The sequence below is a fragment of the Cornus florida genome, unplaced genomic scaffold (genome assembly GCF_030987335.1).
Source record: "Cornus florida cultivar Cherokee Brave unplaced genomic scaffold, ASM3098733v1 CherokeeBrave_3.0.0_Hap2_Chr05, whole genome shotgun sequence".
NCBI lineage: Eukaryota > Viridiplantae > Streptophyta > Magnoliopsida > Cornales > Cornaceae > Cornus > Cornus florida.
Window position 1 is genome coordinate 86,332,030 of NW_026775575.1, and position 144,179 is coordinate 86,476,208.

At 34.9% G+C, this 144,179-nt stretch overlaps 9 protein-coding genes and 1 long non-coding RNA gene across 13 annotated transcripts; 6 read left to right on the top strand and 4 right to left on the bottom strand.

Annotated features, from left to right (window-relative positions):
• Nucleotides 1-21,057: 21,057 nt before the first annotated feature.
• LOC132307363 (uncharacterized) lies at nucleotides 21,058-25,195 on the bottom strand. 2 transcript variants are annotated; one of them, XR_009482217.1, is made up of 6 exons: nucleotides 24,951-25,195; nucleotides 23,293-23,358; nucleotides 22,976-23,036; nucleotides 22,076-22,324; nucleotides 21,357-21,436; nucleotides 21,058-21,273 (listed from the first exon to the last, which is right to left on the bottom strand). It is a non-coding gene; the product is annotated as an uncharacterized LOC132307363 (long non-coding RNA). The 2 variants fall into 2 exon arrangements; XR_009482218.1 differs by lacking the exon at nucleotides 22,976-23,036.
• Nucleotides 25,196-31,246: 6,051 nt separating this feature from the next.
• LOC132307360 (F-box protein At5g03970-like) lies at nucleotides 31,247-33,075 on the top strand. Its single transcript, XM_059805088.1, has 2 exons — nucleotides 31,247-31,396; nucleotides 31,741-33,075. The coding sequence occupies exon 2, from the start codon at nucleotides 31,760-31,762 to the stop codon at nucleotides 32,969-32,971; it is 1,212 nt and encodes a 403-aa protein (XP_059661071.1). The 5' UTR covers nucleotides 31,247-31,396; nucleotides 31,741-31,759; the 3' UTR covers nucleotides 32,972-33,075.
• Nucleotides 33,076-33,409: 334 nt separating this feature from the next.
• LOC132307362 (uncharacterized GPI-anchored protein At1g61900-like) lies at nucleotides 33,410-38,146 on the bottom strand. Its single transcript, XM_059805089.1, has 8 exons — nucleotides 37,754-38,146; nucleotides 37,206-37,388; nucleotides 36,253-36,858; nucleotides 35,647-35,892; nucleotides 35,499-35,510; nucleotides 34,651-34,794; nucleotides 34,446-34,490; nucleotides 33,410-33,770 (listed from the first exon to the last, which is right to left on the bottom strand). Exons 1-8 carry the CDS (start codon nucleotides 37,809-37,811, stop codon nucleotides 33,700-33,702), a joined length of 1,365 nt encoding a protein of 454 aa, XP_059661072.1. The 5' UTR covers nucleotides 37,812-38,146; the 3' UTR covers nucleotides 33,410-33,699.
• Nucleotides 38,147-41,079: 2,933 nt separating this feature from the next.
• Nucleotides 41,080-42,040, top strand: LOC132310313 (uncharacterized). Its single transcript, XM_059808497.1, has one exon. The coding sequence runs from the start codon at nucleotides 41,329-41,331 to the stop codon at nucleotides 41,725-41,727; it is 399 nt and encodes a 132-aa protein (XP_059664480.1). The 5' UTR covers nucleotides 41,080-41,328; the 3' UTR covers nucleotides 41,728-42,040.
• Nucleotides 42,041-43,022: 982 nt separating this feature from the next.
• LOC132307364 (aconitate hydratase, cytoplasmic-like) lies at nucleotides 43,023-54,535 on the bottom strand. The gene is made up of 20 exons (XM_059805090.1): nucleotides 53,849-54,535; nucleotides 52,816-52,920; nucleotides 52,328-52,488; nucleotides 52,156-52,248; nucleotides 51,556-51,741; nucleotides 51,173-51,334; nucleotides 49,859-50,003; nucleotides 49,629-49,771; nucleotides 49,445-49,501; nucleotides 49,278-49,357; nucleotides 49,103-49,178; nucleotides 48,613-48,798; nucleotides 48,378-48,445; nucleotides 48,150-48,268; nucleotides 47,894-48,015; nucleotides 46,048-46,146; nucleotides 45,484-45,963; nucleotides 44,957-45,055; nucleotides 44,613-44,855; nucleotides 43,023-43,469 (listed from the first exon to the last, which is right to left on the bottom strand). Exons 1-20 carry the CDS (start codon nucleotides 54,138-54,140, stop codon nucleotides 43,401-43,403), a joined length of 2,985 nt encoding a protein of 994 aa, XP_059661073.1. The 5' UTR covers nucleotides 54,141-54,535; the 3' UTR covers nucleotides 43,023-43,400.
• Nucleotides 54,536-70,192: 15,657 nt separating this feature from the next.
• LOC132310314 (uncharacterized) lies at nucleotides 70,193-70,960 on the top strand. The gene has a single exon (XM_059808498.1). It carries the CDS (start codon nucleotides 70,404-70,406, stop codon nucleotides 70,794-70,796), a length of 393 nt encoding a protein of 130 aa, XP_059664481.1. The 5' UTR covers nucleotides 70,193-70,403; the 3' UTR covers nucleotides 70,797-70,960.
• A 5,337-nt stretch (nucleotides 70,961-76,297) lies between these two features.
• On the top strand, nucleotides 76,298-97,243 carry LOC132307365 (NEDD8-activating enzyme E1 regulatory subunit AXR1-like). The gene is made up of 15 exons (XM_059805091.1): nucleotides 76,298-76,410; nucleotides 77,269-77,441; nucleotides 77,514-77,677; nucleotides 80,952-81,062; nucleotides 81,396-81,475; nucleotides 81,728-81,878; nucleotides 81,955-82,048; nucleotides 84,306-84,394; nucleotides 85,863-85,936; nucleotides 86,046-86,208; nucleotides 87,140-87,225; nucleotides 96,057-96,140; nucleotides 96,237-96,417; nucleotides 96,609-96,728; nucleotides 96,831-97,243. Exons 1-14 carry the CDS (start codon nucleotides 76,373-76,375, stop codon nucleotides 96,690-96,692), a joined length of 1,572 nt encoding a protein of 523 aa, XP_059661074.1. The 5' UTR covers nucleotides 76,298-76,372; the 3' UTR covers nucleotides 96,693-96,728; nucleotides 96,831-97,243.
• A 1,162-nt stretch (nucleotides 97,244-98,405) lies between these two features.
• On the bottom strand, nucleotides 98,406-109,489 carry LOC132307366 (protein RRP6-like 3). 3 transcript variants are annotated; one of them, XM_059805093.1, is made up of 12 exons: nucleotides 109,173-109,489; nucleotides 108,829-109,070; nucleotides 108,643-108,741; nucleotides 108,220-108,303; nucleotides 107,933-108,019; nucleotides 105,983-106,103; nucleotides 105,435-105,610; nucleotides 105,270-105,314; nucleotides 103,222-103,730; nucleotides 102,630-103,122; nucleotides 100,583-101,304; nucleotides 98,406-98,693 (listed from the first exon to the last, which is right to left on the bottom strand). In XM_059805093.1, the coding sequence occupies exons 1-12, from the start codon at nucleotides 109,393-109,395 to the stop codon at nucleotides 98,621-98,623; spliced, it is 2,874 nt and encodes a 957-aa protein (XP_059661076.1). In that variant the 5' UTR covers nucleotides 109,396-109,489; the 3' UTR covers nucleotides 98,406-98,620. The 3 variants fall into 3 exon arrangements, with proteins under 3 accessions (XP_059661076.1, XP_059661077.1, XP_059661075.1); XM_059805094.1 differs by having other exon boundaries at nucleotides 105,435-105,601; nucleotides 108,829-109,073; XM_059805092.1 differs by having other exon boundaries at nucleotides 108,829-109,073.
• Nucleotides 109,490-116,939: 7,450 nt separating this feature from the next.
• On the top strand, nucleotides 116,940-123,015 carry LOC132307367 (probable beta-1,3-galactosyltransferase 2). Its single transcript, XM_059805095.1, has 11 exons — nucleotides 116,940-117,530; nucleotides 118,641-118,737; nucleotides 118,871-118,944; nucleotides 119,053-119,264; nucleotides 119,410-119,473; nucleotides 120,404-120,476; nucleotides 120,602-120,722; nucleotides 121,067-121,154; nucleotides 121,241-121,366; nucleotides 121,489-121,598; nucleotides 122,502-123,015. Exons 1-11 carry the CDS (start codon nucleotides 117,421-117,423, stop codon nucleotides 122,648-122,650), a joined length of 1,224 nt encoding a protein of 407 aa, XP_059661078.1. The 5' UTR covers nucleotides 116,940-117,420; the 3' UTR covers nucleotides 122,651-123,015.
• An 8,160-nt stretch (nucleotides 123,016-131,175) lies between these two features.
• LOC132307368 (autophagy-related protein 8C-like) lies at nucleotides 131,176-135,940 on the top strand. The gene is made up of 6 exons (XM_059805096.1): nucleotides 131,176-131,330; nucleotides 131,444-131,506; nucleotides 132,788-132,843; nucleotides 132,940-132,992; nucleotides 135,363-135,481; nucleotides 135,575-135,940. Exons 2-6 carry the CDS (start codon nucleotides 131,470-131,472, stop codon nucleotides 135,667-135,669), a joined length of 360 nt encoding a protein of 119 aa, XP_059661079.1. The 5' UTR covers nucleotides 131,176-131,330; nucleotides 131,444-131,469; the 3' UTR covers nucleotides 135,670-135,940.
• The last annotated feature ends 8,239 nt before the right edge of the window (nucleotides 135,941-144,179 follow it).

The window sequence follows — 144,179 nt, forward strand, 5'->3', positions numbered from 1 at the left end:
AAGAATGACTTATTATTTATTTAAGCTTCCAATATCATATGTCATACACAAATCGAATCTTATACATGATGATATTTTAATACACCATTAAATAAGTATTCTCCATATCCAATTCATCCCACCCATTTAATCCCAATTGATATAGCAATTTAAAAGATTAAATCTATCCGTTTATTTAAAACATTAAAATAGCAAACATCATTAAGATCGAGTCTATTTAAATTTATTTAAACCTATACCTAGCCCCTATTAAATGTTTAGGACCCTTCAAAATCAACAAAAAGTAATACTACGCTGATTACGAAACTTCTCCAGGTAATGCTCGAGCTTTTGTCCTCAATGCTCGAGCATCCTGTCCAAGGCTTGAGCATCGTATTTCAGGCTCGAGCTTTTTATCTCAATTGCTCGAGCTTTCCTTCTCAGGCTCGAGCTTTACATCCAATTACTCGAGCTTGACAACTAATTGCTCGAGCTTTACAACCAATTGCTCGAGTTTTCCTTCTCAGGCTCGAATTTTTCATCCAAAGCTTGAGCTTTGCCCCCAAGGCTCGAGCACTGTAACAGCGAACCGAGCCCTGTTAAGCGAATCAACCAAGAATTCTACTGTGAATTCATTCCTTATTTGTTTCAGGAATCCTAGGCATGTTTCTACGTTCCATCAATCCACAGATATGAAAATCACATAATTTAAATATGTAAAAATTCATATAAGAAATCAAATCATATCAATGAATTTAACCATTCATACTATAAGAACAACTATGAACCAATTTCATAAAACCTATGTTCTAATCCAATTAAACATGCATAATTATTTAATTTTATGTATTTAATAAATTCTGGAATTTCTAGGCATGTATAGAAACACAAATCTAAGGGAGAGAGATAGAAGAAGAACTTGCCTTAAACTTTCGGATCGAAAGTTAAACTTCTTATTCCTTGATTTTCTCTCTGCAGGATTTTTCTCCTCTTTCCTTTCTTTTCCTCATTCTCTCTCTAACTCTCTTTCTCTATAATAGATTACGTGAATATTTCTAACCTCCTTTTACAACCTATAGTTATATATTTATAGGCTAGATAAACTAACCATAATCCTTTTCCCAATCCAAGTCCACTTAAAAAAATAAATAAAAATTAAATTAAATTAAAATATTGAAAAGGTAACTTAAAATATGTTATGTATATAATTTATGTTTAACCTTGTTAAATAAACAAATTATATATATCCGATTATTTATTAACATATTATTTAACAATACTTAAGTTACCATAATATTATTAAGTAACTGAAAACATAGCACGTATAAAATCTATATATATTCTTATTATTTAAATATATAAAAATATACTCAGATTAAATATTAATATCCTAGTTACCATAAAAGTAATTTATAAATTACTTTCCCTTTTATATATGTATATAATATATCTATATATATACATACACAATAATCTTTGGGTAATAATTCATACCCATCCAACCTCCTATCCAAGTAGCCTATAGGACCCAATTAGTTGGCCCATTACTACTAATCATAACCATAAAAGAAAATAAAACATTATAAAATAAAGTAAAAAAAATAAAATATTTAATTTACAATTAATCAAAACACCATTCAAGCGCATAATCTAATTAAACAATTAACACATAGACAAATACAAATAACACATAGACACATAATCCAAATAATCAAGTAACACTTAATTCAATTGCACACATAAGCAATTAGTCAAATAATCAATTAAATAATTAAAAATGTAATTAAAACAAATAAATAAATACCGAGACTATCATTTTAAAATTAGGGGTATTACATTTTATTAGCTTTTGTTGTAGGTAAGAAGAAACAGTTAGGATGCAAAGATAAGAGAAAATACCAAGTTTTTGATGAAAAGACCTGCAAGGCAAAAAAAGTGTAAAATTGAGCCAGATCTTCATTTGATTTAAAAATTCTATTCAACCATTTATATGTCCTGCAACTACCATGTCTTGAATATCTTTTTTTTTTTTCTTCATAATTGTACCATGTCTTGAATATCTACGCGAGGTTTTTTTTTTTTTTTTTTTTTGTTTCCTTCTATCTGGACCAAGCATCTAGAAGGGTTTCTCTTGAAAAAGATGACAGAAAATAAACCCTTCTAGATGCTTGGTCCAGATAGAAGGAAACAAAAAAAAAAAAAAAAAAAAAAAAAAAAAAAAAAAAAAAAAATGATCATTTGATAATGCAAAATCATAAGTTTACTTAATGCTTTGTGTAGATGTTTGCTTTGGGAAGTGCCGGAAGTTTGGTAGCTGCAATTCCATCAGACGAAGAAATGAATGTGTAAAAAAAACATCATATAAAGGGGAGGAAGGAAAACAAAACAAAAGCGTCAAAAGTTACTATAAATCTTATTCAAAACTAGACTCCAAAAGCTGCGTTTGTATCTCCTTGTTCTGTTTTTTGACTCGCCTTTACAGGCATGAATCTGTGAAAGGCTCAATGGGGGCGGATAAATTTTTTATTATTTCATTTTATACCCTAAATTTATACTTTTTTGCATTTATATCCATAAAATTTCGAAATTGACTCTACTGAAATTATGAAAAAACCCCTCTATATAAATTTGCCCCCCTGATATGAATTCCAAGAGTGCCTCTATATACACTGTAATTGAGCTAAGAAAAATATCAACTTTCAGATGAAGTCTTTAGAATAAACTAGACTCCAAAACAATAGGTTTCTATTTCCCTTGTTTCATTTCATCTTCACATGCTTACCTTTGTTCATGTTGCAGGTAGAAAGTCCTTTAAGAACACTATTTGCAGAAGAAGGAACAAATCTCCTGGCCAGCCATCGAAGGACAATTTTCTTACAATCATAAACTACAGTTAAGTGCTCAGGTAAGACAGAAGCTTCATTCAAGCTTGAGATATCATAACCCTTCACAGTGATAGATTTTGCAGCATATGATAAGGCATTATGGCAAATTAGGCTGCAACACTCACTCACATGATCAATTTTTTCGCAAGCAGTCAGGAGTCTAGAAGAATCAAAAATGCTGACAATCTGATTAATATCTACAAAAGGACAAGAACCTTCAATCAGATTTGATGGATAAATTGAGCACATCTTGTGAAGATTTTCATTGGCATCTTGACTCTCTAGGATTGCCTCAACATCTGATAGGCAGTGCATGGCATGAGTAACATTCAGAGCAAGCTCCTGAGAGTGTAAACAAGATTGCCCCCCTACTCTCCAAGGGTGACTTCAAATTGAGGACAACAGGTCACATTGGTGAGATATGGAGCAAAGGAAACCCAACAATCTATAGCTGTGATGGCAAATATGCTCTCTGCCGCTGAAAGATTTAATGCACAATGATACGACCAAGCGTGTGCACAAAATAATGCACAACACTTTAAGTTTAGAAATAATGTCAATTGTGCATCATATTTTATAATTTATAAACCACTAAACACTTATACTATGGAGTATGAAGTGAGCAGGGATCGTCTCAAGAGATCTAAACAATTATAGGTTTTTAGAATTAAATTCTACTTTAGTGCTCATGTGATTGCTGAAAAGGGTTTTGTTTTGTGATTAGAACTAATTTAACTTAATTGACTGCAATAAAATAATGGAGTTGAAAAGATTGTAAAGAGACTTAGGGTGTAGGATTCACCACTAAGCACATTCCTAACTCACTAACTTTCACTAATTGGGGAAATAATTAAATGTAATTCTAATGTAGCTAACATTTGCAAAGAAAAGTATGAATCATCAATTTCAAGCTTGAATTACCTACTTAATGACAATTAAACTAGGTGTAATATAATTCATCAATCCAAAGCATGACTCATCAATTCAAGTTACAATTTTAACATACATCAATCAAGAAGGTAATGCAATTGTGACAAAGAGTATGTAATTCAAACACAAGTATGGATGGTCTTCTTACCTAATAATTAAATTGCAATTAAATTAATTAAACATAAATTAAACTAATTAAACATGAATTTAAACAATTAATCAGACAATGAATTAACCTAATTGTGTAATACCATCCATCAAGTAAAAGTAATTTTCATCAAATTGAAGCACAATTACAACTAATTATCACCATGCATAGACATCACAAGATTTAATTCACAAAGAAATCAAGTGTAAAGGTTGATTAACAAGCAAAAACACATAAGACAACATGAATTTAACATTGATAACTAATTGGAAGAATTTATTCAATAACATTAAAAGTCTATACAAAAAGTACATAATTTACATCCCCAAAATAGTAAAAGAGAGAGAAGTTAGGTTACATGCTTAAGGTTTATCCAACCCTAAGTATAAGAATCAGTCACTTATGGTTGATGAAGTTGAAGATATAACAATCTCCATCCTTGGATTCATCATCTCTGAGCCTTTTCTTCCAAACCCTAGCCTGTTCTTCTGTTTCTCCTCTTTTGCGTTTTCCAGAGAGAATATCGATATATCAAAAATAAAACTTAATAATATATTATTAAAAACTAACCTAAATAAAATAATAACTAATCCTAAACTAATGGTTCACTTCCCTTAAGTAACAAACCATATTAAAGCCCATTAGTTATAAAAATAAGCCCAAAAGATAAAATCCCGTAACCATCAAAACAGGTCCAACCCGTAACTTAAATTGTTGCCAGCAACATGGCGTCCGGAAGCAGTGTATTCTGCTGCATCCTTGGCATTTTTTTGATTTCTTCTGAAATGTTCTGGAACTTTTTTATTATCTCCAAAAATGCGGTAATGGACTGATTTAAACCCGTTTGAACTTTATTACCCTAAAATACACATAAACATAAATTGGGACTAAAATATAAAAATAAGATAAATACACAGACTAAAATACCCTAACTTAGGTGCTGAAATGTGTAACATTTAAGCACTTATCACACAAAGTCCTGAAAGACGAAATGCATCATTAAGTTATTGTGGAGGAAAAATTCTCCCCTCCAATAAGAACCAGTTACGTCATTAAAGTAAGTCAGAATCCCAATTGATCTCCAAATGCCTATTAAAGCCCAATCTTGGTCAAGCCCAAATAAAGTTGCCACTGACCCAAGGTTATTAACATTAACCTCTTGACCTGCTATAAATTTATCCGGCTCATTCACAGTTTAAATTAATCAAAGTCCTGTTTACTTAACGATTCTTCATATAAGGAAGTTCTGCATGGGAAAAAACTTGCATAGAAGGAATTACAGAAGGAAAGAACTTTATAGGTAAAGAATTGTATATGGAATGAATTGGAGGACAAGCAAAGCGAATTCTTCCATAAATCCACCATCTTTTTGCATATAAATAAAGGTATAGACCTCCAATAAAATTCATTAAGCGTTACAAGCTTTTCTCTGAATTATTCTTGTTAATTGTTCTTTTATTTTGAGTGAGTTGTATTTATTCTTTTAGCTTTTTGGTTAAACGAATTTTTGCACCTATACTTTGACGCCGTCTGTGGGAATCGTATAGAAATATACCCCCACAAGTGAATTAAAATCTTTTATGTTACTACGATCTGGGATGTCAATTGGAGGATCTGCAGCCGCAGCCAATCAACAGATGGAACTAATGCAAAAGATGTGAGAAAAGTTCTTGCAGCAGTTTGAGACCCTCTGTCAAGCAAACAAGGCTAGTATGGCTCAGATTGCGTTGCTTCAGCAAAAGAACGATGCTCTTCAGACAGCCATGGCGTAGATAACACCACAACCACCACCAGGCAATGTAGCAGGAGCTCCCCCCAACCACAATATCCCTCCTGTTGACGAAGCTCAAGCCAACGAGAGTCAGCAGGAGCAAAGGACGAGAACCGAGGCAGTAGCTTCAGACAACCACCCTCATCACGCACAAGACGAACAGGCTGAATCCAGCCGCAAGCTCACAGTATGGACAAATAGCATTAAAGATGGTATCCAGGAGGCCTTTGATGAAAAGAAACTCCTGAGGATTCAAACACCCGCTGAGATGGCCAGGGAGCATAAGGCATCTCTAGTGAAAACTCCATTCATTGATTAGATATACTACGTCGATAGACCTAAAAAATGCACCATGCCGACCTTTATTCAGTTCAATGGCACACGAGACCCTTCCCGTCACCTCGATCACTACTCTCAGAAGATGGCTCTGGATAACCACAACGACACATTCATGTGCAAAGTTTTCCTAATTAGTCTAACAGGAGTTGCACTAGAATGGTTCAAGAATAGGCCACACAAGTCCATCCCGAATTACGAAACTCTGTGCACCATGTTTCTAGCATAATACTGTGGTAATAAGAAGCAGAAAAAGACTATCGCTAGTCTTTTCATTATAAGACAGAAGAGAGGAGAAACGTTACAGGATTTCTTATCCAGATACAACATGGAGGCTTCGGAGATGACAGATTGTCACCCTGAGACTTCTGTAGAAGCATTTAAGATCGGCATGATCCAAGAGACTAAGTTTCATACCTCTTTAGTCAAATACTCCCCTCCAGATATGCAAACTCTAAATGCCAGGGCACAAATTTACACTTGGCTTGAGGAGAATGTAGCCCACAGAGCACAACATGCCACCCTCATTACGGTAGAAAATAAGCCTCGGGAAAAAGCTTCGAGTTCAAAAAGTCAAAGAAATCAGTATGTCTCAGCACCAGTTGTCCAAATACCTGAGAAAAGACAGAAGACTGAGGAGAGAGTAACACCTCTCCGTACCACATTGGCTTGACTATTCCAGGATAAAAAAGTAAGATTTACAGTCCTTCCACCAATGCGACAACCCCTGGAGCAGAGGGACAAAAACAAACACTGCGCATACCACAGAGATTATAGACATACAACCAATGACTACATATCCTTTCAGCGACAGGTAGAAAACATGATAGCCAGAGGAGACCTAACAGATTATCTCAGGCCAAAGGAGCATACTAGGCCAAAGGAAGTCAATCCTCGAAAAGTAGAAGGTAATCAAGTGAAGGTCATTCATGTAATATATGAAAAATTGGAGGAAAACCAATAGTCAGAAGAGGTGTACCGCTCCAGGCTGAAAGTTATCCACAAGCTAAGAAAGTTGTCCTCAGTAAATACCATCACTTCGGGCAGTGTAAGTATCGGATTCGAAGATGGAGATTTATCCAAAGTGCAGCTTCCCCACGAAGATCCAATCGTTATTAGTCTTCTGGTAGCAAATTGCATGATTAAAAGAGTCCTGGTAGACCCTGGCAGCAGTGCCAATATTATAACTAAGGCAATATTTAAGCAGTTAGAAATCCCGTCGTCGTCAATTCAAGCTACATCCAGTTCATTGATGGGGTTTGATGGAACGAAAGCGGACTCTATTGGGATAATCGATTTGTCAATCACTGCTGCAAAAAGGACACTGAAAGAAAACTTTATCTTGACAGAAATTCATTTTTCCTACACTCTCATTATAGGAAGAGGTTAGATTCACCGAATAAATAGAGTGCCGTCTACTCTACATCAAGTGATGCAATGTTTATCTCCAGATGGAAAAGAAATCATTAACCTTTGGGGAGATCAAGTTATTGCAAAATAGTGTTACATGTTAACATTGAAGGAAGCAAAGAAAGAAGTTAAGATATCCAAATCAGATACAACCCCTAAAAGTGTTGCTAAATAGCAATTATAGAGCCCTCTGCCTAAGTATTCAGAAGCCAAAACAGAGGCAGAAACAGCAAAGCCCACCGATGAATCTCTTGAAGCTGTAAAAATTATCCTTGGTAATTCACAGAAAGTCACTTATATGGGTTCTTCTCTTTCAGCCGAAGGGAGGGAGGTGCTAATTGATGTCATCCGAAGAAATGCAGATACATTTGCTTGGACCCATTCGGACATGCCAGTGATCAACTCTTCGGTATCATGCCATAACCTAAAGGTGGATCCTACATACAGACCAGTTAAACATAAACATAGGAGGTTTGCTCTTGAGAGAAATCGAATCATTGCTGAAGAAGTAGACAAGTTGCTTCAAGCGGACTTCATTAAGGAAGTACATTATCATGGCTTTCGAACGTAGTAGTGGTCCAAAAGAAAAACGAAAAGTGGAGGGCATGCATAGATTTCACCAATCTCAGCAAAGCTTGTCCCAAAGATAGTTTTCCACTACCGAAGATAGATCAGACGGTGGACGCTACCACAGGCTATGATAGACTAATATTCCTCGATCCGTACTCCGTATACAATCAGATTCCCATGAATCCAGAGGATGAAGAAAAAACATCCTTCATCACAGAGAAGGGAACTTATTGATACAAAGTTATGCCCTTCGGATTTAAGAACGCTGGGGCAACTTACCAGCACCTCGTCAATAAGATCTTCGATAAGATACTGTGTAGGATAGTCGAGGCTTATATCAACGACATGGTGGTCAAAAGTGAGACGAAGGAAGATCACCCCAAGCACCTCCAAGAAGTCTTCAACACTCTGAGAAAATATAATATGAGGTTGAATCCCTCAAAATGTGCCTTTGTAGTTTATTCAGGACAATTCCTCGGTCATATTTTTAACAAACGAGGGATAGATGTAACACCCCTACATTTTCCACGCATAAGTTGATCAGGCTTATACATGAAAAACGAGGGATATCAAAAACAATTGGCAATATACAAGCATGGAATACAAAATGATGATAATAAAAGAATTTAGACAGGAAAGGAACACTAAATAATACAACATCCATCCATCCTTTATTTAAATACAGTACTCCATTACAACTTGGAAATCCTATGTCAAGGATCCCTAAATATAAACCTGAGAGTTCAACGTCAAAAGTAAATAAAAACTGAAACTGAAGTAATACGTAAAACTTCTACCCTGAACTGGATCGTAAGAGTAGATGAGTTCGGATGGTGGTCCCTCACTGCTAACCTCAACCTTGGAACGGGTACTGACCGTATCCTGAAATAACAACAATGGTGGGTCAACCCCACGAGCAAGTCCTCTCTACTATGACCCAAATCAGAAAATCAAATAAATTAATCATTTATATCCGGATGAGTACTATATCTGTATACATCCTAAGGGAACCATCCAATGTATAACATGACCTCAACCAGAATAGACGGTGATCACTTAGACTCACACTAGGTAGTTAAGTGTCGCCTTTCCCTACCCGGGAAATCAGCTATTATACATGGTGCACGATACTGACAACCCAGATTATAACGAACTACACAGTGATAACACCTCTCAAAGTACTGATGAATATACTGAGCATATAAATTAGGCAACACATGCCAATAATATTACTAAACATACTGAGCATGTCAATTAGGCAACACATGCCAATAATATTGAACCACATACCCCGACAGCCACACATCTGTCTATAGCAACGAATGCCTAAGGTATAAATGAGTCTAAACTTATTAGCCAGCTCACATGATTCTATATGGCAACACATCCATGTAATATAAATGCGACATAATTGAAACAGTCCATTTATTCACTGAAATGCACGCAGCATAATAATCATGGTTTATATACGATTAATAGTATAACTATTCCATAATATATAATGGATCATTTATATGAATGAAACCAAGCACTAATTAACTTAACATTAATGGTTTATTACAGTTTAATAAAATAATAATACCATTTATAGTCGTTTAACTTAATTACATACGTTTACTAGCGATTCGCCCTTTAATTGATACAATTAATATTTAGAAATATTAATCGGACCATTATAATAGTTAACGAGAAATAAAATAATAATATAATGTCTCGTTAATTCCAAAAATGCCAACCCGAGGCCCCAAAATGTATAGTGAAGGTCCTGGTAATGACAAAACAGTCCCTAGGGGTATTCTGGACTTTTCCAGCAGCTGCAGAGGCCCTTCACGCGCCCCCACGCGCCTCCCAGAGCTCCCCACACGCGCCGCCAAGCTTTCCCACTCTCCCACGCGCTCACACGCTCTTGCACGCGCGTTTGGAGGGTTCCACGCTCGCGCACGCGCTCCCACGCGCGTCTGGAATCAGTCACGCGCGCGCACGCGCTGCCACGCGCGCACTAATGGTTCCTTGCTGATGCGGCGACCTCCGGTTGGTTGGTTGCATCATCTTTCCTACATGCGCGCCACACAGGATCAATCCACCTACCTTCCCTCCATCCAACGCTCACGGATCCGGGTGTACCGCGATAACATGGACCGCAGTGCACCGGATCAATCGCTGCTGTTTAATGGTCCAGATGCGCGCGCATACCCTCCTATGGTGCGCCGCATCACACCGGATCACTCCGGTCTTCTCCCCCATTGCCGGCGACCGGAAAACTCGCCGGAAGGTCGCCGGAAATTGTAGAAAAGCCCCGGAAAAATCTAGAAAATTCTAGAAAAATCCCTAAAGCCTTATTTAATTATTTTCGGCCGTTATTAATTTCATAGGATATTAAATAAATATATACCATCCTATATAATTAAAATTTCATTAATTTAATAAGATAAAATTTATAATTTATTAATCTACTAACCTTGGCTCTATGCATACAAATAAACTAAACAATTAATTTATTAATTCAAAGGGGAAAAGTAGATAATAACTTGCTTTTTTGGATTTAAAATAAATCCGCCGGTTGCGCGTAGTCGGGTAAATTTCTCCTACACCGGTCCAAGCTCCTTTCTTTCTCTCTCACCTTTCTTCTCTTTCTTTCTTCTAACAACAACTCTCTACTATTTTAAATTGGTTTCTAACTTACCTTCTCATCAAACTAACTAATATTTATACAAATTAAAATAATATAAATATTACAAATATCTAAATTTACATTAAACTCACCACATTCCCAACCATATGGCTTCAAGTCCTACATATAAATATTAATAAAATCCTATCCTAATCTCTAATTTCATCATAACTTATGATTTAATACTATTTTTATTATTATAACTATTATTATTATTATTAATAAACTATTATAATTAATATTATTATATTATTATTATTATTATTATAACTATTATAATTATTATTATTACTACATAAGAATACATTATATCATCATAATACTTTATAATATAAATATAATACTTTAATTAACTAATATTGCTTAATTAAACATAATCAACAAATAAAATTATTAATAATAATACATGCACAATTAAATGAATAAATTTACTATTTTAACATATACAATAATTTACATGCACCATTAAATGAACTTAATATAACAATGTAGCATGCACAATAATAGGTAAAGAATTCCACACATAAATGAATTTAAATAAACTAAACTCTTTAATAAAATACGGGGTATTACAATAGAGGTAAGCCCGGCTCAGGCCTAGGCCCTAGTACAGAATCAGGAGCCGAAAACTCGTAGAAAAGTGCAAATCTTAACCGGCAGAATAGCAGCTCTCAGTCGCTTTATATCCCGATTGTCTAATAAGTGCAAACCTTTGATGCTATACGCTAGAAAAATATAGACATATGGGGACCTCAGCAGCAAGAAGTTCTTGCTAGACTAAAGTACTACATGACTAAACCCCCTATTTTGTGTGCCCTGAAGCCTGAAGAAGTCTTCACCATGTATTTAGCAATTTATGACACAACCACAAGTGCAGTTTTGATCCAATAGGAAGGGGGGAATCAGCATCCAGTATTCTACATAAACAAGATAATGACTGAGGCCGAAATGAGATATAACAAGGCAGAAAAGATCGTACTAGCCTTAGTATATGCAAAGAGAAAGCTTCGGCATTACTTTGAATCTAATTACATAGTGGTCCTCACAAATTATCCTATGCAAGCTATCCTCTCAAAGCCGGATCTGTCAAGCAGAATTACAAAATGGGCAATCGAGCTTAGTTCTTTCGACATAACCTACGAGCCGAAGGTGTCACACAAAGGATAAGTCATGGCCGATTTCTACCTGGAGTATGAAGATAAGCCCAAAGAGCTAGAACTCCAAGAACCACAGTAGGAACTCCATGTTGATGGTTCTTCAAACTTGACTCGTGCAGGGGCAGGGATCATCATCATAACTCCAGAAGGAACAAAGTTGCAACAATCAATCCATTTGGATTTTCCCGCCACCAATAATGAAGCCGAATATGAAGCTTTGCTAGTTGGGCTTCGGTTGTCAAGCCAACTCCAGGTAAAGTGTCTAAAAGTTTTTAGTGACTTACAATTCATTGTGAATCAAGTAACAGAAAACTATCAACCAAAGAAAGAAAGAATGAGGGCATACAAGGATGTTGTCAAAAATGTTACCCGTGGATTCGATCAAATTGAATTTCACCAAGTACTAAGAGAAAAGAATTCTGAAGCAGACAAACTAGCTACAACGGCTTCCGCCTCGGATGAAGATTTGATCCGGGTCGTGCCTATTGAAACCCTGGAAGAACCTAGTTTAGGTCATCGGCTACCGGTAATGGTAATCCCAGAGATTCTAAGGGAGCCAAGCTGGATGGATCCACTGGAAAGCTATCTCAAAAACGGAATCCTTCCATATCAAAAGGATGAGGCCAGAAAAGTAAGGTTTACAGTAGCCAAGTACTTCATCGTTAATAACCGAATATACCGAAAGTCATTCTTAGACCCGTATTTGAAGTGCTTAACTCCCACAGAGTCCCTCGAGGTATTAAAGCAAGTACATGATGGGGATTGTGGCAACCACTCCGGCGAAAGAGCCCTTGCCCATAAAATTTTAACTCAAGGCTATTTCTGGCCGTACTTGGTTAGAAACGCCGAGGAATATGCTAGGAGGTGCAACAAATGTCAACGCCATGGCCCTATAAAGCATCAACCGGCTGAAGATTTGCATTCAATGGCAAATCCATGGCCATTCACTCACTGGGGAATAGATATGGTAGGTCCTTAACCCAAAACTCTGGAGCAAAAGGAATACGTGTTATTGGCCACGGAATATTTCACAAAATGGGTAAAAGCAGAGGCCTATTCAAATGTGACTCACGAGCGCAAGTGAAAAGCTTTCTATGGAATAATACAATCTGCCGATTTGGAGTACCGAAGGTCATCATAATGGACAATGGAAAGAACTTGGACAACAGGAGCACAAGGAAATTCTTTGCCAAGCATGGAATCTGACAGAAGTTGGCCGCAGTAACCCATCCACAAGGGAATAGATAGCTGAGATAACTAATCGAAACATCTTCGACTGTCTGAAGAAGAAACTGGAAAAACTCAAGTCTAAATGGTACGAGAATCTTCCCAATGTACTATGGGCTTATCGGACCACTCCACGAAGGCCAACAGGGGAGAATCCCTTTGCAATGGCTTATGGGTCCGAAGCTGTAATCCCAATAGAATCATCAATCCCAACTCTTCAGACACATTTGCTACTCGAAGGGAATAATGATTAGCAGCTTGAACACAGTCTTGACCTTTTAGAAGAAAAGAGGGATACTGCGGTAATCCGACTCGCTTCATATTAACAGCAGTTGCGAAATAGTTATAACAAGTGAGTTAGGCTCAAAAGCTTTATAGTGGGAGATTGGGTGCTGAAGCAGGAGACAACACACGTAAAAAAATTGCAACCCAATTGGACTGGACCCTACTGAGTTACAGAAATAGTGGGGAAAGGCGCTTACAGGCTAGCTGAAGATGATGGGCGAGTGATTGCACGCCCATGGAATGTAATACACCTCAAAAGGTACTACCATTAGAAAATTTCATCAATTTTTTTAATGTTTCTTTATACGAATAAGGCTTTTATGGCCCACATAATAAAATTTCTTATTTACTACATCTTTTTACATCTTCGTTTGTAAATTTGTGACGTAGTGATACTAAAAAAGATGGAGAGCGTTGGATACACGAGCGATCAATAATCCCGTATATCCAACGATCTTCATTACGATATGAGGTCCACCCATACAAATATATTGATATATTTTTTTTATTTTCTATTCGATGTGGGATATTTGTTTCTTAATTTACCAATTTTTCTTTCGTAATTGGGGGCAACACCAGTACCCTAAATAGATATTACGACAAGAAGTTTATCTCTTTTAAAACAAATATATATATGATTGTTGTCCCACATCGATAAAAAATAACTTTAAACATTCATTTATATAAGGAAAAATTATAGTATGCAAGCATGTTGCAAAATGGGCTTACTGGTAACAAAAGCAACCCAACATGAATTGTGTTTAAGCCCTAGTACTAGCGGGCACTCTTTACAATAATTTTCTATTTTTTAAGCCCAAAATACCTGGCCCAAAACTTAATTCTATTTTTTGTCCCACATCGACTAAAAATAAAAAGAGTGTATCGTTAATATAACCATATCGTACTGTAAATAAATGCCATAAAACGAGTCTCTGAGACAAATAAATTCCCAATCACATGTATGGTAAGTTACATAGTCTCAGTGACTCTTTTTCATGATCTCTTCCTCTTTTAAAAGTTCGGACCTCAAGAGTTCGAAGGCATCAAAAAAAATCCTCTAGGCCGAGGAACTCTATGCTTCAGACCCCCAAGAGTTTGAAGTCATCAAAATATTCCTCTAAGGCATATCCTATTGCCCAGGAACTTCAAGCTTCGGATATCATTAATCCGAAGATATTAAATAATTTCCCTTAAGGCATACGTTATTGCTGAGGAAGTATATGCTTCGGGCCCCAAGAGTCCGAAGGTATCAATAAATTCCTCTAAGGCACATAGCCGAGGAACTACATGCTTCGGTCCCCAAGAGTCCGATGGTATCAATAAATTTCTCTAAGATACATAGCCGATGAACTACATGCTTTGGACCCCAAGAGTCCGAAAGTATTAAGGCACATAGCCGAGGAGTTACACCCTTCAGATTCCGATAGTTAGAGGAACCAGTAAGTTCCTCTAAGGCATATACTACAGCCGAATAACTCCGTGCTTCGAACCCAAAAGTCCGAAGGCATCAATATATTTCTTTAAAGCACTTATTATAGCCGAGGACAATATTAAACTGAGTCTAGTCCTAGATGGGGGTGGGGGGGGCAAGTACTCTTTATAGGTATCTTTCTCTTAGGCCCGTGAAATTGGTCCGACTTGGCTAAATCCCTTAGACAAATTGTCCCATATTGAAAAAATACAAGAACAAAAAAGCGTTGATATACTCGTATCCTAAGCTAATACATAAGAAGAAGGGTTCCCTTGATAGGTAAATCACCGAGTGATACAACAATCTCTGGTTAGTGACCTAGTTATCACAGGAACTCTCTTCTTGTTACTTATCATTTTTTATGTCCTCGGACCATAACAAGTCCGAGGGTCCCCAAAGAGAACGAATTTTTCCCAAAGGCATGAAAACTACTCAGGAAAAAAATACAACTTTGAAATACTCAAAGACGTAGAAATTCTCCAAAATATATATATCAAATAAGAAAGTTAAAACGACCATTGTTCAAAAACTAAAGTACACTGGTTCAGACAAATATTACATAAATTCACTTCCTTTTGGGATAAAAAAGAGTAGAATTAAAGGCATCTACTATATTCGGGCTTGAAGCTTTAGCCAGAGCAGCAGAAGAACTCGACGCTGGAGGATCTCCTTGATGGCTTTTCACCATTTCAGGAAACAGGATCTCAACTTCCTGAGCTGCTGGACCTTCGGCATAGGGAAAAGCTACCTCTATGTCTTTGTTAAATGCTTCTGGGTCCTTCAGCTTATCACCCGAACCCTGTGCAAAGCCAAATCTAAATGCCTTGACACTTGATAAGCGCACTAGAGAAGAGTAACGATCCTGCATCTACTTCCCAGCAGTTGTGTAGGTATTGACCGAGTCCCTCCATTGTTGATTCTCAGTCTCCAACTCTTTTATCCTGACCTCAGAGGCCACAAGTTTATTTTTATATGCATATCTGGCGTCATAAGACGTCTTAACATCTAAAAGTGCATTATAAAGTTTATTCTCTATAGTAGAAAGATCATTCTCTAGTTTTCGGATAGAGAGGGATTGAGCCTCAGCAGTGGCACACAAAGCCATGGTGTGGTATAGACTCTGCAAATCAATCAGAAGGCTAATAAAATATGATGACAAGACAAAAGGCAAGAAGTAGTGAAGCAAAGTGACAAGACAAACCTCCATGGCACGAATAGGAGCAAATGGGAGAAGCTGCTCCACACCCATATTTCCTATTAGCTCTTCATCCTTTGGGAGCGACATTCCCCGAGCAACAGCTAATGCAGCTGAGGGATCTGTCACCATAGAATCGCCTGAGTGCAGAACTGACTTATCAGTCCTGGAAAATATTAGCCTCTAGGCTTCTCCCTCGTCAACCAAGATGAAAGCCCTAATTTCTTCTTCAGCTTCAACTTCGCCTTTCTTCTTTTTTCATTTGTCCAGGTCAATGACCTTGGATTTGCTAACTGAAGAAGTGTTTTTCTTGGCCTTTTTCTTCAAAGGAGAATCCTGAGCCTCCTTTTCATGCTCCGTGGAGCGAATAACATTCAGAGGTCCCTCGTTAGCTTTTTGCTGGAGAGCTTCGGCTCTCTTCTTCTCTTCGTCGGTCAAAGGGAAGACATCAAAGGAGGGAAGGGATAGATCCATGAGGTCAAACTCTGAAGCACCAGAGGCAATTTCTTTGAGATTAGTCGAAGAAAGAAGATCCTCTGCAGATGGAGGATTTCACCACACCTTCTTCCTTAAAAAGGAAAGTCTGTTTTTAACGAGGAGGGAAATGATGCTGAAAAAACACCAAAAAACTCATAAATACGACGAAAAAGTAATACCTGACATGAAAAATAGCCGGAACACTCCGGGTGAAAAAAAGAAAGCCCTTCTATACCTAAGATCCCAAATTTCTGAGGAATAGGGACCGTTGCAGACTGAAGCACAAACCAATTCCCTCAGACAATGATCATCCTCTCTTTCCATTTCTCCTCAAAATTGGGAAGGTGGGTGCATAGTTTTCGTTAAAGAGACAAAGTAAAGAAATAGCGACCCAGCTCTGTTTGATGCCTAAAGATAGTGTAACTAGACAACAGATCAGCGAGGTTCAGGTCGATTCCCTCTAATTTGCAGTGAATAAGAAGAACCGAAACTATTCTAAAGAAGTTAGAATTTACTTGAAGAAGAGCAATCCCTAACTTATTAAACACTAAATGGTAAAAGGGATGAAGGGGAAAACGAAGAGCATGAAGATACCCAACGGACAAGAGTAGTTCATGCTCTCCGACACCCTCACCGGAACTAAAGTCAGCATCGAAAGGATACCTAGAGATCTTCACACTTCCAGGAATCTCAAATTCTTCCATTACGAAATCAACGGAGAATTTAATGCGATGGAAAGATAAGATCATATCTTTCTCTTCTTGTGTAAAAATCTCATCGGATCTAGAAATGGATTCCTCAGCTTGATGCAAAGAGTCATTCCCCCTCAAACTCGAATCACCCAGAATATCTAAGGAGATGGAAGTTTTAGCAGGATGAGTTCTAAGAAAAACAGGAGATGCTGAGGAAGTAGCCTCAGAATCTATATTCTATGCTTGATCGTGAGTGGGTGGAGTGTTCATATTGCTAAATCAACGAAAGGGAAGTAAGAAACTAACCTAATAAGTAGACGAAGCTGCAAAGCACAGTGCAGACAGAAATAAGCTTTGAAGAGGTTTACTCGTCAGAATACCAATGGCCAATATGAAGTTGCCTTTTACACTTCTAGCAACCGTGCAAGTTCAATTCCCTTCTAATTAGAAGCCGTGATTCAATTTAGGAGGGAATTGGGGGCAAAGTGTGGAGAGAAAAATCTCCCCTCCAATAAGAACCAGCCACGTCATTAAAGTAAGTCAGAATCCCAGTTGATCTTCAAAAGCCTATCAAAGCCCAATCTTGGTCAAGCCCAAATAAAGTTGTCACTGACCCAAGGTTATTAACATTAACCTCTTGACCTGTTATAAATTCGTCCGGCCTATTCACATCCTAATCCAAGTCCAGTTCAAATTAATCAAAGTCCTGTTTACTTAACGATTCTTCATATAAAGAAGTTCTGCATGGGAAAAGTCTTGCATAGAAGGAATTACAGAAGGAAAGAACTTTGTAGGTAAAAAAATTGTATATGGAACGAATTGAAGGACAAGCAGGACAAATCCTACCATAATTCCACAATCTTTTTGTATATAAATAGAGGCATAGACCTCCAATAAAATTCATTGACCATTATAAGCTTTTCTCTGAATTATTCTTGTTAATTGTTCTTTTACTTTGAGTGAGTTGTATTTATTCTTTTAGCTTTTTGGTTAAAAAAAAAATTTGCACCTACAATTATGAATTATTTTAAACGAATTAATTTCATGTTTTTCCCACTATATTTTACTAGAATCCAAGCATAGTATTAAGTTGCAACACATCGAACAAAAGGAAGAATAAATGAGAAAATAAATTCATCATAATATAACAAAAACCAAAAACCTGAAAGAGCAAGTACCCAAAATAATGCCACATTGTTGTAGCCATTTAAACACAAGCTAACTTAAAAGAGTAGCAAAATAACATAAATTTAAACACAGATATAACACTGCAATAATATCAAATGCTATATTTTACTAGAATCCAAGCATAGTATTAAGTTGCAACACATCGAACAAAAGGAAGAATAAATGAGAAAATAAATTCATCATAATATAACAAACACCAAAAACCTGAAAGAGCAAGTACCCAAAATAATGCCACATTGTTGTAGCCATTTAAACACAAGCTAACTTATAAGAGTAGCAAAATAACATAAATTTAAACACAGATATAACACTGCAATAATATCAAATGCTGACATCTAGGCTACATTTGTTTGGATGTAAAATTATTTTCAAATTTTAGTATGTGTGTGTGTGTCTATATATATATATTTTTGTCTTACTAAAATTCAAAAAAAAAAATTATTAGTTTTAAGTTTAAACTAATTTTTTTCATTTTCAATTCAAAGTTTCCATTAGGAGATTTATAATTTCTAACGGAGCTAAAAATATAGAACCAAACCTAATTCTAGATCCTGCCCGACCAGAATCAAATTATTATTTAAATTTCAATCTATGTTTATAATATGTGTGTGTGTGTGTATTTAAATAAATATATATATATATATATATATATATATATATATATATATATATATTAGTTTATTTTATTATTATTTTTTTTTTCATTTCAATTCAAAGTTTCAAGTAGAAGGTTTCTAAATTCTAAGGGAACTAAAAATATTACTAATGCAAAAACAACATTGATATAAAACACTATAGATATTTGATTCCAAGTGGAAAAAGGATTTTTACCAAATTAAGTAAATTAGGTTACATCATAACCACAAGATAAAAAAATAAATTTTAATCTAATTAGCAATTGTTTTCCTACCATTATTAGGATTGTTACACAGCTTCTATATATATATATATGATTTGGTATTAATACTATTTAATAGTTTAAGTTTTTTTGGGTCTTAGTAAAAAATTTTATATATATATATATGTGTGTGTATCACGATAAATATTAAATTCCAAGTGAAAAAAAAAACAAAGGATTTTGACCTAATTATAAGTTAATGTAGTTACATGATAACCACAAGATAAAAGGATAATTTTTAATCTAATTAACAATTGTTTTCCTACCATTATTAGGATTGTCCCACAGCTTCTATATCTTTATTTTTGTGTCTTTGATTTTATTTTCTTTTTCTTTACTTATTGATAACCCTTTGCATGTCACTAACATGTCAGTGGTCTAGCGGTACTAAGCCTTTACTTTTCAAAAAGAAGTCAGGAGTTAGAGCTTCAGTGGAGGCATATGTACGTGAATTAAAAAAATAATAATAAAAATAAATAAATAAATAAATAAAATTGCCCTTTGCATGTCTCTCCTTAATTTCCAGAATAATGAACCAGTGCTACTTAAGCAGTGTGGATGTTGTGTCACAGTGCGAGGGAAGAATTCCCTTCTCCCATTGTTGGGATTCTTTTGGGTTACTGTCGCCCAACAATACTGGACAACACTAGGGCTCTCATTCCTACCAAATTGTAAAGAAAGGAAATTTACAAACTTGGATTTCATTCCCGAATTTACAATGACTACGTTTGGGAACCTGTCAGAAACCAATGGTTCCCTCTTCCTGAAGAACAAAGAAGGGAAATGATTCCGAGGATCGGGGATTCTCAGATGGGTTGTATTGTGAAGAATTTAGCAAATATGGTGTGCATTTCAAAGTAATTTGAGCTATGCTACACACAGCCTCACACCACAAATTAACAATAAAAACTCTCTTCTCGTACAGCCAATTGGACCCAATCATTTCTCACTTCTCCATCTGAATTTAATTTTCACTTGGGCGGGATCTTCAACTGGAAAGTTTGTGGTCATTTCGCTGCTTATGATCCCGAAAATGAAAATCGCATGTGGCTGATAAAATTGCCTCCTCGTAGTGAAAGGGAGGGATATATGGATTTTAACTTGGGACAGTCACCAGATGGTTGTCTTTGCATTAAATGAGAAGCATCAACTCAGAGCGTGGGATCTGAAAAAGAGGCTTTCTAGTTATAGTTTATTTGAGAGTGTAGCAAGTAGTGAATGGAAGTTGAAGGAGGTTGTGAGTTTCAAGAAGTTAGGCGTCATTAACTACAAGGCCACCGGTCATTATCCCTACACTATACGTCTGAACAAATATCCTACTCTGATGGCGTTTCATCCTGCCAATTCAAAACTTCTGTATCTTCGTCTGGGAGGCAGAGTGTTTTGCTTTGATTTTGACACTAGAATATTGGAACCAATTCAGTATCCTGGAACTGTCCTGACATGCGTTAGACAAATTCCTTACTTCCAAGCCCCCTTCTTTGCCTTCCCACTCTTTCTATTTAATCTCCCTCCCTCAAATGCCATACAATTTGCATTACTTTTATTTTATGAGCTTGTTCCCCGTTTGGGACCTAAACGACCTTTAAATAATAAATAATTATTTCATGTCTTCATTTTCCTTTCAACCTCAAATCCTTATGTATGTCTGCGCGTATATATATTCCTGAGAGTTAAGCAGATGCACGCGCTCATAACATGCCAATAAACTTTTAACCTCCCTTTGGGTGCAAAGCTCTTGGAATCATCAGCATACTATAGAACACATTGCACACAAGCACAGGAAACACAGCCCAGCTACAATAACTAGTGTATGGGCGTAACATATACAAAAGCAAACCAGCTAAGCTACAATAACAACTAGTGTATAGGCGTAACATATACAAAAGCAAACCAGCTCAGCTACAACAACAATTAGTGTATAGGCTTAAGATGTACAAAAGCATTCGTAGACTCCTCTGTCAATATTCCAGATTCTTGATGCTGCAACAACAACAATATAGTTAATTATATACCCACACTTGGTATTACACATTGTTCAAAAAAAAAAAATAAGAAGAAACTACCTAAATCATTTTTTCTTTAAATGTGCCCGGGGACATGTTTCATGGAACATATATTCTTGTTATACGGTATAAAGCGCAGCCTGTAAGAAATTTTTTTAAAAAATAATAACAAAATTATGTTAAAAGTAAAACAAGTGTTGTGTGTGCGGTGTTGTTGTGAATGCAAGGATAAGAAAAAAATAGCAACGAGTATTTTCGATTCTAAAAATGATAAAATGGACACATTTATTCACCCGACTCTTAACCCACTGATGACATGGCTTCTCTCTCTGTTTCTTGATCCAACAAATTCTATCTCCATATTTCTCACTGTGTCTGCAACTCTCTCTCTGGTGCTCTTTCTCATTGGTTCACCTCCCTATTTCTCTCTGTGTTTGCAACTCTCTCTCTTGTGCTCTCTCTCTCTCATTGGTTCACCTCCCTATTTCTCTCTGTTTGTAACTCTCTCTCTTTCTCATCGGGAACAATTTCCCTTACACACATCCAAACCTCCACGGCCAACAGCTTCATCCGTTCCTAAATCCTAACCCTGCAATGTTAGGTAATTTTTCTTCCGTTTTTGCTTCTGGTAGTTAGATAGATCATTAAATCTAATGTATATCAAGAGTACAATAATGCAAAGATGCAATCTGATGTCTATACAACAAACATACACAATTTGATGTAAAGTTTTATTGCAAGACTCATTCGATTCATCTTAAAGAATCTAAAAGACTTACATAGCCTTGTGTGGGTTGTTCATTTTCATGCCCATACCAGCATCTGGCTCCATATGGGCAGACCTCCATAGTATCCTTGCACGGCCTAGTTTTGTACAAGGACCTATGGGGTCTAGGGCCAGCAGCCACTCAGCCTCGCCACTAATGAAAGTGGTTGGGCGCACAGGTGGTGCAAAACTGTTACCTTGCAAGTCAAACCATCAGGACATCCTTCAAGTCTGCAAAGCCTTGTTTTAAAATACCAGCACCCTGTAGAGAGAAATCAAGGCAGTTCAACTTAAGTACTCAAAAACATAGAAAACCTTAACTACTTAACTACAACTAGATTCCAATGATGAAACTGAACTTCAAATTGGTTAAGCATAAAGCCAATGAAAAGAAAAGAAAAGAAAAGGGAAAGCATAAAGTCAACTCTAAGAAAGTCAATTCTGAGGGCAACAACATAAAAAGAGACTCACTCTACAACAACACCAACAAAGCACTGGCAGTGGGATTAAAATCCCTTCTATTGAACACTCTATAGGCTTTGGTTCTAGTTGAATATCCAAAAAAAATCCCTTCATCGGATTTTGCAGCAAATTTTCCCAAGTGATCTTAATCATTGAAAATAAAGCATTCGAATCAAAACACTTTACAGTACCCAATGTTGGGTTTCTTTTCCAAAGTTCAGTCGTCATCACTAGAGTCAACGTTGACATCAACATCCTCATAACGTTGATATTAACATCCTCATCTAGAATCGTCATCTAGAATCACGTAATCCTTTTGCATAGAAATACATTTGATTAAGATAAACTAAAAAGAGACTTCCTATCATAATTGGTCATTTTAATACCAACATCACTACTACAACGGTAAGGGGATTTATATAATTCAATTAGCTAGGCAAAAAAGGCATACCTGTTTTCTTTTTCCCTATTCCACCCATTCCCCATCAACTCTCTTCTTTCAGAAAAGAGACCTATATTATTAGGACAAAAGAGTAAAAGTTTTTAAAGCATTAATAAACTTGTAAAACATATATTCTGAAATTGAAAAGTAAACTTCGAAGTGTTTAATTCCCATTAACAAATTGTTCGAACATCACATCATAACAATATTATATATATGCATGTAGAAACAAAAACAAAAAATCAGTATTTAAAACATGAATAAATAAACGTAACCAATAGCTAAAAATGCCAATTAAAATTTTAGAAAAAATTAGAGTTTGTTACCTGATGACTGAGGAGGCATGTTTCTTGAACCTTGTCCTTGCTAAATGTTAAGGCCCGATGCTAACCCTAAAAATAAGAAAACACTCAAGTTATGAGAAAAAAATTTCACAATCTCACTTGTAACAATTAAAACACCACCATGTAAGTACTGTATGTATCATGTATCAACCCAACCAAACTATGCTTTCAGTCAAAATGTTGGACACCTATCGGTAGAATGTGATTAGCACATATTATACTCAGCTCTTATGTTAAATTAAACCAATAACAAAATACAATGTATCAGTTTAGGAATTATCTTCAAAATTAACAAATAAATATCCTGATATTCTGCATTCTAATATCAAAAGAAAATCAAAAACCAAAATTTGAAAATAAAAACATGGCCGAAAGATTGAATATACCATTTGTGCATTACACAGATTGTATTTCTATGTAAAACAAACCATCCAGGATTTCTCAATGGGGTGGGCTAAATCAAAATATATCAACCAAAATCAACTGTTGTTTAATTCAATTTTAGTTAACTAACAATGTTTCTTTAGACAATCGACTAATTAAGGCATAGAAAATCCTATTTGGGTAATTAAAAAAAAAAATTACCAATTTATTTCTGAACAATTCACCACTCAGTACCCCCATCTCTTCTTTTGACCAATTTAGTAATCCTATTTGAGAATCTACTAGTGGAAGCAGAATGTGAGGTAGTTCATGGCAAGCCCCTTCCAACACTATGAAATTCACTCAAAAGCATGTTTTTGTACGTATTTTAATTTTCAAGAAGTAACTTTAGAGCTTTACCCTATTAAGTACTTTGCTTGTCAAAGTTCTTGTAATGATTTTTTTTTTAGTTCTGGAAAGATTTCCATCTTCAAAAAGATTGGCATGTTGATAAAAATTGTTTCAGATTCAATCTCTGCAGATTTCTAATCCAATTCAGAATTTTCTTTTTCTTTTTTCATGCCCAGATTCAAATTTTCTTGTAAGACATAGTTGACAAAAAAAAAAAAGGAAGAAAAAGTTATAGAAATAAGAAATATATATTTGTTTTGCTGAAATAAAATGTAGATTACGGTGATTACCTCAAAATGCAATGCAAATTTTGTTACTTTATATTGTAAAAGAAAAAAAATATTATTTTAAAAAGATCATAATAAACTTCACCAAATAGGATTTAGTTTGCAAAACAAGAATTACAGACCTTGATTAGTTGATTTAGAAAAAAAAATTAAAACAAAACCCATACATACAAGTTAGCAGTTGCAGGGAGAGAGAGACGGGGGGGCAAGCTTGAGAGTTGAGAGACAGCGGCTGAAGCTTGCGAAGGGCGAACCCGAACTGGAACAGCGGGCGATGGAAACGGAAAGATATGGGTTTTGATTTTTTGAACAATCTGGAGTGATGCCGATATGGGTTTTCAACTTTTGATTATTGCTGACAGACAGATAAACTTAAATATATGGGTTTTGAACTTCTGCCCTATAAATTTTGAGGCCCTAGGCGACCACCTTTGTCGCCTTGGGTCAGGGCCGGCCCAGTACATACCACATGTAACAAACAGATCGAAGAGAGAAAATGCGAAAATGGAGTTGTGATTATGCAATAAAATCATATAAAAAAAAAAAATGAACTAAAGGCATCCAAGAAGAGATACTTACCAGTTGAACGTGATGATGGAGAGAGATAGCAAATGAATGGTTGAACAAGTTAACCACACAAATTTGAGTCTTGTCTCCTGATCAGAAGGTGATAAAAAGAGAGTTTGGAGAGGACAATTTTAGAGAGAGAGAGAGAGGAGAAAGGGTTTTGTTGATGGATTTGACTCCCAAGTTTTAGAGAGAGAGAGAAAGAAAGATATACAAGAGAGATGGAGACGAGACAGAGAGAGAGAGAGAGAGAGAGAGAGGGGGGGGGGGGGGGTGAGAAATGGAGGAAATGAGAGAGATCTAGTCTGAAAGTTGAGAAATGGTTGTATTTTAAAGTAGGATGAAAGGTTAAACTGGTCTTTTCACCCAATCAATTTTAAAATTGACTGGTCAAGAAGCATGTGATTTTCTGATGCCACTACATTTTTTACTTTTCAGTAAAAGAAAAAGAGAGGGCCATTTTGTACTTTTAGAGAGAGAGAAAAAAAAGATTGAAAGGGTCGGTGGAAGAGAGAATGGCAAATGTGCATACATATATATATATATATAGAGAGAGATGAAATTGGGGCTGGGACCATTGTAAGGCTATGCTATCAGTAAAATAAACGAATCTGTGTATAGGCTGTGTGTGTGAGAAAAGAGCTCCCTCTCACTTTGCAGTTCGCATGAACCAGTACATCTCTCGCTGCTCATAGTCTAGAGAGAGAGAGAGAGAAAGATGAAGTGAGAGAGAGGTGTCAATAAATGGAAGGTGAGGCGTCAGACTTTTGACGTAGAGACTAGAAGGTTGTGTGGCCGGTAACACAATATTAATTTGATATTGTGCAGGAGGAGATTCCTGTGTACTGTCAAAATTGATTTGATATAGGCAAATCTGAAGCTATTCTCTGGAGTAGTATATATCACGCGCTATCCGGGGGAGTGGTGTGCTATTTATTTATTTAATATATTTTTAACCACGTTGAACTTGGCGCGTGACATACCCAAAATCAATATTTAAATTGTGGGACAAAGCTATCAGTCTTCAGAGTGGGGTCAGTTTTGGGTGTAGTAGATCAACAAGTTTAAAATTCAAAAAGAGTTTGTACAGTGGATAAATCTGGCCCAATGACCTGTCCATCAACTTTATAAATTGACCGGTCAATTGATGATGGATGCATCTGATTTTCTGAAGAAACAATAGCATTTTTTATTGTTTTAGTAAAAGTAAATATAACTTCGATATTTTTTAAGATTAAAATTATGAGACTCCCTTTAATTTATTTTAAATTTTGATCATAAAATTTTAACATTATCCCTTTTAAAAGTAATCATACTATTCTAATATTCATATCTGACTAAAAAATTATATTATAAAATAATAAATTTAACCTTATTATTTCACATTAAATTAAAAATTAAAATTATTTTTAAAAATTATAAAAATATCAGTGTAATGATATTCTGATTTGGTGTTTTCAATCTCACAGAGTATAATAATTTATTATCAATATTTTTTTTGACAAAGGCTGAAATGATTTGTCTTAAAAATATTTTGTTTTTATGTGACCAATCTTTCATGGGCCTATAAATTTTGAGCCTCATAAATTTTGAGGCCCTAGGCGCCCGCCTTTGTTGCCATGGGTTAAGGCCGGCCCTGGGTTTATTTGATTTAGATCTTTACTTTAATATGATGGTTGAGTTGACTTGGACTTTATTGGTGAGCTAATTCTATTAATAAATTTTTTTTTTTATTGAACTAAAATTAATATAATAATTTTTGTTTTAGGTGGGCTGAAATCCATCAGAACCTATCCCTACATTGCAAAAACTGATACCTTGCAATTTCGATGGAAAACACACAGCCGGGTCTTAAAAATCCAGCAAAGAAATCAAGGCTGGTCAGCTTTAAGTACCCAGAAAATTCCAAATCCCCAATAAGAATAAAAAAGAAAAGGGAAAGCATAAAGGCCAATTGATAAAAGAAAGAGAGTTTCGAGGACAACAACGTATGAAAATTCTCAGACGCATTTCATAAATGCAGTGAATGAAAGCAGTAAATGCACTAATGGTAATGATAATTTAGTAATAAAAGACAATACTGAAAGAAAAAAAAATCTTCCTTCACATATGGCATATACTTCGGTAAAATTCACTAGTTCAACTTGTGACTTAACATAAATCACCATTGAAAGATCTTCCTGTTGTGTTATGTGCTGTTTCGTTATGATCATCATGGGTACCATTTTTTTTATTGAAAATTTGATTCCAAATTATGTGCTGAATAAAATTGCAGAATGAGAACAGATCCTTGTGAAAATTGGGAACATTGCCTCCGGAACTGGTCACATGTTAAAAGAATTTTTTTGAAAGTGTTTCTATAAAACTCTATCACATGTTACTTTTTTGTTTTTAAAAAGAATTTTTATTACATATTTATATTTTTTTTCTTTAATTAAATTTAATATTATAATATTAAAGAGTTTTATATTGCTAATAAGTAAGTTAATAATTATAAAAATTTACCTTTCTTCTCTAAATAGCAATTTATATTAATAATAATATGTATTAAAAAGTACAAAAAGTTTCAATCTGAATTTCATATTCTCCAATGACGTACCTTTTTTCTACCCATTATTAACATTGTTTTCTCAGTAGACTCTTACGTCCAATATAATCCTACATATATTCCCTATTATTAAAAATAAAATTATTTTCCCGACAGACTTTTACGTATTTATTTATTAACCTTCTCCCACCTTGTTCTACTCTCCCGATCTCTCCCTCCACCATCTCTCCTGGTCTACAGTATTTTATATATATATATATATATATATATATATATATATATATATTTATCTTATACTTTTGGACTTAGAACTGCTTTTTTTGTTGTATGCAAAATTGAGAAAAATAATATCTTAATTGTGATTTTAGTTTTTGGAGGTGTTTACGGTTATGTATATGTCCCTTCATGTAAAAAATATATATCATTAATAAAAAATATAAGATTTTTTTTTTTTTTTTTTTGAATCTAATTAAATATCTAGGTTTTTTCCAGTTTGAATCCTTGTGCATGTCATGTTTTTTTACAACATCTCTAAGTTGTTTTAGTTTTTTTTTTTAATAGATCATATCATTAGTAATGTATAGTTTTTCTTGCATGTTTGAAAATTTTGATTGGGTATTGCAATTACTGTGTATATTATACTGATGATGAATTTTTTTTTTTTTTTTTTTTCTGATGGAATAAGTTTCATACAATTTAGGATTTTGATTAAGTTACCACCAAACAACGGGAAAATGCTTTATTATTTTTTTCTCGTGGAATTTGATGGAATATGTTTTGTCCAATTTAAATTTTTTTATTAAGTTCTTTTTTAAAAAAATAAATAAATAAACTTCTTTCTTCTATGTGTTTGAGTATTATTCTATTCATTTTACTAATTTTGTCATTTTTTTTGAGGTTTAGATTTAAAGAATTTTTTAATTTTTTCTTCTATTCTATTTGAGTATGATTTTATTGATTTTACCTTTGACCTTATTTTTTGATTTTTTTTTCTTGTGAAATTTGATGTATTAAGTTTTGTCCAATTTAAGTTATTTGATTAAGTTCTTTTTCATTTTTCTTTTTTGCACTCTTTCCTCTATTCTCTTTCAGTATTATTCTATTAATTTTAATTTTGCCACTATTTTTTTAAAATTTTTTTTCCTTTTGGAATTTGATGAAATAGGCCTTTTTCATCCCATTTAAGGTTTTTGAGTATGATTCCTTTGAATTTACCTTATTTGTTATGTTTAGGTTTCTTTCCCTTGTGAAATTTGATGTAATAAGTTTTGTCTAATTTAACTTCTTCTTCTTCTTCTTCTTTTTAATTCTTTCTTCTATTATATTTGAGTACAAATCTATTTATTTTGTCTTTGTTGTTTATTTTTTTTTCCTTCTAAAATTTGATGGAATATGTTTTGTCCAATTTAAAATTTTTGTTTAAATTATTTACTTTAATTTGGGTTTTGTTGGGAAAAAAGTTTTGTTGTTCAATTGCTTGAATATTGCCTTTTAGTTTTGTTCAAAATATAATACCCATGTCCCATAATGTGCTTTTTGTCAACACACAATACTTGCCTATTCATCGGTAAGTAGGAAACTTATACTCACCATGTAACAAGTGTTCTTATATTTAAAATAATAAAAAATAAATAATTTGATAGCTATCCGGGTTAAACCCAAATGAATACAAATCAAATTATAATTCTCTCTTCTCCCTCTTTCTCACGCTTTTATCACGTGGAAGTCTTAACCTCATCCGTTTTGTCCCTCTCCCTCTCCCCTTCTCTTCTCTCGCGCTCAAATTTTTACTTTGAGAAATTGTTGTTTTATTATTGGCAGGAATCTATGAGGTTGGTCTTTTGTAATTTGATTGTTCTTGTTTTTAATTAGTATCACCTTCTTAGTCATGGGTACAAATGTTGTTGTTTTTTTTTTTTTTTTTGAACAAAGGGAAATTGGTGATTAGACGTTGAATTCAAGAGTGTCCAGATCGATGTAAAATGCAATGTTTTGTAGCTAGATTTATTTACCGAAGTTGATTAAGCTGATTAATTAGAATTTGATTTGGATTTATTTGGGTTTAACCCGGATAGCTATCAAGTTATTATTATTATTTTATTATTTTAAATATAAAGACACTTGTCAGTTTAACGTTGGACCACATATATGGTGAATATAAGTTTCTTACTTACGGGTGAGTAGAAAAATATTGCTCTTTGTTAACACCAATCTTTCTCATTGTTCTCTCCGGATTTTAAGGAGTTGAGTTATATTAAGGTAATATTTACTTCAACTTTCCAAAAACAAAAACAAAAAACAATAATTAGCAAGTCTCATTGTTTTTTTTTTTTTTGAACTACTTCGATCATTAAACCACATAGGAGCTTTAATTTGAGCTTTAATTTGGAATTAATGCAAAGTTAACATGTATATTTTTCTCTAATTAGTTTTTATTATGTGTTTTAACATAGCATTGTATATTTTCCACCAATGAACTACAAACTTTTATTTTTATTTAATTTTGAATCCTTTTTATCTTGTGTTAGGTAAGTATGTGCACACCTTTCACAATATTTCACAAAATTGTCGTTGCTCAACCCTTCACCTCTCCTTTTTGAAGCATGCAGTGGTTGATTTTCATGCAAAAATAAAAATTGTATCGTTAAGCCAATGTTTTGTCATTTTCAATAACACCATTTATTAGTATATAGTTTAAATTTTGGGTCGGTAGTAAATTTTCTTTCCATTACACTTAGTATTTCAATTAAATTTAGTACTAAATTTGGTGTGCCGTGGTATGAGTGGAATTGGGCACATTGTATATTATATTTAATATTTAGAGAATAATATGTATCCATATAAAATATTTGTTTATGAGGGTATAAATATAAGGGAAAATTACATATAAATGGAGTCAAAGTTCCATATTTACTTAGAGGCTGAGTCAAAGTTCCATATTTCTCTAAAATGGATTGCTGAGGTGGCACATGATTTTTTACTGTTTATAAATTGTAGTGCCTAAAATACCTTTCCGCGAAGGTACTACTTTTTCTTCGAAGGTACTACTTTTTTGAACTGAAGGTACTACTTTTTGACGTCCAGGTACCATATTTTTTAAACACCCGCGAAAGTACTACTTTTTCTCCGAAGGTACTACTTTTTTGAAATGAAGGTACTACTTTTTTAAACTGAAGGTACTACTTTTTTGTTAGGAAAGGGCATTTTAGGCACCACAATTTTCTAAACAGTAAAAAACCATGTGCCACCTCAGCAATCCATTTTAGAGAAATATGGAACTTTGACTCAGTCTCTAAGTAAATATGGAACTTTGACTCCATTTATATGTAATTTTCCCTAAATATAATATGGAGAGAAATAAGTGATAATGTGTGTAGAGAAATATATTTTTTAAATGAGGTATATTAATAAAATAAATATGTAAAATATAAAGCAATAATTTAGGAAAACAAAAATAAGGAAACACATATAAAATATAGGAAAAATTACAGATAGATAGAATTACTACATGGATTAAAACCGGAAAGAAAGCAAAATACATATATATGATTTGAATATTAACAGTATTTAATAGTTCAAGATTTTTTCACGATAAATATTAAATTCCAAGTGAAAAAAAGGATTTTTACCTGACTAAAAGTTAATTTGGGTACATCATAAGTAGGGTAAAAAGAGAATTTTTAATCTAATTAGCAATAGTTTTCCTACTATTATTAGGATTGTCACACTGCTTATATTTGGCCCCTTGCGTTTAGTTTTCTCTCTCCAAAAGCGGAGCACTACAAAAGCTGCCCTCTTCTTCCCCCTTCTCTACCATCTAAAGTCCAAATCAATCCCACTGGGAGTAGCTCATTCGGATAAGCGAAACACAACCTATAGTTCTCTTTTGATCGGGCCTTTTTAGGTTCAGGTAAATTATAATTACGATTATTTCAAATCCAATTTCAGTGGGATCTGATTATTTTTTGTTTTTTCTTCTTTTTAAATTTGGATTTTTTTTATTTTTTTTATATAGTGTAATTTAATTTGTTGATGGCTCGTGAGCAATTTATTATTTATTTGAGCAAATTGCACCTGAGAATCCGAATCCGTTCTGTTACAATGTTGGGTTTGATAAACCGAGAAGCTCCATATTATTTTGGCATTCGCTTAATTTATCCTATTTGATTTTATTCAGAATTTTTCTTATTTTTGTGTGTTTGATTTTAATTACTTTTTCTTTACTTATTGATATCCTTTTTGCACGTCTCTTAGCTCCTTGATTTCCAGAATAATGAACCAGTGCTGCTTAAGCAGTGTGGAAGTTGTGTCATACTGCGATGACCTTGTCACCGAGATTTTGCTTCGATTGCCTCTAGACTCCGTCTTCAAGTTCAAGTGTGTATCGAAGACATGGAACCGATTGATGTCTGATCCTATTTTTCGTGCCAAATACATATCCCGAGCGAAGAATTCCCTTCTCCCATTGCTGGGATTCTTTCGGGTTACTGTCGACCAACAAGATCGGACAACACCAAAGCTCTCATTTCTACCAAATTGTAAAGAAAGGAAATTTACAAACTTGGATTGCATTGAAAACTATGGCCTTACCCAAGGTTCTCCTCAAGGCCTAATGCTATGCTGGTCGCAGCAAAAGAGGTCCCGAATTTACAATGACTACGTTTGGGAACCCGTCAGAAACCAATGGTTCCCTATTCCTGAAGAACCAAAGAAGGGAAATGATTTTGAGGATTGGCATTTCTCAGATGGGTTGTATTGTGAAGAATGTAGCAAAGATGGTGTGGTGCATTTCAAAGTAATTCGAGCTATGCTACACAGAGCCTCACACCACATATTAACAATAAAAAGTTTCTCTTCTCGTACAGGCAATTGGACCCAATCATTTCTCACTTCTCCATCTGAATTTTCACTTGGGCATCAGCGTTACAAGGGTCGATCAGTAGGTGGGATCTTCTACTGGAAAGTTTGTGGTCATTTCGCTGCTTATCATCCCGAAAATGAAAATCGCATGTGGCTGATAAAATTGCCTCATCGTAGTGAAAGGGAGGGATATATGGATTTTATCTTGGGACAGTCACCGGATGGTTGTCTCCGGTTTGCCTTAAATGAGAAGCATCAATTCAGAATGTGGGATCTGAAAAAGAGGCTTTCTAGTTATAGTTTATTTGAGAGTGTAGCAAGTAGTGAATGGAAGTTGAAGGAGGTTGTGAGTTTCAAGAAGTTTCGCCTCATTAACTATAAGGCCACCGGTCATGATCCCTACACTGTACGTCTGAACAAATATCCTACTTTGATGGCGTTTCATCCTGCCAATTCAAAACTTGTGTATCTTCGTCTGGGAGGCAGAGTGTTTTGCTATGATTTTGACACTAGAATATTGGAACCAATTCAGTATCCTGGAATTGTCTTGATATACGATGGACTAATTCCTTACTTCCAACCTCCTTGGCTCCCTTCTTTGCCTTCCCGTTCTGTTTCTATTTAACCTCCCTCCCTCAAATGCCATACAATTTGTATTACTTTAATTTTATGAGCTTGTTCCCAGTTTGGGGCCTTTCTTTCAATAATAATTATTATTTCATGTCTTCATTTTTCTTTTAACCTCAAATCCTTATGTGAGGCACTGGACTAAAATTTTTATGTATGTATTTATGTGTGTGCGTATATATATTCCCGAGAGTTGAGCAAAATGCACGCACTCGCGAGGCTCAATCTTTTAACCTCCCTTTGGGTGGGAAGTTCTTCGAATCATCAGCTTACTAGCAATTCAAAGAAGAAGTGTAATGTTGTGTTAATCAGCTCAAGATTAAAAATAGCTCCACAAAAGTGTTGGCTATACTAATGTTGTTTTGTAATTTCACTCGTCTTGAGATCCTGTGGTGGCAATTGTTGTCAGGGCACTGTAAGTTTTGGAATTCACCTCTACCTCCATGAAAAAAATTACATATACACAAATATATTCCTTAGATTATTACTCTATTACACAAATAAATTTTATTATTCAAACCAAGAGCTTGAGAATATATATATATATAGATAGATCGAAAAATGCATAATCCCCAATTAACATGTATGGTGAAAGGACTCCATATCATCTGTTACAAACTTCTGTTGGTACAATTGTCACCCTCCCCAATTTGTAAGGAGGTTCCTAGGCGACACGCGACTCCTCCTGGGCCGCAAATGACCTCGGTTGGTTCACATATATGGTAATTAAAGGAGCAACTTGAGGATCAGTAAGGATGCAAAGACCTGAGAAAAGACCAACTCTTTGATGAAAAGACCTGCAACGCACAAAAGTTTAAAATTGAGCCAGATTTTCATTTGGTTTAAATAATTCATTGGTCCTAGACTTGATGGCAAGAATAAGCAGACTTCTATCCCAAGCAATTTTTAGTAGAACTTCTAATTATAATTATCTGTTTTGATACACTAAGTCTACACAATAAGTATCTGCTTTCTATTTGCCAATTCCTCTTAATATCTTATAGTGCCATCTCATTGCAGAATTTCTATCTGGAGTTCCGTGTAGGTTAGTTTCATTTTTAGGGGAGGTCCCTATAATTATAGCAAACCATAGGAAAGGTTTGTGTAATTTACCCTTTTTTTTATTATCACTACACAAGAAACTAGCATCAACATGCTTTAGCATGAACTAGTATGAGAAACATGAGAAGGTGATACATGGATTTGCTAAATTTATACGATGTAAGTTGAAGTCAAGACAATAAAAACATGGGTTCTCCAACTTCCCAACTTCATCATCATTGTCAAACTATCACAACCACACACGCACACACAAGTTCTAGTCAAATTACTTACGTGTCTTGTAACTATCATATCTTAAATATCTTCATAATTACTTTTTTTAAGATGACAGAAAAGAAAAAAAAGTCCTGTTTGGTCCTCGAAATAAAAAAATTCTTCTCTCAATAATGCGAAGTCAAAAGCTTACTTACCACTTTGTGCAGATGTTGCTTTGGGAAGTGCAGGAAGTTTGGTAGCTGCAATTCCATCAGGTACAGGAATTAATCAGTCAAGAAACATCATAGAAATGAAGGAAAACAAAAAGTAAAATGTAGCATTCCATTGTAAGGAGAAAGCGATTTTAGATTCTAATGATAAGTTACTATGAAGAAAGAAAATATAGCATTTCATACATACTTGTATTACAGACAGAAGCAGGTATAGAAGAATTAGAGGGCCAAGGAGCTGCTACGTTGTCATTAAGATCGCAAATGAAGCTGATTCCTGAAGTTGCATCATATGCTGCATCTGAAGGCAAGCTTGGCCAAAGGCAACCGGACCCTAGAGAAAAGTTGGAGAAACAAGTTAAATTTGATTAAAATACCGTACAAACAATTTTTTGCTTGTTCAAAATGTAGTATTCTCTCACACTTATTTATCGAGAAAAAAAATGTAGTATTCTGATAACTAAGAACAATATATAGATAACGAAACCAATGTCCAACCTGAAGAATGATTTCAACGTCACAATCAATCACATGCAGCCATGCATAATATAGGGTAAATAGCAAGATTTTTTTAAAAAAAGGTTAATTAGATGAATAAATCAGATAACCACAGAATGCTTAGTTGCTAGCATTTAAATATGTCAAGAATCAAACAGCTGTTGTTCAAGTTACTTCATGTAAATATGAGAAGCTTGGAAGACAGGCAACAAAATAGGCTTAGGATATTATCATGTCCATGATCATACAGTGTTGTTTCATATGGAATAATGCGATCAAAGAGAAAAGAGAAAAGTTCTCAAAGAAAATGAATTTGTGTGTAATGGGAGATCAGAAACTATGTGAATAAAACAAATTAATAATGAATCCAACAAAGCCTTAGTATAAAACGAACAAACAGAAACAGATAAGCAGAAAATTGCCAATTAGGATCTTTGAGATGTAGAATATTAACTAAAATGAGCAAACAAATTGAGATGCTGTAAATTTGATGATAAAGAGTCTACTTAAAAGTAACAGCTAGCATAATACGAGCATTACCTGGTGATCCAACTGGTGATGTAATTGTTTTCCATCATAATTTAACCGGGAAAAAAAAATCCGTGTGTTAGTTTTCTCAAACAATAGTGCAGAGAGGAAAAGATTTACTATTTTTGAGGGGCACATAAAAGCCTACTGTAACACTGACCTTGGAGGGAGAAATCCTTGAGGTTTATATGACAAAGATTATAAACATTGCTGGAGACATTAGCTTTTTGCAACTTCATACCAAGCAATGCAGCACAATTCAAGGCTTGCAAGTTAGTGATGAATCTCTGATTCTGCAATTGAGACACATAACTCTCCATGGAATTGCAGCAAGCTTTCTGGTTGCTCATCACATTTCCACATTCCTTTGAAATATTTCTCATGTCAGGAAAAACCAGAGGACAGACTGAAAAATACAATGAAAGATAGAAAAAGAAGCAAAATGAACATCAATGGGCTTGCTTAGGTGTTGGATTCCTAAAAATGTTGATACAGGACATAAAAATAAGGAATCAACATAAAGTTATTAGTTTCTGGTTTGGATTTCATGCTGGTGGAATCATCATCTGATTGGTTTAGATTGAGGCACTCGAACTAAAAATTTATGCCAACATAAAGCTATAAATCTTTTTCAAAACCAGATTTGAAATGCTAAATTTTTATCGCCTTAGTAGACACTATACTAAATTAAGTACTCAGAATAAAACCAGACTCCAAAAGAAAAGGTTTCTATTTCCCTTGTTTCATTTCATCTTCACGCGCTTACCTTTGTTCATGTTGCAGGTAGAAAGTCCTCTAAGAACACTACTTGCAGAAGAAGGATCAAGTCTCCTGGCCAGCCATCGGAGAACAATTTTCTTACAATCCTCAATTGCACTTAAGTGCACAGGCAAGAAAGAAGCTTCATTTAAGCTTGAGATATCATAACCCTTCAGAGTAATAGATCTTGCAGCATCTGATAAGGCATTCTGGCAAATTGGGCTGCAGCACTCACTTACAGGATCAATTTTTCCGCAAGCAGTCAGGAGTCTAGAAGAATTGACAAAGCTGTCAATCTTATTAACATCTATAACAGGACAAGAACCTTCAGTCAGATTTGATGGATAAATTGAGCACATCTTGTGAAGATTCTCATCGGCACCCTGACTCTCTAGGATGGCCTCAACATCCGACAGGCAGTGCTTGGCATGAGTAAGATTCAAAGCAAGCTCCTGAGAATATAGACTAGACTGCCCAATAAGAATTGCTAGGGTGGCATCAAATTGAGGACAGCAGGCGACATTGGCCAGATACGGAGCAAAGGAAGCCCAACAATCTATCGATGTGATGGCCAATATACTTTCAGCTGCTGAAAAATTTAATGCACAGAGTCCTGAAAGATAAAATGCATCATAAAGTTATACTGTGCTTACAGCATTCTGCTTATAATATTAGGTTGGAGAATGGTTTAATCTAGTTCTGCTATAGCCCCATTCGCAATTACAAATTCAGATACAAAAGATGGTGTTGCAACTCAGATTTCATAGGATGTCTAAAAACTTCCTAGAAGTTGTTTTAAGTGTCATTCATGGAGAAGGTCCTCAACCAACAATTAGGTGTATATCCACTTCACTTCTTCTTACCAAACATATATGTATGTATGTATATATATTGCGTCCATGAAACTGCACCGTGCAAATAACCTGAACCATATTGTGCAAGTTCATGTATGTCATGTACCTGACAACTTTGGCACACTGTTATTATTTGCAAATGGCATCAATGGTGAAGGAGCTAGGAGAGGAAGAAAGGGCAGAGGGTCCACGCTCGGGGAGATATCAGGAGACAATGCATCATTCTTTGTTTCCAGTAAATCAAAACCTACTACATTCCTCAATGAACTGCAATGCGACTCATGTAAATCTGCAAAAGAAATATATACGTATGGTTCAAGATTATGTCACAGCAATTACCTAGAATACATGGTAGGCATAAAATTCAGCTTGACAAACATTAGAAACATGTTTGATTATGTGTAAACACATAATATACTAACATGTAAGATGAATTGGGAACTTAGTGAATTGTCTAAATTGTAAAAATACTTCTATCAAAACATAACCAGATACATACAACATCCTCTATTTACCAGAGTTATTAATGTTTCCTTCAAGATATAGCAAATTGTTGATGACCCATATGATAATTTCATACAATTAATACAAAAAGAATAAGAAATTAAGTAGGCAATAAGGAATCTAAGAGGGAGAGAGATGAACAGTACTTACAGAGAAGCAATAATACAATAATTTGAAGAATGTTAGTTTGAGATACCAATTCGCTCATGTTTGTTGGTGACAACCAAAGAAAATGTAATCAAATAAGAGAAAAAGGAAATATGGAATTGGCTGATACCATTCGTAGAGACAAATGGTAGAGAGAGAGAGATTTTGAATGGTGTGAAGGACATTAATTTGCAGTCCCTAATTCTCACCATTTTCATATGTTCACACTGTGAGAGAGAGAGAGAGAGAAGTAGCTCTAACGTTCAGGGGAAGGAAGGTCACGTGAGATGTACGTGCGGGGTCCCAAGGCGTTTTGGAAGCTGACTGACTGTTCAGATTGCTTAGCTAGATGAACCAGTGTTTCCTCTGTGAATGGCATGGTGGCTTTTGACCCTTCTGATGCGCGGCAAGGAAAGGAGAGCCGTTGGATGCGTGTGTGTATATATATATAAGAGGTTGCTTCTAAGTAAGCTAATTATCTAATGTGGATTAATTAATGTTAAATGGTTATTTAAGAATTCTAATTTTTACTTGTTTCTTTGCCTTCTTTGCCTCTGTTACATTCTTACAAACTATAGTTTACGGTGTTGTGTAACAGTGCACTGGTAAAATTTCAAGCAAAGCATGTGGACTTAGCTTGAGTTTAAGATCAACCATTTTTAACAAATATAATATCATTTTTAGCCTAAATATAATTTGAAGTTTAGTTGTATCCTGTGTCAACCAACATGTTACATGTGTGGTGTCTTTATGCTCAAAGCAGTATTAATTTCTGTCAGTGTATGTTGTGAAAGCATATTGTACAAGTGTTTCTAACAACTCTTGCTCTGACTAAAACCAATTATAAACACTTTTGGGCAATAACAATATGGATTTTTTAATTAGTTATTTGGGTCTCAAGTGTTCTTGCATTTTACAAGTTTGTGTAGCTTGGTGTAATGGTCTACTGCTTGTTATTGGATTCAAAAATTATCCGAATTTGTAACGTTTTTGTTATTGTCAGACCAACTGAATACAGACCGATTTATTGTGCAAGCATGAGCTGGACATGACTCACAAGTTGAAATTGTTGAATGGTACCGTCTACCCGTCCTTACAAGTCCAATACCCTTCCCATCCGGATTAAACCTCTTAACACTGGAACGGTGAAGAATAAATGTTCCATCACTGTATTCACTTTTATGGAGTCATGGTTTCACATAGTTAAGGCCCAGTATTAATTACCTAAAACCCAAAGCCCCAAAGCTTATGAACTGAGTGTAAGAAATTGCAGCCCCTTTTCATTGTTTGGGCTTCTGCTTTGGGCCCCTGGACAGGATTGGGCTAATCCCACACTTGCAAATCCTGTTTCATACATACAATTTCTTTTTTAACTTCCAAAAATTAATAATAATAATAATAATAAAGCTGAATATGCTGTAGGTATTGGCAAAAAAAAAAAAAAAAAAAGTAGGTAAAGCAATGTGGGCCACCTTTATTAAATAGGTGGTCGTCTCTATCCTTTTATTGTATAGAAGAAAATATAGGCATCAATGGGTCAGCTTCACATGCAGGCTGCAGCAAAACAACCTCCCAACATTTCGTAAGATACTCAGAAAGTGACCTCAACTACCTAACCCATGTGAAAGATTCCCCCTCACTCACTATTGTTTTGACGCGGCAAATGCCCTAATCACCCTCCAGTCATCCTGATGTAAGCCAATGCACATTTGAGGGTTTTTATTTTTTATTTTTTTGGGTGAGTTCTTATATATATATATATAAAGCGGGAGTGCAAAAGTAGTAAAATTCAAGTCATACAGAATGAGAACATAAGTGGAAGAGTGCACGGAGTGTAAAAATGAGAACACGTGTGAATAGCACCTATGTGACTTATATAAGAAGATCAATGCAAAATTACCAACACGGAAGTCAGAAATTTGAACCTCAATGGAGACATGTGTACGTAAATACCAACTCAAAATAAATAAATAGATAAGTGCAAAATTGAGTTACAAGTTAAATTTAGTTTATATTTACTATGAAAATTCATTTTAAACTAGTGGGTGAACACATTTAGACTACTCAATTAATTAATGCCCGTGGTTGACATTAATCATATATATATGATCCAAACAAGTTTGACTCCTTTCATTGGCTAGATTTCAGTTCAAGACCACTAATTGTTTAATTTTTCTACTCCTTCCATTTTAAAATAAATGTCATACTTTCATTTTTTATCTGTCCCAAAATAATATTCTATTTTTCTTTTTCAAACAATATATTTCAAATCTTTTCATATATGTCCTTTGAATTTAAAATTTAAAATTTGAATATTCAAAATTTAAAAAGGTAAGTTAGTAATGTTTCAGGCCGACAATGCATGTCCCATATGCCCCCTTAAAAATTACTTTTCCTAATAAGTGACACTTAAACTGAGACGAAGGGAGTAATTCATAATGTTTGGGACTCAAGAAAGAAGGAATTCACAAATTCTTGGCTGTATCAAGCTTGTAAGCTCTTATTTTCTGTTGCTTGTAAATATTGTTCAATTCGGACTTTAAATTCGGTCGATTTATATAATTTCTATGTTAACTTCAAAAAAAAAAAAAAAAAGTAGTTTGAATTTTGAACATAGATAGTGTGACATTTTTTTATTTTCCAGTACATAATTTAGTGTGAGTGGTGTGACCTTTAGGTACAGCCTCGAATTATAATACAAATATTAGGTAGTACGGTTGAGTACTGAAAACTTATATATCAAAATGAGAAGATAATTAAATAAAGCAATAGAAAAAGCCATAATAACGTAGCAGTGCTAACCAAATGAGTTGCATTGCATAGCATCAGATACCATGGGACAAATACACGAATATGCAACAAAATTTAGGTCCTGTGCAAACTAGTACTGTAGCCATTTCATCAGTGGCAAGTGGGACCATCTTTATTAATCAAAATTTTCAATGTGGTTCATAATAACCATATATAAAAATATCCATTGCTATACCAATTTGACCTAGTCAATGATTATCAAAAGCCTTGTCAAGCTAAACCAACTTTTGAGGGTGGACCTTGTCATTAATAATAAGGAAGGTTATTTTGTTGTGCTAAGGAGATTATGGATTTAAAATCACAAATAGTCGTTTTACGTGCAAGTAAGACTACGGATCCGACAAGAGCATCTTGCATTGAAGGCAATTAATTTTTGTACTGTTGAAAATTATATCTCTAAATATATATATATATATATATGAATAGTACTGCCAAATATATATATATATATGAATACTTTGATGGAGCAGAGTATTTAAGAATTGCGTTTGACAAAAGCTAAGAAATATATGAGCTAAGAAATATATGTCTACACAGTCACACACAAGCATGATGGAAAAAAGATAATATTGTTATCATAAAATGCATGTTATGTGGGTGGCGTTGGTCTCAACTCAACCAATGTATCTCTCATTTCCTTCATCCCAACACTCGCCGTAATAGCCGGCAATTCATGTGCTTTCTCCAGCTTTATCTTTATATCTCAGCTTCCTCTCTCTCTTCTCTCTCTTTCTCTCTCTACCCATATCCTTTTTTTCATCTCTATAATGGGGAATTGTATGAAAGGTTATAGAATGGTAATCCAAAATGAAGAATATGAAGGGATGAGATCAGTTTCTTCATCCAAGTGTGAGGTAGTTAAGCCGTCCGATGATGGTGGGAAGAGAAAGATGGTAAGGTTCAAGTTACGTGAAGAAAATGGTGTTGATCATAGAGAAGGGAATGTAGGTTCAAGAAGTGGTAATGGAGTTGTGAGGGTTAGGGTTTTGTTGACACAAAAAGAGTTGAATCAGATTTTGAACAATGAGTTCAACGACAACTCTGTGGAGCAATTGCTACGTGCAATGGAGTTGAGAAGCAGAAAAGTCTCCCGAGTTCGAACGTGTGATGGAGATATCAATGGAAGCTGGAGACCAGCTTTGGAGAGCATCCCGGAGGACCATTAATGCCCATGTGTGTGCTTTTTGTCAACACCGATCTCTCTCTCACCGAGTTCTCCTCCCACAGAGGATGTTAAGAGTTCGAGTCCGAAATATTGTAGGTGCTTGTGTTTGTTTGAACTTTTGAGAAAAAATAGATGTGTGTGTGGATGCTTGAACTTTTGAGTTACTTCGATCATTAAACCATGTACAAGCTTTAATTTAGTATTAATGTGAAAGTCTAGATGTATATTTTTCTGTAATTAGTTCATGTTGTGAATTTAATAAGCATTGTATCTTTTCCAATATTCAACTATTAATTTCGTAATTATTATAATTATTTTTTGATTAGGTAATAACTTACACATTTCACATATTGTACACCAAGGGGCTCGAATTCCTCCCCTTGCTACCATTGGGCTAATTTTGAACCAATTATTGTCTTGAAATGATGAATCTTTCAACAATCGGCTAATAAAAATACTAATTTGGGTTAAAGCACAATAATCCACGGAGAACAAAGAAGCTTCTAGGTTAAAACCCCCCAAAATCAGTTCAGTAGATAACCTCACAAATTATGTCATAGGTAACACTAGCAAATTAAATAAATCAAATTTATGAAGAAATTTTTTATAAATAAATCAATGGATTTGAAGGGATGTGATTGGAATGACAAATTCCCTATGAAAGTTATGTTGCGAGGTCAAAAGAAATGTTAAAGGTATGGAATACTATCAACGTGCAAAAATAATAGAGTAGTGATACTTAGGTCGAAGAGTTGCAATGAATTGCTTAATTAAATGATTGATTATTTATACAAAACACAAGCAAGTGGAGGCTCTCACTCCTTTATTTCTTGCATAAGTGACCAATTAAAAACATTAGGTATGGTAGTTCACAGCAAGAATAATAATCTCTGTCTGCATGAATTTCAAGCAACACTTGACACATTAATCAACACACACCTTTCAAGTCATTCTATGCACACTGTGAAAACCTAGATCTAAACCATTAAATTTACTTCTAAATTATACTTTCAACCCAAATCCATTACAAATAGAAGCTCAAAGCTGTGAAAAGCAATTCTCACATTTTTTTTTCATTCCTGACATGGATTACTACATTTTTTTCAATTTCTGATCTTAAAGCTCGATATTAGCACAATGGTAGGTTTGCATGAAAAACTACTTCTCCAAATACCCAAAAAAAAAAAAGATGAAGGAAACAGACTATCAACCAAGCATATTCTACTAGAAGGAATAACTATGAGAAAACAGAAATAAATAAAGAAGATCCAGAACTTAGAAAAGCCACCCAGAGGCTGAAGCAAAAACAATGTAATTTCCATTTCATTGGGCTTGACACTTTAAATGTCTCAATTATACTTGTTCATGGGCGTAAACTTTTTAGTGTTACACTAAACAGGTTCATAACATACCTGCTCTTCCATCTATTCATACAAAATCCAAAAAGAAATGAAAGAACTAGGAACATGTAAACATCGAAAAGGGGAGGATTTATTTCTAAGAGCAGTGCTTCCTCGAACAAGCCAAACTTGCTTGCACAATTTGCGAATTGAAAAAGAGAATCCCCTCGGTGGAAAAGGAAATTTTGTATGGTTAAAAAAAATTATTCTCTTCTCAAATATTGTATTATAACTCGTCTGATGAAGAAAGGCTCCTGACCAACAATGAAATCGCTTATTGCGTAATCAGTTGCCGAATAACATATGGCAGTATGCCTCCATGATTGAAATAAGCCAGTTCTACCTGCAAAAGCAATTAAAGAACTTTCAGCATCAACCCGTAAACAGCTCTCATTTAGAGAGTTCACCTAACAGTCTGATAGCACAAGTACATCATAAAAGTCATGTCTAACTCATTATATAAGACACAAATGAGCGATCTTAACCAGGTGACTCAATGCATTGTCAAGGCATGCCCGTGCAAGTAGGGATAACTGCCCAGCTGTCCATACATATATATAATGGTTTAACTGGCTAATAACACAATCTAACTGACCATGCGGCACTTACAGTACTGGTGCAAACCAAACAGATTACGAGTCAAGGCAACATTTTACATGAACCGTCAATGATAATCCGCCCATAAGAACTTTTATTCAGCATTATTCCAAAACAACCCGGTTTTAATTATAATCAGGAGGTTTTTTCTTATCTGTAAATGGTGAGATATGCAAATATGCAACCATCTCGTTTTGACTTAAAAAGGATAGTACCACCACAATAGGTGAAGTGTCTTTCAAAACTGCAGCCTGAACCTTCCTTAACCTCAAAAAACTAGATCACAGGGCCAGTGATTTCTGGTATCATATATATGTGCACATTAGAATAAGTCGTACATCTAAATTCTTCTTTTCTTTTTGCTTTCCATTTATTTCATGTTCCGTTAAACAAGTACATGAGTTGAATATGTGTAATTGAAGCACTTCACAGTGAAAAAAGCATCAAGAGTGCACTGCAAAAATTATACAGAACAGTCACCTTTCCTGATTCTATATATAACCTCACGTGTCAGGAACAATAAAACAGATGCGTTGAAAGCCAAATTCTTCAGTTTTCATCATGAAGTAATTTGGAATTTTGGATTATTTTAGTTTTGTTGAAAACTGTTGCGCAATATATATATATATATATATATATATATATATATATATATATGTTTGTGTGTGTGTACTTATACTGCGCAACAGTTTTCAACAAAACTTAAATAATCCAAATTACTTCATGACGAAAACTGAAGAATTTGGCTTTCAACGTATCTGTTTTATTGTTCCTGACACGTGAGGTTAATGGAAGTTCTCATTTTATGTCATGCTGATTTCCTTTTTTCAAATCTATCACATGTTCATCTTTCCATAGCATCAAAATAGATCTTTTAAGAAAGAATTACCTCAGTGTCAAAGCGAACTGTGCAGGTGAAAGATTTTCCGGTGTTAGTACTGACTGCAACATCTTGACCAGGTCTTATCTCACTAATATTGCTTGGGAGGTCAATGGAATAACGCTCATGCCCCGTCAATCCAAGTGAGTCTGCATCTTCTCCAGCCTTGAAACAAAGTGGAATGATGCCCATTCCTACCAAATTACTGCGGTGGATCCTCTCATAACTTTTTGCAATCACTGCTTTCACTCCCTGTTATGCTCTAACAGTTATAAAAGATGACAGAGGACTAGACAGGCTGAAGGAAATGGGGATGTGCAAATTTGTTGTAGCAGACATGTACAAAAACTCACCAATAGCATTGGGCCCTTGGCGGCCCAATCTCGGGAACTTCCACTTCCATACTCTGCTCCAGCCAAGATAACAGTATCCTGCCCGGCAGCCTTGTACTTCTGAAATAGCAGATTCATACACATAATAAGAAATGATCAATATTTTGATGTTCAGACATTACCAATGTCCACGGTTGACGAAGTGTTTGAAATTAATAATTCACAGGGTATAACTTCAGATAAAATAATTATGTATATGGCTATAGATATGCGATGAAAGTCAAGTTCAGGGAGAGAGAGAACATTGACCAGTACTTAAAATAGGTTCCCTTCAGAGTTCACAACGTTGAAGCAAAAAAGATTTACTAAAGTAAACTGCTATTACTTCCACCAATATTGCAAGAAAATCAAGTGTTCATTTGACACAAAATGACACCAGTAAGAAATCCAATCATATTGCGAGGAGTACTAAATTGACTAAAGCACAAAATTGAAAAAGAAATAGATAGACAGGAAGGTATATGCAGAGTTAATGTCAAGGAACCCACCATTGCTGCATCAAACACATAGAGCTTCTCTCCTGTAGGAATGTGAATTGTCTTTGCCCCAACTTCCCCATTTAGTAACTTGTTAACGAGGCGGATATTTGCAAAAGTTCCCCTTGCCATCACTTCATCATTACCGCGACGACTACCATAAGAATTGAAGTCTTTGCGATCCACCCTGCGATCAAGAAGATACTTAGCAGTGGGACTATCCTTGTGAATGCTTCCTGCTGGGGAGATGTGATCCGTTGTAATACTGTCACCAAAGTTCAACAAGCAGAAAGCATCCTTCACTCCATGGGCCCCGGGAGGATCCATGGTCATGTTCTTGAAATATGGTGGCTCATGAATGTAGGTAGAATTAGGGTCCCATGAGTACAGGGTGCCCTCCGGAACTGACAGCTGATTCCACATGGGATTGCCCTTTGTAATAGCCTCATACGTACTCTTGAACATTTTTGGCAATACACTGGATTGAACAACCTGAACACCATACTATCCCAAATAAGTTCATTTTATAAATTATTACAACTTTTTCAAATGATCTGCAATCTCAAAATCACGAACCTCTGCAATCTCATCTGTAGATGGCCAGATTTCCTTGAAATAGACATTCTTGCCATCCTTCCCTACTCCAATTGGCTCCTTATCAAAGTCAATGTCAACCTGGAAAAATGATTTCATATTATCATACAGTGAAGAATTGATTCAATATCAATACTAAGAAGTACTATTACATATAAAAGGAGGAGATGTCTTGAGGATTCCTTCTAAAAATATATATTAAACTTTCAACATCATACGTGGAGAGAGAAATGGAGACGGACGAGGGGCAATTATCTAGGTAACCTATGCAAACCTATATATATGACAATTAAACAAATCTATATTTACGAAATTATTGCCATTAGCACATATCAGGCTTTTCAGATGATAAGATGCTGCACAAGTTATCATGAAGTAAAGACAACGGTCACTAATTATCCCTTCAGTTCCTTTACTTCAAAAGTGGTCACTAATTATCCCTTCAGTTCCTTTACAACAATAATCTCTTTATAATGTTTAAATAGAAGTTTACAAAGGAGACACATGCTCAGGATTGTATGACAAGTATCAAACATGTTCAGGAATAAAAAATCATATGAAATTAGGTGCATCAAAAATTAGTAATATCTTTACTATGCAAGGGACTAGCCAACCCATGTATAAATGCAAAAGTTAGAACATCGGCCAAACATGATTGTTGGACATCAACATGAAACCCCAACTAGTTCCTGACAAAGAAGGCAATGGAATGCTACTATCTCGTCCACTTACTGGAATCAATGTCTCTCCAAACAGATTAAGAAAGCTTGAGAATGTGCCTTCTAAATATATTCATAACAAATCCTAGATGACTAGAATCCACAGGTGGATTGTATACACAAGAGAATGAGATAGTCTAGATGACAGAAACACCTTGGGGCAAAGTGACCTTGAGAGGAAAGATGGGGGAGAAGTAAGGCGCGGGATGACTGAGGCACAGAGCCAAAGGACACCAATTCTAGTCAATGGGCAAAGAGATTGGGCCTTAAATAGGGTTTTTGGCATGTTTCAACCAATCTTGAAGTCAAGAGCAACTAATTGGCTGCAGAGTTTAAAGTGCTAGGCCTGCACACCAAGAGACTGTTGAAAACACACAAGGCAAAACCAACTGCATAGAAAACTGTTAGGCCTCCTTCTCAAGTCGACAGTGAGATTGGTGGTGCCCCTGACTATGAAGGGACGCATATCTGCCTAAGCTTAAGCCCAATTCTAACCATCACCACCAAGACAAGACCCTCAAGCATCCCATTGGTCATACCTCCAAGACCAAAGCTTGTATAGAGTATAGAGTTTCCTCTACCCATCTCAGATTAGAAGTAGACATGAAGTATTAAGGAACCACAGTATGTGCCTTTGAAGGAAAACCCAAGGAACACATATCTGGTTCCCAAACCCACCCAAGGCAAGAACCTTCGGCGTCTTGGTGAATCCTCCTTTGGAGCGTGTCACATCTTTGGGACAACTTTTTTTCTTAAAAATGAATTTCAATGTTAGAAACATAATTATGTGCCTGCAATATTGACCATCTCACCAACAGGCCAGTGGCCTGGCGGTACCAAGTCCCTACTTCTCAAAGAGAGATCGGGGGTTTGAGTCTCAGTGGAGGCGTGTGTGAGAGTACCAACTAGGAAAAAAAATATTGACCATCTCCACTCGTATAACCCCTCCTAAGCTTTTACAATGTTCATTGCACTATCATTACGTAATAATAGCTTTTGGTCCATTCCACATCTTTCAATTCCTTCAACTGTGCTCAACATAACTTTATGGTGAATATATTTTGCAAGACATGCAGCAAAGAAATATATATTTATTTTTTGTTACGTACTGTGCCAGCAAGGGCGTAGGCAACCACTAAAGGAGGAGAAGCAAGGTAGTTAGCTCTTGTCAAGGGATGAACACGACCCTCAAAATTCCTGTTACCAGAGAGAACTGCAGCTGCAACAATGTCTGCACAAGGAGATCATAATTGAATTAGAGCAACAGTCAAATCGTGATCCTGCCAAACGATATGTGAGAACCAAAGAGTGTCACTGCTTAATTTATTCAGCCATAGAGACAAGAGAACAAAACTTCAACAATACCATTTTCTGTTATTGCAGAGGAAACTGATTCATCCAAGTCCCCTGAGTTCCCAATACATGTTGTGCAGCCATATCCAACAATATTAAAACCCTGTTGATTTAGATACTTTTGCAGCCCACTGCATCAAGCAAAAACCTAGATTTATTCCTTACATATTTTGGAAACAGTTATTAAATCAGACAACTGAATGTTCAATGTTATTTTGTACTAAAAATTACAAGCAATACCTTTGGAGTAAATATTTTGTAACTACTCCAGAGCCTGGGGCCAGACTTGTTTTTACCCATGGTTTAACCTGGCACATACGCAAAACATTAGATAGTGAATATCAAAACCCTGTGACTATCTTACAGAAAAAGGTAAATCCAACTAGAGTTGACCTTAAACAGTATACAAATTTAAACGAATATAACCCAGAACCTAATATTCACAAGTCTTTAGAACATGAGGTCCATGACTGACCTGCAGACCCAGTTCACAAGCCTTTTTGGCAACAAGGGCAGCCCCAAGCATAACACTAGGGTTTGATGTATTTGTGCAGCTCGTGATAGCAGCAATGACAACACTACCATGCCTTAGCTCAGCTGGCTGTCCATGGAATGAGAATTTTGCCACTTTATCTTGTGCCTCCTTTGGCACAGCAAAGCCCTGCATCATAATTGGACATTTTGAAACAACGACAAACATGAGAGATATTGATTGGCAATAACCTTTTTTCCAATATATCAAGATGATATAGATTGGTAAAATAATCAGTTGTTCTTCATATGCTGATGATGTGTCTGGTTCAAGTTCATTACAAGAAGAAAAAAAGATATATAGAGGGAAAAAAAAGGGTGGGGGAGGGGGAACATCTGCATTATCAAAGTACTTCAAAACAGCAGTCAACTAAGAGGATTAACCAGGTTACAACATGATAAGAAGTTTAGCACTCATAATGCTTAAAACTCACCTTGAATCCAACTTTGTTATCAAGGCAAGAGTGCCAATCAACCTTCATTTCTTTCAAAGCAACTCGGTCATGAGGTCTGTTGAGAATAGAACAGTTAGACATCGCTGAAGATACCTTAATAAATGGACTAAGCAGTGTCAATATGTAAGAGTATGAGCAAGTGCAAAACACACACCTCTTTGGCCCCGAAACACATGGTTCAACATCCGCAAGGTCCAGTTGTAAATAAGATGAGTATACTCTATCTTTTTGGGGCTGAATTATGAAAAAATAAGTCAGACGAAACTTACCAGCTTTACCTGAGATATAACTTAGCAAACAAGAAAATGAAAAGAGTCTCACCTCATTATAGTCGACAAACATATTATTTGCACGCAGATATGCTTCTATCATTGCCACCTGGATTTTGACAAGAATACTACCTCATGAAGACAATATTTAACAAACAACAACAACTGACAGATGTTATCCTTATTTATAAGCATGCGTGCACACAGACACACGCATGAATGACAATAATGCTCACCGTCTCATCACTTCGTCCAGTCAATTTGAGATATTGTAAAGTAACATGATCTACCGGGAAGAACCCCATTGTTGCACCATACTCAGGAGACATATTGGCAATAGTGGCCCTGTCAGCTAATGATATTTTACCCACACCATCCCCTACATGAAAAGGCACATTAAAACATTAGATATATATTGGATGAAACCAAAAGCAGCAGAAATTACTAGAGGTTCAGCTTTAAATACCATGGTACTCGACAAATTTTCCGACAACACCGTGCTTCCTAAGAATTTGAGTCACAGTTAAAACCAAATCAGTAGCTGTGACACCATCGCGTAATTTTCCAGATAACTTGAACCCAACAACACCAGGTAACACCATACTCATTGGCTGTCAATGTGGAAAACGTAGTATTAAAATGCAGCAGAACTCTTCAATACAATAATTTTGAAAGCATGTGCAAGAGCAGATTGAAGAAATTGATAAAAGGACCAGATAGATTTTGGTTTGATAAACCAGTTAAGTGCTAAATGCTAACAATATTCAGCAGTTTCTCACTCTATGAAATGCATTTGACTACACGAAATTTGTTCTCACTTGAAAGGAATATTTTACTAGTAAGGTTTAATTTTTAGTCAAAGAGGTCTGGCATAACATTGAATGCTGAATTAAAGTTCAATTTGAATTTATATATTTAGCCCTAAATCTCCAGTTTTAAATAGTTAATTATGCTTTTGGATTCCTTATATAATAGTATATTATTAGAACAAACAAGTATAAAAAAGAACAAAAGACTGTAGATGACGAGAGCATAACAAACTTGAGGTGTAAAAGATGTTAATGATTAGTAAATAATGAACCATTGCCCACAAATGATTCTCGAAGCAAGTAAGAAACAAATATACGGGCTGGAATGCCAACAACTGAGTAAAATAATCAACATAACACTTAACGTATGAAATGGTAAAGAGTGGCACTAGGGTGTGTTGGAACAGAAGGTGGGGTGATCTACTGAAACTATCAATTAGAGGAAGCCATCTTAATATCAATCCAAAGTTCAAAAATATCTCAGGTTTAAGAGTCCCACGCCAACCCGCCCCCAACAAATTTTAACATGGCATATTTGCATATTTGTTGCAGCATGTATGCAATTACGTATAGTCATATGCATTAAAGATGCAAGTAAAATAGCATTAAAGGGGTTCACATCTCCTACACCCAAGCCTATTATGAGATGATTTATCTCTGGAAACGCCACAACTCTCCCCCCATGAGGGGTACACTTGGCAACATGCCCAATTGCCATCCTTACTAATCATTTGAGATGTTATACTTAAGATTCACTAATAGAATGAGATGATAAAATTTAAGCATGTGCAGTATATGCCACAATATTTTACACAATTGCACATCACAGACATGCTTCACTAGCATAAAGTATAGTAAATATCCAATGCAGCCGTAGCCAGTGTGCCCAAAAAACAAAAAATAGTGATTGAAGTGAAGTTTCCATCTTGGAACAGGAGAAAACCCTTGTAAAGTTCCATGATATTAGTTACCTGGCCAAGCATTGCTGCCTCTGCTTCAATACCTCCGACTCCCCAGCCAGCAACTCCTAACCCGTCAATCATGGTAGTATGAGAATCAGTTCCAACCACACTATCTGGGTAGAGCATGCCATCAGTGTTGAAAACAACTCTCCCAAGATATTCAAGATTAACCTGAAAAACATTGTGTCAGCTTGTTTGGTTTCTCCACACCAGATACATCAAAATGAAACATGGCAGTAAAACTAAAAATTTAATGCTTACTTCAATCTATATACAAATTAAAATAAAAAATTAGACAAAAAAAAAATAAAAGAAAAAACCTATACATCATTTATGCATATAATTGTAGACAGTAACACTGAGATAATATATTCATGCATTTCCCTTCATACCTGATGCACAATACCAGAACCGGGAGGAACGACAAGCATGTTTTGGAAAGCATTAGACCCCCATTTTAGGAAACCAAATCTCTCCTTGTTCCTCTGGAATTCAAGCTCCATATTTGCTTGTACTGCATTTTCTGATCTAGCAACATCAACTTGAACTGAATGATCAATGACAAGATCTACAGGAACCTGCATGCAATTTATTGTTGTAAACAAACAGTAGTGAAAATACTTTTAGCAAGATCCACCGGACACGCCATCAAGGCATACAACTTTCAATGAGAAAACAGGCTATAAAACTAATAATTCTAATAAGGTCCATAATGGAGTTCTCCAACCCCAAAACAACAACAACAACAACAAATGTTGAAGAAAAAAATTTGAAGTACAAAAACATTTTCACAGAGATGAAATAGCATATAGGGAGACATACATTTAGGCTCAACAAGCATTTACATATTACTAAGCTCAAATCAGGAAATTTTTATCCCATGTTGACCAGATTGAACCACTCTGAAGAAAGGAACTAAATGTCCAGTTTGAGGGACTCAACTATGCCTAATTCTAACTGAAAGTAATGCAGCTGATGACAACAATACGCACCAAAGGATTGATTTTGTTAGAATCGCTGCCAAGCTTGTTCATGGCATCGCGCATACAAGCAAGGTCAACAACAGCTGGTACACCAGTAAAATCCTGAGAAAGAAACATAAGCTTTAGAAGTTGGATAAGTTTTTGTTAAAACAACCCCATATGGTGTACTCATGAACTGTACCTGCAAGAGAACACGAGCAGGCTTGAAAGGAATTTCAACTTGCTTTGGAGAAGTTTTTTCCCAGTCAATAATCTTCTCAACATCTTCCTTAGTGACTTGGAAGTTGTCACAATTACGGATTGCTGATTCAAGAAGGATCCTAATAGAGTAAGGCAGCTTATCTGTTATTCGTGCAAGAGAACCAAAAAAAATAAGTTCTTAGTAAGTCCACACAAAATTAATATGAGAAAAAAAAATATTCGAAGGAATAATTTAATTACTGCCCAAATTATCCATGCCTCCACCATGACATTGAGGAAAATAATAAAACAGACATTCATAAATAAATTAATAAACGAAGAGGTAATCCAACAAGGAAATGGACATTAGAATGAAGTAAGTGACTGGTAACAATTAAATATATGTAATAGACACAATGATTTGCAGAAAATAAAAGAATATAATAGAGAACAAGTGCTCAAAACTCGAATCAAGTTCTAGAGAATTACCGATCCTTGGATCATTCAAAGCAGGCAATCTATAGAACTTTCCAAACTCGCCACCTCCTGGCTTGGGAAGACTGGTCAAGATTCCCTTGAATGCATGCTCAGAGGCTGAACCCACCAATATACACAATTAGATTTGCAATTTCCTATTAATAATCACAACTTCAAAAAGTGACAAAGTTCACACAAAAGCAATCATACAATAAAAAAGCAAGGTAAGGATAGTAAATTAGATCAAAATCCCATCTAATGTAGTCTGCTCCTATAGAGAAACATTGAATCGATTACCACCAAGAGCTTAGCTCAAGTAGTATTTCCTTTACTTTCCAAGTTGAAGATTAAGGGTTCGCTTGTTGGGGTCGACACGATGTATTCAGCTCTTATATATATTTTTATTAAAATTCACCAGAATTAATAATAGTTCATAATACTCTTCCAAAATGCAAAAACATTTTACAAAATTCCTCGAAACCGGCTCTTTATCATCAAGTACATACAAAAGGTTTTCCGAGTAAAAGTTCAGTTGCTTTTCACATGCAATCAATGCTTCGGCTGGATGCTAATAAAATGTAGGAAATGAAATAAAGAAAGCAAACCTTGAATCTTAACAATTTTTCATAATTAGGAAGCTTTCAAAACTAAAACAAACATCAGCTCAAACTCCCAATGTAACTGTAATTACTTAATTCACTCCCAATGTAACTGTAATTACTTGATTCTCAGTTAGATTACTTTGGATTCAGAACTTCACTGTTGTATATCATTACAGTAAGAAAAATCACACACACGAGATTGAGAACAGAGAATCCAACAATCCAGAAAATGCAAAACTTCGAATCTTAACAATTTTTCGTCATTAGAGGCCTCGAAAACGAAAATATCAGCTCAAACTCCCAATGTAAATGTAATCACTTGGTTTTCAGTTAATTTTTCATTTTCGAAAACAAAAAGATTAGAAAATCACACATGCACACACCGAGTTTGAGAAAATAAAATCCAAAAATCAAGGAAATGCTATAGAAAACACAAACTGTACCCATGGTTGCGATCTTTCGCTCGAACTGGTGGATGACAGGATTGACGAGTCTGCCCTGAGCAGTAAGAGCAGGCGAATGTTTCCAATCAGTAGCGTGAATCCAACGCGGAACAGAGCACCGGAGAGAACGAAACGCGGACGAGAAGCTGAGAGATCGGTACTGATTGGTGTGGAAAGAAGGAGAAGAGTGGGGAGGCGATCTAGAGAGAGAAGAGAAAGATGAGAGAGAAGATGAAATCCGGGACCTATACGCTCTGAGGAGTGTAGCTGACGAAGAAGTGGTTATATACATGATTAATGTCACGCATTCAAACGACGAAGATAAGGATTGCAGAGAGCGGTTGTGTTAATGACTCAGAAAGAGGGATGATGAAAGAGAGTAATGGAGGTGCCAACGGTGGTGTTGGCTTGTTGTGCGAATGATTTAGCAATGTTCAGAGAGAAATAAAAATGGGAGAGAGAGGGGCGTGTGGAGAGCGAATGACCTAGGGCTGCGTGCCGTTTTCTAGAAGTGGTGCTGGTTCAGGGCTGAAGACTTGGACAAGTATGCGTCGTGATTGGACCCGGCTTCAATTCCGTTTATTTTACGTGGATTTTTTTCTTTTTTTTTTTTTTTTTGGGGGAAATGTCAAATGGAAATATTTTACATGGAAAAGTGTGTCCCTCTCTCTCTCTCTCCCCACTAGGTTCAAAACCCAGCAAAATGGGAATGGGCTCCAGATGGGGTGTATAAATATATATATATATACTTTAAAACTTTCCGTTGAATGTTATGCAATGATCTTCTAGAGTCCATTGAATTTAGAATACTTGTTTTTTTTGAAGAAGGCCTCAGCAGTTGTCATTAGGGAGTCAATATTTCTCAATCCCAACTGCACCAACCCTCTCAACTTTTCTCTGGCCTCTCTCTACCCTAGCCGCTCCTTGCCTTCCTCCCTCTTTCCACCCCACTTCCATGGGCTCTTTCCTCCCCACTCCCTCCCATGGGAGTGGGGAGGTTCTGATTGCGACCATCCACTGATAAATAATCTCGATGTATTATACATAGTCTGTTCGGTAGGTGGATTCATGCCATGTTTAGTTGTTTCTCTTCGCTGTTATCGAGGGTTCGCTGTGCGCAGCATCTCTCGCGTTTCATCGTGAGTTTTTGTTCCCGATCTCCTGATTTGCGTCGTTTTCGCCAGTTCATGGTTGCTGGGTCGCTGAAGTTGGGTTTATTTGTTTGCTCCTTTGTGGAGCTTTTTGGTATTTTGCGCTGGGCGTGGATCTGATGCATATGCGTCCTTTGCCGACGTACACCGTCTCTGGTGCCTGCGCTGGTGTGTTTGGTCCTCTCGCCGGTGGGCTCCTCACTGACGTCATGGGTGATGTCATGGGGTCTTTCTCTAGCACTGTTTTTTTCTTTTGTTGTGGTGGTTTTCCTTCTATAGCTGATACATTTTCTTTCGCTTGTCAAGACTCTTGAGCTTGACTATAAGAGGTGTTAGTTAGATTTGGGATGGTATTTTCTGTGTTTTTAATCATTTGTATCTACCCGATATTTTTGTTGTAGATGTTGTATGGCGCTTCAGCAAATCGTTCACTCTCGGCCAACGGCCTCAAATCCAAAAATAAAATTTTAAAGACGGTTGAGACTTGAAGCGTACAATACTAGTTAAGCAAATGGTTATAGATTTTAACTCCGATTGAAAGGGTCACTAACAAGGTGTTATAAGATCTTGTGATTTAGTAATATCTCTTTTTATCGAAGAAAATGAACGATGAGTGTTCCAGTTTTTAAAGGGACAAAAAAAGCTAGCGGGTGTATGTTATGTTTCTTGTCAAAGATAAAAAAAATAATAATAATAATAAAAAATTAAAAAAAATTAATAATAATAATTCACCTGAAATAAGTGAAGATGGAATAATAATAATTCACCCCGAATATGGAATACTTGTATTTATTAATTTCATCTCTAAATAGTATGATGACTTTTAGAATAAAATTCAAAAATAAAACCGTACTAGCTATTCCTAACAAATTTCAAAAAGAAAATAAAAACAAAAACAAAACCATATTAGTAAGTTTATGAAAAACAATATAAATATATCACACTTGAATTATACGGGTTTAAGGCTCCACCATGAAATATTTATTTTATTAATGGAGTCTTAACAAGTGGTATCTCATAATTCAAGTCATTATCGTAAGAGCATTAAGATATTCTCTTTTCTTGGTAAGTGCATAAAGATATTCAAGTTGTTATTCTAAAGAGCAAAAAGATATTAGGTTTAATATTATTTATATGTATGCAATTTTCCTTAGCTGTAAGATGATTTGGAATTCATTTTACCGCGTGTTTAAAGCGTTATGCATTTTGGTACCTTTTGTGCAAGGCACACTGATATACATCCGCTATTCTTGGAATGAAATCTCATTTTTTTGTGCTTGCAATAAATTGGGTTCACTGGGATCTTCTTTGCCGGAGCAAGAATTTGGGTGGTCTTAAATTTCGTGATTTGGAGGCATTCAACCTAGCTCTTTTGGCGAAACATGCTTGGCATTTTCAGGTTACGAAGACGGGTTTAGTATATCAGCTGTTCAAGGTAAAGTATTTTCCATCTTCGTCTTTTTTGGATGCCTGATTGGGGTCTAATCCTTCATGGGGCCGGCGCAATATTTGGTTTTCTCAGGCTTTTTTACAAAAAGGTTTACGTTCCTTGATAGGGAATGGTTCCTCTACACATGTTTAGAATAATCATTGGGTCCTTGCACTGCCACATAAGCTACCGCCACCCTCAGTTCATGCTCATTTCTCTTCTGTTGCTTCTGTGGTGGATTTGTCAGGCGACGTTTTTGTGGCGAGTGAATGTCTTAGTTCAGCTTTTCCCTCCGCCTACGGTTCAGGAAATTTTGAAAATTCATATCAGCCGTTGGGATAAGCAGGTTATTGTTATTTGGGCTCCGGAGAAGTCGGGTAAGTTTTTCGTTCGGTCTGCTTATAAATTGGCTATTTCCATGTCCACGTTTTCTGGCGTTGCTTTTTCCCCTGGTTCTTGGTCCTCCATCTGGCGGTGTCGTACTCTGTTTAAGGTGCAACACTTCCTTTGGCGGTGTCGTATTAATGCTTTGTCGGTTCGTGTTTCTTTGTTGGCTCAAGGTTGTGATGTGTCGCCTTTATGTCCTCATTGTGGTCTGCATGAGGAATCTGTTATGCATCTTGTTTTTTCCTGTCCCCATTCAGTTCAGGTGTGGAAAGTATCTCCGTTGCGTTTTAATTTTTTGAATTCTTCATTTTCTTCTTTTCGGGATGGATGGCGATTTATGGTGCAACGGGCTTTGGTTTCCTCGAAATTTGAAGGGGTCCTTAGTTTGATTTCTTTTTGTATTTGGGTTATTTGGAAGGCCAGAAACTGGTTGTGTTGGGAAACGTGCAAGTTTTAAAAACTTTTCGAGGGATTTTGATTCATAAATCTTGATTCATCACATAGAGACAAGTTTTATGCAAAAATAAAAATATGATGTATCATTCAATTAATGGATTGAATACTTACATCAAAGGTCTGAGTAAACCTTTAAAACTTTCCTCTAAAGTGAATGTTCTCACTTATTGTAGATCCCTTAGCAAGATGCCTTCTCCTTGGATCTCCATCTTCTTGGTAATTATTTTGCCTTTAAGAATCACTCATAAGCTTCCATGAATTACCTTGGAAAACTAGGCTTGTGGGAGCCTCCATTAGATGAGAACATAAACCCTAATTTTCTAGAGAGAGAAAATTTATTCCTTTTTTCCTTCTCATAAAAATCACCCCTAAAATATACATAGACCATGTATATTTATAGGCAACATAAAGGTAAAGAAAAGGAAACAACTAATCCTTCTCAATCTCTAATTCACATTTCTCAAATCTAATATGATTCCAATATCAAGTTGGGCTATAAGTGAGAATCCATTGGGCCTATTATTTTATTGGCTACAATGAATTAATGATTGGCCCGGTCCATGGACCCAATTAAATTAATTCATAAATTAATTTCTACTCCACTAAAAGAAATTAATTGAACTCCAATTAAATAATAAATAACCTCTAAGTCAATGCTGCACTTTGACCCCTCTATGCATAATTAGTTATCGGATAAATAATGCCATCAATCCGACTACTTAATTAATATATTTATTTTGGTACCTTTGATTATTTCTGGCTCGATCACAATAAAACATTTATTCGACAAAAATAATAATTTAATAAATAAATATATAATAAATCATTTTGTCTAAAATCATACGAAGGCCTTCGAATTTACTTTGTGATCAACCATAATCAATACAAAATAAATACAAGTAGCAATGATGCAAATATTGAAAATATAAACCTCTAACTATTAATTACATAACTACCCGAAGTGTCGGTCTAAGGATCCCGAAGAATCCGCCGAACAAATCAAAGTAATTATTAATTAATAAAATAGTCTATACTTTTCTCATACTTAAAAGTCAAATGCCATGACGGTGATAGGGAGTAATTGCATACGACGGCTCTCGCAATATATCTCAACCTAACGCGGATCCAGTTCAAGTCTTAATTAATTATGAGTCCATCCATAATTACCGACTATGAACAATTTATAATTACTATTTATATATCATGCATTGATTGCCATCACATACATATATATAAATATTTCTTGTAATTACATGGACACTATCAATTTCATAGTGAATCGAAATATAATACATTGAATTCACCAATTGTATAAAACATAAATATTTCAGAAACGTCAGGAACATATGTCAATTAATCCAAACAGGAATTTGCTATGCCAGGGCATATAAATCCCAACAGCTCCCACTTGCCCTCATAGCCAATTCAAATTGCACATAACTCCAATGTTATCCAGATGATGATCAAAAGTATTGATCAATGATACCTTTGATAATGGATCAACAAAGTTGTGTTCCAATGCAATGTTCTAGCTACAAGTACATTTTCTTGCCGGACAATATCATGTAGAACATGATACTTCCTATCAGTGTATTTTGTTCATCTATGGAACCTTGGGTCATTGGTTTGGACTATTTCTGCACTATTGTCGCAATATAGCTCGATAGGCAGGCTAGTATGCTCCACAACCTCTAAATCAGTGAGATCAAACCAATAGGCTTATATTGCCACCTTTAAGGCTGCAATATATTCCACCTGCAGGTTTGAGTCAACAGTTGAAATCTGCTTGACAATCTACCAACTGATTTCCCTTCCATTAAGTGAACATACATTAAGTCATGAACCTCATAGTATTTACTTCTGATTGAAAATCAGAACTAGCATACCTGACTAAAACCATATCATCACATCCATAAATGAGTATGATATCATCGATTCTCCTTAGGTACTTAATGATATTTTTCACAATAGACCAGTTGTCAAGTCCAGTATTGGACTGATCTCTACTGACTATCCCTACTATGTAGCGGATATCCTGTTTGGTATAGACCATGGCATATATGAGACTCTCATATGCCGAAACATATTGTTCCAGTCTCATTTGCTCAATCTCCTTTGATAGTCTTGAAAAACTACTTACTCGAGAGAGCCATCCATATCAATAAAGCAATAACTCATTCTTTGAGTTATGCATACCAAACCTGGTCAAAACTTTATCAATGTAGGATTATTAAGATAAGCCTTTTTTTCCTTTTAACCTGATCTTGCAAAAGCTTGATCCTAGGAATCTAGCTTACATCCTGAAAATCCTTCATTTAAAAGTAATTGAACAACTACCTCTTTATTGATGACAAAACTTCCACATCATTCTAAATGAGTAGGATGTCATCAATATATATAGAACTAGAAAAATAATGACATTCCCTTGTACACTCATGATTTATTCACTAAGAAATCTTCTGGTATCTCTTTGTAGATTAACTTGCCTTCCATAGGAATCACCCTACTAGAAAGTTCTACAAGATCCCAGAATTTATTAGAATACATAGATTCCAACTCTGATTTCATAGTAACTCACCAAAACGATCTGTATCCACATCGGTTCACGCTTCCGTGTAGCTTACTGGGTCCAACTCATGTTTAACAGGGATGTCCATAATGGTCTCACCTAAAAACATGATTCTGTCGAATTGGATGATAATCCTCCCACTACATCAATGTACTGATGCAAGAATCTGTGTAGTAGATGATGCTAACGCATCAATAGGGAATTCATATATTATTCTCAATCTCTATAATAAGTGTGTTCACTTGTGGTACATCTGGTACTCTTACCATATTCTCTAACACTATGCTACTAGGTATGTGATTCATAATATGATTCTCCTATAGATAAACAGTAAGTGTAAACAATCAACTTTTATCATTGAGATCATAAAATAATCAGTCCTAGTGACATTTTAGAGTAGCTATCAAATCTATCATGCATATGATCTGTTTCCAACTTACTTGTCCATATCAAGCGCACATGTGCAAGACTACCCCATATGTGCATGTGATTCAAACTAAGATTTAGTCAAAAACACAGCTCAACGGTATCCTTGAGATAGACTAAGATGGAATGCAGTTCATAATGCACATCGATGTTATTAACGCTAAACTCTTAAATGAAAGAGATAATGTAGCATTGCTGATCATAGATCTAACCATGTTAAGTAGAATTCTGTTATTCCTATTTGACACCTAAATACATTTAGCGTTAATTGCGGAAAACTGGTACATAATACCCTCATTGACCATATAGTCTTTGCACTATCCCAAGAAATACTCATATCCTCGATCAGATCGAAGTGTCTTGATAAGTTTACCTAATATGTGTTCCACATCAGTCTTAACCTTCTCAAAAAATACCAAGAGTTTAAGACTTGTGTTGCATCAGATAAACTTATCCAAAACGTGAGTAATCTTGCTTGGATGTTCATAAGACCACACGTGTCAGTGTGTACCCTCCAATTGTCCTTTATGTCTATTTCATCTAGCTAATTAAGCCCTAAGAGTTATCTATCCTTCAAAACAGGGTTCACAAGTTTGGTTTAGGCTCCCCTGCCTCACTAGGTAATTAACCTTCTTTGACCAATCTTTGAATCTTATATTGATTGATAACAACCCAAAAATAGACATTAAAAATACAATGAGTCAGGAATAACAAATTTTCTCTTAACATTCAATCTAGAAGATCCAACATTAGTTTCTACATCCTGCAAATCTTAAGAGTTTGTGATTATAGTATATTAACCATCTTTCAATGCACCAGAAGTAATCGCATATCTATTCAATTTTATAAAACCAGTTTTACAAAATAACGATCTAGTTTTTATAAGCCAAAAGTAAAATAAGAATGAGATTGCGTTTCACTTCTGTGCATAAAGATAGTTCTCTAATACTAATATCCTCATATCTCTAATTTCAGATGTAATACTCCCACTGACTAAACTACAACATTGGCATCAGGTCAAAAGATAAATATATATCCATATCATCAAGGCTTCTGGATTCCTGAAATCCTTACAATAAATTGCAAACATGTTTAGTGGCTCCAGAATCTATCCATCAGGAATCAATAGATACAACCACATAACATGGCTCAATGATTAAATATATATTTTCCTATGCCACGTCATTGCTTAGACAGTTTGTCCTTTAGTGTCTTAGTTAACGGCAAAAGAAACAGTTTCATTCGCCCTCAACATACACTGCCTTATTCCCTTTAACCTTTTAGATACCTATGTTTTGTGCTAGCCTAGTCCTATTATCATCCTTCTTCTTTGCTTTGCCCGTCCACTTGGGCCTAGAAGAAGATGGTATAGACTAGGTTAGATTGATAGGAACGCCCATACTCTTGATTATCCCTTCATCTGTTACCAATTCTATAAGAATATCAGCGAGTGTGAACTCAAACTGATTCCTTATTTAGTTCACTATAACAGAATCGAACGAGTTTGGTAACAAGACAATAATCATGTCAACTTGAAACTTACCACCCAAGTCCGCCCTATTGATCTCCAGCTAATTTTAAATAATAAACAATCATTTTCCAAAATTTGATTTCAAACTGGAGTTCATGAGGTTATCTTGATGGTATTTAAATTTGACACAGTACTTAGGCATATGCTCTATCTAATCTCACCAAAATATCTCATTGACATTTAATATGATGCTTGAAGAAAATAAAATAATACAAATGTTAGCTTTGGAGTATATTCGAGTTAAACTCTAGAATATTGCACCAAGTCATATCATTTGTCTTATCTAATTTATTAAAAGCATTAATGTCAAATTTGGTATCTAAAAGTAAAAGAGATAGGTATAGGAGTAATAAACACATTTTGTACCCTTACGTTGTGAATAAAATATCTAAGTTCATTTTTCAGTCATTATAAATAAGGTCCAATATCATAGAATATGTAAGCAAACAGTTAAACTGGATTAGACATAATTAATCTGAATATAAATGCATTCATACAATATGCAAGGTGAACTATTAATAATGTCATGCATATTTAAAATTAAAATGAGCTTGTTAACCACATAATACAATAAATCTCAATCGAACAAAAGATCATTATCATTATTGGTGAACAATCCCTTTTAATTAATGCGGGTCCCTCAACTCTGTAGCATAATAAATCAACTAATCAATATGTCAATAACTTATCCTGTTGGAGGAGTTCATTATTACTATTATTGAGATTCATTTGCTATGAAGCGAGCACTTCCATTAAAATAATAATATGTGGGTCCCTTAACCACTGCATGAAAAATCGAATAACCAATACGCCAATAACTTATTCGGTTGGCGAAGTTCATTATTGCTATTGGCGGGTAAATCCCATCATTTCCATATCTCTTAAGACAATGCCTTATCTATCATATGAAATGATTCCCGATTTAATTTAGCCTTTCTAAAATCACCTAGTATAGACCACTTCGTTGGGAAGCTAACACTATTGATTTTAGATTGAGTGTATAACGTTATTAAAACTCTAACGAAAAATTAAACATTAAATATGTTGTCATTATAATCTAGACTCTTTAAATCATGCGTAGGGCCTTATTTTTAAAGATCTAATTACAATGAACATTTAATATTTGTATTTTCATGAGACAACCATTCTTGTAATATTAAGACTCTTCAAATCATGCGTGGGGCCTTATTTTTGAAGATCTAATTACAATGGTGTTAATAACAAAGGCCATGGGGCAATGTATAAAAATTCCCGCTCCCACTAAATTTTTAATCATTCATAATTAGGATTTTCATTTTATTCATTTACATGATATAATGCATGCAAAACGTCTTGATTTTAATCCAATTAAATTTAGAAAATATTTGGACTTTAAACGATTCACTAATATTTAATTTGAAGCACACTTTAAAAATAATTTACAAAAAAAAATAATTTTGCGTTTTCCAATAAGTGCCCTTAAATTAATTAGTAATCAAATCCAATTAATTTTCATAACTTAATTAATATAAATCAAGCCATTTAAATAAATATCATGGATCCAATGCATGAATAATAATTAATTAACAATTATACATTCCATGCATTTCATACATCACATAAATAAACAAATAACAGATAAAGCAAATAAAATGGCCAATGGAATCAACTTTTAACATTTAACCACTCTAAGTATTGCGCGAGGATCATCCATCGGCTTGCAAACACCCACATAAGGTTGGTACGCACCGGGAGAAGCAAAACACTGCTTGGAACGCGCCTGGGGCATGCTGCAGGTGAAGGCACGCGCCCCCACGCGCTGGCACGCGCCTAGGGCGCGTGGGACGCGCCTCCACGCGCCTGCACGCGAGTGGAAGCCATACCACCTTGGCTGGCGCGTGCAATGCACGCGCCAGCATATGTCTCCTCCTGGCGCGTGTTCCTCACGCGCCAGGCTCACCCCACCTGCACCACATCTGATCCCAGCCTTCTCCGACGCCTCTTCTCGCCGCCGGCGATGCTCCGGCCACCGGAAAAACGCCGAAAAATTTCAGAAAAATCAGAAAAATTCCCAGAAAATTAAATTAAGCCTAAAAAAATTCCAGAAAAATTCCAAAAAATTCGGAAAAATTCCAGAAAATTACTGAAGCATAATTTAACCCTTTTGGACCTTCTTGAAGCTTCATAGCATCTTTTGACGAAGATTACATGGCTTTAAAAATATTTACAATTTGAAATACAATGGAAAAAAATTAAATTACATCATTGAACTTTCAAACGGCTAAATCAAAGCCTTAATTACATTCATCCAAAGATAAAATTACATCAATTTAACCCATAAGCTTCATCCATGGCCCAACCATACATCATCATTCATTCAAAATCATTCATGCATCATTATGTATCAATATATATCAACATATTAAATCATACATCAACATACATCAATAAAAATATATATGAATATAATTTTGGATCCATGAATGATGATTTTCATAAAATCATGATCTCTAGTAATGAATCAAACCATGCTCTGATACCACTGTTGGGAAACGTGCAAGTTTTAAAAACTTTTCGAGGGATTTTGATTCATAAATCTTGATTCATCACATAGAGACAAGTTTTATGCAAAAATAAAAATATGATGTATCATTCAATTAATGGATTGAATACTTACTTCAAAGGTCTGAGTAAACCTTTAAAACTTTCCTCTAAAGTGAATGTTCTCACTTATTGTAGATCCCTTAGCAAGATGCCTTCTCCTTGGATCTCCATCTTCTTGGTAATTATTTTGCCTTTAGGAATCACTCATAAGCCTCCATGAATTACATTCGAAAACTAGGCTTGTGGGAGCCTCCATTAGATGAGAACATAAACCCTAATTTTCTAGAGAGAGAAAATTTATTCCTTTTTTCCTTCTCATAAAAATCACCCCTAAAATATACATAGACCATGTATATTTATAGGCAACATAAAGGTAAAGAAAATGAAACAACTAATCCTTCTCAATCTCTAATTCACATTTCTCAAATCTAATATGATTCCAATATCAAGTTGGGTTATAAGTGAGAATCCATTGGGCCTATTATTTTATTGGCTACAATGAATTAATGATTGGCCCGGTCCATGGACCCAATTAAATTAATTTATAAATTAATTTCTACTCCACTAAAAGAAATTAATTGAACTCCAATTAAATAATAAATAACCTCTAAGTCAATGTTGCACTTTGACCCCTCTATGCATAATTAGTTATCGGATAAATAATGTCATCAATCCGACTACTTAATTAATATATTTATTTTGGTACCTTTGATTATTTCTGGCTCGATCACAATAAAACATTTATTCGACAAAAATAATAATTTAATAAATAAATATATAATAAATCATTTTGTCTAAAATCATACGAAGGCCTTCGAATTTACTTTGTGATCAACCATAATCAATACAAAATAAATACAAGTAGCAATGATGCAAATATTGAAAATATAAACATCTAACTATTAATTACATAACTACCCGAAGTGTCGATCTAAGGATCCCGAAAAATCCGCCGAACAAATCAAAGTAATTATTAATTAATAAAATAGTCTATACTTTTCTCATGCTTAAGAGTCAAATGCCATGACGGTGATAGGGAGTAATTGCATACGACAGCTCTCGCAATATATCTCAACCTAACGCGGATCCAGTTCAAGTCTTAATTAATTATGAGTCCATCCATAATTACCGACTATGAACAATTTATAATTACTATTTATATATCATGCATTGATTGCCATCACATACATATATATAAATATTTCTTGTAATTACATGGACACTATCAATTTCATAGTGAATCGAAATATAATACATTGAATTCACCAATTGTATAAAACATAAATATTTCAGAAACGTCAGGAACATATGTCAATTAATCCAAACAGGAATTTGCTATGCCAGGGCATATAAATCCCAACAGGTTGTTCGGAAGACGGTTGGCCATTTTTGGGATTTTTCAGATGCTCGGTCTCTCTGTTCTTCCTTAACTCCAGTGCAGGGTAACACCTTTACAGCTTCTTCTTCGTTGTAGGTAGAATCTATAGTTTGTCAGCATGCTATTTTTTCTACTTTGGAGCTGGGTTTTTCTCGATTATGAGTGTTGAACGGGGAGTCTTGTCCATCAGAAATTGCTCCTATTTGCTTTGATATTACTATGGATCTTCGACGATTTTCGTCTGCCTCTTTGACTCATGTGCATCGTCAGGGTAATAGAGTGGCTCATGCTATGGCTTCTCTTTCGCGGCCTGGGCTTTGGGCGGATCAGGTGTCGTCATCTCTTCCTCCTTCCGTTGTGGCTCTTGCGGTGGCGGATTCTGGCTCTTCTTTGTTGTAGTTTTTTTTTTTTTTTTTTTTTTTTTTTTTTTTTTTTTTTTTTTCGGAAAGTTATATATGTTGGTATGTTTTGTTTCTCTTTGCCAGGGAAAAAATATATATATATTTGAATTTAAGGTACTATTAAAATAGGAATCAATTAATTGGATAAACATATATTTTTTCAAATTTAGTTAAACATGTATTTTTTTCTTTTTTAAAATAATGTATTTACTTTCGTTCGGCAATAACATATGTATTTACTTTTATTCACCAACATAACACATTATAAAACTTAATTGGATTCATGGATTTCTTCACTAAAGTTTTTGAGAATATTTGAGCTTGCTTTGTTCAATATTCTGCTAACAATTAGTATTATGAACTTGACAAACTAAAAATTTATTCAAATAATTATAAAAAACTATTTTCTAAAAACACTTTTAACTAAATTTTCAAAAAATTGAGAGTTGATTGGTTAATTATTCGATCAAATAACACATTTATTTATCTCGACAAATTAAGACATTCGTTAAAGTTGGTTAATTTTTTTTGAATTGATTGGTTAATTATTCGAGTTGATTCATTTATGGTGTATTTCTTATTTTCTTTCTGAATTATTTATATATATATATTTTTTCTAACTTATCTAGCTTTTCTGACAAATTGTATTAATAATTATATTTCTTGTTTTGTCTTGTAGGAATATTATTTGATGGGACGTCTTAGATATTCTGAAAACCCAATAAGCATCTAGCAGTATTTATTACTACTAGAATTTGTTTGTGTGTGTTAGACTGTTAGTGGGTCGATCCGAATCAAATATTTCGGACCATGTAAACAAAATTCCTTGCAATTTTTAACATGTATTTTGATTTTTTCAATTAGTTTTTCATTGAACAAAACTACAATGACGTGCCTCTCATTATACCTCTCTCTCTTGTATTCTGTTTATGTTATGTTTTGAGTCATGGACTTACGGTCTGGAAAGGAACAGTGTGAGGATTTACAGTCAAAAAATTGTATCAAATATCCTTTAGGTATGGCTATTTCTTATGCTGATAATGGAAGTGAAACAAGGGCAAGACTATTAGGTATGTCATATTTCATTCCTCTAAACAGACTGTAGAGGTCTATATAGATAATATGGTGGTCAAAAGCCTAAAGAAGGAAGATCATGCATAGCATCTTCATGAAGTCCTCTAACACTTCGAAGAAATATAACATGAGGCTCAATCTGACCATATGCTCCTTTAGAATGTCATCCAGATAATTCATCCGGCGTATAATAAAAAGTTCAGGGATTGAAGCCAACCCATCACATGCCCGAGCCTTGGTGTAGACTCAGGAGCCGAATAAGTAAAGAAAAAAAGACGAGACTATTATAAAAAAATTATAAAACTTTGCTTATAATTAATACTATCGTTTCTATTATCTCAAAATAAAGTATTATCTCGTTATTTTCTATTCCATCTAACCAAACAAAAATAAGAAAGCACACAATTTTCTCTCTCTTCTATTTAATTTTCTTCTTTCTTACCAAACGAAGCAAAATAGTACAATGCATAAGACAATCCACGATTGTCAGTTAACTAAAGAGTGTAGTGGTAATATTTGGAGGTGAACCTCAATTAATTTGCAAAAAGAATTGTTTAGGCCATGGTGTCGAATTGTCATAAAAACAGCATCAAACATTAATGGAGGCCGTGGTTACATCTTGCTCATCTCTTTTTGAGTTAGGCTTGTTCGCAGGATGCCAACAAGGTAGCTCACAAAGTCACAACATAGCTAGATATGTTGCATTATTGTGTTTAGGCACGGATTTACCTTCGGCCCACTGAGAGCAATTGCCCTCAATTGAAATATTTTTTTTTTTTATAATATTTTATATCTATTGTTTTTTATTTTTGTATTTAATACCTATAAATTATTAAAATTGCTCCCACCAAAATTATAAAAAAATTATACTACTACTCCATAACATAGTCCCACCCCCTTGACATAATTTTTTGGGTCCGTCCCTTATAGTGTTGTCATTTTTTCGTCTTATAAGTATTGCAAGAGTACAAGATTTTGTACTTTTCTTTACATTTGAATGATATTGTTTTTTTATAAGGCTAGAAAAAAGAAAATATTATTTAGGCAGCGCTTTCTTCTTTTTCTTTTTTTTTTTTTTTTTTTTTTCTGGCGGTTCCATTTTTATATATATGTAGACTTAAAACGGCGTCTCTTTGAGAAGTTGAGGAGATATTGCTAGACTATATCGCTATTGGGAGCTGAATTGGCCTAAATAACAAAACTAAAAACAAAATAAATAACGGTATATTTCACTGGCTCTTTTAAAAATAAACATTTCTACATGAACTTTAATCATATTATGTACATTGGACAGTTCGATTGCATAGGGACAAATAGAAATGACCTTACTAAAATAGTAGGTCCCAATCTTTATTGTGCACTCGCTGGAATGATACTAGACACTAAGAGATGATAAGAGCTTTAATTTATTTTGGACAAGATTTTAAAAAATGTTTTGCTAACTCGAATAACCTCATAAACTTAAAATGCAATATATATATATATATAATTTTTTTATTTTAAGGTTACATGTTAATTGTGTAAATTAAAGTTAAAATTAGTGTATCATCATATGTATTAATCTAACTTTTTTTCCCTCTTAATCATTACCCAAACTTTAACATGATTGTTTTAAAATTTTAAGGGTAAATTTGGCTTATCTCCCCTACGATTTGTCAATATTTCATATAGACACTTCTACATTTCGTAATTCTACTTACCTCCTTTGTACTGTGTTATTTTATAATTTTGTCCATAGAATGTTTGCTATCATTTCGGGCATTGGAAGGATAAAATTGACCTTTTGGTCATTAACAAGGGTAGTAGGTGAAATTATAAGACAAATAATTGAGATTATGAAGTATAGAGGGGTTTGTGGGATATTGACAAATCTCGAGAGAGAAAGGTGAAATTTATCCAAATTTTAAAGTAAAAAAAAATATATTTAATAATTAATTTTTTGTTAAAGAATCAAAGTCATAAAGAATTTAAGATTTTGAAGCATGTAAACATTGAATGGTTTATATATATGTATTTTTTATTACAACCTATAAATTAGTACTAAGAGATTATGTTACATAGAATTTGGTTTTAATTTTCGTCACGTGATATGAGTGGATTTAATTTCAGATATTTAGTTATTATACATTTTAACATTTTATTTATGTTAAAAGAACATTTTATTTATGAGTAGGACTTTAAAATTTTGGGAAACTCAACAAACTCCAAAAATTTGCCCAAGTCTCATACCTAGTTAGAAGGTTGCAAGTGTTGGATATCTATGCACAACAATCGAAACATTTGATTTGGTGTCACAAATAAGGTGAATTGACTATAACAAGAAAGTTGCAAATTCGAGTGAAGAACAATATTTCTTTATAAGAGGAAAGGTGCAAATAAGGTGAATTGACTATAATAAGAAAGTTGCGAATTCGAGTGAACAAAAATATTATTACCTCCGTCCTTTTTTAATGGTCCATTCTTGATTTTATAACTTTTTAAGGGGACATGCAATTAATGCATTGTCCTCTTTTGAAATTACCAAATTGTTCTTTTTAATTTAAATATATATAGTTATAAAGTTTAAAATTTTTTAAAAAGATAAATGACAATAATGAAAATATGAAGAAAAGATGCTTTGACTTTTTTAAAAAGGACAATTAATTTAGAACATGTAAAAAAAAAAGAAATAAACTACTAATAAAGAAATAAACTACTAATAAGGGACGAATGAAATAAAAGAGTTTAAATCTTCGAGAGCAAATATGCAGCAATAGCTCAATTTTTAGAGGACAAACGCCCAATTCGTTATACCCTGGTGTAGGGAAGTCTTTCTTGCTTGCGAGGACCCAAAAGTGGATTGTTACAACCACTGGATTAAAATGCCACGCGTTGTGTTCTGAGCAAAAACTAAGTGAGAGAAAAAAGTCACGTGTCGAAGACCAAAACCCTATAGTATTCCGCGCCTCACGGTCCTTGCCTTATTTTGAAACACCATTTTCTCTCTCTACCCCTCTTCCCTCCATTATCTTCCCGCCTCCACCCTCTCCCTTAAATCCCCCTCCCCCCACTCTCTCTATCTACTCACTTTCTCTCTCTACATTTCCCTGCAAAATTCCCTCCAATTTCTCTTCACTGCCCTAACTACTGCTTTCTCTCTCTACACTGTCCTCGCAACACCTTCATCCGTCATGAACCGCCGTATCAGAAGGTCATCTTCAAAGAGAGACGAAGGTTATCTCAGATACCTAAAACCAGGAGCCCTAGCTCAACTCAGAGACTCGAGAATCAGTGCCAGATCCCACCGAGTCGACTCACAGACTCACATCCCTCTCCACCGCTCGCCATCACCGCCTTCCTCGTCACCCGTACGGACGGCAAACGCCGTTTTGGCACAGATCTCGACGATCGACGGCTTTCCTTGCTTCTCCGGGAGGATCTACGGTCCACGATGTCCCCAGAGGAAGAAGCTCGTGGCTGCCAAATCTGTATTCTTTCTGAGTTCGAATCCGTCGAGTCCAGTGTCGGATTCGCCTGATTCTATCATCGATTTGTTTAATACTGATATTCTTGTTGCTCATTGAATGAACTAGTTCAATTTGTGAACATCTTCGTTTTTTTTCCTAATGTAGGTTGGTTTCTATCTGTAGTGGATTATAATTTTCGCCTTCCTATAATGGATTATGTGAAAAAAAATATGTTAATTAGAACTGAAATCAATAATAAAATCATTAATTGTTCCATTACAGTTCACTTGTTCCTGATTGATTTGTCATTCTCTTATTTATATTACGTTTACCTTTAGATCAACCTTTTAAGTGTTTCTGTAGATGCTCTCATTGGGAATTTAGGGACTAGTGTTCTATGTAGACCATTAATTGCCATTGGAGGATGAAAAGTGTTAAATGGACGTGTTTGTCTTGAGTCTGTAAAAATGTACATGAATTTAACAATCTGAATACTTTCTGTATTTATAGATGCTTTATATTTGTTCAGTATTGATTGATTATAAATCATGCTTATGTTAATTATGCTAATCTAGTGATTTTTAGTGTCTTCTACCAAAATTGCTTTTGTCTATTAGCTCTCTCGAGTTAATGTTCTAAATCACACTTCTTTATGCTAAACATTGAGTTTACTTCATGTCTCTAGTAAGTAGTTAATAATACTACTTATTCTACCATTGTATATGTAATGTCATAAATACGATGGCATTTTTGTATAATATGCTATATGTTGAATTCACCATTTGTTTGCACAATTGGCTGTTCAACTTACTTGAATTGCAGTCCCACTCTTTATTACTTTTATCTTCAAATTACTTGGTTTTACTTGTTCTGTGATGTTAGTTTAATTGTTAAATAGGATATATGCAACAATTCTTGCTTTATTTTGCTAGGTTCAACTGTAATGGTTCATTAGTTGTGAAAAAGGAACTCTGGGAACATGGAGATTTGTAGCAAGCAATAGGCTTTACATTAAGGAATGTCATCATCATGTCAAGTTTAGTTGACACTTAAATTCCTTCCCCTTACTATATTTGAAGAAAGAGTGAGTTCGTATAAGGACATTCTCACTGAGCTTGTGTCTTTCGCTGTTGGACTGAGAGTGTGCTCTCATGCCTCACGCTGTTGTGATCCAACTGCTGAGAGCGTGTGTCCACATGAGAGTGCCTTCACGATAGCTTTTCTCTTTAAAAAAATTATTGAGTAGCTTTGTTAAATGTCACGGGAAAGTGAAGCCAGATGTTCTACTTATTGTTAGTTTTAATATCTATGTTGGGGTAGTTGTGATGGATTTGGCAATTGTAGGTGAGATGGCACTTGTTTATAGAATCATGACAGTTTAAAAACACCATATATGTTGTTCAAAATTGATATTGTCAGTATGTCTGCTGTTTGGTGCTTTTAGTTGGAATCCAATTCAAAGTACATTTTGGATCACGTGACTTGATTCCTGGTAAGTGATATGATTAGTTAAGATTGGCACAAGAAATTTTAACATTCTTTGTTTCTCTCTTGGTTGGTCTTGATTTTAATATTAAAAGGATAAGTTGTTTGAACTGTTCAAAACTTGTTTGATATAGATATTGTGCCCTCTACTTGGTCTATCACAATAACCCATGATTAGTATAAAATAATTTTTTCACAGGAATTTGGTTTTTCCAGTCTCTGCTTCTGGTTGAATATCATAGGTCTATCAAATATATTAGTGGATTGTGAAAAAAATATGGTAATTAGGGCTGAAATCAATAATAACATAATTGATTGTTACATTACAGTTCAATTGTTCCTGATTGATTTGTCATTTTATAATTTCTATTCTATTTCGCTTTAGATTCAACTTTATGTGTTAATTTGTTAATGTATATGCTTTATTACTGAGAATTTAGGGACTAGTGTTCTTTGTAGACTATTAATTGCCAATGGAAAAATGTTAAATGGACGTGCTTGTTTTGAGTCGATAAAAATGTACATGAATTTAACAATCTTAATAATTTCTGTTTTGAAAGATGCTTTATGCTTATTCAATATAGATTTATTATAAATCATGTTTCTGTTAATTATGCTGATCTAGTGATTTCTAGTGAATTTTGAAGTTTTGCCACAATTGCAAGTTGTATATCAGCTCTCCTGAGTTAATGATTTAAGTCACATTTCTTTATGCTAGCATTGAATACGTAATGCCATGAAGTTAATACTACTACTTATGCTACCATTGAATACATTGAGTTTGACTTCATTTCTTTATGCGGAACGTTGAATTCATCATTTGCTTGCACAATTGGCTTTTAACCAACCTTGAATTACAGTCCCACTCTTTCTTACTTTCATCTTTAGATGACTTGGTCTTGTTCTGTTATGTTAATTTAATTAATAAAGATGATATAAGCTACAATTCTTGCTTTATTTTGCTAAGTTCAACTGTAACGGTTCATTAATGCATTTGCAGTCATGAAAAAGAAACTCTTTAATAATATGGAAACTTGTAGCAAGAAATAGGCTTTACATTAAGGACTGTCATCATGATGTCAAGTTAAGTTGACACTTAATGCCTTCTCCTTATTATAATTCATTTTGAAGAAAGAGTAAGTTCGTTGTGAGGACGTTCTCACCGTGACCACCTGAGAGTGCCTTCACTCTAAGAAATTAATGAGAAGCTTTGTTAATGTCGTAGGAAAGTGAAGCCAGAACAGTGTTCTATTTATTGTTGGGTTTAATATTGATATTGGTGTAGTTGTAATGGATTTGGTAATTGTAGGTGAGATGGCACTTGTTTATAGAATAATGACAGTTTTAAAATACCATATATGTTGTTCAACATTGATATTATCAGTATGTCTGCTGTTGGCTCCTTTTTTTTTTGCTAGCCAATTCAAGGAACATTTTTGGATGAGATGACTTCGATTTCTGGTAAGTTATATGAATTTTTAAGATTGACACAACAATAAATTTTAACATTCTCTGTTTCCCTCTTGGTGGGTCTTGATTTTCACAAAAAAAGGGTAAGTTTTTAGAACCTGTTTGATGTATACATTGAGCCCTCTCCTTGGTATATCAGAAGAACCCATGATTAGTATGCAATATTTTTTCACAGGAATTTGGTTTTTTCAGTGTCTGCTTCTGGTTGAATATTATAGGTCTATCAAATCTATTAGAGGATTGAAACTCATGCAACGAAATATGTCTCAGCATTAACGTGATTTGGGGACCATAATCAATGAAGAATTCTGTCTCCCCATTTAGTAGCTTCTGTATTCATCGTGATTTACATTCATATTCATTCTTTTCATCCTAGTGGACTCTAATTAGTTGATGTTATTCCAAGTACTCTCAACCTGATTTTTCACCATGTGATGATATCTTATGTTGATTACTAACCAGCATGTGCAGGTGCCAATTCCTTGAGTCAGTAAAGGATTTTGGCATCTCTATAATTGGTGCATTTTACATTGTTGCTTTATCTGTGCTTGTTCAACTTAGTAAAACATACTGAAGGCTTAACTATTATTAGCCGTCTATGGACCTTAGTTTTCCACTTTCTCTTAGTTGCAGGTTACAAGAATACAACTTGATCAAAGTGTGTCTTGAACAGGTTTTTCAATCTTTGGATTGCTAATAGCTTTTTTTATGCTTATATTAATACCTTCGAGAAAACGATACTCTTTTAGAAGGCATAGGCATTCTCGAGGTTTTTTTTTTGTCTTGAATATTTGTAGAAGTGCAGTTTATCATATGATCTGTTGTCCGTGCAGTAATTGAGATATATATCATATGCTCTATTGTTGAATACTGATAATTAAGTAGGAGTTACAATTTTGGCATGTTCTGTTGAAGGTAGCTTGAATGTTTCTTTATGTAGACTGCGGTTTCATTCGCCTCAACAACTTTTTATGTAGATTATATGCAAAGGAAACCATTCATTTCATTTCCATCTATTGGACTGTTTTTGTGTGTGCGTGTGCAGAGAGTGCAAGTAAAACTCTTCAGAACTCTTTCTTGTATTTGTTTGGTAGATTCATTTCGTTTCCATCTATTGGACTGTCAATGCTTAAAGTTTCAACCTTAACAGCTTAATCTATCATAGTCCCATGGCTTATAAATACCCTTTTCAGAAGTGATAGAATTCATGTTCAATTTACTCAAACAAAAGTATAGCAGAATTTCATAAACCTGGAAGCTGTATACGGGTGTAATTTGTTCAAATTTTAATGGTTTGTTGTAAGGCAAACTATTTAGTTCAAGGGACATGCACAATGTAGCTTCATCATAAATTGAGAATTACAATTTCATAAACCCTCAAATCACATTGATATGATCATTAATTATATATATATTATATATATTATTTTGGCTTAAAAGCCTCATTCACTAAAATTGTCTCTACTAGGGCTTGAACACTCAGATCTTAAGCTTCAACGGTTTACGGTCCTTCATTATTAATAATATAAATATAATATCAATTTGTCAATAATGTAAAGAAAAAATAAAAATTAGAAGAATTGCACCAATTATGTAATACAAATAGCTAAAATATTTTACTGTGGACTTCTTTTGATTTTTATTCTGGAAAAAAATTATGGAACCTTAATATGTTATTGTGCAACTATTTTTGTTAGAGAGAACCTACCGGGGAAAAAAATTGCTAGAGAAATTGTGGAACAATTAGCATCAATGGTTTTTCAAAATTTAGATTGAAGAATGGAACAAGAAGCTATACCATTTAGTTAAAAAAAGAAGCAGCAATACCCAAAATCATAAAGTTACTCTTCATCTTTTATGTCTAATTTTTTTTTCACTAATTGTAAATTAAAATTATAATATAATAAAAGATGACTATAAATATACTTGCAAAGTTGCAATGTAGCTTTGTTGTAGCTTAATGCTACTTTTTAAGGATTGCAATTTGTTCTGTTTCACCAGAGTCCCGCTAGTTTCGCCCCAAAAGGTAAGGGTATGAAAATCGTTTATGTACCATAGGGACGGATATCGATTTAGGTTAAAATCCCGTCGCAGCATTTGTCCCGCCCTGCTCTTTATACTTTATTTATTTTTTAAAAATTTATATATATAGATGTACATATGTGTTATAAAATGTATGCACATTATTGTGTTTATATAAATACATATATATCATTATTTACATTTTATAAAATTTATAGATTTAAAAAGAAAAAAAAAAGAAAAAAGCATAAACGAACCGGGCAGGCACGGCCGCACTACGGCACGGGTTTCTTAAACAGGGCAGGTATGAATTGTGAAATTAAAACCTGTTACAGGTATGAATTTAGTAACAGGTATGAATTTATCCATAATTAAACGGATCAGGTACAGATTTAGTCAAACTCGCTCCATCCTGCCCCATTGCCATTTCCCTACTTTGTAAAAAAATGTGGGTGCATAAGTGAGTTTATTGCCAAGGTTTAAAAAAAAACAAAGGTACTAGCCACCCGCCTAGAGCAAGCCATGTGGGTCAGCTAGACCAAGTTGGACCTTTGATCATTTATCTTGGGCCGGGCCTCGGGTAAGGGCCTGTTCAAGGTTAATACTCGACCCATCTGCTAGGTTCGTCCCATAAATCTCTCTCTCTCTCTGTGTTTAAGACACACTGCGTCTAGAGTAAGCGAACCACAAGCTTCGTTTTACAGACAACAACAACAATGGCAGAACCAAAAACCAAATATGATCGACAACTAAGGTACGGTCTATCTTTATTTCAATCACCATCATCACTTCAACCACCTTTATCACTCTCTCTCCCACATTCTCTTTCCCTAAGTTTATAAAACACAAGCTCCATCTAGTTTCTGAGAAAAAGAAAGAAAATAATCTACTTTTCATCGGAAAAAAAAGAAAGAAAGAAAACCCTAATTTCGACTATTTGGTTAGTTTTTCAAATTTTTGCGAATTCCAATACGATGTGAAGCATAAGATTCGAAAGTTCCATACTTTTTTTAACCCTGTTTCTTGTAAAACCAAAACAAGTGTTGTTGATCGCTAGAAGCTTAAAGTGTTTGTATACGAGTTTTTAAATTCATGTTTTGCCAGTGTCTTTGTGTGGATCGGTCAATGATATTTTATCATAAGTAATAATGTCGAACAATACGATAAATGGTAATAAATGTGTATATATAGGATGGGCCTTGAATGCAACACTTTCATTCGGCCTCAGATTGGTAAGGGATAGTGTTATAGGCTTCAGGCCAGTGACATCATTGTTGAAATCTTGTAGAAGCCAGATAAAATATAATTGTGAATGAAAGTTCTTTTATTTGCGTTTAATACCTTGAGAGGCTTTGTCTTCTTTGCCAAATAGTTGATTACAATCACATTAGTTTGTTTATATGTAGTTCTATTGGTAAATTAATACTGAATCTGCTGACCAACTATTTCAATTTTCTGTTTTTATTTTGTTTTCATTAATTTATATTTTGGGTGAGTGGGAAGGGTAGTCGGACTCCAAAACTTTTCCATGGTCTGTGTATTTATAAATATTGTTGAGATGCTGATGATTCTAATTTGGGGACAAGAAATGAAGATTTAATCTTTATTGCAGGATATGGGGTGAGCAAGGACAGGCTGCTCTCGAGAAAGCTAGCATATGTTTGCTTAATTGTGGTCCTACTGGCTCTGAAACCTTAAAAAATCTTGTTCTCGGTGGGATTGGAAGTATCACTGTTATTGATGGTTCTAAAGTTGAAGAGGGTGACCTTGGAAATAACTTTATGGGTATGTCTCAGTTATGGCATTTTCTTTACTTTTGAGTTTTCCACTCTTTTGTTTTACTTGTGATGTTGGCAGTGGATGAATCAAGTGTTGGGCAATCAAAGGCAAAATGTGTATGTGCATTTCTTCAAGAGCTAAATGATGCCGTTAAAGCCAAATTTATAGAAGAGCATCCAACAGCATTAATTGAGACAAACCCATCATTCTTTTCTCAGTTTACCTTGGTAGTAGCCACGCAGGTATGAATTACTGTCTAATTGTTCTCCTTATATAATGGTAGTACATACAGAAATATGTCTGTGAAAATACTGGAGCTTTTAATTCGCTATTGAAATTTGTTCTTATGAGCGTGGGTTTCAATGTACAGTTTTTTGCCTTAATTACCTGTGTGGTGCTTTGCTGGTTGCTGCAATGTGAATGCGACATTGCTATTGATATATTGATATCATAAACTTAAGAGCATTAATCAATCAGAACACATATGGTATTTGGTGCTCTGGGTAATTCTCGGATTCTATATATGCTATTGTAGATCTTTTAGGACATTTGAGTTTATAGGGAGAGCTTAGTTCCTTTTGCTACTGTACAATTTGCATATGCATTGTTTGTGTCTAATCTTATAGTAGAGAAAGGAAAAAGGTTTGCACAACATACTCACACTGATAGTTGAGAGAGAGAAACAAATAAAATGGCTTACTCATTCAACCTCCATTCTTGCTGTACAATTTTCAATTAAGATGTTATTAGTTAATACTTTAACAACTATCAACATATAAACCTTACAAGGCTAGGTCACCAAATTTGCGTGAATGATAAATCACACACATAATTTACCCCTCCCTCAACCCTGGCCCCATCAAAAGAAAAAAAGAATGTTGGAAAAAGAAAAGAAAAGATAATGCACATAATTGTTTGATACAATTCTAACTTTTTTCACTAGTATACTTGAACTTTTTTCATTAGTATGCTTAAGTATATATTTTTATGTCCATAAAAACTTGTTTTTTTTTTCTTTCTAGAATATAATTTGCAACTGTCTTCAATTATAAAACACAAATTTTCTACTAATACATCTACAGAGTCAGAGCTTTATATGTAGGAGGTCATATTATATATATATATGTATAATTCACATCTATCAAAAAATATATGTATAATTCACTAAAAGATTGATTCTCTGATGACCCTTTAATCAGGGATTAGTGACACAGCAAGTTTAACTGCTACAGTCAGGACCTACAAACCCACATTTTGTTGATAATAATGGGAAGTAATAAAATCCTTTCCTCTGGAGAACTGCTTCAATGTTGATTTGATGTGTATAGAAAGAAAGGTGTAGAAAGCTTTTCCCAGTGGGTGAACTGGTCAAGCTCCTTCCACTCATATCAAAAGATGCGAGTATGAACTTCATATTGATGTTGAGTGAGTTTTCAGAAACTCCTTTTCTTTTGGAAGAATGGCTCTAGTTTAGGGTTCTGTTTTAATTTGTTATTAATAGGGGCTACGCTTTGCGTTTTTTCTTTTTGAACTTGGTAATCTATGAATGTAGTTTTTAAAAAGGGAAGCGTTTAGCAAGGTAACAGGGTGATTAATTCAGGAATCAGGAGTAACCCATGCTTTCCCATTTTCCTTCAGTGAATGTTAGTAGGGAGGGTTACATGTTTGCACTGCATTTCTACATCTTCACTGTGATGCATTTTATGGAATGCTGTCACTTTTTAGGTATTGCCATCAATAGGTTTTTTATAATATGAGACCACGGGCCACTAGGGATTTGTTTGATGGACAATGTTTGGGTTCAACTTTCAGTGATGAATCAGGTCTACTTAATTTAGATCGAAATAAGTATATATGTTGGTGACACTGCCAAAAAATTATTTTTTTCGTACTACTATCTATTTCTTTCTTGTCCAAATTTCTTAAATCAAATTGTTGTGATGTTTAGTTTGTTTAAGATTTTAGTACTCTTGTTGGTTGTGTCTCTTGAAGTCAAGGAAGTTTGAAAGTTGCATTAGAAGCTTGAGTTTTCTCGATTATTAGGGATAGCTGGAATGGGAGCATTTGATGGGAATTTGGAGTCGAATTCAATCTGTGGACCACTTGTAGTTCGTTTCTTTAGCCTTTAAGGTTGACATTATTCAGGAATTTATATAGTTTCCAGTATTGGATGCCAGGAATTTATATAGGTTCCAGTATTGTATGGTATCCTCGCTTGTCTAGTATACTTTGTATTATCTACTCATGAAAAAGGTGGCTTCTTATCGCTTATTTTTTTGAAATAAATAATTTATGGAAAAAGAATATTTCCCTGCAAATTATTATTATTATTTTTTCCCTATCAAAGCTGGGTTGTAACGACCCACTCCACCACATGGTATGATATTGTCCGCTTTTGGGCCTAAGCCCTTACAGTTTTGTTCTTGGGTTTAACCCCAAAAGGCCTGGTACCAATCGGAGTGTTCAAATCCTACATTTATAGCATTTCCCCTTTCAACACCCAGGCGATGTGGGATTGTGCACCTGTAGCTCACCCAGTATGGTAGCCTGTTAGTGCTTCTTGCACCCGCCCACAAGGTCGCCACAATAAATAATTCAAATAAAATTATGAAACCATAAATATAATCCACAAATTCATTCCAATTCCAATTAAATCTCAACACTTAAAGTTAATAGAAAAATCCTATATATGTAGGATTTGAACACTCCAATTGGTATGAGGCTTTTTCAGGTAAAACCCAAAAACAAAACCATGCGGGCTCGGGCCAAAGCGGACAATAACATACCATGGTGGAGTGTGTCGTTACAAATGGTATCAAAGCCTGACGCAGTCGGAAGTGTGGCCAACGGAGACGTTGGGCCCCAAGGGGGGTGATTGTGACGACCTTGTGGGCGGGTGTGCTGTGGGTGGGTGCAAGAGGTACTGACAGGCTAGCACACTGGGCGAGCTATAGGTGCACAATCCCACAACCCAAAGATAGTAAGTCTTTTCTTTTTTATGAAGGAAAGTATTTTTCAAAGATTCTATATAAATTTCTATATGAAACTGAGATAGTTCCTTCATCCCATTCTTTTAAATCCTCAGACCACTCAGGAAATTGCAATAATAACATACTGCTAATATTTTTAGCTATTATCAATGAAGGTAATATAATATATATATATATTTGAGTTAGGTGTGGAAAGGTGAAATGCTATATATGTAGGATTTGAACACTCCAATTGGTATAAGGCCTTTTGGGGTAAAACTCAAGAACAAAACCGTGCAGGCTCGGGCCCAAAGCGGACATTATCATACCATGTGGTAGAGTGGGTCATTACATGGGTCCCCTTTAAGATCAATTTCTTTTTTTAAGGTCTGTTTAATATAAGAAATTATAGTTCATTGATTCATTAATATTGGTGTCTTGGTGCTTTTATTACTGTCTTATTTGTAGAGTTTTCTTAAATTTGTAATTTTTTTTACTCTCATAAAACTTTGCATTGTTGACGGGGATGTTGTTGTTGAACTTTCAGCTGGTGGAGGACTCAATGGTGAAGCTGGATAGAATCTGCCGGGAAGCAAATGTTATGTTGATATTTGCACGGTCCTATGGCCTCACTGGGTTTGTTCGCATCAGTGTGAAGGTGATGTATATGAAGTTTTTGGTCAAATTTTCTTTTCATTTCAGAAAAGTACACACAATAAGAATGATGACACATGGAATCCTTGTCAGATTTCTTTTTTAAATTAATCACAGATGGCTTATGCGGTTCACAAGTTGTTATAAAAAACACGTTGAAACTCACTTATTCTTCCTGTTAATGTAGAGAATATTGCATGCTGGTGAACATTATTTGGGAATCAGAAATTAAAGATAAAAGGAAAAAGTAGAAATTTTAAGTCTTGAAAAATTATTAAAATTTAAAATCGAGATTATGGTTGCTAAATTCCTTTTTTGTTTTATATTCTGGTGGCAGGAGCATACAGTGATTGAATCAAAGCCTGATCATTTTTTAGATGATCTTCGGCTAAACAATCCATGGCCTGAGCTCGGGAGGTATATAGTTCTAATAATTCTTTTACCATTTTGATTGGCTCTGTCTTTTGCATATTTATTTTATTTTATTTTTGTACATTGATTATGGGTCTTTGTAAGTAAGTCTTACTCTTCTGAGGGTGTTGGAAAGCTTGTGTTTTGAGTTTTATATTTAAGATGTTTATTAAAATCTTAACTTTGATTGACTCCCTCCCTCCTCGTCTCCCATAAGTCCCCCAATATGAATGCTGATTACACATTTATCAATGGCAGGTTTGCAGAAACAATTGATCTAAACGTGACGGATCCAGTTGTTCATAAACACACACCGTATGTTCTCATTCTTGTCAAGATGGCCGAGGAGTGGGCAAAAAGTCATGGTGGAAGCCTTCCATCAACCAGGGAAGAGAAAAAAGATTTCAAGGTTTATACATCTTCTCCCAAACCTACATATGTTAGCATTTCTTCTATTAATTTTGTTGACATCTTGAACATCCTAGGAACTAATTAAAGCAAGGATGATCTCAATGGACGAAGACAACTATAAAGAAGCCATTGATGCCTCATTCAAAGTCTTTGCTCCTCGAGGAATTAGTAAGTATATGATTCTCTGAAAGCATGACTTCGATAGGATAAAACTCCTAGAGGATTTCGTTCCTTAATTAAATGGATCATGTTAGGTTATGTTGTAGTATATCATTCGTAAACATTTTTTTGTTAAATTAATTTCAAACTAGATTGCTGAAATAGAAATGCACTCAAACCTCATTGACATGGCCACATGATTTACTAATTAAATGGTTCATACCTTAGGTTGCGCAGGATCGTGGCTTTGGCTAGTTTGCTGAATCTGGTGGATCTAGACCCAAGCCCAACAGATCTATTGAGCTTGCCTAAAAAGTAATACTTGAGTCCAGGTCTATCTTTGATAGTTACTTTCGGTTTGTTGAAAAAAGCTGGTTTTATCAAGCCAAAAGTCAGATAATGTTCTAAAACGTGTGATGGAATCCTTTTAAAAATCTTAACAATGGAGAGAACAGATTATACTAGCAAATACCGTTTCAACAACCACTTAAAACTGAATTTCTTCTCATTCTCAATGCTGCTCAGTTATTTATTTTGAATACTCAAGGAAGTAATATGAGGAATCAATTCTTAAAAATTATCTTCTTCCTTACCCCACGTTTTAGAGCACCAAGTCTCGAGGAGGAGTAGATTCTTCTCTATTTTGGGTTTGATTCAAATCAAGTTCATGCTATTGAAACATAAAGCCATTTGCATGGCAAAGAGGTGTTAAGAAGTGGTTACTAAGTGTAGGATAGAGGGTTTTGTCACATAACAGTTTCACTAACCATCTAGTTATAGTTTGATCAATATGAAGCTTATTTAAGAATATTTTTATATACCAAATAGCATTTTCGTGGTCCACACAAGGTGAGTGAATGGAAGAGATATCATATAGATAAGGGGCTGAACAAAGAAGGATGTATACCTTGCCTAATATCTTCAACTAAACAATGGTTGGAAATATGGGCTGATATCATGCATGATTGGTGCAAGACTTTAGTAGAGTTAAGAAATCTCAACTAGTGCTTCATATTATTGGCTGATCGCCCAAGGTACTGGTTGTAAATAACTAATCGACTGTTGAGGCTTTTAATGACTTTTGACCTATAAATTTCTCTCATGGTATTCTTTTGATTTCTAAAGAACTCTGCTTGTCATGCTTGCTCCCTCATCTTTCACATAGCTGATACATAGCTTGGAGGAAAAAGGGGAGTTGTTTTGTAGCTTAATGTTATTGTTGAAGAACTCTGTTTTGTTAGAGAGAGTGAGTGAGGTGATTTTGAAAGAGATCATATGGTTTGTGGGTAGTTTCCATAATATATATATTTTTGATAAGTTAAAATTAGAAAATTAATTAATGAGGGTAGTTTCCCTAATATATTTTTTCATTTATTACACATGATGGAATGGATAGGTTTATAAGGTGAAATTGTGTTTAGAGAAGCACCGATATGAAAGGTGGCTTGTCATGCATTTTAACATCATATAAAAATATAAGTTGGGTTTTGATTGTTTTAAATGTTCAAAAGATATTTTAAAAGAAAAACATGAAAATTAGGGCAAAGATTTGAAGGGCGCTTCATATAGTGTGTGTGTGTGTGAGAGAGAGAGAGAGAGAGAGAGAGAGAGAGAGAGGGGGGGGGGGGGGGGGTAGTTTCCTGTTCTATTATGCAGGACAGCATAGATTGATCTATTATTTTCTATCTGTATAGATATATATATAGACACTTACGAGAAATTGCCCACCTCATTGCCTATGTGATGCTTTCTCCAAACACCATTTTGCCTGCTCGGCACTCTCTTTGGACATTGCTTACATTAAACTAGTTAAAAAATAGTAGTATATGTCTTCCTAATTAACAAGTCAAAAAAGGGAAAATTCTCTAGACACTATTTACCTATAAATAAGTTAATAGATGTCTTGGTTCCCTTAAATGATGCGTAGCATTAGCTTTCAGATGCTTTGAGAAATAGGTAAGGGTTTGCAAGGATTTGTTTTTGGGACAAGCACCTATAAATATGTTAATCCAAGATAATAGCCATTATAGGACTTAAGAATATAGGAATGTCGATAGGTAAGGAGATGAAATTGGTAGATAGAAGGAGATTAGTATTGCTTGCCTACAAGAAACTGAGTGAGTTAGGTAAGAAGGTAGATTAATTAATGGGATATCTTGAGAGCAGAATTCTCAATTTTGCTGGTCATTGAAATATGTCTTAGCCTGGTTATACCTGTAACACTTCATATAAGATTAATTTATTATATTTTCATTTCATGTATCAGGTTCGAATCTGCAACAGATAATTAATGATAACTGTTCTGAAGTTGAATCTAATTCGTCAGATTTTTGGGTGATGTTGGCAGCTTTAAAGGTAATTCCTCAAATATTTACTCAGAAGAAATTTAATTAATAAGACAAACTTGCCTCTAGGATATCAATTGTTATTGTGCTTATTCTTAAATGTTACAGGTTTTTTTTTAATAAGTAAAGTATCATAAAAGGTGCAGAAACGGGGAGCACATCACAACAAACTACACAAGGACCAAATAGAGCCCCAGGCCCCTAATCCGCATATCTACAAACTCCACCATGTCCCCTATAGATTTACAATCTCTCTCCCAAAGCCCAAAGAATAAAGTGCTGAGGATAGAGAACTTAAGCACCCCAATAGGAGCTTCCTCTCCCTCAAAGGATCTCCTATTTCTCTCTCCTCACGGATACCACTATAAGCACGAGTCTCTAGCATCTTGGCCTGAGCCCCCAGCTGCTACTGAACAACCTCTGCATATCTCAAGCACACTCATCGTGGAAAGAGGCATGACCCAATGAACTCCGAACAAACTCAGGAGCATAGTTCAGCTGTCCCAAGGCACTGGAGAATAATCCACCGACTCCTCATCCCTCTTGCACATGAAATACCAGTAAACAATAATTTACACAGCTGTCACTGCCTTGGTTGTCAATCGTCATTATTTGTTCCAGAGCTACCGACCAAGGGAAAAAAAAAAAAACAGGCCACCTTCACGGGGGCCTTAACGCCCCACAGTCCACACAGTTTTCCATGGAAAGGAAGGTCCCCGAGCAATCAACAGCCTCCTATAAAAGGAACGTACCCCGAATCGCCCCTGAGAAGAAGCCTCCCACCTGCTATGTGCTTATTCTTGTCAATGTGATGCTTTGAGATTAGTTCCTGTTAAAAATAACAAGCGATGTTGGCTGTCCAGAAACTAAAAATTTTGACAGCAAATCTTTGACAAGCTGGTAAATTGATTCTTCAAACTTGCTGGTTTTCAGTAGTTGTCTTCTTTAGGGGGCTGATTGCAAGTTACTTAACTGTCTTCTCACACATTATTGTCTTTCAATTGCTTTGGGCTTCTTGGTTTTTGACTCCCTTTGCTTTAGGCCTTCTCTTTATGCAAGCTGCTCATGTATGCATTTTAATTTGCACCTGTGATAAAACTCCCTATCATCAAATGAGAGAAAAGAACACAAAAATGAGATTTTAGGAATCTATTCCTGGCTTTCCTCACAAATTGTCTTCCAACTGTAAACAACCATGTTTGTGTGCATTACGTTTTTCTTGTTAAAAGAGTAGAGATGAGCCTTAATCACACACATAGATCAGGGGAGGGGGAAAAGGGAGAAGCTTTTTTTGTCTCCTATTTCTATCAGATTAGGAAGTGGAGTGCCTCTGTCTATAGTTGAAGCTCGAATGGTACCCTCCGTTATATCTTTGATATATAAGATTTGTCTGGTTATTAGTTTGATGGCCATGAACTTCTTCCTACTACTTGCAGTATCTGATGTATAATCGTGGAATTTCTTTCCTTGCATTGCAGGAGTTTGTCAATAACGAAGGTGGTGGGGAGGTACCTCTTGAGGGATCAATACCAGATATGACATCTTCTACTGAGTTAGTGATCAACATTTTTCAAGGACATTTTGCTCCTTTTATTTTATTACTTTTTTGAGCATGAAACAAGTTATTTGGTGACAGTAGATGTTTGTCAACTCTGTTGTAGGTCATATGTAAACCTGCAGAAGATCTACCAAGCCAAGGCCGAGGCTGATTTTCTTGTTGTTGAGAAACGAGTAAAGAATATACTAAAGAAAATTGGCAGAGATCCAAATAGCATCTCAAAGACAATCATTAAAAGCTTCTGCAAAAATGCAAGGAAGCTCATGGTAAGTGTGTTCAGTTTTTAATGCCTAATCAGCTATATACTCCGGCATTGATGATGCAAATTAGAGGTTCCAATTCTGGATGTCATACATTAAACCAATTTTATAGTATGTAGTTGTAAAGGAAAATGTTACATGAATGTACCCCTCCCTGAAGAAGCTGTTTAATATCCATACAAATATTGTCAAACACATTGATTAACACACCCTACTCTATCCTACCTTTAAAATACTACGACCGTCATGACTTCATGATCAGTTTTATTCAAAAAAGTATATATATAATAATAATATATATATTTTTTCAATGTTCGTTTTCAATTTGCATTAGTCTTGTTAGCAGTTGACTTATATATTTTATGCTCGTACTTTTCAGGATATGTCAAACTAAGCACAAGCAGTAAAATTAGATAGTTCCTTCATTATCTATGTGAATCCAGATATTACAATTGTTATGTTGACTTTCTATTTTATGCTACTTTTCAGGATCTGTCAAAGTAAGTACACGCAGTAAAATTAGATAGTTGCTCCACATCTATGAGAATCTATACATTAACTGGTCGTTATGCTATCTGCAACTATATATTACAAAAAAGACCATATCCAGTGCTAATCTCACCCACACAGGGCGCTGTTAGGGGCAAACTGGATGCAAGCCCAACACCTGACATGATTTTGTACAAAGTGGTTGTTCACAAACACAAACTCAAACCCGCATCTGTCATTCCACACTTTTGCTATTGCACCAAATAATAACTCCTCAATATAAACATATAGCTGAAAAATATTATCTGATGTTTTAGCTCTTCTTATAGATTGTATGAACAAATAATATCACTTTCTAAGACGTTTGAGAACCCACCTTTCTTTATTATTTTATTTTATTTTTTTATTGGGTAAGTGAGGTGGTGTCTGTGTTATTCTTATTTTATAGGTATGCAGATATCGCCTCATTGAGGATGAGTTCAACTCCCCAATCCAGTCAGAGCTACAAAAGTATCTGACAGATGAGGACTACAGGTATATAGACAACTCCCCCCCTCTCCTTGAACTGCTATAGAAAATATCTATAGGTAAAGTCTGCTTGAGATCTGAAAGGCCATTTTTAATGCTTATTCAAGCTATGAAACACATTCTGGTAGATCAAATCATAAGCTAGTAAGTACAAAATTAGAAGATGATTACATTGATAAAGGAAAATAAAAGTTTTCTTCACATTAATGATCAATAGAAAAGATGTCTACTTTTCTAGGATCTGGGAATGTGGAGATCTGCAAGATCAATGGTAGAGAAGTCCTTGAATATAGGACTAATCTTGTTGTTCACACCAGGAGGTTCCTCATATCTGCATAAACTCGAACCTTGTAAAAATGGGAAAGGTCATTCTTTATCTCTCTCCAAATAAGTGTCATTCTGGAAGCCTGATAGGTTTTGGCTTTCTGAGATCATTCTCAAGTACAGTACTCATTCAGATAACCAATTCAAATCAAATTGGCAAAATATCATCTTGCGTCCTAGAAATGAATTAGTCCAGGGATGTCTTTAGAGAGAGGCTTCGACGATTGTTGTCCCAGATTATATGCTTTTTCGGATCTGCAATTGTGGTTATTTCTTCCCATCCTCCTCCAGCCTTCAAGTTCCTGTTCAAGTTCTACTAAAAATAAAGTTGACTATTATTCTCTTCTGGATATCTGTTAGCCCCTTGACGGTTGTCCAAGGGAAGACATGGGCATTTCAAGGCCATGCCATGTCTTGGGAATACTTTGGCTTTGGTTAGACAGCCATGAGGATGCTCAGTGGGTTGTCAGCGTGCACATAGGATGCTTAAAAGGATGCTCGGCGTACACTGGGGGTGCCCAGTGGCATTTTCGTAAATATGGTGAAAAGTGAAATTTGGAGTTTTGACTCGGGATCTTTATGGGAGGTACCTTGAGTCCATAGAAGCTGGTTGGCGCAGACAGCACTCAATTTGGATGTCGGGAAAGGCCTGAAAGGCCATTATGACTCCTCAAGTATGGGTGATGTTTACTCCTGTCAGAGTGCTGGATTTCCCTAAGACTATACTAGGAAGGGGTCTGTTGAGCACATCGGTTGGGCTATGGCATGGCTTGCTTAGAGGGCTTAGCCAACGTGCATGGGCATGTGTTGCATCACTCTAAGATGGTTGCACAAGTGGGGAGCATCCAAGATATTGAAGGGCAAACAAGTGGGCACTGACACGCGCGCTGGTGTGCAGCGGCGCGCGCGCGGGCAGGAGTCTAACCTAGTGTGCGCGAGCGTCTAGCTCGGCGTCCAAGCGGGCGTACAGCCACGGGCGCATGAGGGTTCAAACATGGCGCGCGTAGAAGGGCACCAGTGTGTGCGCCGGCTTGCACTTTGGCGTGCACCCGAGCGTGCGCACGGGCGTGCATGGCTTGGCACGCCTTGCACTCAGAGACATATATATGTGGGTGCAGATTGGTGGACTTGGCTTGGGCTAGGTTCACAAGGTTGACTCAGATATGGCTAGAGCATGGACCACACAAAGTCATGGCTTGCGGTTACAAGAGGTGGTGGCTAAGTGGGCTCGGTCGGTTGGGGGAAGTTACTAGCACTTCCCACTCATCATGGGAAGTGGGGGAGTGCTGAGTAAACTCCCAAGCATGTGGCACAATTTTGAGAGGACCAACACACAGGCGGTTAAGGGTGGTTTCTTCCACTATGCAGAATGTAACTTCTTGTGGTTATGTGGCATGAGCAGAACATGCCAACAAGTCTAGCAGTTGGGCTTGTCAACTGTATTATAGTGCTGGCACATTTAGAGGGTGCCAGCACGACCCTAGGTGGATGGGGGTGTCATCCATCATCTTAGTGGGCAGTTATGGGCGGTTTTGAGAGTGGCCTATATAATGCTAAGGTGGGCTTTGTAGAGGGGACAGATAGGAGGGTGTGAGCCTTGGTTCCTTGTACGAACTCATGTTCCTTTGTAATATGTTTAATATGAGCAAAGGTTGGGGTTTGTCCCTGTAAACTGTGTGTGCTTTCTTTACATTTCTATATTGTGTGTATTGTGTTGTGTGTTGGCTGAGACTTGGTGGCCCCAAGTGCCATTACAGAGGCAAAAATTTGTGGTGTGATTTAGCCCTGTAACAATTGGTATCAGAGCCCCGTTCTATGATGGCTGGAGGTAATACTCGTGAGAGAGTTTCCCGTTTGGAAGAGTTTGTGGGTTTTCCTACAGAAACCGAGGTACAATATGGTGCAGAGAGCCTTGTGGTTCGAATCGAAAACTTAGCTTCTGAAGTGGAGATCTTGAAGACTGATCCTGATGGGTTTGGTGACTTGATGCAGGCCACCAAAGAGCAATTGACCCGTATCTTTGAGGATGTTGAGTCACTGACTGACGTCTTCAAGAAGAACCTGAAAGTCCTTGAAGATGAAGTGTCCTTGGTGAAGAGGACCATTCATGGGAGTTCCAGAGGCGGTGGTGATCCTCTTTCACAAAAGATCAAGGTGCCGGATCCCAAGTCTTTCAGTGGTACCCGAAATGCTAAAGAGTTGGAGAATTTTCTATGGGACATGGAGCAGTACTTCAAGGCTGCTCGGATCCCCGATGGCGAGAAGGTGACCATTACAAGCATGTATTTGTCTGGTGATGCAAAACTATGGTGGCGCACACGGACAGAGGACGATGCTTTTGCGGGTAGGCCTTGGATTGAAGTTTGGGAGACCCTTAAGAAAGAATTGAAGGACCAGTTCTTGCCTCAGAACACTGCATGGATTGCAAGGGAATCTCTGAAGAAATTGAAGCACACAGGCACCGTTCGTGACTATGTGAAGGACTTCAGTTCCTTGATGCCGGACATTCGAAATATGTCAAAGGAGGAACAGCTGTTCAATTTCACGTCCGGATTGCAACCATGGGCTTAGGCAGAACTCTGTAGGCAAGGTGTGAGGGACCTTCCTATTGCCATGACAGCAGGAGATTGTCTTATAGATTTCAAGATGACTGGGTCTACTACATAAGACACGAAGAAGTCCAAGGAGGGGAAGAAAGACAAAGGCCAGTCTTTTAGGTTCAAGGACAAAAAGAAGGACAAGAATCAAAAGAAGGATAAAGGCGGTGGCTTTGTCAAGGCCAAGGCAGATTACAATAACAAAGGGAGTAGTAGTGGGACTAAGCCCAACTACGGTTGTTTCATCTGCAATGGTCCCCACCGTGTTAGGGACTGCCCCAAGAGGGAGAAGCTGAGTGCTATTGTCGCTGATTCAAAAGGAGATTCGGACTCGGAAAGTGGTCCAACCCGAGTCAATCCTCTGCAAATGTTGAATGCTCTTACTGAAGAACAGTCCATGGAGTTGAAAGGGTTCATGTTCATTCAGGTGACGCTGAACGGCAAGGAAGTTTTGGCAATGGTAGACACGGGGGCCACTCATAACTTCATTGCGCAGAGGGAAGTAAGTAACTTTAATTTAAAGTTAATTCCACATGCTAATAAGATGAAAGCTGTGAATTCTGAAGCCAAGCCTGGCTTAGGCATGGCCACCACTTCTATGAAAGTTGGTTGTTGGGAGGGCGTAGTTAGTCTCATGGCTGTACCCTTAGATGATTTTGATCTAATTCTTGGAATTGAGTTCCTTACGAAAGCCAGAGTGTTAGTTGTGCCATATTTGGGAGGAGTTTTTATTTGGGACAGGAATTGTCCATGTTTTATTCCATCAGTGGCTCTTTATGGGCACCAAAAGAAGGAAGATCGTAAATATGGCTGCATCGAAATAATCTCTGCATTGCAAGTGAAAACAGGTTGGAAGAGGGGAGACTCTACCTTTCTTGCAGCTATAATAGAGATCAAATCAGACCAGTTTGTTGAAGTTCCGGATTCTGTTGCTGAAATTCTAGAGGAATTTGCAGAAGTGATGCCACCAGAACTACCCAAGCAATTGCCCCCTCGACGTGCTGTTGATCACAAGATAGAGTTGGAGCCGGGAGCTAGGGCTCCTGCTCAGGCCCCATATCGGATGGCGCCTTCAGAACTGGCTGAACTACGTAGACAGTTGGATGAGTTGATGGAGTCTGGCTATATTCAACCATCCAAGGCACCGTATGGCGTGCCCGTGTTGTTCCAGAAGAAGCAGGATGGCTCAATGCGGATGTGTGTGGACTATAGGGCTCTGAATAAGGTGACTGTGAAGAACAAGTACCCAGTGCCCAATGCCGCAGATTTATTTGACAGGTTGTCAAGGGCATCCTACTTTACTAAGCTGGATTTACGTGCAGGTTACTGGCAGGTGCGTATAGCAGAAGGAGATGAACCCAAAACTGCATGTGTAACTCGTTATGGGTCTTATGAATTTCTTGTAATGCCGTTTGGGCTAACTAATGCCCCGGCAACCTTTTGCACCTTAACGAATAATGTGTTTTATGACTACATTGATCGTTTTGTTGTTGTTTATTTGGATGACATTGTAGTTTATAGTGAGTCATTGAAAGATCACTTAAAACACTTGAGATTGGTTTTCTCAAAACTAAAGGAGTTTCAGTTATATGTCAAAAAGGAGAAGTGTGAGTTTTGTCGCCAAGAAGTGATGTTTTTGGGGCATTGAATCAGTAAAGGCCATGTCAGAATGGATGAGAGAAAGGTGAAAGCCATCCTTGATTAGTCTGCACCTACCAAAGTGACAGAGTTGAGATCTTTTCTAGGGTTGGCAAACTACTACAAAAAGTTTATAAAGGGGTATTCCAAGAAGGTCAGTCCTTTAACGGACTTGCTAAAGAAGGACAAACAGTGGGTTTGGTCTGAGGAGTGCCAGAAAGCTTTTGAGATGCTTAAGCAGGCAGTGTCTACAGAACCGGTCTTGAGATTGCCTGAATTTGGTTTGCCATTTGAAGTGCATACTGATGCCTCTGACAGAGCAATTGGTGGGGTCCTAGTCCAAGAAGGACACCCATGTGCCTTTGAAAGCAGGAAGCTTAAGGATGCTGAACAGAGGTATATAACTCACGAGAAGGAGATGATTGCAGTGATACATTGTCTTGACGCATGGAAGCACTATCTGTTGGGTACCAAGTTTACAGTGGTGACTGATAATGTGGCCAATACCTACTTCAAGACACAGAAAAAGCTTACTCCAAAGCAAGCTCGTTGGCAAGAGTTTCTTGGGGAGTTCAATTTTGTGTGGGTTCACAGACCTGGAAAGCAGAATCAAGTTGCTGATGCCTTGAGTAGGAAAGAAGTGTAGGAGTATGTGGCGTCGTTGACAACGGTGTATACTGATTTCCTTGACAGAATCAAAGAACAATCTCAGTCCGACAATGCCTAGCAGAAACTTAAGCAATAGGTTGCTGATGGTGAAGTCAGAAAGTACTGGATTGAAGATAATCTACTCTATGCCAGAGGAGGTAGATTATATGTTCCTGTTGGAGGTTTGAGACGGGAATTAATGCGGGAGATGCATGATCCTCAGTGGGCTGGACATCCAGGGGTGGATGGAATGTTGGCGTTGATATCCAGATCATATTACTGGCCCAAGATGGAGGATGACATAGAGTTATATGTCAAGACTTGCTTGGTCTGTCAAAAAGACAAGCACGAGAGGAAGAAAGAGGCAGGGCTACTGCAACCCTTGCCTATACCAGAGCGTCCATGGCAGTCAGTTTCAATGGACTTCATTTCTGGTTTTCCTAAGGTGGAAGGTATGAGATCTATTTTTGTTGTAGTAGATAGATTATCTAAATATGCAACATGCATGCCCAGCGGAAGTTGCTGTTGGTTTATTTCATAAGTTTGTGGTGAAATATTTTGGCTTGCCCGAGGATATTGTTAGTGATCGTGACACCAGATTTACGGGAAGGTTCTGAACGGTGCTATTTGGCTTGATGGGTTCTGAACTGAAGTTCTCCACAGCAAACCATCCTCAAACTGACGGACAGACTGAAAGGATGAACCAGTTATTGGAAGAATATCTGAGGCACTATGTCACTGCAAGTCAGAAAAATTGGCTGGAGTTGCTAGACACTGCACAATTTCCTTATAATTTGCACAGGTCTTCAGCAACAGGAATGAGTCCCTTTGAGTTGGCAACAGGGCAACAACCTTGCATACCACAGGAGGTGGCAGTGCAGAGGATTGGTGGAAGATGCCCTGCAGCATACCGATATGCCCATTCCATGCAAGAGATGGTGGAGGAGGCACAGGACAGCCTTGCCAAGGCTGCGAGAAGGATGAAAAAGTATGTAGATAAAGGGAGAAGGTCATTAGAGTTCGAAGTGGGAGACAAAGTTCTGTTGAAATTGACTCCACAGATTTGGAAGAAGATAAGCAGCAAGACTATTCACAGAGGGCTGATTCAGAAGTATGATGGTCCTTTTGAAGTTGTGAAGAAAGTGAGGAATGTTGCTTACAGATTACAGTTACCTAAGAGACTGAAGGTCCATCCTACTTTTCGTGTGAGTTTCCTTAAGCCTTTTCACGAGGACACTGCAGATACATCAAGACAGCAGGCTAAGAGAGCCCCACCTGTTATTCGGTTGCAGTTTAACAAGGAGGTGGAGAAGATTTTGTCTCACAGGACCCAGGGACAGAGTAAGAAAAATCGCAGAACTGATTACTTGGTGCAGTGGAAAGGATGCAGTGAAGCAGAGGCGAGTTGGGAAAGGGATGTGACATTATGGCAGTTTGAGAAACAGGTAAGGGAGTACTTGGACAAGTCGACGAGGGCGTCGACTTCTTCTGGTGGGGGTGGTTTGTTAGCCCCTTGACGGTTGTCCAAGGGAAGACATGGGCATTTCAAGGCCATGCCATGTCTTGGGAATACTTTGGCTTTGGTTAGACAGCCATGAGGATGCTCAGTGGGTTGTCAGCGTGCACAACATGCTCAGCGTGCACAAGATGCTCAGCGTGCACATAGGATGCTTAAAAGGATGCTCGGCGTGCATTGGGGGTGCCCAGTGGCATTTTCGTAAATATGGTGAAAAGTGAAACTTGGAGTTTTGATTCGGGATCTTTATGGGAGGTACCTTGAGTCCATAGAAGCTGGTTGGCGCAGACAACACTCAATTTGGATGTCGGGAAAGGCCTGAAAGGCCATTATGACTCCTTAAGCATGGATGATGTTTACTCTTGTTAGAGTGCTGGATTTCCCTAAGACTATACTAGGGAGGGGTCTGTTGAGCACATCGGTTGGGCTATGGCATGGCTTGCTTAGAGGGCTTAGCCAACGTGCATGGGTACGTGTTGCATCACTCCAAGATGATTGCACAAGTGGGGAGCATCCAAGATATTGAAGGGCAAACAAGTGGGCACCGACATGCGCGCTGGTGTGCAGCGGCGCGCGCACGGGCAGGCGTCCAACCTAGTGTGCGCGAGCGTTTAGCTCGGCGTCCAAGCGGGCGTACAGCCACGGGCGCATAAGGGTTCAAACATGGCGCACGTAGAAGGGCACCAGTGTGTGCGCCGGCTTGCACTTTGGCGTGCACCCAAGCGTGAGCACGGGCATGCATGGCTTGGCACGCCGTGCATTCAGAGACATATATATGTGGGTGTAGATTAGTGGACTTGGCTTGGGCTAGGTTTACAAGGTTGACTCAGATGTGGCTAGAGCATGGACTACACAAAGTCATGGCTTGCGGTTACAAGAGGTGGTGGCTAAGTGGGCTCGGTCGGTTGGGGGAAGTTACTAGCACTTCCCACTCATCATGGGAAGTGGGGGAGTGCTGAGTAACCTCCCAAGCATGTGGCACAATTCTGAGAGGACCAACATACAGGCGGTTAAGGGTGGTTTCTTCCACTATGCAAAATGTAACTTCTTGTGGTTATGTGGCATGAGCAGAACATGTCAACAAGTCTAGCAGTTTGGCTTGTCAACTGCATTATAGTGCTGGCACATTTAGAGGGTGCCAGCACGACCCTAGGTGGATGGGGATGTCATCCATTATCTTAATGGGTAGTTTATGGGCGGTTTTGAGAGTGGCCTATATAATGCTAAGGTGGGCTTTGTAGAGGGGACAGATAGGAGGGTGTGAGCCTTGGTTCCTTGTACAAACGTTCCTTTGTAATATGTTTAATATGAGCAAAGGTTGGGGCTTGTCCTTGTAAACTGTGTGTGCCTTCTTTACATTTCTATATTGTGTGTCTTATGTTATGTGTTGGCTGAGACTTGGTGGCCCCAAGTGCCATTACAGAGGCAAAAATTTGTGGTGTGATTTAGCCCTGTAACATTATCCCTAGTGAATGATTGCATTCTTTCTTCTCTAAAGGCAGAATTTCGTTCCTTTACCTTTCAGGCTTAAGCTATTTCTGGATGATATTCTCACAAGCTCTTTAATATCTGTTTCCTGCACCCTTCTTTAATTTGTGTGTTTTCTAAGGTGATCTGTTCATTTAAAGTTCCTGTTTTAAGTGAAATCCTTGTCTATTGGGCGCTCCTATAATGTTCATGCTGGCAGATGATAAAAGTAATTTCTCTGGCAATGATGGTAGCTTAAGATAAGTTGATTGGTATATAGATTCTGTTATAGATGTAATGGTGAAAAATTATAACCTCTTCTTTGTGAATGGGCTTGTTCTGGATGTCACAATTGCTTGATTCCTTGATGTTTTCTAGTATGTTATTTTCATTTTGTTTTAAGTTTTAAACCTCTAGCTTGTGGAAGTTGTCAGCATCTCGTTTGATCATCTGTAGAGTGTATATTAATTTCAATAGCAGCTTTGATTATTTAAACTATCGGATTTTTTATTTTTTATTTTTTCAGATTAAGCCAACGTAAAAAGTACATTTTTATAATAGATGAATACTTTGTATGTCTTAGCCTCAACTGGTTTATTGATGTTGTAGATGGATTGTTGTAAGTTGTCTGTTTATACATGTGGCAGTGTTGCTGTGGGGTTCTATATTCTGCTTCGAGCTGTTGACCGGTTTGCTGCGAACTACAACAGTTTCCCTGGACAATTTGATGGGTAACACCCGACTCCTTAGTAGAACAACGTATTTCTTTGTTAAAAAGAAGTTCCACTTTATCATGACCTGTGTTATCGATGTTCAACATTCTGCAGTGAGATGGACGAGGATATATCTCGATTGAAAACGACAGCTGTTGGCCTACTTAGTGATTTGGGTTGCAATGGCTCGACCTTGACAGAGGACCTTATCAATGAGATGTGCCGTTACGGTGCTGCAGAGCTCCATGCTGTTGCTGCCTTAATTGGGGGAATTGCATCTCAGGAAGTGATCAAGGTTTTGTTTTCATATCTGTCATAAAAGAGTCATGCAAAATCCCGACACTGGTTCAGTCGTGTTTTGCAAGTACTATATACTTGCTTCTACTTCTTCCGCACATGAACGGCTAAATTTTCCATTAGTAAGTTATTCATCCTTGATTTTGTTTCTGGTTGCAACCTAATATGGCATTGCCGTCCTTGTTACAGCTCATCACTAAACAATTTGTTCCTATGACCGGGACTTTCATCTTCAATGGAGTTGATCACAAGTCGCAATTATTGTCCCTATAGTGGGTACCGACTATCGAAGTGTTTTGACAGTAACCGGTATGCACTTTCATTTTAGTCTTGTGGGCACTATAACCTACCTTGCATAACACCCTTTTGAAAAGGCTGTTGATGGTTCTTTGCCTTTGGTTTGACTGGCAGATCACCTTCCCGGAAAATGTTGTTCCGCTACCTGTTGCTACAGCGATTGAATGGAAGCGTAGTTTGGTTTTACCGAGTGGATTTGACAGTTAAGTCAGATGAGTGCCTGTGATATTTAAGTTTTTGTATTTATTCCGTCAATTGGGAAAGGAAACACCACAAGAAAGCAACTTAAGTAAATATGAGTAGAGAATTTGTGTAGGTCCAAATAATTTTTTTTCTTTCCAAAAACTGTTAAAGAGCAACAGTAGCATAGATTTGGATCTATCTTTTCAACTTTTGAAAGTTGTGTTTTCCTATCTTCAGCCCCCATTTCTTGAAGGAAGAACTACTACTCCAAGAACTTACCAAGAGTATTTATAAAAAAGAAATTATCCAAATGAAAAGTTATAATGATGTCACCTTCTTGATTAGTGAATCTTTTGTGACAATGAGTTCTCCCTGGTCTATTTTTGATAGCTTTAATCTTATCATTATTATATTATGTATTTTTACAAAACAGTGATTGTCTGGATTTGCAATTGAGCAACCGTGAACGGCGATAGGGTGATTTATAGGGCCCGTAAACACGAGTGGTGAATCTAAATGGCTTCTGGTCCTTTTTCCGCACTTTGAAAAAGGACACAATTATCATTTAAAAATACCATCAAATTCCATTTCTCATCTCATAAACTTGCTATTGAATCCCATACTACACTCACTGCTTTACTTGCCGTGTAGTGAGGTGTTCGTATGTAGTAAGAAGTAACCCCATACTAAACTGCTTTACTTGCCGCCTAAATAAACCAGTATTTAGGCTTCATACAAAGAAATAACAAATCTCGGTATTGCAGGAATGATATTACAGAGTCAACATTGAGATGAAGTTAAAAATTTTGTTTTAATGGGTAAGCTTCATTATTAATGTTAATTGGGACATTTAAAATCATGTATAAGATCAATAACAAGTAATCATATTATTATGACCATGGTAACATAGAGAGAGACTATAATAATCGAACTGGCAGTGCAAACTTCGTTGGCCACTGGCACTAAATCTGATATAGGCACAAAAACGTTCGGACTCGATTTGCCCAATATCTGGAATAAGAAATAGCACTTCATCTTGGATTTTTTTTTTGCCTATTCATAAAAAAGGTAAATTATTTTGTATAAATTGTATGTAGTGTAAAACAGGAGAAGAAAAACCTCCAGAAATTCATACTTCATTCCATTCCGGTCCAGTTGCTCTTTTCATCCCAAGTTCCCAAATAATAGGCTGTGTCAGATGCCGCAAGTTCCTCCAGTAGTGTTCCAATCCATAAGAGTGACTTCACCTCACTGAAGCAAGTTTATAGGACAAATAGTAATCTTTAAACGCTATTTCGAATCCTTGCTAGCTCAAGAACACTGAGTAATTATTGAGCATCCAGCACCTGAAAAGGCCACACATAACAGCCCTCTCTTCGACGGCTTTCATAAAGGGTAATGGTAACCAATTATTGCAAACTCTAAAATGAAAAATCCCGTCCAAGACTCTTTTGTTGTTATCTAACATTCTTTTGATCATCAACCATGCCATATTCTCAAGAGATATTGGAATTTCATCTCTCCTCAGAATTAAAAAATTCAATAAATAATTATGATACACAAAAATGGGAACTTTAAAACCAGAGTTCTCCCTGTTCAATGGAAAGGAAAAAAACAAAAAAGATAAAAGAAGAAAAGCAAAACGATAATGGCATTAGACATCCATTTTTTTGGCCTATGAAGTTGGATGATCTTTGTTTTGCATACCTCTCATCTGTTCACTACACGTTAGCAGCAACAGAAACTTTCTTTACGGGATTATAAACACTGAAGTCGCCAAAGTCCCTTCTACCACTGCAAAAAGTGTTGTATATCAATTCCATTGCATAAATCAACAGAGCTTCAGTTCCATGGATTATACATTTTAAATAAACATAGAAATAAACTTGAAGAGTTTAAGAAAGAAATAGTAAAATTTGCATCGACCTTTGGGGAAGTCTAAGCTCTTCATAATCAAACGCAACCTTTGAGCAAAAAAGAGTTTCTCCTACAACTAGTTCAGTAAATAGTTCAAGTTTCAAAATGACGTGCAAAAGGAATGGCCTATACTCTATAGCCTATCATTGATTATAGAAGAAGTATCTAAAATAGTATCGAGATTTTATCTGTGTGCAACCCCAACTCTCCAACCATCTCAAGAATGCGTTCACACTTCACATCTAAATATTTTGCAAAAATCGATTAAATGGTTTGGTCATGTGCAAAGAAGACCACTAGGTGCAGCAATTACGAAGAGCAACATTGTCCATATTGAGAGTAATGCTAGGGACGGGAAAGACCAAAGTTAATATGGGTAGAGTTAGCAAGGAAATATATGATACCATGTGGTTTAATCGAGGGTGTGACCTTGGATAGAGCAGAATGAAAAAACAGAATTCATATAACCGACCCCAATTAGGTGGAAAAAAGACCTGTCAAAGGTGGCTCCTCATATGAAATCATGAAAAGGATCCAAGCCATCAAATACTCTCCTACATGAAAGGATCCGAGTTCATCCAAATAGCCAGAAAATAATCACCATCAAAAGGCCTTAAAGCCCACATAGCCACTGCCCGTCCAGACACGGGCAATGTGCACGTTCATTCCTGCACCATTATCTTTTATTGTGTATTTTCTTCATTTCGCAAAGTCCTATATTAGTTCTATTTTCTTATAATTAACCCCATATTTTTTCCTGCCCTGACAAACTAAGGTTTGGGTTTGACTTAATAGAACAGAATTTGTAATGGGTAAAGAGAACATTAAATATCAATTTAATAGAACTTAAGAAAGCCTTTCCTACTTACTATAAAGTAAAAACTAAAAAAGGAAACCCTCATTCCACCTTATTTTGTCATTTTTTAGTGTACAAGGAAGCCTAGACTGATTATATCAACTAATAGGATAAAGTCATGCCATCTCATGAATGTCTTTTGCACAAATCCAAACTTAATTTTATAATCTTAAGTCATATTTAAGATTAAGCATGTGTCACAAATCGTAATTGCATTGTGTGTGTGTGTGTGTGTGTATTATAATACTATATTTATATGTGCCACATGCAAAACTGCACCAAGCATGACTTGAATGCATATCTCCCCTTATGGCTCATCATTTCTTTTTCTTGTCGCACAAGATTATTTTATAGATGTCCACAGCAGATCAGTTTACTAGTGTATTCCCAATATAAAACTAAAAGTAAATTTTCCTTTTAGCAGTTCTCCAATAGTAATAAATGTTTCTAAAGTTGCTTTTAGGCTAAAGTTGTGGATTTAAAATCAAATCAAAGTCATGCACATTTAAAATATAACGATTGAGATTGTTGTATTCAAACAGATTGCTCAATAGAAGGAATGCTACACACGACAACGTGGTGGTCATGTGGTAGCAATCTCATTGACAAATCCAGCATCCAGAATGACATTTTAAGATTAGAGACTTAGAATGTTAAAAGAATTTGGGGAATTCCAAGACCAAGCTCCTAAAATACCACTTAAATGTGGTCTTGAATTTCAGACCTCACATCTGAATTCAATCGCAATGCTGATATCCAAATGCAACTTAAAACCCCAAGAAAAGATAGATTTTCTCTTTGTGCCGTAAATAGCATTTCGTTTTTACACATCTTGATTCCTGACTTAATAATAGTTATGTACGGTAAATAAGAAAAAATGGTATAACAAGAATAACAATGAAGCACATACCTGTGTGTTATATCCCAGCCAGCAGGTAAGAAACGAGGATGAACAGCTTCAACAAAAACATGTCTCCACCTCTGACAAAATTGAAGTATCCCATCCTCCCCATATTCATTTAAGAGATGATCCACTACCTGCTTCCCATGTGGTCCATGTCCTAAAAGTGATAACTTTGAATTATGTTTAGATGAGCCATTTTCCTCAGAACTGGGTGGAAAAGAATTATCTGTTCCGTTCGATGGAATCCTTCTTTCAAAATTATCATCAGTATCCAAAACAGATATGCATATAGCCTCAGAATCTCCAATTCTATCTAAGTTTGTATTCTTGCTGTCAGCAGCAGACACTTCCCCATTAACTTCTAAATCAGCACCTAAAAAGGATCTGCTTACATTCATATCCTTTGCCATTGAAAGGTCATCATCTTCTTTGCTGCACATTTCCCCTTTCATAGCATGTGAATTATCTATATTATTGACGTTTTGTGTACTTAAACTAGCCGATGTTACCTTATTGACGTTTTGTGTACTTAAACTAGCCGATGTTACCTCACTACAACTGTTATTCTCCAGCTTCTTGACTGGATTGATAATTCCTGTAGAATGTTTAAATGAAATCCCTTTCTTTTTCTCAAGCCGTCTCCTCTCTTGAGGACCCATTCCAACTAGCAAAGCTCTTTCCAAATCTTCCTCTGATATTTCCCTCCCTCCAAAATACTTCACGACAATCTGCAGAGAGAGAAACAATGGTTTGTAAGTGCCACTTCCACACACCCACCCACATATATCTCACAATGCTAAGAACTTTCTTTTGAGGCAACTGATTGCATTTGCTCAAGTCTATCTGATTGCATTTGCTCCCTCATTTGTTTGTATGTTTCAATTTAACTTCTGTCTGTTCTCATGCATCTCTTTACATAGTAGAAATATTAAATGCAAAGGAGGTGAAAGTTGATATATATTGCTTGGCGTATTTCCTACTACCTAGAACTTTTGGGGGCAAGTGGTTGTCTGACAATATAATAGCAGACTGATTCACCCTTCCAAATGTAAAATAAGAGGAATGGACAGAAATGTTGTTCACATAAATAAAAATTGAAGGAAATAAGAAGTTTATTTTTCCATCTTATGAGCAGTTTCTACTTCAATTGCTGAATTATGTCAAGTATCCAACATTTTTGGTGTTGTGGTTCCAATAATAAAAAGAGGACAATATCTTTATTGTTGGACAAAGTAACTGAATTTTGTCATGTTATTCCTCTAACCTTGCAAGGAAAAAAAGAACATCTGTCAGTGGCAAAATCGAACAAGTTTCTCATATGTCAAGCTCTTAATTGTTGAAAGACAATGGGTGCCAAAGGACACCACCAAAGCAGACAAAACAGATTGAAGTGAAGTGTCATCACATGCACATTTCTGCTTCATTGTGCAATTCTATAGGACCAAACAAGATCAGGGTTTCCTACAGAACAACGCAAGCTTACAGAAAACTGAATTGATCCAGATTGTATAAAGGAAAGGAAGAAAAGAGAACCCCTCACTCACACTATGCTAATCACAAAGTGTTCAGGCACCAACCTGCTTTTCCAAACCAGTCCCTAGCATGCCTACAAATAGGCTGCATACCAAACCTGTGCATCATAACCAATTGGTTTTCCATGGTAAAACCAGTCACGTAAAAAGGCAACAGAAAATAAGTAGCAAGGAGAAACAAAGAAAATCTGACAAGTAAATACATAAGTAAATAAAACAGACACCGCGCATGGATTAAATACAAGGACACGTGGCAAATTAGCAGATGTCAGGACACAAAATTGATGAAACTCCCCTTTCTCTTGATAAATTCAACCACACAGGTGAACCATTACCATCAATAATTACACTAAAGTAACTGGCTAACAATCTGAATCCACTCTCCGTACTTAACAGTTGAGGTCGGCATTCTGATGTACAGAGTATGGCAATTTGTGCTTTATCATTCAACAACAAGAATTAAAAATTCATACTATAAAATCGAAAAGCAAAAAAAAATCAATAATGACATGATCTCTTACCTGTTTCAGTTCTTCACGGCGCTTAGATGGCATTGTAGGCCCATGCCGTAAGAGAGCCATGGCTGCTGTTCGCAATTGTAAAGGAGACACGCCTACCTCCTCTTGATCCATAATAGAAGAAGATGACTCATCTTGGGGTTGTGTAGAATCAACTACTTTACGAACAAAAAGCGGTATTCCAAATTCTGCGGCAACCTGTCTCTTGTACTTCTCAGCAGCAGTATGAGCAATTTCATGGCAGTCAACACAAAGTAAGACAATATCATGTGAACGATGGCTTTTCAAATGCTCTGGAAAGTGCACTCTGTAGCATGAGGGTATAATTCGATAGCGCAAGTAGTGATTTCCTTCACCACAGCCAACACAAATATTTTTCTTACTATGGATATAGAATTCATTGCCCTCATCTTCAGGACGGCCTTTGGGTTCAAAAAGAAGCATTATGCCAGGAGGATCATCCTCAACAAGTTTTGCCAAATCTCTACGAAGATACCTGTGGGAAGCAGATCTCCATGTAAATAACTGTAATAATTTATTTAAAAGGGGGAAAAAACTACAACTAAATAGAGATGAAAATGTGTATCCAACTAACCATTCAAGCTTCCTTCGATCGCAATAGCATAGCAATCGCCCATCATTGGCATAGATCCTACAGTTATGATAAACTGGAGATTTGCAGGAAAATTTTTGAACAAACAACTCTCGAGAAGCCTTCTTTGCTATTTGTCTTGAATTTTTAAATCTATTTTGCTTGGAAACTAATCGATTTGTTAGTTCCATGTTAGTTTTAGATAATAAAGCATAATTAAAGATAGAGAGCGGACAACTCCCATTTGGACCCAGGTGCATTTGAAGGATTGGTTGAAAAATGTCATCAGGCTTGCCTATCCTGTCTTGGAGTAAATAATCAAAGTCTTCGACATGGCTGCAAACAATAGGGGATGGGAATTGAAGGGAACTAAGATTCAAATATTCAAAATTTGGATCGGCTTGGGATATGGTGTCATATATTTCTGCCTCAGTTGTTGGAACTCTATCTGCAAGAGCGATAACAGCATAATCAGATAAGACGTATCTCAAGCTTTCATCATGCACACGAGCCTGAAAAGTAGTAGATACAACAGAGTGAGCTCCAGGAATGAAAGACACAATTTTTTATTTTTGCCCAACATAATAAAATAAACATGAGGTGCAATATCACATAGACAAATAATGACCACGCAATAAAGTAAGTATATGTCCTCTCCTATCGAAGAATTGCTAACAAACTCAATGAACAATTAAAACATCAGTTAATTAGAAAACAAGTAACATCAATGATAAAGCTCTATCAATGTTTTTAATAGAAACAAGTACATCCAGAAGTTCATAATTTTTCTCAACAACACTGAAGATAGAAGTTGTAGCAAAGAACAGGAAATTAACATAAGGTAGAGTGACAAAAGGACCAGGTAGCTTGCCTGTGTTCAATTTGATGTTTATGATGACCAATGTCAATGGTTACTGCACAAGCTGGGCATAGCTTACCCAAGTCAACCAGCCCAGTTATATAATTTGTTTCTTTTCATACACAATTGGTAAAATGCATTGCATGGGAACCAAAACCAAAGCCTGCTGAAACCCCACAATACCTGGATACCCAATAAGGATACCAACTGAACCATCCTTGTTTGTAATTACGCATGTGTTATTGTGCAATTTACTATGCTTCATTCTAGTAAATGGTAATACATAATTGGATAGAAATCTTAGTCATCAAGTATCATAACTATCATCCAATCTTATCACCCTTACATGTGCATCTTATAAAGAACAAATTACAGCAGCACAGCAGTGGCTGAAGCATCACAACCTTGTGAACAACAGAGTTTGAGGTTCAATTACTGTGCGTGTGTTTTGGTTTTGGGGGGGAGGGGTGGTTCTTTTAATTAGTACCACCCAATTAGGAATTTTAGAAAGAAAAATGATCGAAGGAAGAGTTGTATCTTTCTAGTTTATTGGCATTGAGAACTCAACAAAGGCAGAAAAGCTACCCTCACTGAAGCATGTTCAGTGGGTTCCTTTGACTAACGTAAAAGCCATAACCAGAAACATTTATTTAGCACCCTTGAATTCTTATTAACAAATGAATTGAATTTTGATCATGAAAGTGGATTAGGCCCTGGGTAATACATAAATGGATTAGGAGAAATATTTTTAGGTCTATAGTACTAGTCTCATTTAATGGAGCAGCTAGGGAAAGTTTAGAGTTGCAAAATCATCTGTTCTCCACACACAGTGGATGAGGTGCACCAGGGTGAAATGAACTTCGTTCCAAATACACATATAGAGAACACAAGAAGTTGTGTCTGAGGAAGTCAATTTTTGCACATGAACAATGGTTATTTGCGAGAAAGGAAAGTCAGACACAAAAATATAAATTTATCTCAAAAATTTCTTACTAATCAAAATTTTAACAGCCAAGAGAGAGAGTGAGAGAAACGGAAATATTATATGCAAGATATTAGTCATTCATAAAGCTTTCCCAAGGGAAATCAATGCTGTTGCAATTTTATTCATCAAAGAAGATTTTCATTCCCCGTACAGCAAGTATACTAGTCTCGAATTAGGAGACAAGCTTGTGGATATATAAATACAAACCATTAAATCCCTCCAAGTGCACAATCGTCTCACAAGATCCTGAAACTGAAAGAAGAAACCATGAAAATGTTTACACATAAGCATGCTATCTTCGACCGATAACGACAAACTATTTTTTCTGAGGAAAAAAAAATCTAAGAAACTAAATAATGTAAAGCACCAAACCTTAGTATCACAAATAAGTCCTTGATCATTCGAACAACGGGAAATTATCGATGATGCAGCATACTCTCCTGGACAAGCTTCAATCTCTTTTGAGAAAAGTTGCAAGCAGATCGCGTTTGAACGACGACTAGCCTCAAGAACAAAATGGAATTCATCATCGCAACAAGCTGAATTTTCTGATACACTATTATTTTTAGAATTTTGATGCATTGAAAATTAGAAGATGTAAAATTAGAAGTTTCAAAAGAAAAATTACTCCTTTTAGTTAAAATCAATTAATTTTTCCTGTTTAATCTAACATCAGCAAATGTTTTCACCATTATATCTTTATGTTTGATCCAGATTTTTTTTTTCTCATTTTAACAGTGTGAAGTCTCCCTAAGAGCTACACTAAAATATTTATAACCAATTTTACTTCAAATTTTTACGTAATTAATTGATAATATGGCTAATTGTTATGCTAAGAACTCATTAAATCAATATCTCTATTTTTTACACAACAAAATAAATGTAGAAATGTCTTAAATAGACATAGATATGAAATGTACCGTTATCCTGCCGCTTAAGCTCTGAAACAAGACAACGTGCAATATATAATAAATAATGTGCATCTGTTCGAGCATATTGCACCATTTCTATGGTCAGTGGACGTTGTCTCCAGTCTTCACGCTACAATTATAGAGAGAGAGAGAGAGAGAGAGAGAGAGAGTACCAAAACATTGGACTGTTAACACAATATCATTTTTCCAACCATCAACATTTAATGAAAATTTTCCGTATCTTCCAGCTAAAAAACAGAAGATAGAAATAGGCTTCTGATATTCAAGCTTACATCATAACTGCTTTGTTGGGTTTAATACTATGCTGGATAACAAAAAAAGGTCGTATCATCCTTGTGTCAATTTTATAAGGGTAAGGTGCCCAAAAAAACAAACCATGTTATATACAAAATAAGCAGAAAACACCCCTCCAATTTAGTATGTGCATAACTCCCCAAACATTTGAAAATTTGTTGCAAATTGCTCCCTCCGCTATATTTCTAACTTCCAACATCAGATTATTTTGAGAACCCGAAATTGCCCTTTTTTAGTGACAAAAATGCCCCACACAGATTTCTATATATTTGAACACACAAAGGGCCTTGTTTGGATGCCATCTCCGTTCTCTCTCAACGACCGCCACCACCCCCCACCACAACCACCATCAACTCAAGCTATTCCCACTGCACCCAGAAAACTTAATCCAAAAGAACCTCCAACACTTTTTTGCCGCCGCGGACGGCAGCCCCACCACCCTCACCGCCCTCCTCAGCGGTGGCTCCACCACTTCTTCAGACGAAGACTACTCGATGTTGTCGTCGCCAACGTATGCCTACGGGGGACAGGATAGCGAGGAGGTGCCGTTGGTACGGTTAGACTGAGGCACAAATAGAGGGATGAGAGTGAATAGAAGTGGGTTTGTTACTCGGAGGTTGTTGAGAGGAAGAACGAAGAAGTTACTAGCTGCATTGCGGATCTCACATGCAAGAATTTCCTGGGATCTCACGTCATGTCCTTTTGGGACATTTTGTATCTCCTCTTTTTATATATATATATAATTATACCATAAGGATATTTTTGTCATTTCATTCATCAAATTCACAGATTGTCCATATTTGCTCAATTTGGAAAATGTAAGGGGGTTTTTGAACATCAGGGGGGTTTTCGCACATCTTATATAATAGGAATTTTTTTTTTTTACACTACACCATTTTTATAAAGACTTGGGTCATTTTGTTCTTATGCATGGTTTTGTAACTTTTACTCTGCAATCTGCATGCATGATATGCACATGAGTTGCACACTTGCACTTGACACCCTTTTGATATTCTTTTATGTAAAGATAATAGTAGAAAAAGTTCTTAGCATTTTTAATCAGAGTTCATACTAAGAAAGTGATCCAAGAATTTACAATTTTCAGACATTTTATAACCAAAAATGTGAGTTACAAATTGTAATTGACAGTGATAACAATAACAAACAAATTGGCCGCTTCAACAGACATCAACTAAATGATGTTAGAAGTTGAGAACTTATGTGGCTTATCATTAATAAATTGAGATAGAAGCACAAAATTAATGGTATATTAGAATGCACAGATGTTGTCAATAAACACCATGACCAAATCAATTTGACTTCATGTAGAAGTTCAAAACATGGAAACCCCAAAAGCAAACCTAAGTGTCACACAAGTACATGTGAAATTGCTACATAGGAACTTGAAATCATTAACAATGAGATTCCCCCATGTTAGCGACTTAGTGTCTCTCCTATGCAAAGTTGTAACAAAGGCTTATTTTGTGTGCGTGTTTAGCTTTGGATGATTCCTTTTCCTCCTTTCTCTAGAAAATACTTCTTCACTTTTAACCAGAAAATAAGCATTGTGTACATAATATAATAATATTACATTATGTGTTATGAAAGGAGGGCAGGCATACAAAAGTAACTTCAAACCCAAACCTGAAAAAGTTTGTTCGTGGCAACACCGCAATATGTTTCAAGTAAGTACGCCAATGACTTCTGTGGTTTTGACAACACCTCACAAGCCTGCAATATAAGATCAATAGACAAATCAAATGGCACATTAGATGCCACATAATTACTACATTAATCCTCTCCCTCTCCCTCTCCCTCTCCCTCTCCATGTTTCTTTTACTGATAAATCAATCAAGAAAGCATAGAAGGTCCAATACAACATATACATATCCCACATATCTAACAGAATACCTAAAATAATTAAATCTCACCTTTGCAGTATCAAATAAATTAACAATGTATATATGGAAATCTCTTTGTAGCCAGAGAACATCATTATCAGCACCATGGAAGACCTACACAGTAAAATTTCTTTCCGTTATAACATGATTATCATAAAAATAAAAATAAATGAACCATAGTTTGCAATCAATCCAATTTAAATTGAAGCTTCATCAATAAAGAAGAAAGAATAAAAAAATAATTTTAGTCACATTTTTATCATTTCTATATTCTCAGTCTTGCCAAATGAGAGTACCTAACATGAACCACATTATACCAAAACAGTTATTGTGTCAGCTGTAGACAAACCAACTGAATATTCATAAAATGTAGCAAAGAGAGAAAAGTATATATAGTAACAATTGAATTCACATAAAATCAATGGCTCAATGAAGCATATACTCATGAATTACCTTGCAAATATCAGGATTGGAAAAAACAGGGCGAAGAATACTCATTACATCGTGCAGAGCTATGGTGTCCACCAAATAGTCTTCCCTTTGAGTAGAAATCTGTTCAAATATGTGTGTTTGACTGTCTGTGAGTGAGAGAGACATACATGCATATACAGTCCATGGGAGACAAAATTAAAGCTTTACCTGTATAAGAGCTGTAAAACCTAGAAAGGAACGCAAGCTGTGCTGTTCAGTATCAACACCAAACACTCTCTCTCCACTCAACACATCAACAAGCTCTCGTAACTGCGACTCTGTTTCGACCCAAACGTATGAATCACCCATTTTTAAATCCATATTTTCATCAATGAAGCTGAATTCGAGTTCAGGATTCTTCAACAAAGTTGTGATCTCCGTTTCAAATGGATGAGATTTCGAAGAAACCTCTGCTGAAAAACACCCCTAAATTTAGCTAGGGCTTAAAAAAAAAAAAAAAAAAAACACGCACACACACACACACAAAGTCACAAATTTTTTTGAAAAAGTACCGCTGTTGGAGTGGTTGTGCTTGAGGTGCTTGAATGGAGAGTAGGAGTTATCGGCGAGAACACGCTTGAAAGTGTTTTGTGATTTGGATTCTGTTTTCAAGTAACAAGAATTGGGAGATTGTTTTTGCTTTCGATGCTTTCGGTATTGTGTTGTGAAGAAGACAGAGATTGCTGCGAAGCAAGCGATTGTGAATGCGATTTTGATTTTGTCCCTGGATTCCATTTTCGTCTTCTCTCTGGTTCTGTATCTGTTTCTCTTGTTCTCGACAATGGTTTCCACTTTGAAATTGAACTGTTCAAGACATGTTTAAGAGACGGAAGAGGGAAAAAAATGGTTTTATGGCGGCCCGTTTATAGTTAATGCCGAACTTAGGTTTATGACATGTATTGGGCTTCGTCCAAACTCAACTATCGGTGAACATGTATTGGGCTTCGTCTAAACATAACTAAAGTAAGTTCACTTGCCCCGTGCTTGTTCAACGTAACGAGTTAAAAGCCCAAATTTGATTTAAGATTCATTTCTTAACGGAGACAAGTGTCAGAGTGGTATTGTCCAACATTAAATCTATATGGGAGGGTTTTGAATTAGATTTGTGATATTTGGATAGAAGTGTCAAAATGAATTATTTGACATGTTAAAAGTAATTATAAGTGCTATTAGTGCATAACTTCAACTATGTTATTGCTACCAACTAAAAGTGATTTTTTTGGTTCTCAATTTAAATTTAAGCACGATTTGCTTTATAAGTGTTTTTTTATGCTTTATTTGTAGTTATAGTCTTATGTGACCTCCTGAAGAAAAGTGATTTTTATGGTTATCAAACACATTTTAAAGCAAATTAACTCGAAATTTGAGCTAGATTCGCTTTATTTGTTGCTCTAGTCTTGCGTCACCTCATACATGAAAAGCCCAGTCCAGAATGATGAAACTGGACAGACTGGTCCGATTCTGAATGAACCCAATGTTGTTGGACTGAGGGCCTTAATTTGAGGTGTGGTAAGGCAACAAACCACTTCAATTCTAAATTGATTGTAATCTATGTCTGTGCCATTTATTGAAAGAGATTTTGTATTATTTATTTATTTATTATTTTTATTGCAGAACTCTTTAGTCAACGTCACCAAAGAAAATTAGGAACCAAAAGTTGTTGACCGGGTGATACAAAAAAGGAGCTTAGAAATGAGAAGGCGCAATTCACATGTAGTCCGGCAATCAAGAGTGACAGAATTTGAGTGAGCAAAATCTTAATTTGGACTTTAGGTCTATCATCATTGTCATGCAAAACTCACCGACATTAAATTGGGCCTCTGGGAGGGGAAAATATTTAATATTCCTTTTAGTTGTGGACTGACTTAATTGAGCTTACCCACAAGACTTTTGACTCCGTGCCACATCTCAATTCTCAATCACCATCCCCATTTAATTTATTTTCATTTCGGAACATTAAATGGGGTTTTAGACTCTTTCGGACCATTAAATGTTGCCAACAGCTCGTACCCGATTTTTTTAATTTCACATGTTATTTTTCTAACAAAAACAAGATTTTTTTTTAAAAATAAAAAATAAAAACACATGAATAAACTTAAACACTCTTTTTAGGATATGAAACAACTAGTCATGGGCCTCATGGCCTCAAAAGAGCACCACTTCCAACACTAGTTATTTATTGGAATTTATTTCATTTCATCACAAATGGTTATTTATTGGAATTTATTTCATTTCATCGCACACATCGTATCTTTCTTCCAGAAATTCAAAATGGCATGTTGCGCGTCAAAGTATTGTGTGGAATTGTCCTCCTATTTCTTTTGTAAAGATTAATTGTGATGCCGCTTTTGATTCTAAATCGTGTATTGCTGGGGGAGGTATTGTGGTTCGTAATCATGCTGGTTCTGTTTTGAGAAGAGCTGGGTTTTTTTTTCCTGTGTGTTTCACATCCTTCTCTTGCAGAGGCTTTGGTATTAAGAAAAGGATTGCTTCAGGCAATTCAATGGGGTTTTGATAGAGTCATTTTTGAAACCGATGCGGAGGTAGTGGTGAAAGCTATTCTGAAGTCTGGTCCTTGCCCTCCACATTTAAATATTGTGGTTGATGATTTGAATAACGTTCTTCTTTTTTGTAGCGTGAAACTAATGACTTGGCCCATCAAGTGGGGTCAGTTGGCTTTGGGGTCACATAGAGAGTTTACTTTTACTGATGTTTTGCTTGATGGTATTCAGGATCGGGATAAGCTTGTAACCAATTGATTTCCTATGAAATAAATCTTTATTCTTGCCGTGAAAAAGAAAAAAAAATTTTAAGTTACAATTCTATAATAGTATAAACGATGGAACTTAGTAGTCTTACTATTAAAAACTCAACTCTTCTATTATTATTATTATTATTATTATTATTATTATTATTTAATTGTTGACAAGTAACTTAGCAAAATCTTGTCCAAACTATTTAGAATCCGCCAACATGAACTTATTTTCCTCTTTTATTCTATTTTAAGGCTATAATTTGGAGTAAACCAAGCCATTATTATATTTTTCTTCACCATCTTAATTCATGTTTATTAGTTTATAAATTATACTTACCTTGTAACAGCATTCTTTCTATTAATTCAGCAATTGGTTTTTGTTACACGAAAACAAGATTCTTTTACTATTTTTTTATTCATTTTATGTTCAATAATTAATAAATGTTCTGCAATTGAATTGAACGTGTGTGTGTGTGTGTGAATTTCTTGTCTGGTGATAAAAATAAAAAAAAAAAAAGAAAAAATAAAAACCGAACTGATGAAGGTATGAAATTGAATGGGTTACGTAATAGTCCAAAAAAGAGATGCTTTTTGAAGAAACTTTCAAACTTGGCAGACAGAGCACAAACATAAGGTAGTGCTTAGGCAGCCTTTACATTCCTTAGAGAGCTTATAGTACAATAAAGCATGGGGGACCCCAACAAGCGAGGTATCTAATTAACCAAATTAAACATCAAGCCAGCTATTTAATTACCAAACTTGGAGTGTTAACACAAATTGTTTAATGCGTGTATTTAAAACCTCCAAACTCAGCTTTCAAATAATTGAATTCGAGTGCTTATCTAGGTCAAAATCAAATTGATGAATCAAAATATATTTCACGAATTAAAACGAGTTGAATAGTGATACTTATTTAGCTCCCAAAAAAAAAAATGTATGTCAATGATCCAAATGCTTGTGATTGTGTTCTGTATTAATAATTACCCTTTTTGCAGTGGGATTGTAGCAAGTTAAGAACATACCTGAACCAACCTGTCAATTTGATTATGTAAATTTTAAAATGGTTTAACATAATCAAATTGAACTGTAAGCGGTCCACATGAGATCTAGAGCTTAACAATCTTTTTACTGAATATAGAAGAATCACATGCATAACCATATATATATATATATACACCCCACAACCACAAGTATTAGTTATCTGAAACTCTGTAAGTCACATTGTGTGTCTTTTAAAAAGATTTTTGATTTAGACAAGTGATAGGTCAATTTATCCTCGGCACCATAGTTTTGATTGGTGACAACAATATATATATATATGTATATGGTAGTCTTTATACTAATTCACTATAATCCAAAACAAACTGAGTATTTTTGGAACTGCGGGAGCATCCAAACCATATTATAAGTTCACCATTATTGATAAACCCTAACTTACAGGAATAACATAATTAATCTTGATTCCTTTTTTTTTTTTTTTGCCGACATCTGGTATCTCTGATTAATTCACTAGGACCCAACAAACCACGTACCGTGGTAAAATATATATATATATATATATATATATATATATATATATCCAAAAGTTTTTATATAATTTTTGAAAGAAAAAATGTTGGATAAAATGAAATTGATTGTGAAAGTCGAGATATGTAACGGTTGATGGTTGCCCATCTAGCACGTAGCATTTCACATTTCTTCAAAAAATATTCATTGAATCTTACAAACTCCATGGCGTACATCCAAGGAGCATGTTCCAAGGACGTTCATCCCAATAAACAAAAATACAGCCATATAAGCCTATATGTATACAATTTTGGGATTGAGCTAGAATATTTGTACCACCAAAACTTTTAGTTGTTAATTTTTTTACATTTCGAAATAAAAAGTATTCAAATGTTTTTTTTTTTTTAACAAACAAACAAACAAACAACAACAATAACATAGGAAGTATGATGCATAGAATCCGGATCCCATCTTGTGCGGAGGGAATTGGGTGCCTTCTTTGTGAATCAAAATGATGTCATTTTGATAACACCGCAATCTAAATATATATTGCGAGAATCCTAATATACATTTTCGCATTTAAGGAAACTCGGTGTGCATCAAAATGGTGTCAGTTTGATGACACCGAATAATCTAATTGTGGAAGGAAAAATTCCCCTCCAATAAGAATCATCCACGTCATTAAAATAATGTATTACCTCATTGGTTTTCCAATAGTCCAATATCAAGCCCAAATAAAGTTAATTTCGATCTAAGGTTATTGATGTTAATCTCTCGACCTGCTAAAAAATCCATCCGACCCATTTACCTTAGAATCCAAGTTCAATTCAAATTAATCAAGTCCTCCTTAACAAATGATCCTTCGTATAAGGAAATTCTTTATGTGAAAAGTCTTACATAGTAAAGAATCCTATATGGAAAGAAGTTCTGTATGGGAAAAGCCTTGCATGGAAGGAATTATAGAAGAAAAAAACTTTGTAAGTAAAGAATAAATTGGAGGACAACCGAAGCGAATCCTACCATAATTCTACCATCTTTTTGTATATAAATAAAGACTTAGACTTCTAATAAAGATCATTGAGCATTATAAATTTTTGTCTGAATTATTCTTGTTATTAATTATTTTTTATTTAAGTAAGTTGTATTAATTCTTTTAACTTTTTAGTTAAAAGAATTATTTACACCGACGCCATGTATACTATAAAGAGCACCGATACGAAATTTTGTGCATGTGCACTGAAATGACACGGTTTTAGTGTATGAAATTCATGATTCATATTTGTGTGGATATTTTTAAATTACAAAAGAGCAACCTGTTAAGTAAAATGACAAAATTGCCCTTGTGGGTACCAAGCGGGATGTCCGTTTTTAGTTGTTAGGAGTAGTTTTCAAGGACACGAGCTAACCACATCATGGCACGTGTCAGATTGGCTGGTGAGAGGGGCCCTCGTATGTGCAGACTTTTCCTGCATCCACGTGAGAAAGAATGGAGAGTGTTGATGAATTGATGAACAAGGTAAGGTGCCACTCTGAAGGGGACCACCAATAACAGACTGCCACGTTTAAGCCCTCTGGATCTGAACACGTGCCTTTCTTTACTCACGCGGCCTTGCTGGGGGAGATCACGTGCCCGGAACCAATCGTAGTGATGACCGATGGGGCTTTTCCTAGTCTCACCACTAGTTAGTCCAACTTAATGGCCTTTTTCCTTTTGATTAGGTCATCTACCTTTTGACTAATTTTCTTTTAGATTGTAGAAAACATAAACAGACTTCATAATGCACAATGGCCATTATAAAGCATTAAACTGGTTTTAATGACTATATAATTATACATATATGTATATATAACTAGTTCCTAGTGTTTATAATTTTAACACCAAATTAATGGAATGTGAAACAAATTTCTTTTGCTCTCTTGGGTCAATGTTGAAGTGTTTTCAATATTTTTAATCTCAAATCATATGGTATAATGAAAACTATAAGATATAACAATTTTAAAAATAGTTAGAAAATAGTGTGATGTGGTTGGGGTGCCTTTTCCCCTTATAACATTATTTTTTACCTGCACTCACAACGCTTTCTCGTACAACATTTGGGTAACACCGGATCAAAGAATTAGTCTTACTTTGATACTAACTGTAACGGCTTAATCTATTAGGTGAAACTTTCACACATCCCATATTATATATACTCCTTTACTTACAAATTCAACGTAGGACAAGACTCCTCTTGTAACACCAAATTTGTTCACACTCGATCCATTCTTGGTCACAAATCATGTATTAATTTCTTTTAAATTTGCATGAATTCTTAAGATATTCACCATAAGTAAATCATATGGAATAAAGGTTGATTCAAAATTAAATGATAGAATACAATGAAAGTATTCTTAGCATTTGCAAACACTTTAATTTGGATTCGTTTTAAAAGTGGAATTAATAAACATTACTTTTGAAGCATATGGTGCATCCAAGTTATTTTGGACCTATTGAAGCCAACATAATTTGAGTTCAAATATAAACAAGACATGCCCTTCTTAGGTACAGTACCCCTACTGCTTACTTTGTTGCAATAAAGACAAATACAACATGCTATTTCAATAACAAATCAGCTTTGATTGAATTACAATTCGGTATAGTAACCAAACTATTAAAAGGCAGCTATGGTGTTTTGAAAGCATTTTTTGTGGGATTTTTTATTTTTTATTTTTAAATGAAAGATACTAAGTGGTACCCTAGAATTCTTTTAGGTCACATTGCACACATAATATCAAATAATAATTATGGCGTGTTCAGCTGAATGGAATTAAAATTGGTAGAATTTGAGAAATACAACTAATAAAATTGAATCAAAATTTTCTCAAATTCCATTAATTCTAATTCTAATTCTAATTCTAAGAATTTTATTTCATGCAGCTGAACGCACCCTAAAGGTAATTATCTAATGTGATTCTTGCTATTCAAGACGGTTAAAGGAATATAATAACTACAAATTTAATTATCAGAAGCTGTAATTCAACAGTATTTTATAAAAATTTAAAGTAAAAAATCAAGCATTTATGTGGTATATGGAGATTTGGGGGAGTGGGGGCACTATTTGATAACCGTTTTTGTTATCAATATTTTTGTTGTGGATTGTATTCAATGGTGATGGGGGGAGGGGGGGGGGGGGGGTGGAAGGGCATATTTGACAATGTTTCCTATCGCATTTTAGTTTTCTTTCGAAGTAGGAACAATTTATTATTATTATTATTATTTTTTTTTTTTTCTTTCTAATCGAGTTCAATAGTGATTAAAATATTATTTGATAATGTAAAATTTATTGCAAGATTTTTAAAATTAATAATATTACAACATGTTCCTAAAAAGCTTTGCAACTTACTAGTTAAGAAAGATCAAAGTGTGTACAAAATAAAAATGGGTTGCCAAATATGCCCTCAGTTTGCTGCAATATCGTATCAACAATTTGCCCCGTTCAGCACGTTATAAGGTCTCCTCCACAAGTGAATGCCCCAATTTAGTCAACTCCATCTAACAACAAAGTACCATTGACTTCCAAGCGACGACTAATGGTACATTATTGTTGTATGCAAATCAACTACTAAAATTTATAGAGCATTATTTGGTATTGTAGCAAATATATATATATATATATATTAAGTCTGTCTATAAAATAAATTAGTTGCATCTAACTATATACAATGAATATACTTAAATTTTTAATATTGATTTTCAACTGCTTCGAGGTTTCTTTGTTAATTGACTCCTATAACGTGCAATTATTTATTAATTAAAAATTTTCTACATCTGAATTTTAGGTCAACATGCATAAAATTTGAATGCCCTTAAAAAAAAAATTTACAGTATTGAGTTTTTAATTGAACTACCATAAGAAGACTATATTCCATAATATGGTACACGTGTCACAACCTGAGCTGAGAGCCAGTGTTTTTCTTTATTTATACACACCCAGCGAAGGTAGCAATATATATATATTTTCCTGAAACTGCTGAGAATTAAACATCTAAAAGAACTGTAGAAGGGCACTTAAGACACTGTAGCGAAACTGTTACAGAGGCCATTTTAGAGTTTACGATTAGGACCGTTTGTTAAATTTGGTATAAGAACAGGGCAGTTAGTGGGTCGTCTCACTTCTGTTCGACGTCCCTTCCCTGCAAAGTGTGCTGGAGAGAGAGAGGAGAGTCTAGAGAGAGAAATAGTGAGAGTTTTTAGAGAGAGAAAGAGGGAACAAAGCAAAGGATAAAAGAAAGGAACAAATTAGAAGTAAAAACAGGACACCCGTTCTCCCCTTATATTCTCTCTCTCCCTCAACTCTCTCTCTCTCTTCCACAAATTTTGTTCCAGAGCTCACTTTCAATTGATTCTGCTTCTGAATTCTGAGTACTTTGGCTGATTCTGCTTCTGGGTCTCTTCAATTTTGTTCGTTTCAGCCGTATTGTATATGGGTTTTGCTTGATAAAGAGAATTAGATAAGAAAATGTCCATGAAGAACAGAGTTGAGCAACACTCAAGAAGTGTTGTATCGAAGAAATGGACACTTCTTCTTTGTATTGGCTGTTTCTGTTCTGGAATGCTCTTCACCAACAGGTATATATATATATATATATATATTTTTACAGTTTTATTTTAATCATTGAATTGACCCTTATCACTTTTTATGGTGTTTAGTTGTTGGATTATGATCAACTTTTGATTTTATTAGTTTGGTGAAATAAGTGTGAGCACTTTTATCAATTTGAAAATCTGTTAAGAATTACTGTTTACTATTTATCTTCTCTCTCTCTTTTCATTTTTCTTCTATTTTTATTTTTTTTTATTTTTTTATTTTTGAGATCCATATTCCCCAAATTTTTATTTGTGTTGTTTTTGATATTGATTGCTCTCTGTTTTGGTGATATGGGTACCAATGATTATTAAAGAACTTTGATATTTTGAACTTTGGATGGTGCTCAAAAGTGTTCCAATTTGGGTTTTCATTATTGATGACAGCATTCCTTTTTCTCAGATTTTATGTTTTCTTTTCTTATACTTATATATTTGCTAATTTTTCAGTGAAGGCCATAGATCTATATTAGGGTTTTTGGTATGGTTGCAGACAGATTAGGTCTTATGTTCAATATCATTCTCCTTTTTGGTGCTTAGTTTGGCTATTGATGAGAATAATTCTAGCTAGTTTAGGTACCTCTACACGGCACAAGTTTATGTCATTTATGCCTTCATTTATGTGTATGGACCATGCATGGTCCATACTTGATAATCATATTGACATCTTATAGTAAAGGTTACATTTGTGGACCGTGATGAATTGCAACCTGCAATTTTTCTACCCATGTCCCTTAATTATAAATGGGCACCAAGGCCTCTGACAACAACTGCAATAATTCGCCATACTCATTTAAGTTTATTACCGGTAATGATAACTGGAAGTCAAGTCTCTAATGAGATTTACTTTCCACCAAAAATATATATATATATACTATTTAGATTATTTCTCTCTTTCTTCCTTTTATCCGTAGTGGATATTGGAGTTTGAAATATTTGCTGCAATTTTAAATTTGTTGCTCCGAATTTGCTTTTATTATTACCAAAAATTGTTTCATCTGAAATATTATGGGTACAACATTGTTTAATTATTGTTGAGGGTGTTAATTTTTGGAGCATGATTACTTTTAATCATTTAAAAAAATATGGTGACAGAATGGGGGCAGTGCCGGTATCTAAAGGTCTTTTGAGGACAACTGCTGTAGAAGCTGAAAGACTAAAGTTAGTTTCAGAGGGCTGTGATCCGAAAACTGTGAGTGTCTCCATCCTTCTCTTAATTTTGTGTAATCACCTTACTGTTCATCCATTATTTTTGATTCTTTATTTTATGCTGAGTATTTCTTTTTCAAATTATTTGATGTTATGAAACAATTGGGCTCCTCCAGTTGCATCAGAAGGACGTAAAGCATGAATCTAAGGACATTCTTGGGGAAGTTTCTAAGACTCATCATGCTATCGAGTACGTTCTGCTTGTGCTCATTGAATGTAAATTTCATATTGTTGGTATACTTCCATGTGATGTTTGATTATCCTGAAAATGGACCTTATGGAAGTACATTGAATGTAGGACATTGGACAAAACTATTTCAAATTTAGAGATGGAATTAGCTGCTGCAGGGGCAGCTCGGGAGTCCATTATCAGCGGCTCTCCTATATCAGAAGAATTAAGGAAGACTAGCTCACCTGGAAAACGAAAATATTTTATGGTTATAGGAATTAATACTGCTTTTAGCAGCCGGAAGAGAAGAGATTCAGTTCGTGCTACATGGATGCCACAAGGTTCATTTTTGGAACACCCTTGCTTTTGTTTCTTCCAACTTCTGGATTTTATTTATTTTTTTAATTTTTTAGTTGATGTTAAGTTGCTTGTTTGAACTGACATGATGATTCGTGATTGTTTATTCTGGGGAAAAAAATGAAACAGGTGAAAAAAGAAAGAAGTTGGAGGAAGAGAAGGGCATTATAGTTCGCTTTGTCATTGGTCATAGGTAGGGGTCTAATTTTCTTTCAATGTTATGTTGATAAGTAGACACTTATTTTATGTGTGAAATTAGGATACGGAAAACAAACTACAAATTTAAGATTGAGATTGCATTTTCACTAATTTTTCGAATTCATAATCCCTCATTTAGTCACTGCTAATGGGCTTGTTAGCTCATTGGCCTTCTGTTATACATGATAAAAGGGGTGATGGTCATCACAGAAAACAAAACCATTAGTTAGAGAATGGAAGCTACATGGTATTTTTGGGTGCACCACAGGTATAATCAAATTGGATTGCTCACCCCCAAAGAACCAGGAAGATTAACTGTATCACCACAAGTAAGCCTCTTGTAGTTGCCCTGATATTGAGGGTGTGTTGTATGGACATAGTATCATTCCATAGAAGTATCATTCTATGATATTGATTATAGGGATGAATTTGTTTATGTTAGAACTCCATTCTACAAGATGTCATTGTGCCTTCATATAATGAAATTAACACAATGGAAGGATTTTACTTCTACATTCAGAACTCCCTTTGTAAATCATATCAAATTTAGCATCGCAATATATATGTCATGAACTCAAGATCATGATCACTATCTAATCCTCTTTCTTGTGTCTTCTAGGTTAATTTGAACTAAATAACTTCATTTATAACTTACCGGAAATTTTTTTCATCATATAAGTGCCTCTAATAGGTACCATTGCTTTCGATTATAGGACAAAATCCTATTCCCTAGAAGATAGCATAAATTCCATTTTCTTTGGGCAGAAGCCTTTGTTATGAACTCATATTACGTCATCATATCATATAAATTTTATTGATTTAAAGAATACTCCAGAGATATATAGTTTGATCAAATTTCATCTGAATTCATAAAGTGCGACTTTAATTTTCTGATTAACTGAATTAACTGTTTTCCCGTTACCAGTGCCACCGTAGGTGGTATACTGGACAGAGCTGTTGAAGCAGAGGATAAAAAGCATGGAGATTTGTTGCGGCTGGTAATATCATGTCTCTGGTTCTTCTATTATTTATTTTCTGTTCTGCTGCACAGTATGCTCATTTTATAAATATTTTCAGTATAATATTAATTTTAGCAAATGTTTTGTTGCTACCATATGATCAGGATCATGTTGAGGGCTACCTTGAATTGTCTGCCAAGACGAAGACATATTTTGCTGCCGCTGTTGCTTTGTGGGATGCAGATTTCTACATAAAAGTTGACGACGATGTCCATGTAAATATAGGTAATTCATTTTGTTGGTGGTACATATAACAATCTGAAATTCATTTAGTTGGTTATTTCTTTATTTGAGAATAACCATAATTTGTATACAGTAAGTTTTAGAATCCTAACTTTTGATGCAAAAACACTCGAACTTGGGAAATAGTAAATACACTCCTGTAGAAAATCTGTAGGTGACCATGTTTATGTTTATCTAAGCCTCCTGAAGATTGATATGAACTATTACACTGGTTTCTTCTGAAAATGTCATTATATTTCCTTTTAGAAGTTATAGCAGTAGGTTTTGTTGTTTATAATTTATTGTCCTTTGTCACATTCGGTCCAACTTCTTCTGAATTCTTGCAGCAACACTTGGAGAAACTTTAGCTAGACACCGGAAAAATCCACGTGTATATATCGGATGCATGAAATCTGGACCTGTCCTTTCTCAGAAGTAAGCCACAGTTTCTTAAAGTAGTTGCTGAATGCTGATAAAATGCTCTAACAATTAGATTGATTCTTACTCGTGATTTGGAACAGGGGAGTGAGGTACCACGAACCAGAGTATTGGAAATTCGGGGAGGCAGGAAACAAGTACTTCCGTCATGCTACAGGACAATTATATGCCATTTCAAATGATTTGGCAACTTATATTTCAATAAACCAGTTAAGTTCCGCTTTTATTTGAGTTCGATAAATAAAATACAAAAAACTAATATAGGATTTGAAGGTTTTTGACATTTTGTCATACTGTATTGGTGACAATTACTATTTCACAATAATGTCAGGCATGTACTGCACAAGTATGCTAACGAGGACGTTTCACTGGGATCCTGGTTTATTGGACTCAATGTGAAGCATATTGATGACCGGAGATTATGTTGCGGAACACCACCTGGTAAGTTTAAATTATCATGGAACGTTACATTTTCTTTATGTTTTGAGGTTGTGTGGTCTAAAGAATAGAAGGGAAGATTGTGACCTCGGGAATACTATTCAAACAAGGGTCCAACACCAACAAAACTTGATCCCAACAACTCGGGGCCAGCTATATAGATCCCTCTTCTAGAAGCAACACTATAAGCCTCACATGCATACTGCAATAATTTACTGTCAAGCTGTAGAATGTGGGTCCAAATGTCACAAACAAGCAGGGGGCAAGCACTTATCATGTTAAAATCACCCCAAGATGGATACCTCACACCATAATTTAAATTGTTTGAATGTCCATTGCTAATGAAATTTATTCTTTTTTAGAAAGTGAGAATAATTTATCGTAGACGGCTTTGGTACACTTCTAGAACCAAAATGAGGAGAACCGAATCAAATAATACACTATTGATAGATGTCAAGATGGGTAATATACTCGTATTTAGTAATATTGGACCACCGCAAGCTCAGACTCCTTTATTACATAGGACAATTGCTGTCTCATTTTTTGACGTATAATCATGGGCGTTCAACCTTTGCATAGTTTACTTTATGAACACATAGATTTCCACTTTGTGTGTGTATGCGCGCACGTTTAACACTTTCCTTTTCTTCAAATTATGTGCTGCAAGGTCGGTTCCATGCCAATATTTTTTTGGGCTCATACCCTTAAGACCTAGGTTCCAAGTTGAGTGTCCTTTTCATCTATGGTATGAGGCATGTTAAAACTGAGCTCTCAGCACCTTGTATTCGGGCTCAAAGGAGAAGAAAACCATCTATCAATGACCAAGTGTAACAATTATTAATTTTGAAATGAATTATATATATATAGAGAGAGACTTTTGTAAGTTGACGCAAGTTTTTACTGCAGATTGTGAGTGGAAGGCCCAGGCAGGAAACATCTGTGTTGCTTCATTTGATTGGACCTGCAGCGGTATTTGTAGGTCGGTCGAGAGGATTAAAGAGATCCACCGGCGGTGTGGAGAAGGTGAAAATGCTGTGTGGACTGCTGCATTTTGAGAAATCAGCCAGCAGTTCTTCCCAACTCAGGAAGGATGATAAGTTGATCAACTGTGCTACTTTTCTTGGTTATATTAGTGCTTATATAGAATACATACGATATCACACACGGTCTAGAGAGAGAAAGAGGGAGAGAGAGAGAGAGGATGGTGCTTGGGCTTGCTGTTCACCAATTTAGTAGAGAAGAGTAGGATGATTGCTAAAGCAGTCAGAAAGGGGAAGAGGCTCTCAACACACATTTTTTACTGCTTGGAGGGCCCAAATGTAACTTGTAAAGTTGTCACACTTTCAGTGGCTATTGAGCTTATCATAACAAAATACAAAAAATCGCAATGGCCTTAATTTGTTGCCATTCTCTTCCAAAATTTGTCAACAAATATAGTGATGAATATACTCTCCTGTATGATCTCTTTCCTAGGTTAGATTTCTCATGACTCGGCATAATTTAGACTCGAATAATACTTCTCTAACCTATAAGTTAGGCTTAAAACACTAGCACAAGGGCTATTAGCTCCTTAAATATATTTTAAGCGACAACATGGGTTCCACTTAAAACATATCTAAGGGTAGATAACCCTTCTCCTAGTGTTTTAAGCCTAATTTATCGGCTCAAATATCTTTCTTTTTAGATGTACTCGACATGATGCTCAAAATTTAATTCGGTTATTTTTTGTAGGAGTTTTTAGAAATATCATTTTTCATTATATCAGTACTTCTGATTCTATTGAAATGTGAACTCAAGATGCCCATGCCCCCAGTAATTAAGTGCAGAAAATGAGAGAAAATCTCCAACTTTGTAGGTTGTACTTCCTTTTCTGCAGTTCTTCACTTCACTTCTATGAAGATTTAATTGTTTCCAAGCAGTCTTATGAATCTGGTACTAGCACACGTATTGCATTTAAATTTATAACTTAAAAATCAATACAATGGGCATGGATATATACATATAGCAATTGGGCATGGATATATATATATATATATATATATATATCCATATATATATATATAGCAATTTTAAAGATATGATTCATATATTTCTTGTAAACTTTCCGAGTTACAAACATTCCTCCTCAAAGGAGAGGTCGGCTAGTCAAGCCTCAGTGAAGGTATGGGTATATGTTCGCTTAACCTTCAACCAAAGAAAAATAAATAAAAATAAAAAATAAATAATAGGTCTGTTGATATTTTGAGAGGCAAACGATATTTCCATCTTTTCTTAGACGTGACAGCCTAACTTTAAGCCAAATAAGGCCGCCTTCACCATCACCAAACAGAGGACTCTGGCATGTTGAATACACTGTCAGTCTCTATAATGCTTTAGACATGTAAAAACAATGTAGTTTACAATGTCCAAAGACTTCGAGAATATACATTTTAAAACAATTTCTGGGCAAAAAAGGGCAAAAAAAAAAATGGGGAGTATCAAAGTTAAATTCTTCCATGGAACAAGAATATATGTATATATATATATATATAGCCATTTTCCCTGCAAATTTACCTGGAATCCCACAAAAATTGAATGTATAATTCTCAGTAACCGCATAAACTCTCCTAATCTTGAGCTAATCACAACTTCACCTTGTAATTTTTGTTGTCTTCTAACTGTTACTACCATTTTCCATATTGTCTCATGTTCTTGTTGCTGATAAACTATAATGAATTCACATTCCAGAAACAAGATTTTTTTAAAAAAAGTTATTTGTAAAAGATGTATACTCCATGATTAAGAAATCTAATCAACCATACAACAAATCTCTTTACTGTTATTCCATGATTAAGAACTTAAACAAACTACATTAAGAAAAAAATGCTAGTGACCCATGTACCACATTGATCCGATTGTTTAACAATGAAGGAAATTAAAATACAATTTAAAAACTACCTTTAAATCCTTGATGGGATTAAGAGCTACACGAGGACTGTGAGATCCATGAAACGTGATATTGGCACGGCTCAATAAAAAAACGGAACCCAAAATATTTTGACCATGGCTTTCTTATTGAACCGCACCAATATCCCGTCTAACATATCCATTAATCCCCGTCACCATTCTCCGACATTTCAACATCTTTTACCTGCCTGGAAACCACAAAAGAAATTAAACACATCAACACCCTAAAAAAATAAAGTTTTAAGAACAGAAATTAACTTAATGGAATGAAATAGAAAATGGATATATAAGAGAAAGCTAGCTTCTTATGACTTGTTAAATGAAACCATCATATAAAGTGATTATATACATGAATATATAGATATATATAAGGTGGGAGAAGATTTGAAGATGGTTGGAGAAGGAAGCTAGGGGGGACCAATGAGTGTGTGTGTGTGTGTGTGTGTTACTAAGTGAAGCTCTAGTCTTGTTTCTATAATGAGAAGGGCTAGCTATTAGGACACACACAGAGAGAGAGAGAGAGGGATGGCATTGAAGAAGTTGCATTAAAAACTCCAACAACCTAACGACGAAGGAAGTTGGAATATTAATTTAAGGATGTACAGAAATCGTGAAAAAGCTCACGGAGACAAATCTGGAGCTTTTAATTCTGCATTTATTGATTATGGAGTAGGGGCAGAGGATGTTGGCTCTGTTCAATCCTTGCATTCATTTCTTTTCCGTGTTATTGGCGCGTAGGTTTTTAGTTTTCACATGTCATGTTGGTGCCTTTCTCTCATTTCTCACAACCAACAAGTCTCTTCTCTTGTGGAGTGTTTTTTTGCTTTCCATTAATGTCTACTGGAAAACAACAGTGCCATTCAAATGCTTGGCCGATTGCATCCCAGTCCTGGAATACATTAGGTCCACCATTTCGGTTCAAATGGTGGGCCAAAATGATTATATAAATAATACATTTGTTCTACATTTTAACAGATGTTCTGAAATTTAGAATGAATTTGTTGAAAATTTTTACAGCACTCATATGGGGATATTGTTACTTTTTAAAATATTAGTTGTAAGAAAGTGTAAAGGTTATATATTTACTGAGGAAAAAAAAATGTGAATGGTTTTGTTAACATTGCCACACAATCAATTTGCTTTGTACCCACTGGACCACAGTCCATATTTAGGGAAAGTTTTACCACGATTCACAGAATAATAAGTACAGTTTTTGACACTGCCACACTCTCTCTCTCTCGTGTGAACCACGTTATTTTAGAAAAGTCATATCTGGCTTTCTGGCAAAATACAGTGTGCCACAATGAACCTTATGTGAGTTAGTATTGTTTGATTCATGAAGAAAACAACCTTTTAATTTGTCTATTATAATTTTTTTAAATTTTTTTTTAGAGAGATTGACATTAGTGGTTTGAATCAACTATTGAGTTTAAATATAGATGTTTTAATAGTTCATTGAATTAGTGCTTCGGTGAATTTTGGGAAGTATTAAGTTTCGACTTTCTACGTCTATTAATATTTCTTATCTAAAAAAAATAAAAAAGAACTATTGAATTTAAACTCTCCAAATATCTGGCGCATTTCTTGAAGTGAACGACCCGAAATTCGAATGAAGATGATCGGTAGAATAGCTTTTAATGTCTTCCGTGAGAATAGAAGAAGACAATGCATCAGTACGGAAAGAGACATGAGATTTTTGCAGTCTCCATCAAATATAACTTTGGAGAAAGAGCATTGAAGAGCAATCTTAATGGCCTCACGCAAGACAGGCTTGGGAACTGGTATAAATGAACTTGAAAACTTAATGCTTGATGATGGCTTTTGTATTTTTTTTCAATTTGGTAAATTCAGTCAGCAAAAGTACATTTCAGTGAAACGGTTACTATTCACTTTAAGTCCAAACTAAGTGTTGGTGGTTCAATTTGTTCTATTGGAGAGTAGACTTGGATAGTTTTTCAAGTATTGAGAGCATGGGATTCCACTCTAAATTTCCCACGTCATTCCTCTGAAAAATTAGGTCAATGTTTTGGATTCTTCAAATTTTGGTTAGTGGAGATGTTGGCGGTGCCCTTTCCCACTTCAAATATAATAATATTTCAAATAAATTGCAATGATACTTACTTGAGTTTGGGTTCAACATAGTCATTTACAACTTGAACACTTTTTGGACAATGACACTTATCAAGTTGGTAAATTAAATAAAGACACTCAAGTATGATAAAAGTACGTACTTGCCCTTTAACTTTTGAATTGACTCATGTGAATCATTAAATTATCTTTATAATCTCTTATTAATTGACCAAAATGACCCTTAAAAATAAAAATAAAACAAATAAAAGCCATCTTGGCTCCGCCCCTGTCCATGGGACCAAGTGAGGGCGTCCACCCCTATTGAAATTATTTATTTATTTTAAATATATATATATATATATTGAACGCTTAGAATTTTAAAAAAAAAATTAGTTATGCCCTCGCTGAAATGATGGCTTTTATTTGTTTTTTCATTCTTGAGGGTTATTTTGGTTAATTAATAGGACGTTATAAAGGTAATTTAATGATTCACGTGGGTCAATTCAGAAGTCAAATAAAAAGCATGGTTAGGGGTGTCTTTGCTCAGTTTACCAAATCTGAGGAGTGTCATTGTCCAAAAAGTGCTTAAATTGTAGATAGATGTCTTTAACCCAAACCCAGAGAGTGTAAGTCCAATTTAACCAAATATTTAATATTTTAATATTAATTTTAGTTAAAAATAGAGATGGATCGGATGTGGGGGTGAATGGGTTGTGGGGTGAATGGTAGTTGCGATTGATAAATTTATAGACTTGAAAAGAAAGGGAAATCAAAAACAAAAAAAGTGATTTTTTCTAGAAAAGAAATTAAAAATCAACTTCTTTTTTTTTTTTTGCCAATAAATTCGTTTAGTCACCGTTTATGTTAGCCAAACAGTGTCTAATGGCTCTTAAAAGGACTATTTCAAAACCAAGAATTGTTCGAAGAGCCAAAACTTTGTGGCCCACTTTCCAAGAGTCCATTGGACCTCTTTAGCTATCCAAACTTGGGTTGCATACTCATGAAAATGGGTTTTTAAGAGTCCATGCTCTAAATATATTTGACTCAGCACCTTGTTCCTTTTGTATTGAGTCGGTTTCAACTTCAAAAAGAGTAATGATTCTGCACAATCTGTAATATATTTTTCAAGTTAACACCTTCACATCATTTATCTCTATAATTTATAGGTTCTAAGTTTGGTGTTTCCATCGTCTAGAAAAGTGACTTAGTACCTGTTATACATATGCATAGCATTATTTGCACAAGGAAGACCTCCAAGAGTTATACCTTTTACATATTACTGTATTTTATAAAACTCCAACTATTATGAGAAATCATGTAGATTTTGACTGTTGGAAATAACTCTTTATAATCAGACGACTGCGCATGCGGCTATAGAAAGAGAATCGGATTGTTTAAAAAACTAATCATAAAAGGTATAATTAATACATCTTTTATACAGAAAGAAGTACACATCTAATTGATTAAAAAACCAATCATAGAAGATATAATTAATACATTTTTCTTATTTTCATGAAATTTTAAAACTAAACATTTTAGAACTAAATTAGCCTTTAAAATTCGTAGTCATTATTTTCTTTCCCTTTTGTATATATTTCACATAAATGTAAATAACCTTTATTATTTACCTTTCTGTACAATTGTTTATATATATATATATATATAATTTTTACCATTATTAAATATTAATTAAAGTAATATTGTGAAATTTGAGTTTTAATTGAATTAAAAGTATAGAATTTGAGTTTTAGTTGAATTAAAAGTATAATGGTTACATAAACAAAGGAAAGGAAATTTTTTACTAAAAGAAAAAGGAAAGAAAATAATCCATACCTTTTCTATACAAATTTAATACCTAAATTTCTCCTCCTTACACTAACCAAAAAAAAAAAAATTCTCACTTTTTTCATATCTCCTTAATCCTCTCTCTGCACGAAACCCTTTTTCTGAAAGAATAATAAAAAAAAAAAATACATTTCACGCTCTATCTCTTTTCCATTCAATCTCAACCTTCACCGTCTTGAAGCCACAAAGATTTCAATTTAATTCGGGTATTTGAGACCAGATAATTGATTTGCGTGTTTTAAACACCCTAGATCACATTTCGGTATTTCAAGAAATCATTCAAAAAAATCCTTTGTCATCTATCAAGGCTTAAGAGGTATATTTTTGTATGCGATTTTGTAGAGGAGATTGTTCTTATATTAAGCCAAGAACACACGAAATAATTTATTTTTTTCTTTTAATAATCAAATGCTAATGAAATCAGTTGGGCCTTCTGTTGATCAATAGTCTCAACCATGAAAATATTGTTGAATATTCACTATCAATCAAAATATAATATAATCGAACTTCCTCTGTTCGTTACACTTAAATAAGTAAAATTTCATCACTAGTCAAAGAGAAGATCAATGAGAGATTAAAAAACAAGGGAATTTTTTTTGGAAAGTGTAAGAGAGAGAAATTTGGGCATTGAATTTGTAAAGAAAATATTTGGCGTTAACGTCTCGTTTGGTCCCAGAACGGTGTAATATAGGTAAGTAATTTCAAATTTAATATTGACCTTTGAATTAGGTTTGGAGAGAGCTGGATAAAGATTTATATGGAGAGGATTTGTATCCGTATGGCAGGTGAGGAAAATGTTAAGTTTTAAAGGCTAATTCGATCCTAAAATGTTAAGCTTTAAAGATTTATGAAAATAGAAAAAATGGATTAAATATACCTTTTTATGATTGGTTTTTCAAAACCAATCAAACGTGCGACTGCAACTAACAGTCCCCTTCCTATATTTTTTTTTTATTTTCTAAACAATTGGTGCATTTAAATTGGACGATTTTTAATTAATTCCATAATACCCTTTTCATGCAAAAACCTAATTCAAAATTATGCAAAATAATACAAACATCATGATAAACTTCTAAATAGTATTATCATGCAATATAATCTTCTTCAAATTTTTTTAGAATAGAAGAAGGAAAAAAAAAAAAAAAAAGGTAGTTAGTCATAAAAATTAAATTACTAAAAAACAGTTACCTATCCTTTCCTCTCCCCACTTTCCATTCTCATAGCCAGTCGGGATCCCGGCCCATCTCGCCCTTATTGGGATAGATTTGGAAATATCCTAATCATGTTAGGGACGAGTTTCCCATAACTAATATATATAAAATATTTTTTTATTATCTATAAATATGATTTTTAATTTTTAATAACTTTTTTGTGTCATGATTATTAAAAAAAATTGACTATAATAAACATTTTTACAAAATTTATCCTAAATTTGTTCAAGTTTGAATGATTTTTTTTTTAAAATTGACTATAATAAACATTTTTACAAAATTTATCCTAAATTTGTTCAAGTTTGAATGATTTTTTTTTAATAAAAAAACATGTATTTGGGATAGCCCTCACTTCGTAAATTTGAAAATTAGAGTTCTTATCAAATTAGGGTATCTCTTTCCCAAATCCGTTCCACCAATGAAATTTTTTTCCAAAACTCAATTGGATAAGAACTCCAATTTTTTCAAGAATCTACGTGTGTGCGTGTGTGAATAATTTGATAAATAAATAATCAACTTGAAGTTTCTTATAATTGTAACATTTGGTAGGGTAGATGAGAATATATATATATATATATATATATATATATATATATATCAACACACACATATTTAATAAAAGATAAAACTAGAGAAAAGAAAATTAGAAACAAAAACTCAATTTGATTGTTCTCACTTCCGCTTCAAATTGAAAACGCAAATGCATGAACATGTTTAAATAATTACATTTACATATATGACGGGAAAGATTGTCTTATTTTTGGAAATGTTTGCTTTCTTAATTTAATTATATACTAATTTTAAAATGCTAATAATTCAATAAGAAGATAATGAAAATGTAATATGTATTAAAATATAGGACAATTTTGTCTTTTTAATTATCACCAAATCATATTCAAAATACATATGTCAAATATTATTCCAGATGTGTAACACTACTCTAACTTTAATTGTGTTCATGTCATAATGTCAATTCGTTTATTTAATTGCATGTTTAACTTTATTATACAGTTAATCAATCTAATTAACCTGTTTTAATTTAATTACTATAGACATTTTTATTATTTCAATAAAAATTTAATATGAATATTTTATTTGGTGTTTTTTGCAATTGTATTGTCTTAATAATTTCGATTAAAATATATCTTTGTTGAGAAACCATTTAGCATTATTATGGGCCTCCCTTATTCAATATATACTAGATATTTCAAGCCAGTCAGATTTTTTAAATAACAGAAAAGTAAAAAAAAAAAAAAAAAAAAAATCAAAAAGTTTACTTTGTTTGACATTAAATTATATTTTTGGTAAATTACTCTCGAATATTCTTATTTTGGAAAATTATTCTTGAATATGATTTTTAATTTCTAAAAATTATTATTAATTTATGGGTCCCTCGTATGTCAGTACTGAGTCAATCAATACTCAGTACTCAGTAGTGTGGGTTCACGAATACATCCAACGTGTTTGGTGACACGAATAGTTTCTAACATTCCGTAATGGGTCCATCCTCTTGGCCCGTATAGAGCTGGGACTCAACTACTCCTCCGCAGTACTCATTTACAACAACTATTGTTTCCTTTCCTTGCAGGGCACTTTGTTCCTTTCTCCTCTTTTGGTTTAGGTCTTGGAGTCCAAAATCTCTCTCTCTCTCTCTCATATTTGGGTAAGCAATAATTCCTTCTTCTTTTTTTTTTTTAAATTGATTTCTCGATTCACTAAAAATTCTAACTCTTCTTCTATCTATATCTATATATATTTGTGTGTATAATCAAACAGTGACAAGTTGTTGGAAATCTCTCGTCATGGCCAAAAGCACCTTCAAGTTGGAACATCCTCTCGGTTCGTTATGTGTTTTTTATATTAATTTTGTAGTAATTGTAAAATAAATATTTTTGGTGGGTGTTTATACTATCAATTTCGTTTCTATTGAAAAGTGGGGTTATTGATTGATTATGATTGTCCAAAGTGTATGCCTTTTATTGATTATAGTCTCAATGGGTTTATGAAATTTCTGATCTTTTGATCTGGGTCTCTGTTGGAATTGCTTTTTATGGTTCGTTTTCTAATCAAGTGGTGCACATGAACGCGCTCTTTTGTTGATCAGAAACTGGGAAAAAGGAAAAATATCAAATTCTTTTGAATTCAAGATGATACAAGATTGATTATACTTTCAATTTTTTTTTTTTTTTTTTTTTTTTCACTTTTCTTTCTTTTAACAGTTTATCTAAGGGCAATGCAATTTTTGTGCTATTTATGTGTTCTGTGGAGATTTAAATAACTAGAGATCTTACCTATGGAAGTCTTACGAAATGATTCTGAACCTTGATTTTGATTATCATGTCATATATACTTCTTGAAACAGTTACTTTTTATCATCTTAATTTACCATACTGTGTTTAGTTTGGATCACCACCGCATCTGAAAGTTCGTAGATTTAGCTCTTGTGAAATTGAAGCAGTTCTGTCTATAATTTTGTAGTATAACCATAACTCATTCCAGTGAGTAAATATGTATAACTGTCTTCATTAAAAGAATGACTTCATTGTTGAATCTTGAAGCTTATATTATAAATTGGTTTATGTGTTGGAAAATTTCCTTTGATGAGATTCAAGGGAAGAAGTTGTCTAGTTGTTTTTTGTTGGTTGTCTTTATATCCTATTGAGCTTAAAACCTATTAATCATATCACAGTATTGAGAATTAAGTTAGTTCATCTTTCTTTACTTCTTATTTAATCCACTTGGTTTGTTTAAAAGGGTATGACAAAAAGAAAGCTTTAAGTTCTTGAAAGGCTTCATGGACTCGAGAAAGTAAGCTATTCTAAAATGTTGTTTCTATTTTCTTTTTCAGTAAATAATGATGATATATATAAATCTGATGGACATATAGATATGTATAAATCTTGCGATATCTATCAGTTGCCCTAGACGAAGAGTTTGAAACATGCTTAAGACGTCTTTTCTGATGTATATTTATTCACACATGCACTGACAGGAAGAATTGATTTCTTATTAGTTTAGTGACAGTTCACCTATCCTTTTCTTTTTATCTATGTAAAAGTTTTTTTTTTTTTTTGATAAGTTTTTATCTATGTAAAAGTTTGTACGTTTACCATTTACCAGAAAGGAGGCAGGCAGAAGCTAATCGTATCAGAGAGAAGTATCCGGATAGAATACCTGTAAGATATCGTCTTCACGGTTCATTCATGCACTTGCACGCTTTAGTGTTCTTTCCTTTTAAGTTTGGTTTTAACATATTTCATTCTGCATTGTAGGTGATTGTAGAAAGGGCTGAGAAGACTGACATATCTGAAATTGATAAGAAAAAGTTGGTTTATCTCCACTTATTTTACGTATCTCTTATCTCTAATATATAAATTTATTTCATTAATTTTTGACAAATTGATATTTAATGATATGAAGTTTCTTCTACTCTTAGCATGTCCTTCTATGTTCTTGTACTAATGAATGCTTTATGGTAGTGTAACATCAGATTGAAGCTTTTTAGAATGATAATTAAATGTAAAGTATCATATCAGATTAGGTAAATCATTTGGAAGGTGCTTTTTGTGGTCACTGGAATTCTCTCTCAGTGTTTCATTTGCAATTTAATAATATACAGAAATTATGCTATCAAATACTATTTTATGAAAAATCATAGGAATTGAAGTTATTTTTACTTGAAGAGGCTATGAGGATTACACTGCCAATGTGGAATTGAAGGAAAAATAGTTAAAAAAATTTAACTTTCAATTTAAACGCTTGAGTTCCATGCCTAACATAGCTTAAATTAATTCTTATTGATAGTTTTTCTATTTCCATTTCCTAGTTTTCATTTGTTTAGTATTTGTTGATGTATCATTAATCATTTGTATTACTTCACTCACCTACTATATACTCATGCTAAAATAAAGCATTAAGGTTCCACATTTAGACTTATTATCTTTTTTCCAATTGAATTTGTTTGCATGTTAAACAAAGTTGTAAAATACCAAAATGTTCTTGGACAACTTATTTAAGAAGATGGTTGATGTGTCATTTGTTGCACATCTTAAGTTTATCATCAGTTATTGGATCTTTAATGTTTTTCCTTATCCCTGCAGCATTATCTCATTTATTTCATTTTGAAAGCATATAATTTTACCATAAGATTTTTGAGGTCTGAATTTTGTTGGCATTGACAATAGATGTCAGATAACTCCAAAAAAATTGGACACGGGACACAAATACATATCAATGTCTGTGAGACTGTGGCTGCACACTTGTGCTATATTTAAGTTTGAGATTTGGGTGTGTTTAATTGAAAAGACAAGAGCTGTTTGTTTTAGCAATTATTTTGAGCAGCATTGTCATTGTAAACTACAAAAGCACGAAATAGGTATCAGAAGCATAACAGAGCTTGTTACACAAAGGGCTATTATACATGTTCCCCTGCAGTTCAAAATCAAGTCCTAGGTAGACAATTGGTTGGTTGATGTTATTAGAATGCCATCGTTTTGTTCACTTTCTTTTTAGATTTCAGTTCTCTTGTTGATTTCTTTTTCTCCTCTCCTGGGAATTGCTTCTAATCTACATTTTGTATGTAACCGTAATGAATTAGAATTATTGTCATTCCATCCTTCATCCACTTGAAACTTTTAACTTCCTCCTCCTGGTTCCAAATCTGAGAATAGTTGATTGGTCTATCTGGTTTTTTATCTTTTAAGTGGTTTCTCCATTCTATTATTTACTGTTGTAGTTTTGTAGATAGGATGTTTCATTTGTAATGGTATGCGACTCTTTATATTATAACATAAGAGTGGTGGTGAGCAAATCCTTGGCAACTGGTTGGCATGCTTATATATCAGTTATATTTATAATGTAACATCTATATATGGTAAAGAAAATGGTGTTTCTGGCATCTTTTGCCTGAACACCCCCCTCCCACCTTCTCTATCCTCCCTTTTTCTGCATAGGTTTGAAGATGTCTACTGTACCAGGCACTGGTGAAAAGTGATCCCTGTGCTTGATTATTAACTCCTTTTGCGATACTTTTATAACTCGATAGTTTTATAGTTTGTTCCTTATATTATTAGATTGACCTGGTAGTTGCTATTGACTCGGTTAGAAACATGAATGTAATGTAGGCTTTAATCAATGTTATGAATGTTAGGTCTCTAGGCATCATATTTGAGACCTTGCAACCCCCGATCCAAAAAAAAGGTGGCCGGGAAGGAGGGGCAATGGCATTGTCAAGGCATCCTTTTTAATTCCCTTTTTGATTGGAACTTAATGTTAAAGTGATTCCTATTTTGCAATATAAGCACTGAAAATTTAGAGTTTTAAACAGTTAGTTGAGCTATCAGACAACACTATAATTATTTCTTTGATTTGAAAGGCGTGACTTTAACAAGATAAAAGATAAGTTGTCGCTGCATTGAATTGGTCAATGTTTTTTAAGGAAGAAGCTCATATGCTTTATCTGGCATCTCTGACCAAATTGTTTGACAATTCATTATGCATTTTAAAGAAATACGCGCAAATGTAATAGTCAGAGTTTCCAAGAGGCCAAAGTATGAAGCCTGGATATAAACATTACATTTTAGAACATGATAAGATCATTAGATTTGAAGAGTTATTTACACCCATTATGGGTCTAGAGAGTCTGATATGCTTCCATTATTCCAAGTATGAATAATTTTCTTATTGGGATGTGTAGATACCTTGTTCCTGCTGATCTTACCGTTGGACAGTTTGTGTATGTGGTGCGGAAGAGGATTAAGCTGAGTCCTGAGAAGGCTATATTCGTTTTCGTCAAGAACATCCTGCCTCCCACTGGTGAGATTCAGTAGCTCTATCAATTCTATGCTTTCCATCCATGCCATGTTAGTTTCCGTTCACTAATTTAAGATAATGTTTTCAATGTTGCAGCGGCTATGATGTCTTCAATTTACGAGGAGAACAAGGACCAAGACGGTTTCCTTTACATGACCTACAGTGGTGAGAACACATTTGGATTGCTTTAATAAGACATTGGCAGTCCAGATCTATGTGAATAGGACTTCTGAAGGAAAAACAAAACAAAAGAATTATTAGATCATCTGTCAATTATAAGCCCTAGTAGTTTGATGGTCTCTTTCATTTCATGCTCTTCTACGGTCGCTTTCAGTTACTCTCTGCAGACGATATTTGCAATGCAATGCTGCAAATAGTTCATATGTTTTCATGCTTTTCTTATCTGTTAAATCTGATGATTTTTGCATAGTAGCAAATGAAATGGTATCTCGTTTAACTTTACTACTGCAATGAGTGATTACATCTGATCTTTTTAACCAAATGAGTAGTCTCAGTGGGGAACTCTCATTTGTCTCTGCTGCAACTCAGACACTCCACTTTGACCATTTAGAATCCTTCCTTGTTCAAGGTTACCTTTTCCCTTTCCAAGGGTCGGTTTGGTTAGATAGAGATTACTAGTGCAAGCGGAAGTAAAAGAAAGTGGAGTGAAGGAAAGGAAAATTAAGTTTCGGACATTAATTTTGGTTAAATTTTTTCAAGAAAATATTATTTTGTTGGTTTGGATAGCATGAAAAAAGAAATTTGATTTTCCAACGTCAATTAATTGTTTAGCAGAATATTTTTTTGAGAAAAGAAACATAAGAATATAGAAGTGTTACAAGTGAACGAAATTTTATTGTTCTCTAGACAGTGGTGTTGATTAACCTTGTTCAAATATTCCTTAGATAGTATGAAAGTGAAAAGAAAATGATTGAACAAATCAAAATTACCCTTATGATTTTAAATATTAAAAAATAAATGAATTTGTATTTGATGATATTTATTTTTAGCAAAGAAATAGTAGGATGTTTATATTTTATTTATATTTAAAATAAGACTTCATATTATTTTCTTAGGTGAAGTGGAACTAGATGAAGAAACTGATGATAATACTAATTTTTGATTTGATTGTATGTTGTTATTGAATTATATATGAACTTGTGAAAAAACAAAAAGAGTCATTCTGCAGAGAACTTGCCTCTTTAAAATCAATTAAACAAATAAATAAATAAATAAATTGCACGACTAAGTTAATAGAAATGTCAAAAAAAAAAAAAAAAAAAAAAATTTAATAGTTACTCGCTAATATATTATTTTCCTTTGTTTTGTGCCCAGGTAGGTATGGAAAACAAAATTTTCTGGGTCATTTCTTTTTATCATATATGAACAGTGGTTTTGGGACAGGGCATGCCTTTCCCCAATGCATATCTGTATTGGTTGGGTACAATTAAACCATGCGGATGCAAATTTTATATTATTTTTTTTTTAGTATCAAATACTGAACATCACAAGATATTTAAACATCAAAAGACCGCGTTTAGAAACATCGTGCTCCCATCTTTACAATTAAACCGTGACTCATCAGATTGACTCTGTTGTACAGCATCTGATTCCATGGAATATGAATGGTCAATTATATGTATATGTATATGTATATATATATATGCCATATTTAGTGTCACATAAATTAACAGAGTGGGAATAAGAAGAACTATATGATCAATAATTCACCAAAAAATAAAATACAAAAAACTGTATGATTCATAGCAATTAAGGATAACGACAATTTAAATTGAAGTTTCTATTCATTAAGCATTAGAATTCTAGGCAGTTTTTTGAGAAATCATATATAATGTTTATTTGGAAGAGCGTTTTTTCTGGTACTGGTCCTTCACCCATTTGATTCCCAACGAGGTTCCATTCTTTAACTTCTGGCCTCCAACCACGGCGGCTGTTTTAGCCTTGTCAAGTCCGGCTCCCGCCGCTGCCTTCACCTCCGCCATCTTCTTCTTGTTGCCGCCGCCGCCACTGCTGCTGCTCCCCAACCTGTCTTTACTGGTTGTGAACTTGTCGCGGTCGCCTTCACCACCGTCGCTCCATTGATCAGCCCATGTTGGTGCATTGCTTCCCATACTTGCTGAATATTACTCAACCACACAGAAAAACCAAGTGAATTTATTTGAATATTCAGCAAACCATGTGAATTTAAGGCTCTAAAGACTAGGCAATATTGTAACACATTATATAAATCCTACTTCAATCATAACCAAGCATGTGTATACAAATTATAAATGACAAAATCGGTCTTCCAATGCCCCTCTTCTTGTCTCCATTGTCTCAATCGTGTCCAACATAAAAACTAAAATAAATAAATAATTATCAAGTTCCTTAAAAAAAAAAAAAACTGACAAAATGAGTGTTTGAGTTATTTGTGAGTGAAAAAAATAGTAATAAGGAAAGGAAAATTTGACATTTTTTATTTTTATTTTTTATAAATTACTTTTCCCACTCTCATTTTTCTTAGTTCCAAACGAAGACTCGGTATGAAATCTGGAAAATAGTTTCAGCCTTTTCATCTTTCTCATTTAAAGCACTTAAATTATGAAAACATGTATCAGTAGTTAAAGCAAACACAATCACATTCCTAATGAAATCATAATTCAGAACACATTCTTCTAATTAAACAAATTAACCACGGATTAAAAATTCTAATAAATTTCTTAAAGTCCATGTGAGCACCGAAAAATCGGAGGCAAAGCATAAGTAAGAATATCATGAAAAATTCGAAGGATCCACGTAAAACTTCTTAGAATGACATTAAAGTGCATCTTAATCCAAAAAGATTTAGATCGAAAACAATAAAACAGATAAAAGAGAACCAAAAAAAAATGAACACACGATATGACCTTTTAACAGTACCCTTAAACAGATCTTTTAAACCCTTTTGACCTCGTTACACATAAAATCACTACACACACACACACACACACACACACACACACATATATAGAGAGAGAGAGAGTACCTTGTTAGGAGGGGAAACTGAACAAGGGACCTGCCTAGAGGATTGAATTTTGTTGCTGAGTAGTAGTGGTTTGGTCGTCTTCCTAGAGGAGAGTTGATGATGGTGTGACCGTGTGATGAGCACTAATTTAATGGCATTTGGGCATTCATTAGCTGGACCGCCAATTAAACGCCTTTATGCATACATTTACACAATTTGTATATATAAGCTGACGTGGGAATGCGCTGTTATTTTTACCAACTGTCAATAAGTTAAGACTTTTATAATTTTAATTAATGTATTAAAGAAACTCTCAGCTTGAATTGTACTTGTATCGTAATTTGTAGAATGCCACCACCTCGTGCAAGAACTCCTAAAGTAAGGCCATTTGGGGATTACAGTTGCTCTGTGTTTTTGTGATTGGAAGTAAAAGCAATGTTTCTGTTTTAAAGTGTTTTTAATATTATTTCGAAATTTATTTAATAATGTAAATTTGTTATAAAATTTTTAAAAGTAAAAATATGAAAACATGTTTCATAAAAAGTGTTACAATTTTGAAAATTTAAATAGTTAGTTAAAAATATTATTTTTTAATTTTTTTTTTAGCGGTGTTTTGCTATAGTGCGGAAACAAACAAAAATATCATTTTGATACTTTCAATTTTAGATACGCTTTGGTATCATTTAAAAAACAGCAAATAGTACCAAACATGTTTCGTGCTTTTGCTTCACTAAGATACACTATCAAAGGCAAAAAAAACCCAAACAGGCCTCAGCAACCAATATGGTTGATATTTGGGTAAGAATATAAGCCCACCAACAGATGTCCTGCCAACAAATACCAAACATGCTACGTGTTTTTACTTTGCTAAAGCAAAGACAAAAAAACAAGGGGCCTAAGCAACCAATATGGTTGATATTTGGGTAGGAATAGAAGCCCACTAACGGATGCTTTGCCAGCCTGCAACGGCCATTTTTATTTTTTATTTTTTATCTTTTTCTTTATCTTATGAATTTTATTTTATTTATTTATTAGTGTGAAAGTATGTATTTTTATTTATTTATTTAGTGCTTGTGAGAATATATGCATACTAAAGAAAAGAGGTGGGGTAAGAGAGAAACTTTATTCGTTTGGTAAAGAAAATGCGAGAAAAGAGGATAGATGTATCATAATTCCTTTTCCCTTCACAAATTTTTATTCTTTCAAATATGGATAGAGATACCAATGAAGAAAGACAAGGTCATTAAATAAGATAAAGTATTATCTTATTATTTTCTTTTCCATCAACCAAACAAAAAGAAAAAATAACGCAATCTCTTTCGTAAGAATATTTCATTCATCTCTTCTCATTCAATTTTCTTCCTTCCTACCAAACGGAGCAGATGTCTTTATATTTATTTTCTTTAAACATCTTATTACCAAATTTATTTCATAAATGTTTCATGAAAAAAAAAAAAGTTTTAAAATCACGAATTATTTAGAAAATAGCTTTTAGGACAAAGACAAACAAGCAATTGAAAAAATACATTGTACATTAAAAAATATTATGAATTCGGCTTTTTTTTTAAATAATGAAATGTGGTACCGGTTAGGCTAGCCATATTTGTAGAGAGCTACGTCAACTCTCTACAATTTAAAATATAGAGAGCGACCAATTGGCGATCATACTGGTTGCTCTAAGAGCAACATGTATGTACGAGTATTTGACAAGAGAGGACACGAGAAAGAAACAGAAAAGAGGACGAATGACTCATCCATTCAATTTTACAAATTTTCATCCAAGAAAGTAAGGACAAAATAGTTAAAAGGAAGAAAAACAAGGTTTTTATCAAAATTTTAAATTACAATACAAACTTTCATGTATTAGATAAATTCATTATTAGCAATCTCTTTTCACCCTTCTATCTTCACAAATAAAGTAAAGTGTTACATTTTTTTCCCTCTTCATCAACCAAACAAAAAGAAGATGTACATTATCCTCTCCATTTGATCCAATTTTCTTTGTTTCTAGATGCTATTATGAATGTAAAATTACCATTTTGCCCTTATACTACTCCTAAACAATCAATTTTTTGCAACAAAATTTGATAAATTATTTTTGAGCAAAAATTTTTCTTTATTGCATTTCAAAATCATGTAAAATGCCTTATTCTTGTTATACGACGTTTTTGTCTTCGCTCTTCATTCACTTGTAATGTGAAATTATTAAATTGTCCTTATACTCGTTTTATCCCAATTTAATACAAAATTTTGTGGGAAAATAACTTCTATAACCATCTAAGTTTCATACAAAATTTCCCAACAACAAATACATGTAAAATTTGCTTTCTTGAGAAAAATATATGAAATATTATTTATACACCTCTTTTTTACTTTCTAAAATAAAACTTGTTTACGCAAAAAAAATAAAAAAAATAAAAATTATAAGAGTAGTATAGTTATATCTGTCTCTAGGTGTCTTACATTTTTTTTTGTTTTTTTAGATTCTCATATTATTTTTTAAAAAATTAAAAAATATAAATTTATTTAGAACTATAGTCATATTTAACAAAAATATGAACAATTTAGGTAAATTATAAAATTTCTTGTTAACTTTCATATTATCCAAACTAAGAAACGAGACTTTATCAAAATGTTTTTTTTTTTTTTAATTCTTTGTAACGAAATGAATCCTAATTTTTTTGTCTTTCTTTCCTTCACTTCATTTTATTTCCCTTCCATTTTACCGTATTAATTTTCACAAGCTCTCTCCATTTAACTGTTAGATTAAAATAATATTTTGAGATATATAAAAAATTAAATAAATTATTTAATTTATCTTTAAATTTAAGAATTAAAAAATGATACTCCTACTTCATAACTCTTCTCACAAGATGCTCTTAAATGCGAAAGTATCAATTTCCATTAGATCCTTTTAAAAACAATATTAATTCATCACGTTATAGTTGGGTGACAGATAATGTGAATATCTAAACTATAAACCTTTCCCAGTTTTTTTTTTTTTTTTTCTTGGAAGGTAAAGCATTTGTATTATCGTCTTTCTTAGTTGATGATTAATAACCATTGTTTTACGGCTTCATACAAGTATTTGTTAGAGCAGATCCAATGGTAGTAATTTTAAAGATTTTGGGCCCAAATTGGTGACTCCAGTAATTTAATGGAGTCCCCCAAAAGGTGGGCTGGAGATTTTGGGTCGCGAAATGGGTCACCAAAAATGGCGACCCTGGTAGCGATCACACGCCTACCTTGCTCGGGCCTGCCTACATTATTTTTTTTTTAGACTTTAGTTGCCCAAAGTACTGTAGGTCTGTAGCCCAGATCCAGCCCGACTTAATTTTTTTTTAGACTTTAGTTGCCCAAAGTACTGTAGGCCGGTAGCCCAGATCCAGCCCGACTTAATTTTAAGGGTGCGTTTGGTTTGGAAAAAATTGTAGAAGCCAGTATTTTTTTTTTCTTTTTTTGGTCCATATTTTTTCTTTTCTTTTTTTTGCCTTTTTTTTTTCCCCCTCAACATAACTAAACCAAAGAGCTATTAACACAAACAGTGCCTTAAAGCTTTTCTGAGGAAAAAAAGTTCAAAAAAATAGAGAAAAGTGAATTTTTTTTTTTGGTTCAATCACACTACTGACATTATAGCCATTTTAGACACTATTTGGCTGACCCAAATAGTGCCTTAACGGCTATATTGGCACAAAAATATATTTTTATAAATAAATTTATATGTATATATACATTTTAAATTCATATCGTATTATATTATTTTAATTTTTATAATTCATAATAAATATTGTCTTGGTTTTTTTGTTTTTTTTTTTTTTTTTTTTTTTTTTTTTTTGATATAATGGTTCGGAAAATGTTAAAAGAAAAAAATTTATTAAAAATTTGAAAAATATTAAAATGTTTAGAGAACGAAAACGTACCATTGAAGTACGTGCGATGGCTAAAACTTGGAGATTCCAAAACACAGACATGGCTAACGAAAATATTGACGTGGCTTTTGAAAAATATTAATGTATCAAATTCGGAGAGTCTAATTTTAGAGACTATTAGAGATGCTTTTATTAAAGAGACGTGGCTTTTACAATAAGTGCCAATGTATGAAGATAAAGAGAAGATAAAGGGGCCAATGTATGATAAAGAGAAGATAAAGGGGTGGCCCACGTATGAAGATAAAGAGAAAGTATGAGTGAGAGTGAGGGTGTTGTTGGATAATTAACCATCGGGGGTAATTTTGTCTTTATATAATTATGATTTTTTAAATTAAAAGGCTAAATGATGGTAAAAATGTTATTTCACTTTTATTTTCGCGGTGTCAATGATGGAAAAAGTGATTTGGGAATATTAGTGATAATAATTTTTGAAAAGTGTTTCAATGTGATATTTGGTCAAACTTAAAAGGGTATTAGTAAAATTAATCATAATTTTTTTATACGATTACATGAACAATTTCATGATTTTCCTTAACCAGCAGAAAAATTAACTCCATTTTTTAAAGTTAAATAAATAGAGTTGATATTTATCAGTTTCAAATTTCAATTAATTATTTAAGCAACCCAAAAAGCCATGTAATATATTTATGATTAATTGCATAGATCTCTTTTATAATTTGTCATAATTATAAGAACTTTCTTTATAATTTAAAAAATTATTTATACCCCCACTAATTATACGAAAGGTCATGCCGTGGATGGGTGGTGGTAAAGAAAAAGTCAACGGGTATACTCTTGAATGAATTTGAGAAAATTATGTATTTATATTTGTATAGACTGATATAGAGTTTGTTGGGAAACGTGCAAGTTTTAAAAACTTTTCGAGGGATTTTGATTCATAGATCTTGATTCATCACATAGAGACAAGTTTTATGCAAAAATAAAAATATGATGTATCATTCAATTAATGGATTGAATACTTACATCAAAGGTCTGAGTAAACCTTTAAAACTTTCCTCTAAAGTGAATGTTCTCACTTATTGTAGATCCCTTAGCAAGATGCCTTTCCTTGGATCTCCATCTTCTTGGTAATTATTTTGCCTTTAGGAATCACTCATAAGCCTCCATGAATTACCTTGGAAAACTAGGCTTGTGGGAGCCTCTATTAGATGAGACCATAAACCCTAATTTTCTAGAGAAAGAAAATTCATTCCTTATTCCTTCTCATAAAAATCACCACCCAAAATATACATAGACCATGTATATTTATAGGCAACATAAAAATAAAGAAAAGGAAACAACAAATCCTTCTCCATCTCTAATTCATATGTCTCAAATCTAATATGATTCCAATATCAAGTTGGGCTATGAGTGAGAATCCATTGGGCCTATTATTTTATTGGCTACAATGAATTAATAATTGGCCCGGTCCATGGACCCAATTCAATTAATTCATAAATTAATTTATACTCCACTAAAAGAAATTAATTGAACTCCAATTAAATAATAAATAACCTCTAAGTCAATATTGCACTTTGACCCCTCTATGCATAATTAGTTATCGGATAAATATAGCCATCAATCCGACTACTTAATTAATATATTTATTTTGGTACCTTTGATTATTTCTGGCTCGATCACAATAAAACATTTGTTTGACAAAAAATAATAATTTAAATAAATAAATATATAATAAATCATTTTGTCTAAAAACACACGAAGGCCTTCGAATTTACTTTGTGATCAACCATAATCAATACAAAATAAA

Coding starts and splice junctions, on each gene's coding strand:
- LOC132307360 (XM_059805088.1), top strand. CDS start 31,760: ATGAACCAGTGCTGCTTAAGCAGTGTGGAAGTTGTGTCATACTGCGAT.
- LOC132307362 (XM_059805089.1), bottom strand. CDS start 37,811: ATGAGCGAATTGGTATCTCAAACTAACATTCTTCAAATTATTGTATTA. Junction 37,389..37,753: donor TATTGTATTATTGCTTCTCT/GTAAGTACTGTT, acceptor TTTCTTTTGCAG/ATTTACATGAGTCGCATTGC. Junction 33,771..34,445: donor AGCAACATCTGCACAAAGTG/GTAAGTAAGCTT, acceptor TGTGCGTTGCAG/GTCTTTTCATCAAAGAGTTG.
- LOC132310313 (XM_059808497.1), top strand. CDS start 41,329: ATGGGGAATTGTATGAAAGGTTATAGAATGGTAATCCAAAATGAAGAA.
- LOC132307364 (XM_059805090.1), bottom strand. CDS start 54,140: ATGTATATAACCACTTCTTCGTCAGCTACACTCCTCAGAGCGTATAGG. Junction 49,502..49,628: donor CTGGACGAAGTGATGAGACG/GTGAGCATTATT, acceptor GTCAAAATCCAG/GTGGCAATGATAGAAGCATA. Junction 49,179..49,277: donor TGTGTTTCGGGGCCAAAGAG/GTGTGTGTTTTG, acceptor TATTCTCAACAG/ACCTCATGACCGAGTTGCTT.
- LOC132310314 (XM_059808498.1), top strand. CDS start 70,404: ATGAACCGCCGTATCAGAAGGTCATCTTCAAAGAGAGACGAAGGTTAT.
- LOC132307365 (XM_059805091.1), top strand. CDS start 76,373: ATGGCAGAACCAAAAACCAAATATGATCGACAACTAAG. Junction 81,063..81,395: donor TTGTTCGCATCAGTGTGAAG/GTGATGTATATG, acceptor TTCTGGTGGCAG/GAGCATACAGTGATTGAATC. Junction 84,395..85,862: donor TGATGTTGGCAGCTTTAAAG/GTAATTCCTCAA, acceptor CTTGCATTGCAG/GAGTTTGTCAATAACGAAGG.
- LOC132307366 (XM_059805092.1), bottom strand. CDS start 109,395: ATGGAATCCAGGGACAAAATCAAAATCGCATTCACAATCGCTTGCTTC. Junction 108,742..108,828: donor GTTTTACAGCTCTTATACAG/GTAAAGCTTTAA, acceptor ATATTTGAACAG/ATTTCTACTCAAAGGGAAGA. Junction 105,315..105,434: donor GACTTATTTGTGATACTAAG/GTTTGGTGCTTT, acceptor TTCTTCTTTCAG/TTTCAGGATCTTGTGAGACG.
- LOC132307367 (XM_059805095.1), top strand. CDS start 117,421: ATGTCCATGAAGAACAGAGTTGAGCAACACTCAAGAAGTGTTGTATCG. Junction 117,531..118,640: donor GGAATGCTCTTCACCAACAG/GTATATATATAT, acceptor ATATGGTGACAG/AATGGGGGCAGTGCCGGTAT. Junction 121,155..121,240: donor GGACCTGTCCTTTCTCAGAA/GTAAGCCACAGT, acceptor GATTTGGAACAG/GGGAGTGAGGTACCACGAAC.
- LOC132307368 (XM_059805096.1), top strand. CDS start 131,470: ATGGCCAAAAGCACCTTCAAGTTGGAACATCCTCTCG. Junction 132,844..132,939: donor AGTATCCGGATAGAATACCT/GTAAGATATCGT, acceptor TCTGCATTGTAG/GTGATTGTAGAAAGGGCTGA. Junction 132,993..135,362: donor TCTGAAATTGATAAGAAAAA/GTTGGTTTATCT, acceptor TGGGATGTGTAG/ATACCTTGTTCCTGCTGATC.